General features: G+C 41.6%; 2 protein-coding genes and 2 long non-coding RNA genes across 15 annotated transcripts; 1 reads left to right on the top strand and 3 right to left on the bottom strand.

Moving 5' to 3' along the window:
- Positions 1–50,273: 50,273 nt before the first annotated feature.
- LSM8 (LSM8 homolog, U6 small nuclear RNA associated) lies at positions 50,274–53,829 on the top strand. Its single transcript, XM_026097361.2, has 4 exons — positions 50,274–50,425; positions 51,395–51,435; positions 52,011–52,138; positions 53,574–53,829. Exons 1-4 carry the CDS (start codon positions 50,395–50,397, stop codon positions 53,662–53,664), a joined length of 291 nt encoding a protein of 96 aa, XP_025953146.1. The 5' UTR covers positions 50,274–50,394; the 3' UTR covers positions 53,665–53,829.
- Positions 53,742–58,953, bottom strand: LOC135327588 (uncharacterized). Of its 2 annotated transcripts, none has more exons than XR_010387914.1 (2): positions 58,795–58,953; positions 53,742–56,417 (listed from the first exon to the last, which is right to left on the bottom strand). It is a non-coding gene; the product is annotated as an uncharacterized LOC135327588 (long non-coding RNA). The 2 variants fall into 2 exon arrangements; XR_010387916.1 differs by having other exon boundaries at positions 58,803–58,953.
- Positions 58,954–62,964: 4,011 nt separating this feature from the next.
- ANKRD26 (ankyrin repeat domain containing 26) lies at positions 62,965–128,750 on the bottom strand. Of its 11 annotated transcripts, none has more exons than XM_026097335.2 (37): positions 128,315–128,750; positions 123,351–123,465; positions 122,957–123,130; positions 122,771–122,877; positions 122,116–122,253; positions 121,425–121,573; positions 115,190–115,223; positions 115,039–115,111; positions 113,885–113,945; positions 112,518–113,524; positions 111,441–111,588; positions 110,279–110,340; positions 108,999–109,101; positions 107,278–107,306; positions 107,108–107,174; positions 101,983–102,071; positions 99,279–100,277; positions 98,163–98,398; positions 96,194–96,349; positions 94,900–94,933; positions 94,533–94,668; positions 93,692–93,905; positions 91,148–91,331; positions 88,923–89,066; positions 86,664–87,620; positions 84,481–84,633; positions 82,876–83,051; positions 82,603–82,696; positions 81,396–81,473; positions 79,865–79,999; positions 78,721–78,833; positions 78,119–78,260; positions 75,745–76,026; positions 74,671–74,906; positions 73,644–73,893; positions 65,825–65,870; positions 62,965–64,327 (listed from the first exon to the last, which is right to left on the bottom strand). In XM_026097335.2, the coding sequence occupies exons 1-37, from the start codon at positions 128,515–128,517 to the stop codon at positions 64,179–64,181; spliced, it is 7,473 nt and encodes a 2,490-aa protein (XP_025953120.2). In that variant the 5' UTR covers positions 128,518–128,750; the 3' UTR covers positions 62,965–64,178. The 11 variants fall into 11 exon arrangements, with proteins under 11 accessions (XP_025953120.2, XP_025953121.2, XP_064363331.1 ...); XM_026097336.2 differs by having other exon boundaries at positions 99,342–100,277; XM_064507261.1 differs by having other exon boundaries at positions 107,108–107,171.
- Positions 128,751–138,333: 9,583 nt separating this feature from the next.
- On the bottom strand, positions 138,334–139,611 carry LOC135327587 (uncharacterized). The gene is made up of 2 exons (XR_010387913.1): positions 139,344–139,611; positions 138,334–138,739 (listed from the first exon to the last, which is right to left on the bottom strand). It is a non-coding gene; the product is annotated as an uncharacterized LOC135327587 (long non-coding RNA).
- Positions 139,612–144,179: the final 4,568 nt, after the last annotated feature.

Raw genomic sequence — 144,179 nt, 5'->3', positions numbered from 1 at the left:
GTGAATCAGAGGGTAACTGGGAGCTCATGGTGTGCTGCCACACCAGCAGTACTGTTGCCTGAAACACAGCTGGGGCTTTCAGCCCCTTCCTTGCAAGTCTTAATCCTGGGGCAGCCTTGAGGCCCATTCCCTCAGGATACAGATTTGTGTATTTTCTTTGGTCTATCATCTACTAATTCTTCAACTTGACATATGAGCATTGCTGCAATATATGGACATAGTGACACCATTAGAAATAAACCATGCCTTTAAATCTTATTCTTTCAGGAATTATAATAACTCATTGTCAACTTGCGTGAGGGTACAACTCAAGGTCACAGTTCTCAATTTATTTGTGATGTGAAATTCAGAGTGATTCTGTTGTTAAAAATGAACAAAAATATTTAGTGATTTTTAAAGAGAAAAACACAAGCCTGCCCGTAATTTTGAATTTCTGTCTCAAACTTCGACTAGGAACAAGATTAAGTGTAAGTCTATCTACCATTTCTTGTGGACATTCCTTTCAGAAGACAGGTAGCAGATTAAAAAAAAGGCTGGTTTGTGAGCTGTCTACATTTTGTTTGCATAGGCTCTTGCAGTTCTGCTGGCTGGCTAGAAAATAGCTAGCCATGAAGATCGATAATTCTGACACAGCAACATTTTTATCTGCCATAACACTGTGTGACATGATTTAAACCTTAATTTTTGGCTAGACAGAAACTATCCTTATTTTTTTCCATAGCATGATGTTTTCTACACTTAAGAAGCAATGCATTACGCAGCTGATTTTTCACAAAATAATGTGATTTGCAAGCAATGTTAGCAAGAGCAAACAATGTTATCTAATGCCTTGGCTGTAATATGTATGCAGATAGACTGAGTTTTAAGTAGCCTAAATCCATGAGTACTGAGAGGATGTTGGTTTAGCACATGCCCACTCTCGGGAAGGGCTGTCACATCACGCAGCAGCCCTTCCATTTAGTGAAGAGCGGATGCCATAATTGAAAAGTCTTCCATTTTGTATTCAGTTTTCTACAAAGTAGGCAAAAGGCTACGCCATCTTCCCTATTTATATCCAAACCGTCTAGGAAACAGCAAGAGACCTATGGGCACAATACACACCGCACTATGGAGGTCTTTGGCAAACATCACGCTTCCTACTTGCACTGCATTTATTCAGTCCAGAAAGCCTAAAAAACAAGATGCACCCCTCCTTGGGTTAGTCTGGCTTTCCACAACAGCCAGGTTCCCTCAGAAGATAAAACTCCCATTACAGAACACATGCCAACATGATTTCTGCAGCAACTGTGAGGCACTAGCTGAGATTCAATTAATTCAGTCATGTGAGCCCAAATCAACGCTGAGAATCAGCTGCCTATCCCTGTGTCTTTCTCCAGTCGGAAGTGTCCACCCCACCTCTTACAGTCCTGAGTTTTTTGGTACCCATTCCCTGAATGCCCAAGAGGCTATTCTTATTAATAATCTTTATTTGTCCAATTATTTCTCATCAGGAAAGTGCCTTGGGGATCTGGCAGCCCCAGCTTTGCCCACTGCCACCGCATCTCCTGGGGCTTGAGGCCTGTGCTGGCCCCTCAGCTACCAGCTACTGCAAGCAGAGCAGGAGGTGCAGGTGCTGGCAGCTTGCTTTTGGCCACTCTTTTAGCAGTGGGGCAGCTGCCCCTGAACCCTTGATAGTCCTTGTCCTGAGTAGCATCTAACTGCATTTGAATCAGCAGGAGTTCAGCAAAGAGGAATCCATGAAAATTCGTGACAGCATGCTATTAGAAATACTCCCATATGCTGAAGAGAAGCCTTAAGCAACTTGTCCTCTGGATACTGCTGAAAGCCCCTGCAGAGGGTGAGTGACCCTGAAATAAAAAAGAATAGTAATATGAGGAACAGAAGTCTTTTAATGCTCCAGCTTGCATGAAATGGAAGCTATTAAAAATCATAAGAAACGAAATGCCTAAGCCCTGCACAAGGTCTACACAGAGTGCAGGGTATACAAGCTAGACATTGAGCAACATCAACAGTATGTCCAGTGTATCTTATTTGAATGCAGTGTAAATAGTGTTAGATCATTTATTAAGTGGTGCCTTCCTTGTCAGTTATGTTTATGTGGAAATGTCTTGTTTTCTTCTTAAATGAAAAATAAATTATAGAACCTCCCATCCGCTGCTTGTAACCATTCTTCCCTCTTCCAAGAAGCAGCCCCTGAATAAGGACACATTGCATACAGCACATCTGTAAAAGGAATTTTTATTTAATACAATAAACCCATTACATGGTGGTAGCATGGGGCAATAGTGGAAGCTCCGATAACAGTAAATAAGTTTTCCATTATCCATGAAAGAACTGAGTAAAAATCAGGGCCTCAGGCCCCATTGTTCCTGCGTATAAGGTTACAGCTCCAGAACCACTTTTTTTTAAAGCTGCTGCTAACTGAAGCGAGTGGAAAATCAAATTTGAGGGTTTCAGGTGAGCATCAGAACTGAAAAAATAAGCCAGAAGAGGATTTGACTGACTTCCTGCCATTGGCCCACAGGCCCAAAAGCAAAAAAATCAGGTAGTGCTTTATTAGTGATTTCAATAAATACTCTATCTCCTTTTTAAATACTCCTCCTAAATTACAAGTTTGACCACTATGGAAGCAATTGCAGCAGGCTGGAAAGTTGACAGGGTCCAGAACAGCAAGAGATTTTGCAGAGTCCTGCTAAACCCAGAGACAATAATGAACATGTTAATATCTGATGCCAGTGTTAAACAAGTAGCAGCCACTGTCACAAAACAACAATGAATCTCCTGAAAATGCTTTGTCCTTAGCAATCTGCTCCATGTCTTTAGTGTGGACATACCCACAGATATCCATGTGGTGAATGTCATGTGTAACAGCTGCCATAAAAAAGAGTTCCTGTGAACATATACGTAGTTTGGGGGCAAGTCTGGCATGTGTGCCACACTGGCAGAGAGTACCTTCCTCTTCCAGAATACGTTCTTGCAACTAATGCTCAGCTAGGTCATTGAACTCTTAATTCTGGTCAATGGTGATGCAGGGTTGATGTCATTCATACTTTAAAAATTCATAGAAGCCTGTTCTGGCTCATCTCAAGCTTTGCCAACTGACTGAGAAGGGGTGCCTGAAGCCCCCAGGAGTTGTGAGTGAGCAGCTGCAGTACAAAATGGGACCTTATCTGTAAAGGTGACAGACCTTGAGTGACAGTTGCTGAACTATTGTGTAAATGAAAAATTCATCCTTGTTCAGAAGCTGAACAAGGTCAAATCTCAAGCTACACAGTTCAAATGAGTCCAAGAATTACCAAGATGTTTACTGGGCTGGGAAAACTGAGCCTACACAGTGGAGGGTCAATGGGTTCCTTGTGCTCACAGCTCACACTGAGTTCTGCTTCCTTTCAGGAACATCATCAAGAATGACTTGGTACAGAAGTGAGTTATAACCTGCCAAGTGGTACTAATCCATGGTCACTTTGGCAAAGCCTTCCTGCGCAGATATACATCTAACTGCCTGACCTTTCAGGACTCAGGAACGCTGAATTTGTGTATATACCTCATTCATGATTCCTGAAAGGATTTGTCAAAACACTGAGCCATACCTGGCAAAGACACTGAAATCTTGAAAAAAATATCACTGCCAGCTCAGGGTTTGGGCAAATACCTTTTATTCAGAAACCATCTGGTCTTATCACATTCATTATACAATTTGAGAGGCTACCTTGAGAACTATAATTCACCATTGTAAAATTTTCAGAGGCTGCCATCAGGTATAAGCCTTATGGCTGGCAAGTAATCAGATCTTTTGATCTAGAAAATCCTGCTCAGCATTACATACAGTATCTGTTGCTTCATTCTTGCACACATTAACTGCTCATTGTGAAGACCTTCCCTGAAAGCCTTTGTCAGGAAATGACTTAATTTAGATGAATAGTCAATCTACCACTAGCATCTGGCCACTTTTCAAGTGTGGATAGCTCAGAAGACCACAAGAGATCTTTTGTGAACATTTATCAATCACATGGAATCTTTTCAAGATATGATCTCCATGAATCCAGGAGAAATCCACACTGATAACAGGCTACAACTTAACCTTTCAGAGGTTATTCTGATTATTTGGTTTGTTTTAAGTATGTCTTGTGGAGCTCCTGCTACCCAGAGATCAATGAGTTCCCTGAAAATGCAGTGAAAGATAAAGAAGACAAGGACTAATGACCTGGCATTGTTGGCAAACTGTGCTACATTGCTTGCAATGGTTTCAGCCTACCTGAAATACTGTTGTTTGTGAGCAGCTCTAATAAGTCCATTAGAGATTACACTTTTTGATAGCCATGCATTCTAAGAAGGGGAAGGAAAACACAGAGCAAAAAAACCCCAAAAAACAAAAAACAAGAACTTCCTGAACTCTGAGCCAGTCAGTCTGCATTGCTGACATGTACTTGTGGACTTTTCAGAGGTCAGATGATGCTCTTACTTCTGAGATGATTGCCTTCTGCTGACTTACCATCTTCTCCATAGAAACTGTATGTTACCATGCTTTTCATCAAACAGCTGAGGGAATAATCCAAAAAGCTGAGCACAGATCCAGTGATATATTGACACCAGCTTCTTTTTTGAGCTCTGAAGCCTGCTTTTCCTGCAGCACTTCAGTGAAAAATGCTTGTTTATGCTTCTCCTCTTCTAAGCTGAACTAAGAGTAATCACTTCGTAAGACCTCTGCAGAGAATGAATCTCAAAGATTATATTTAATTGCCTTTAAGCTGTAACTTAGGTTTTGGATAAGCTAAAGAGGAAATATGTTGCAAGGCAGTTTATGCACATGGCACCAAAATAGTGTAAACTGCTAGTCTGGTGGAAGAAAGAAGAATACCATGAGACCTATGTAGGTAGCTTTTACTTAAAGTATAATAACTTTCCCCACCTTTCCTGTTTAGATTGTCTGAACAAAATATAGAGAAAATACTGTGGGAACCCTTTGTTAGAAAATAAGGAGCTGAAAATGCAAGACTAGGATGAACACTGTATCAAGGAAGCATTTTTGTTGACGGTTATATTGGACAGCCCTGGAAAGATCATGTTGGGCTGAGGTCTTGTGGAGCATGATGTGCTCCAGATCTTGTGAGTTTATCACAGAAAAGAGAAAGGGTTTCTTTCTTCTTGAGGAATGGTCTTAAACCACCAACCATCTGTATTCTATCTTTGGTGCCTTTATTAAGTGGTGGAATTTTCAATTAGTAAAACTAAAACTGAAAACCTTGTCTATGTTTGTCTCACCTTATTGAAGAAGTTACACAAAGATTTTAATAATGTACAAAGAGATAGCCACTGTATGTCTGGCAAAACTGAGATGACAGTCTGTCTCACAATTCCTTAAAAGCAAGTTCCAAAAAAAACATTTAGAAATCTAAAGTACTGTTCAGGCAGAAAGTGTGAAGGTCCAAGACTGTGATTTAAAAACAGAAAATCTTGACTCTCTCTCTCTTATGCCAGAGAGACTGTCTGTACACCTAAGCCTTATCCAGAAAACTTGTCTGGGTGCCAAATGGTGTGCTGTCGCAAATGGCCAGAGATGCTACTTTCTTGCTTGAACTGAACGTCTGATCTGATCCCATCTCCCACCTAAGATTCCTTGGGAGTCACAAGGGAGGCATCCCTCTTAGGAGGGCTGTCTGTAGGTCTGATATTGCACACACGCTGAATTCAGTGAAAAGCACAGTGGCAGCAGTGTGGTGACAGGGATCACTGTTTATACAATAGCTTAATGGTTAGGGTAATTGCCAAGTAAGGAGGAGGCTAAAGACACAATTGCACATTTTGCACCTCCCAGCACACTTTTAACCACTCAGCTATTACATAAGAGAGGGAAGCCAACCTAGTGTGTCTTTTCAAAGGATTGAGCCAGTCCCTATATCTAAAAGGGTCAAACAAGCTCTTTGTCTTCTCGTCCTGGTGATGCCTATTTCTGGCTAAGGCATGTGTGGTTCAGTGTGTGGCTGCTGTGCTTCTCACTTGGAGGTGTCTTGTGGTGCCAGGCCACCCTGGGGCATCTGGGCTTGGGACTCATTGGCACAACCTCTCCTGGGAGCCTGCACTGTGGGTGCTGCAGCAACAGATGATGTGGCCTCAGTGCCAGCCTGGTGGCTGCCTCCAGGAACTCCTCAGCCAGGAACCTCTCCATTGCATTCCACCAGGCAGCAACTGCAGGATGGCAGCTGGGCAGAGGTGGCTCCAGGGAGAACATACCTGGTTCAAGACATCAAGTCACAGCAGGCTTCTGCCCATAATCCCTTTTTTTTTCCTTTTAACAGTACAAAGACTTCTGGTTTCACATCCGCTCAGATAAAGTATGCTGAGAAAACTGTTAAATGACCATGTCCAATTGCTGTGGTACCACAAAAGTCAACTCCACAGCAGTGGGAGATATGAAATGAGTGTTAGCATTTCTTGCGTTAGTTAAACTCTGCTGCCAGAAACAATAGGCCTGTGAAAGCCCTGGTGGAATTAATGTGTCAGAAGCCATGGCATTTTCAATACTTTGTGATTAAAAAAAATATACTTGGAGGAAATAATGCAGAAACTGCCAAATATTTAAGACCGAGTCATGTTTCCATAAAATTCAGTGGGAGATTTGCCACAGACTTTTAAAAGACAAGGATTAGACTCTAAATAGCTCATTTATGAGGAACAAGTGATATTTTAATGTACCAGTATTTTTCCAAACTGTTTTAGGAAAATTATTAATAACTAAAGAAATCTGAAAAAAAAGAAACCTTGAAAAATGCTTAATTACCATAGCAACGCCTGTCTTACACACTGTCAAATATCATAACTCCAGAGAGACACAGAACTGCCATGACCAGACAGCTTCTTTTAAAATTTCCTGTTTACTAAAAATCAAAGACTTGTACTGTATAATCCTCCTCAGACATAATAACAAAACCAGCTTCTTTTAACATTAGTCACAGTTTGTCAAGCAGTTTTCTCCACCTTTCCATGAACAAATGGAGATCACCTTTACTTAATGCTTTTAAAGGTCTTTGTTACAACATTAAATATGGAATTGAGTTAAATAATGAATGATACTGCAGTGCCTGTAGGGAACCTTTCCTTCCATGAATCAATGTCATTCAGGGAGGTGAACAGTCTGACTCGTCTCAGTATTAAAATTCTATACACGTGTTGATTGACACTTGCCTTGCTGCATAATATATAAATATTAGGAACTCCCCAAAAGTACAGGAAGAATTAAATTTATCATAGCATTATTAAAAATGAATTAGCCCTGGTTTTAGATTCAAAAGTTGATAACCTGCCTCTTAAACCTCCATGTGTCCTTGATTTAGCAAAATACATGGCAATTTTAAGTGCACAAAAATATTACTGGCATGCTAAAAGATTTTATTCAGCTTTTTGAAGTGAATGGACTACCTCTGACCTCAGTAGGCTGTGGATCCAGTTCTAAAAATGCAGTGCTGGAGGACTGTGCAGAGGCCAGGCAGCCAGAAGTACTTAGATTCTTCTGCAAAGGTGTCCTGTTCCCCATGCCCCCACTCCAGCCAGTAGCCCCATGGAAAATAGATACGGTAGCAGGTATCTTCATGTTATCGTCTATCATGAATATTCATCCTAACAAATTAAAAAGCCAATATTAAATTCTCAGATATATTACAGAGGCCAAGATTCACACATTCGCAGTCTTAACACTGTTCTCTTACAATGACTTATCATATTTTTAAGTCACCAAGGCCTGAAATTTTGTGTACTTAAAGCAATTTTTACAAGTATGAATGAAATCATTCTTTAAGAATTAGGACAGTGAAAAAAACCTGACATATCTGTATCTGTTTGCCAAAGGTTCTTTGCCAAGGTGGAATTTTGTTCCACTGAAGTTGAGCACATGTACGCTGCAGGTGACAGCAGAGGATAGAGGCACAGGCTGGCTCAGGGGAAGCAGTTTAGCCACGACATGACAGGGGCCCATTTGCACAGCATAGTCTTCCAACTCAATTCTTTCTAGTTATTTTTGACTGCTACAGAGGAGAGACCCTATTATAACAAAGGAATCTCCTGGTAAGCATGAAGTACCAGAGGGAACAAGAATACTGCTTACTGGAGAAAGCAAACTGCACACTTGGTTTACTTTATTTCTGGCTATTTATAGATTACTTGAACATTTTGACAATTGCACACAATGCTATAAACTAGCTATTTAAACCCCCTGCTGAATGTATCCTGACAAGACCTAGAGGGGCTTATTAATTTTCTAGCCTGAGAGAATTAAGCTTGTGATTCACTGCAGAATGTGCCAAAACAAGTCAGACACTGAATGCTTGAACTTTCACTTTTTATGTCTGATTTTTATGTCTGACCTTTTAATTAGTGTTACCCCAATTACCCCTATCCTCTTCACATGCAATTCAGTCATTTTACGGGAAAAATAACTTCACTCAATGTTTCAAAGTAAGGAAGAAATTTATGACTGAAGAGGGGAAAAAGAAAAAATTACAATGCCTCATAATGCAGCTTTGCCACATTTTAAATCTAAAGGCTCTTGAGTAGTAGGTTAAAAGGAATAAATTTTTGAAGGGATGACTCCATAGCACCAACTTCACTATATTAAAGGAAAACTTTCATTTTGCCATTATTGTCACTAAGGAAATTCAAGTTAATTCTAGCTACCACCTTCTCAGATAGAGACTTCTGGTTAAAAATTTATAGTCTATTTTTGAAACCTCTGTAAATAGCTCTAATGACTTCTGCTGCTGCCTAGATCAATTTCCTGACTAGCACACTCCAGATAGCCTAAATTAAAATATGTTTGATATTATGTGTCATTAGTAAGTGAGCACTCTTACCTTTTTAGATACAAGACATCTTTACATCATTTGCATTTGAAAGGGATGAGTAATTTTCAGCTTTGAGAGAATTTAACCCACATGATTTCTGCATAATTTTGCATTCTGCTTAAAAAAAACCCCTCTCTCTCCTGCCATACCTGTCATATTCGTTTTATAATTAGGTTTCTCAGTATCTCTCACCCTGCCAGTTTGTCCATATCTCATGAGTACTGCTTGGGAACTCCCACAAAGCAAGATGAAAGCTCAGTCCTGCTCTATTTTTCTTCAAACAACTTCAGTAGTGTCTGCTGGGGATTATCCATGGAAAATAATTTAATAAAAGAATATATTTACTACATAAGAGGCAAAACAAAAATACGACTTATCTTCTACCCAATTAATATTTGTGCTAGCTTAACATTAAATATTTTTGTTTTAATCAAACACTACTCCCCAATCTTCTGTGGAGCTCCATGCAAGTCTAAGTTTCCACATGGAGCAAACAGACGAAAAAAAATTGGGCCCTGGACCTTCCCTTGCTCATTTTAGCTTTTGTAGCAGATTCATTCTTTTCTTCTTCAGCAATAAAAGTCAGCACTGAAAAAAACAGAAGGAAGACATCATTCCGTGTGGGTAAATAAAAGTTATCCTTGAAGAAGGATCATAAGTCATCTTATGTACCTTTTACTAGTGTTGTCAGTGCTGGATTGTTCTCCGTGCTATGTACAGGATCTAAAGGATATACTTTGCTACTGAAACTGATGCCCATACTTTTTAGTCTGTATGTAATGTCCTATGGCAAAAGCATCAATGATCTGATGATGCATGCCACATCAATTTTTTTCATTTTTTACGCTCTCCTATTTCTAAAAATATTTGCACTACTAACTTTTGCATTGAGCGTTTGCATAAAATATTTGCTTTTTTTTCAGATTTCTCAACTGTAATTTCTACTTCCTGATTTCTCGGGCCTTCATGATAATAGCATTAAAGATCAAGCTTTAAGTTGGAAATCTCAGGAAATTTATTGGCTGTAGTATACTGGCTGTGTCTATAATAACATCAAGTATTGCATATCTGATTTGTTCTTGTTGTTTTATTATTTCAGAATCAACTACATTTCTTGTTTTATTTGGCTGGTTTGAGTTGAATCAGGTATGAACAACAAACTGTCTCTTCTAGAGACATCTGACCTCAGTCCCTTGTTGGGTCCCTTTGGTAGCTGATCTTCCTGCAGCCAAAACTTAGCCTCCCTTCTTTAAAGTCATGAAAGGTGCCAACTAGATTGTCCTCAAGTATGAGGTGTCTTAGTCATCTATACGCCAAGAGAAGCAGTACAAAATTAGCCATGAATGCTATACAAACATCCACAAAAAATTCCTATAGCATTTTTGCAGTCCATTAATTACAAAAAGAAACGCTATTCCTAATCATGTCTGCTATGCACTTCTTTTCTATAAAAAGACATGGAAGTGGTAAATGAATTACTGTAGCATTGTATCAATCAGGACTGCGAATGAGATGATGATTTCTCTCTGCATAATCTATCATAGTCATCAGAAACACCTTTGGAGAAATATCTGTGCATTTTCGTTCAGCTGCTGTACCTGTATCAGTAGCATGTTCTTACCTTGTGTTTGCTGAGTTATCTGCATTAGAAATGGAGACATGAAGCTTTTCTGGACTTCAGTTTGTGTTGTAGAGATCACTGGTTTCAAGGTATGCCACTCATGGAGAACAACCAGCAGAAATTGGTCTCAAAAGCTGTTTTCAGTGTCTTCACTGAAACATATTTTCTATCACTCTGTCCTGGTAGACCGAGGATGATCCTGTGATACATAAAATCATCATGGGATTCCACCGCTTATTGAATAGTATTGCTAAAGTTTTTTTCTTCCACATGAATTTTCCTTGGTCAAGGTTTGACTTAGTCAAGTTGCCATTTAAGCCATTTTATTTCTCAAAAACAAAGACCTAGATCAGGTTTTATTAAGTCTAGGCACATGTAATATATTTTCCTTTTTTAAGGATCCTCTTTTAAACCTTTTACACTATCTCTTAAAAGTCATGAAGGTGAAGAAGAATGTAAAATGGAATCATGTTTGTATATTTTAAAATCTATTTTACATGAACATTGATATATTGATGTGTTTCTCCCCTCCTAGAAGAGGGGAGAAAAAGGAGCATAAATAGACACAAAAGTGAACAGAAACAAACAAAATCATAGAAATAACCATATGACCTTAATCCATTCTTAATCTGATGTGATCTGTGCTTCCTCTACCACTTCAACGTGATGTCTTTCCAAGGAGCTATTCTTCACAGTAGTAACCCAGGCCTGAAATATGCTTTAGCATAGCTGCTTCTTTGGTCAGAGTAACTAGACAGCAGTCAAGACCTCATAAACTTGCTTTCATTACCTTGAGGAGTTAAAGGTACAAGTCAATCTTGTCTAACAAAAAAAAAAAAAAAAAAAAAAAAAAAAAAAAAAAGGTATTTTGCTTTGCTAGACAGAACAAATGAGGGAGTTTTCCTCTTCTGAGAGCTCTGTGCCCCAAAATCTCTCATTCTTTGTTTCCTTTAAATCACATTTATGGTTACTTTTCAGACTCTGCCTTCAACTCACGTGCACACATATGCACACACAGAGCCGGCAAATCCATGTTCTAGCTCCTGGATAAGACACCCTGGTTACCACAAAACCATTACTGCAGGTTGTAACAATCAGTTTTTGCCTAAACTTAGTGTCTAAAAGTATTTATTTGCTCTTTTTCTTGAGCCTGAAGTAAGCTTTAAAATGAGGCTTATTGTTGTATTTGTATTAAAATCTGCTCCAAGTTAACACCTCCCAGTAACACCTCCCAGTAAAGAAAAGAAAGTTCAAACTCATTCATTATATAAAATTCTTCAGTTTCTAAGGTACATGATCTAGTCTCAGGCCAAGCTCATCTCTCAGATCCCCTTAACTCCTATTAGCTAACCTAGATTACAAGTTCAGCTGATAAACCGACATTTGGTTGCATGACCACAAACTCCTTTACTCACCTTGACTAGAAGTTCCCAGCATTCAGAAGGAACAGCATGGGCTAATCCCGGACTACTACTACCTTTAAAGAGTACTTTGATTTTATAAGTAGGTGTTACAAGAGAGTCTTTATTTCCATAATCAAATACTCTTTGTTCCACGGGAATTCTGTCATGTTCAGCACGCAAGGTCAGTGTTGTTGTGTGTCAAATGAAGTTTGTGCACTGGAGGAAAATGTTGCCTCCCAGACCACTGCCTCTTTTATTCCAAATCTGACTGCTGCCCTGGCTAGCTGGGATTTTATCCCTGCCTCTCTCCTAGAGTCCTACATGATGCCGAGAAAGTCACCCAAACCACAGTTTTCGAAAAAGTGGCCATGAGCTATGCATTCCTCATTTTTGGGGTATCTAATATGAAACAGCTGGGGAAAGATTTGCAGGCAGAGCGAGCACTCAGATCTCCAGCTGGAGCTGCTTTCGATTGCATAAAATATTATAAAAAGGTTATGTGTTCTGAAATATGAATGCCAAGCTGGGTATCTGAAAGCAGTGGACATTTCTGACAATGAGATAGTAATAGAAAGCATTTCTACAGTAAATGCAGCAAAAAGAAGTTTACTAACATTTGCGAATGCTTCAGAGCAGATCTGCTGAGATTTTGTTAGTGTTAACAGATAGCTCTCAGGTGCCTTATCATGGTAGAGGATCCACAACTCTGAACTAGCTGCTGGCCTCATTTACAAAGATTTCTTATCCTCTCAGCAGGGACTTAGTAGTCTGCAAGACATCAAAAGGTTTTGCATGGAACCGATGCAAAAACGGAGCCCCTTCCCCCACCGCATACACACAGTGCTATACACACAAGCAAACAGGCAAGCAGGACTGAGCAAAGTAAGAGGAATAAACAAATGTTCCAGGCTAAACTATATGTAAGTATTTGTAAATGAAAACAATCATGGCAACACTGCAAGACAGACTTTTCTCAACGAAGTTGGGTGTTTCTGCGGCTAAAAAAGCTTGTGAAGCTTTGCCTTCCCCAGAACATGAGGAAAGGGAGGCATCTCACGGCAGTATCCAGTGTGCCGTGTTACCTATCACCAGGATCTAGGCCATGGAAGCAGGGAACATGTTTGAGTTTCTGGGTCTGGGTACATACTCTGGGCATACCCAAATCCTCCCAGGAGAAGATCTGAGTCCCAGCTCAGTGCACACTGGTTTCTGTTGAAACCCAGCTGAGCATCATAGAGGCTGAGCATCCTAAATAATATGTTGTGATAAATAACCATATGCAGACACAAGCTAAGTTAACCCAGAAGATATGGCAAGGAACAAGCTCTTGTCGTAAGACCTGCCTATTTCAGCAAGAGTGTGGGAGGCTTGGGTTAAAATTCCTGTTGCTGCCCGAGGGAGTCTGGCCTGACATTTCCCACCTCCAGATGAATATGCCCATCACTAATGGTCAGCTATTTTGAGGCACAAAGGTGTGAGGTTTCCCATTATTTCTGTTCAAACTTTTCCACTTTGCATGGAATGAATATTCATGGGGCTCATGAGAGAATGAAAGTGTAAAAATATGCCTATAAGTGGGTTGTGAGGATGCTCAGCAGGGAAACTGGGTGCAAGGAAAGAAGGGATAGGTAGGGTTAGTCTAATCCTTGCTTCAATGAATTCTTACAACCAAAGCAAGAAAACATTCCTTAGAGCAGGAACACTTCCCCAGGTGAGTGCAGAAACCACTTGTTTACACCTGCTTTTTGACATGATCACTTCTTGTGTCACCAGAAGAACAGCTTCAGCAGGAGAGCTTGAGCAGTGGATGGCTTCACACCTCTGCAGACAAAGGGAGGGAGGACTGGAGGCCTCCGCTTCTTAAATCGGTGCTTTCCCCACTGGACTATCAGGCAGCGAATGTGTGCAGGAAGAAAGTCTCTTTTCCTCCCACCGTGCAGGTTAAGGAAGTGATAAGGTTTAGGTGTGTCCAGAATTTCCCAGCTAAGCCGTAGCAGAGGAGAGGTTTTGCTGATCTGTGTTCTGGACTGTTTTGCATGCTGGCACTGGCAATGAGACAGAAGTTAAATGCTTGAGTCTGCTTGCGGCAGTAGCCCTCACATGCAGTACTGAAAATGCTACATGGAAATTAGTAGCTGTGCATTTGATGCTGGATAATGTGAGGTAAATGTGGTCTGAAGCCACTTACAGAATGATAAGAACAACTCTCCTACAGCTGTGACAATCAAATTTCTCCTTCTGAACTACCCTTGTATATAGGTCTAGGAGTAAAACCAATCTTGGAAGAAAAGTAATTAAATAGAATGACTGCAAGGTTCTGGTAATAGTTTATCCTAAATTCAGGAAAAAGCTCTTCATCTAGATGCACTAAAAATTAGATTAAATAACTGTTCACAGGAACTCTTCCATGAAAGTGTTTTTCCCTTTAGACTGTTGCTTTAATGACTGTGTAATTATTGGAATGAATGGAGCTTGATGGAATACTAGCATTTTTAACATAGATTTTATCAGGAAGTGACAGTGTCTTTTGTCTTATCACAACTTTTTATTTTGACCCTCTGAAGCCTGACTATTGGATTAAATTTTCCATTTGTGCAGCCAGTGATAAATTCATTGCTGGTGAAAATGTATTGATTTAAGTCTGTTTATATTGACTTCCGCTGGCTTTCCTCAGAAATGCATTTGTTCCACAAAGCCTATTGCAAAATTATTTAGAGAGAGGTTGACAGAGTTAGACTGTACACGTAAAGAAATAAATTTCTATACATTGCCCTGAAATGACCTTGCTATGAGGAAGGGTATTTGGACATGGCCTCTTTTATGGAAAAAATCTATAGAATTTAACAAGAGGGAACAACATTGTTTTAAGACTTAACAACAAAAATATTTTACAGCATCTGTATGCATTATTTATTACATCATCTGAAATGATTTAAAAATAATAAAGAAAACATTATATTCCTAGATGATTTTAGTTCTACTTGGGAACCACATGGTATCCACAAAAATGACTGGTCAGTTCATACCCACTGAAAGCAGTGACAGCCCCACTAAAGAGGAGGATCTGCTTCCTCTGAATGTGGCCCATTAGATTTGAAAATAGAGCGAGGTTTCAACTAAGGAACATCATGGGTGTATGTGCCATTGAGTTCAGCAACAGTTCATTTCAGTCAGAGCTTCTGGCTCCACAAAACAGCAGGTTTGTTTATGTTTGTAGCTGGTTGTATTATATGTAGCTGGTTTTGGACTGCAGCTTCATTTACAAGCATTCTATATGTATTTTTTAAAGAATGCCCAGATTTCCAAGGAAGAGAACGCAACCAGCAAGCAGAAGAAGAGCAGCAGCAGCCACTGACTTCATCATAATGAGTTTTGCTGTCTGATTAAGCTTTATTAATACGGATTGGATGTGCCAGCTTAATAACCTCTTCTTTACATAGCAGCCTGATAAATTAGAGGCAGCCTGACTCTTTAAGAAGTGTTGCTAGATTCAGACCATTGTTTTGATACCTTTAATTTATCTACAGAACTTTTATGCCTTTCATCTTCCATGAAATGCACCTTGTAGCCAACAGTGACATGCTGATTTACCCTAGCTGTGGATCTGGAGCTGTGTAGGAAGAATTTAAGGTTATATTTTTCCAGGGCACTTAAGAAAAATATATGGTGCTTGATATGCTCTCATATTCCGAAAGAAATATTTTTTGAGTGCCCAGGGAGAAAACATCTCTATCAAGAATTATTTAAGAACAGCCAGGGAGAGGGGTTTCCATCAGGGGAGGGAGAGCACCCCAGCCTTCCAGTTTGCTGGCAAAACCTCAGGAGCCCTCTCGGATAGCCTCCAGCACAGCATTAGTAGATTCTGTAAACTGCAACTGCAATAATAAGAAATATTTCTTCTGTTCCTGCTTACAGATCCTGATCCTCTCTAGTGACTGGTAAACATGAACTTTCTCTCTTCATGGATGGCCATGTGTTCCAGATAGGAACCAGAATTCACATTTGTCTACACTGTAAAAAGGATGTACTTAATTCACAGTGGAAAATTATTGTCCTAAAAACACAAAATCGCATATCTGGAAAGGCCTACAAGAGGCTGCCCTGTCTAGCCCCTGCACAGGGCCAGATTCACATATACCTAGACCTAACAGGTGTTAACACCTGTTAACACCAGGTCCTTCAACATATTAATAAAGCAGATTCAACGGTACTCTTGAGAACTTAATCCAGTACTCCAGCACCCAAAATATTCCATCTTAAAAAGTTTGTACTAATATTGCAACTAGTCTTTGCTGTAAATTGCACTAATTTCTTCTTGTCCTTCCTCACTGATCTCAGAGAACAACTGATTCTTTTTAGAATGATCTTTTTTGCACATTAGAAGGCTTATCCTGTGTTCTTTTAATTTTCTCTTCTCTAGCCTAAAGGAACCTAGTTATTTTAATCTTTTTCTATGGATCGTGTTTTCTAAACCCTTCAGCATTCTTTTCACTCTCCTCTGGATTTTCTCCAACTCATCTTTTTTAAAGTGTGGTGTCTAAAAGTGGACACAGGAGTTGGAGATCCAGTTGGCACCCAAGCAGAGCAGAATAACTGCCTCCCAGGGCTCACATACCATATTCCTGTGAATGTATCTTTGACTAAGACATCCTTTTCTGTAACAATATCATGTTGTTGACTCATAGTTAGTTGTGATTCACTACAACCCCCAGATCCTTTTCTATGTAGTCGCGCATATTATATTTGTCTGTTTGCACTTCTCTTTGTTGAATTTCATCTGCTCTTAATTTCAGATGATGTCTGACTTTTCAAACTCATTTTGATTTCCAATACCTGATCCAGTGACCAAAGTAAGTGCCACTTCTCCCTTCATATTATCTGCAGATTTTCTAGGTGTAGTAATTGAATTTCATCCTTCAAATCATTAATAGAAATACTGAGTAGAAATGAGACTCCCTTTGAGCTGCCCCTCTGGTTTAACAGTGAATCACTGATAATTCTTCTTGGCACTCACTCAATAATAACTACATGCAGAGCAGGGGCTTCAGCATTTACACTTTACCCAGGTATCATCAATGGATGTGGTAGCTCCTAGCTCTTATCCTGAGCAATGAGATTTATCTAAACATTGAAATCTACCATCCATTTTCCCAACATCCACCTTTCCAGAAAAGTTATACAATGGGATGGAGTACAGAAGAGGGAGCCAGACTATTCTGTGTGGTGCCCAGTGGCAGGATGAAAGGCAACAGGCACAAATTGAAATACAGTACATTTCACTTAAACATAAGAAAACCTTTTTTACTGTCAGGGCGGTCAAACATTGGAACATTTTGCCCAGAGAGGTTTTTGTTATACACAAAAGCTAACAAGACACAATTCTGAGCAACCTGCTCTAGCTGACCCTGCTCTGAGCAGGGTGGTTGGACTAGAGACCTCCTGAGGTCTCTTCCAACCTTGAATCTGTGATTCTGTGATTCTATGAATTTATGAGACAATTTTATCTCAAACCTTTTTGGGTTTTGAGTTCTTTGAATTCAGAGAGTGTGTTCTGCAAGCATTTTGGACTTTTTAGAATACTAATTTTAAACAGCCTGGAGTCATGGTCTGATCCACAGTCACTCTATTGAAAAAATCTGAAGGTCAGTCTGGGGGTTAGATAATACATTTTGCCAGTCTCTGCAATACTATGAATGACATATAATATTTCAGATAGCATTTGAAACTCTGTAATTGGCTTCTCTAGAGACTGAGTACAGTCTCTAGACTGTACTCTTTTAACCCCAGCAGAAAATGTCCTTCTCCCAAAGTCTGAGCACGGGTATCAGACAGTTTCCCTGTTCAAGCCTCCCTCTTCCGACCATTCCACCTTTATAAAGCAGCATGTTATTTCTAAGGAAGCTGGAGCCCAGTGCCAACAATATTAATGAAGATCTACATTCATCCTCATGACTCATATGACCCAGAGTAGGCCTTTACAGTCAAATGGGAGTATTGGCAAGTACTACTTGTGACCTGGACTCCATTCCCTGTGTTCCCAGAACCTCATAGTCACTTTATTAGTGCCCACATGGATGAGTAACATGAATAGCACGAGTCATAGTCAGGGACTGGATATGCCCCAACAGTCTTTCCACTGTGCCTGAAGTTTTGGATTAGTCAAGACGCCCATGTCCTGGAAGAAAGGGTCAGACCAGCAGACGGGTGTCTCTGGCCTGATTAGAAGAGATTTCTCCAATCATGATCATCCACTGATAAGTTCCTCATTGGTGGAGCACAACAAATTACAGGATTGTACCTTACTGAAGAACTGGGCGAAAATGTATTTGTCTTGAAACAGAGATGTTTCAACATTTATCCCTCCTCAAAGATGTTTACTTTACTTCCCTACTGAAGTCAATGGGGAACTTCCAGCTTCTGACTTCAATAAGCGCAGCACCTGACTTTTAAATGAACCCAAAGCATTTAGAGGCTATTGACTGGGAAACTGATGGACTAGACAAAATATTTTCAACTAGTTTTGTAAATTGATTTTGATACTTGGCAGAAATTTTAAAAGAATTTTCATTGTTTTTAGTCTCCCACTTATCAGATTGTTTTGCAGCATTCTTCGACTTTTAGATCAGAGTTTCTTGTTGCACAGTCTGTAAAACCTATCTAATTATAATGGAGATTTTTAAATTACCTGTTCAGACAGGTAACTAAAATAGAATATAAGTGCATGTTCCTGAACATCAGTGCAATACCAGGGTAGGAAAAAAGCAGCATGTAATACAACTCCCTAAGTACATTTCTCTTACTTTTATAGCTGAAATCCACATGATGTCCCCGATGATGTAACTCTGTAATAGTGCCTCTTCTTTTTATCATACACACATCTTATGATTGTTTTCTCACTTATTGGTAAATGTGCCTAACCGTTTCCTTAACTAGTTTAATGGGGCTTCTCTGTTAAATCTTCCCTTGGGATTTAGATATTCTTGGGTGCATTTTTTCTACTGACAGAACTTCACATTTCTTTGTCCCAAATGAATGCTCTTCCTCAGAAGGTGATTTTATATAAAGACATGAGCACTTCTGTTCTACAGGTCCTATAGACAGGAAGGCTTCATTTTCAAGTCTTGCCAAAGCATAGGTATGAGACAGAAACTAAACAGTTGAATATGAATTGCTTCTGCAGAAAAGTAAGAAGTCAGAGCTGACATTAGATCAGCTCTAACTGACCCTGCCTGAGCAGGGGGTTGCACTAGACAATCTCCAGAGGCACCTTCCAACCCCAGCTACTCTGTGATTACCACTGAGGTGCCAAGGGACTGTACACACCTAAAGCAATTCAGAAGGGTTTTGGGAAACACCAGTGATACCTTAGGCACCTTGCAGGGTAGTTGGGTAACTAAGTCCTCCTGTGGATCTGGCCTTTTGTTTGTGGAATTTTATCATACTAGCCAACACTAAGCTAAATGGGGAAATGGTGAGGTAGTAACCATACAGTATTTCAACCTACTGCTGTTTGTTTCTTCTAAGAATTCATACTGATTTTATGATCTAATCCCTCTAAAACCTCTATGTCTCCTTATCAACGGTTATTGAAATGTTGGTTTTAGCAAACATTGGCTGCCTAGAGCTTTTTAAACTAGCAGCATGACCCTCTAGTGAGGCTAATTCACATGATTTCTCTCTGACTTGAGGGCATATATATACACATTTCTAATTAGTATCATCCACATGGCTAGTTTACTAGAAGCTAGAAAATCCAAACCTGCAAGGCAAACACAAAAGCATATACACTTTTTCCTCCTTCCTCTGACAAAGCTCCCTGTGAACTGTGGAGATAGATGAGTACAATCCACAGCTGTGTGCAGACCAGTAAGAGGAAAATGGAATAAAACTGTAAACAGTAATTCCTGGAAATATTTTTCTGCTATGATGCTTCTATCTTATTGCAATAAGCTCTATGGATAGCTCCCTACCACTTCCAAAAAGAGCAAACAATATTGTACATTTATAACAGCAAGTCATGATTTCCATTAGCCATGTCAGTCTGAATGCTCATACACTAACGGTTTCTTAGTTGGAAGTTATATTGGGCCAAAGTGTTTGCACATTTCAAAGACAAATCTACTGTTACAGAATTGAAGACGCATCCCCATTACAACATAGTGCTTAGCTATTTCAGGAATGACGAGTTTTAAAAGCTCCCCAAGGTTAAATACAGCATCCTGTGTGCAAGCCGAGTTGCTATGGTGACATCGCTTCATACTTGCATCACTCACTTGTTTAATATAGGCCTATGGCCTTCTATTTTCTAACTGCTGATGAATGATCAAACTGTCTTAGATTAGCTGTACAAAGGTGATGCGAATCATATTTCAAAACACAAAACCAAATGTAATACAATTAAACCTGAGGAAAACACATCACCATAAACGAAAATCCAAAAATGGGACTTTCAGGTTAAAGCAGCATCTTCTAATTTGAAGCAACATTGCTGTAACCTTCTAGATACAAAATATATTTTAGAAGGCAAAGCTGGAATGAGGAGTTACAATTACAAAAGCAAGCCATTAAATGCCAGGAAATTATACTGTTGTCATTAAAATATCTTGTCATTAAAGATCTCTACCATCAGAAACTCTGGACATATCCAAGGTTGTGATCTCAGTCCTTTGTACCGTCTTAGCCTCCACTCATAAGGAGATTAGCCTCACTACCTTCTGCTTAGAAACTAATAAAATCTGTCCCACCTGATACGTAAATATCAGATTAAATTACTAAAAAGTTACTAATATTTTCATAATCTTATTTACTTGCACATTATTTGTTTATATCTTTATTTACAATTCAAAAAGTATGATGCTGTTTCAGAAAACTTTCCAAGAAAGTGACATATAATACCTAGTCTCCAGCTCTGATCAGGATCTTGCCAGGCGACAATTGATTTCAGGCACTAAATAAGTACACAGCTTCTCGATAGGGATCTTGGCAGGGATCACAGCTCTTTTCACAGATGTGGTTTTGGTTTTGCTTCACTTCTGGCTAGAAATAATCAAAAGATATGTGAAAAGTTAAAATTTTGTAAAACTGTCAGGCCTTCCGTTTTAGGGAAACCACTGTGATATTTCTGTGGTGCTGAGGAGACAGAAAGCTTTCAGGCAGCTAGTGCAATTAAATAGTCCTGGTGCATCATAAGAGACAAAATATAGCTAGAGCAGGCACTTCTCAAAGGTCTTTTATCCCTAGGAAAAAAAGGCTCTGATTATACTTTTTTCTACAAGCTCCAAAACATGTTGGAAGTGAAAGCTGCTCTGCTTCCTCTCCTCAGTATTTGGGCTTTTCCCTTAAGACTCTGTGTTGCTCAGCATCTTCTGCTACCCAGTGATTTCTGGTTGGACGCAGGCTGAAAGGGAACCTTTGAGTCACATATTTATCCTTCTGTCATTTGATGGAAATTCCTTCTGGGGCAACTCTTTTTTTTTGTCTTTCGGCTGCTATTTAACCTATGCTACGGCTCCCTCACTGTAAGCATGTAGAGCCATTTTGTGTACGACTGCAGATTTCACCTGCTCAGGTGCATCTAGGTGTATGTATACTGTTTATTTGTAGCAACAAGCTTAATATGTTAAATACTTTTCAAACACTTAATAATTGCCTTTCTTCTGAGGAACTCAGAATTTAAGCCCAAACAGTAAATGCAGGTCCTCGGAAGAAGAATAAAGATAGATAATTTATACAGATATCATGACTGCTCTACTAAGCTGTCCGTAGTGAAAAAGGGCCTTAAATGTGGCTGGGGTCAACATATTATTGTCCCAAACATCCTGTTCATTATCTTTGCTGGGATTAGTAAACTGAGGATCACTTTTTTCTTTATTTTAAAGTTTCCGTAGCTAATGCCTATGAAAGAATATCTCAGCACTACCTACTCTGTTGTGCTATTGAAAGAAAGTCTCTAACACATTTGAAATGTGACATTCCTATGCAGTAAGTGGGGAATAGATAGACTGAGATATCTGATTCACAATAGATTGAGAGAGAGACAGACGTATTTTTGGGAAAGGAAATCTTTAAAATATTGCAGATCTCAGCTTTCACAAGGGCATCTAGTTTCATCCTTTAATGCATGTCCCTCTGCAGACCTGAGGATTTTGCAGTTTAGAGACTAACATGAAATATTCTCTTTGAAATACATGAGTATTTCGCTCCTAAACAAAAATTGAATGGGGAATTATGATTTGAGATAGGAGCAAACTATGACTGTTAAATTTTTAAGCTGTTGTCTTCAGTGTCTGATGCTTATATGTCATATGCTGCAACCTAATTGCCAGACTTTCAAAAGCTTGATTTGTAACCTTGGTTGCATGTATCCTGTAGCAGTAAATTGCAAGGGGGTCATAAGCCAGGTGAGGCCAAATATAAAAGAACTGTGGCAGGCAGCGAATGGGCTATTTGCTGGGTAGGGTAACGAGCATGTGTATGTAAAGACAGTAGTATCACTGTGCCCTTTAAAGACAAAATTTGGGGATTAGCCATCCCAAACCAACTGATTATCAACTCTTCTAGTCCCAAGAAAGAGCGAGTAATGAGATGCAGCACCAATACTGTGTCTGTATACATGTTTACAGTAACTATAAGGTGCCCCCCCCCCCCCATACAGAAAGGCTTCACACTGAATTCTACAAATTGCCAGGGGGGAAAAGAGCATTTTACTTCTCACTACAGTAATGATTTGCTAATACTTTAGTCAAGCCATGGTAAACGAGCCAGGTTTACTGCTGAGAAAGGAGATGACTGTAGAGGGATATTAACATTTCCATACAAGGGAAGGCAGTCAGGGAGGATCAACCTTTGCCTTGAATACATTTAGGATCAATAGTCAGGAAGGAGGTAGAAATCTCCACCAGAAATCCTGTTCCCTCTCCATACACACACCCCAGGTGACCTCAAGGAAGGGATTAAATAGAAATGCATTCCTGCTTCCCCAATTGATCAGTCCTCTCCCATCTCCCATGAATACAACCTGCCTGCAGACAGACCATGTATGCGCAGGCTGAGCCCCCGACCTTCTGGAGCAGGTTAGTGCCTCCGGCTTGCTAGCTGGATAACTTCCAGATTTGAGCCTGGGATCAGTTGATAGTTTTCTTTAATTTTTGTCAGCATGTTCTTATTAAACCTTTATTATTGTGTCATTGGGGGATTTACAAATGAGTACTTTTGTCTGCTTTAAAATTAACCAGCTTGTATTATGGATTCAGGATAGCTAGGTAAGATTAAAATATACCAACTGTGTAAGGATGTGGTGCTAATTAACATTAGTGTCCTGGACAATACTCAGAGAAATCCAAATATTTTGCTCCAAAATATTCAAAAAGTACCAAGGGTTCCTCTGCCAACGTTTTGGAAGTTGGAAATTGAAAAGTGTATTCCCATGACCAGCCTTACCCATATCCATTTCCTGTTGTACAGCAGCTTCCTGGGGAGAGAACTGGAGCCCTGAGGACTCAGGAGCTTGCCAGAAAGTAACACACTTACAGGGTGTGTAGGAAGACTGCTGGGATGCGCTAAAGGTCTGTTGTAGGAATACTCAACCTCTGGCACTTTCATGGAGAGTGAAGTTAAAGACTGGAAGCACCTGAATTCAGTTAATGTTAGGCTCCTGCTCTGAATTTTCACCTGATGGAACTGACCTCTATCTACTGACTATATAAAGAGTATCAAGAAAATATCCTATTTTAGTAGAATTAGTTACCAGCTCAACTCCAGTACAAGTCAAGACTGAGACTAAAATGAATATGGCGATTTCAGTGCCATTCCAACAGAGGGTTTTTGCATTAAGAAGCACTGCAGAATTGTTATTGCTTTCGAGAATAAAGTCATGATGGCTGGCTCTGTCCTTTTTAAGGGTGGTCCTCCTACACCTGCCTGGAGTAGATGACAGAGGAACAATACCGGGCAGCTTGAGTAGTTGCTGCCAGTGCTTTGCCTGTCTGATAGAAAATATAGGATGACAGTCGCCAGGGTTGTCAGCTGGTAACTTTCAAAAGCACTTCAGTCACTGACAAAAATTCTAATAAAATATAATTCTTAAGGTTAATATCAAAAATTCTGTGTGATGGTGAACAGAGCCAGTGCTAAAATCAGACTCTACTGCCTTCCAATGTAAAAATAATTTAGGCTGAATATACTACAGAAGACAAAACACCTAACAGATTTTTAGAGTTAATGAGGCAATTACTGGATGCTAAAGACAGATTTCCAAAACTGTATTTAAAGGATAAGTTATGGGATGGATGTGTACCTGTTCTGTACTTTCTGTATCACAGCAACTATTTTTAAAAATCTGTGGCACTTTGCTGATGTTCCTTCTCACTCTAATGAATTAGACAGATAGAACTTAAAATGAAAAATTAGCACGCCATTTGATGAAACTTAAAAGTTTAGAAATTAAATGATCACAAATATATTGCATTATTATTTTATAGTGGGCATTGTATTATCAAGGACTCTCAAGGACCAAGAATTTCCCATGCTTTATAACTTCTTACTAGCAAAAGCTTAAAAAAACATGGATCCTTCCACCCTAGTTACATTGGGGAAACCCTGAGACCCTTCACTGACTCAAGTGCAACAAGAAGTATATTTGAAGAATGCAATTAGGACAGCAGCATTTTGAAGACATCCTCCTCTACTGGGAGATAGTCCTTGCTCCAAATACTTTCTCTTCAGATAAACCAGGCACTGGGAAAGAGAATAACTGTTTACACAGAGATTTGCTAAGGTCACTGAGAAATGCTGGTGAAGACCTGGGGACAAGAATTCATTGGTTGTTGCACTGTCCCTCCTCTTTGATTATAAGTTTTTGCTGAGAAATACCTGGTCTAAATTGAGTTATGAGTTAATTAGCTTTCAGAAGGCTGACTCAGAAGGTTCAGAAGGTGTAGCCCACCAATTTGAAACAGAGCTCTTAGACTTGATATTAATTATAATACAAAGAGGAAAAACAGACTCTTTTAACTCTCTTTTTTGAAAGAACAGTCAGTTACAAATCAAGACGTGTGCAAATATCAAGGAACTAGTTTCCAAAGCAACAGTAACTAAGAGAAACCAGTCGTGATTTTGTTAGCTGTTTGACAACAGGGGTAACAAATGAAGGCATAAAATACCCTATCCAAATGCATAGGAGGATCGCCATAATTGATAATTAACTATTTTGTATTATGGAGGGAAATGCAGGAATATCATTAGCGTAAGAAAATGTAGAGAACATCATGCAAAATACTTGTCAGTTGAAGCAAGTGTTACAAAAAGATAATGTACGCTTTACCATGTAGCAGATGTAAATGATTAATGTGGGAATCAATTATATTTTAGTATTGACAGTACTATCTTAGTAATGAATGTAAATAGTTTATTACCTGACTGAGACAAGATTAGCCAAAAAGAGAATTAAGAGCTGGAAGCAGATGTCCCAAGCATTACTTGTGTAGAAGAGCTTTCACTGGAACTCAGAGGACTGACACCTTGGGTAAAGACAAACTTCTTCTGGAACCTGAACTTCTATCTTTAGCATATAGGCAAATGTTTAAGAATCCATGGACCTTTTTTAGAATTCAGAACAGAGCAATATATCCAGTCAGCAAGGGCTTTTTATGCTTTTAACAGTTTGATAAAAATAATCCTATTAAAATAGCCTTTTTGCAGAAAATTTGAGCTTAATTCCTTAAGGTCTGCTTTGCGTGGTCATCTTGATTTTCTTATGAAATATACAAATTTGAAAGATAAAACATTTTCTCTGAAACTCCAAACTTCTCTGTCTGGAAATGCCAGCAGGTGTCCTGCAAGGGTCGTGGTTGCATTATATCCATGTCTCCAGCATCTTCTTGGGTTGTCCGTTGGTGCATATCCCTTGGTGCACTACAGTCAGGGACTCTGGTGACACACCTAGGAATTTGGCAAGAGGTGGATCATCAGATACGGGATAAATGGGCAAATCGAACCAAAAAGAGAATGAACTATGACTTCTAAAATATAAGCTATGGTAATAATTCCAGATTTTTTTTTGCCATATAATTTTTTACAGAAATTTTCAATAAAAGCTTTTACAGAATGTGTGTGTGTGTGTGTGTGTGTGTGTGTGTGTATGCACAGGTACTGATTCTCAACTTTTCTTGAAAGGTACGTGTTTTTACTGAATCAGCTATAATGATCATCATTAGTTACTACTGTCCTATAAAGGCCACCTAATCTACCGGGCACACATCTATTTAAGTATGTATGCCTAACAGTGGTTGTGGAAATGCTGTACAGAATACTTCAAAATCACAGAAACTAAAAAAACACCATCTCAAAATCACTTTGGAAATTCCAGCAGCTACAGAGCCTAGCCTTATAACTGTGGTTGTACCCTGCCTACCACAGATCTAGCTCCTTCTTAGAAAAATATTAGCTGTGCCATTATCCACCAAATAAATGATTGTGGCCTGCAGAAGGTTACCCCAAAAATGGGCTTATCTGTGTTTTTTGTTAGCTTATAAAAGCTGTCTAGTCTCAAAAATCACTACAATCCGACTGGGCACCTCAATTACCACCTGCAAGATTTCATGACTAGGTAACTAAGAGTCTCACAGAGTTTCACGAACAGGTACAGGAGTCTCTCGTTTGGGATCCCTCTTCCCCCATTACGGAAGATAAAGATGCTGTTCCTCTCTGCAGCCCTGATGCCTCTGCTAGCTCCTTGCTGGAGCAAGAGAAGAGCCAACTGGGACAAACGACGTCTCCATGGCCTGCTTGTTAGTAAAGAAAGTGTTTGACTTTTCTCCTCAACCTAAACAGCCCATCAGCATGGTTTCCCAAATGCCAGGGATATCACTTAGACAGGAATAGGAGCTCATGCAACCTCCCTGTGAGCCACTGTAGCTATTTCTGTGCTGTGCCAGAGCCAGCTGGCCCTCAAAGGCTCAGTCCCAGTGCTCTTCTGAGAACTGGGCCATGCAGAGGAGGGACAGCCCTCACGGGCAGATTTATGGCCAACAACATGTGGCCTCTTGTAGGAAGGATGTCATCCTGGTGTCAGTCACCCGATTGCACCTTGGAGCAAAGAGCGTGCACGAGGCCACCAAGCCTAGCTCAGTTTACAGGGCAGGCAGGACCTGAGCCCAGAGACCTGTCATGCACCGGAAGACTGAGAGCTTCTGGGCCTCACACCACAGGCAGGAGATTTAAAGGGTGTTGGTGCACATGATGGGCATGACTTGCAGGCCTGCCCTGCCATGCAAGAAGAGCCCAAAGCTTTAGGACATTTCATCAGGGTGAAGCCTCCAAAACTTGCATTGAAACTCAAATGTTCCTCTCCATGGAAAGTGAAATGCGTAAGAGCCATCTGCTCTGCAACCAGTGTACCAGGACCTGACCACCCCCAGGAAGTGTACGCTTGAATGTGCTGGGAAGTGCCAGGGGAACGGATGTTTTTCTCCAAGCATAAGAGTTGGCTCCCCTAATACTGGTTCTTAGAGCAATCCTGAGGCCCAACCATATGGAAACATGGCAAATTTTGACCCCTGACAGGCTGGATAAGCTTAGATTCAACAGCCAATATACTGGGGCCTTTACCTTTCATTCAACAGGATGAATAGACTTTTATTTTTCCAAGGCTTAATGCCCACTTCTTGCAGCAGGAAATCTCTTTAATATATCACCATGCTATATGTCTAATGAAATGTGTTTAGGAATCTGTAAAGCAAAGAATAAACTACTGTATTGTATGTAACAAAAAGTGCTATCACAGCTATGTGCACTTGTGGGACAGAATTAAAGGCAAGCGACTCAGAGTTGAGGCCGCAGTGACTTTGTAACTGAAATTTTATCTGCAGCATTCTGTAAACAATAAGCCAGAAACGAAAGACCTTATTTCAAACACTGCTTATTATTTCCTTTGAAGTTTTGTGTGAGTAATGTTTAGAATAAAAAATGAGCTGGTAATTTAGGATTTTTCCCACTGTCTGTATACAATTTTCTTTTCAAAATAAACACAGAAAAGGAAACAAAGGTTTCATGATGAGAACAAACTGAAATACAAGAACTTCTGTGGGAGACCGAAATAGCAGCAGGATTCAGATCACAAAACACATGCGTCCCAAGACTCCCTTTTCCTGTGGAGTCCTCGCATCCAAGGCCTGACCAGGACCAACCTATCTTCGGTTATAGTATCTGACAAGCTCAAAGCCTCTGGCTATAGAGCAGCATTAGGCCTTTTATAAAGCATTCTTTGAAGCTCTAGGGACCAATAAAGCAGTATCAGGAAGCAAATTCAACTCTTCTACATTTGTTCAGTACTCCATATACACTATTGATGTGGAGCTAAAATTTATGTGTGTGTATGTGTAGGCAGGGACATGTATATATATATACAGAAAGAGAGAGAAATGGTAAGACCAGCTGTGTACACTGGGGAAGCTCAGACAATTTTGGAAGGCCATGTGATGTAATACTTGTCTCTTCTTGCTTTATAAAATTGATTGACAATATATATCATTTTTATTAATTATACTCACATTTAGGACTTACTCATAGCATGTTTGCTTAAATTAAATAGCTTTTTTTTCTTTTTTAAAGATTTTTTTTTTTTGCATTTGTGGAAGAGAATGGATTTTTTAGGCTTGTTTCAGCACCACTAGAGTCAATAAATTCTCATCAACGTCTCCAGGATTGAAGCCCTAAAATTCAAATAGCTCACAGCTGTCATGTTGCCCTCTAGTGGTATTCTTTAGAGCCACCGTTGAATAAAAACCACATGGACTGGAATATTTTAAATTCAAGAAAAAACATAAATTGCCTTATCTTACACCTGGTGAAGGAAACATATACAAAATGCCCAACTATTCTAACATCTTCCCCTAGCAGAATACGCAAGATGCAGCTATCATGAAAGCTCTGAAAATTTCACAGGAAGGTTTTCAACTGAAGCTCAAGGAATTCATTTTTTTCAGTAATCAATACCCTGATTTTTTTTTTCTGCTCCTTCTCCAGCATTTCAATGTCCCTCATCACTGGTAAGAATATGGTAGTAACATGTTGGTATTTTATTTCCCTTATAGGAGCTATGATGTCAGACTTGTCAATCAGTTTTCCTCATACAGGGGCTATGATGGCAGACTTGTTTGCTCATGGAGTATCACTCAGTTTTGCAGAGACTGGGTGCAAAGGTTAAAGAAACATCATGACTGCGGGAATTTATGCCTGTGATTTTCTGCAGATGTCTCTTTGGCTTGTTCACAGGATGCAGAGAAAGGATGTGGAGTTTCAAAAATTCTAGTGGAGCCAAGATGACACAAGTCAGTCTCATACTCCTATGGGGAAGAAGGCCAGATATCTGCCAAAGCACTGCCAGGCAGGTCGTGCTGGAACTGCCTGCAGCATAAAGGGGCACTGCATTGATCTCATCTGTTTTGTATAAAGTTTCCATAGTACACCAAGTGCTTCTTATCTTGCAAAATATTTTGGTATCTACTTGCACTGTGCTGTGGGTCAAAACAAAAGGGTGAGGTTGGGGAGCAAGTCAAGAGAAAGACAAATTGTTTTTCATAGGTACTGGCAGAAAAGCCACTGAAAACTAAAGGTACAATCCCATAGCAATTTAAGGCTTAAATCTCTTTCCCTAGCCTTACCCATGTTTCTGCCTGATTTCACACTGGACTAGCACCATCACAGGAGGTTCGGAGAGCTTAACTAGCTGAAAAGCAACCCAGCACAAGAGAAAGTGATTTGTTTCCAGCCCCAGCAACTCCCATATGCAGTTCACGAGGATGTACTGCAAGTCATACCTGGATCACGAGGGAGGAGAGCTTCCCAGCAAGCTGGGACTTCAGTCAGCTTCCTCTGCAAAGGAGCCAGCTGAGAAATCTGCCTGAGATTTGGGACAGAAAGAAGAAGAGAGCACTATAGCATTGTTGTACAGGACCTCTGGGTGGGTCATCCAAGCCTTTTATGTATCCTAGAGATTCCTGGAGAATTGCCTAATCTCTCAAGGTCAAACCCAGTTTTCCTTGTGGAATAGTTTATGGACAATTCTGTTCAGGAGGCAGTTTGGGATGTAAACGCCCCTGCTTTTCCACATTGACATTGACTCTCATCTTAGTGATTTTTCAAGAAGGCTTTCCTTTGTAATGTTGCAAAAGAGGTTCTACTTCACTCTGGAGAAGTTACCAAATAATGATAAAGACTGCTTTCTAAATTTTCCACTGGGCCTAAGCCTAAAAAGTCCTTAGCTGGTGTTTAATCATTCTTGACTCTGGCAAGCATCCTTTTGCTTTGAGGGAAGAAGTGTTAAGTTTTGTACCAGTAAGGACATTTATCATTTCACTGGGAATTTTGCTGAGCTATGCCTTCTTTGATCATGCAAAACAAAGCAAAAAGCATTACTAGAGATGATCCTAAGCCACAAAATCTTGATCTAGAAGTAAGATGAATTTTAAATACATATTTTGGCTCATTCTGCTGTGGAGATGGTCTGGCTAAGAAATCATAACCTGCAAAATGCATAAATGCAAAGCAGCTTTGAAATATACTGATGTCTACATCAAGGTTTGGATTCAGGCTCACCTCCAGCTCTCACTGTGTGACTGTAATTTACCTGAGTTGAGCTGACTGTTCCCCTCCTTCTTAGTGACCCCCACACTGATGTCAGCGTTGACTTGCATACTAAAATTCATGTTCTCTTTCTCTGAATGCAGAATGGTATTTTCTTTTTATATAAAACAATTCTAAATGCAGGCTTTTAGAGAAATGTTCAAACTGTTCAAACTTTAGATTAAGCAGCTAGTCTTCCTTATTTCCCTTTATAGGCTGTTGACACAGGTTATTCTACTCAGTCAGGTTGACTCCTGCACTCAGCCTTTGGAAGAGGCTATGGTTCTGTTGACTGTATGTGGATTTAATCAAAGCATCAGCCAAGCTACTAAATTGATAGATGATTTATTGAATGGGAAACTCAACCACTGTACTTCTGTCCTTGACTAAGGAAATAAAAGCTTTGATATAATATTTGATCAAAGAGAAAATATTCTAATAAATTCCAATGAACTTTCTATTTTCTGTCTAACTCAATGGGTGTTCACCTTGGAATACAAGATTAAAGTCTATGCTTTCAGAATTACAGTCTATAAGACTACACTTTTCAAAACAGTCCAGTGATCTAGGATATTTCCATTTTTACACTGAACTCAAGATAGTTAAATGATTTTTAGAGTATACTAAGGATGCAGGCATAACGTTTCAAGGCTGCATCTTAAATCAAGAGTCACTTCTTAAAATCTTCTTAAAATTTTGCCTGTACTGCATTTGAAGTACATTTTTGCTAGAGGCAATGCCAGTTTATGCAGTTTTTACATGTGTCCGTGTGTGTGTGTGTGTGTGTGTGTGTGTGTACGCATGTGTGTATGTTTGCACATGTATATACATATATATATAAACAATTCTTTTGGGTGCAAGACAGATGAATTGTGAATGGGCTCAGGTTCACCTTTAGTTTCTAAGTAGTGGAAAGATAGTCAGAACATTTCCAAAGCCCTGTCCAAATATCACTCCGGCAGTCCAGGAGGAACTAGTTAGATAAATGGAGAAAACCAGCCCCCACCATAAGCATTTTACTCCTAGCACTATGGCCACTGGCTTGATCACAGGTCAAGAGTCCCTTGCTCATAGTTTGATATAACCTATGAGGCACTAGCACAAATTATGCTAAGAGATAGGAAGCTCTCCTGCAGTTTATGGGATAAGAAATGTTCTTGGAGAAACAAATGTGGGCATAATTTTATAATTGCAAAGACAGAGAAGGGAAAAATGGTATAGGAGTACTGGGCTTAACATGGGAGATGCAAAAAGGAGATGTACAAAAGGCTATGGTTATGCAGAATTGACTTCAGGAGGAACCTTAGTGATGGATATGTCTTGTGAAAGCTCTACAATGAGCTGAATTTCACTGAAAGTGGTTAACTCATTTGCTTTTACCTGTACTGATTCTGTATTTCCAGTACGACCCTGGTGAAGTCAGTGGGTCACATGGGACTCAAAGCACAATCTAATGGACAAAATTTAGGAGCTATCCCCGATTAGAAGAGAAGCAGCTAGTTTTTCAGTTTATGGGAGACCAGACTTCTCACTGGACTTCAGATTAAAGGCAAAAGCCTACACAAAAAGGAAATAATTGACATGCTTGATTTGAGCTGTAGGACAGAAAGGGCAGCAGACTATTTTATTTATCATCTACCCTTTGGCTTTATTTAAAGCTGAGAAGACACCACTAGTCAGGCTCTTAAGTCCCAGCCTGGGAGGAGGAGAGATATTTAGCCTTTGGCAAATTAAAGTCTTTCGGAACCTCTGTTTCAATTTTGTGGACTGTATTTCTGTAAGCAGAGCAAGCTACTATATGGCACAGAAATATAGGAGAAGTGATTTCAATGTGCCAGATATGTGGCGAGGGGGTGGGAGGTGTTCATCTGCCTATGTTGTAACAGTTCATTAAATGCAGTAAACTGCCTGCTAAATTTGCATAGTGGAAAGAGTGAAAAAATTTCATTTTTTCCTCTCTGTTTGAGAGAGACAAAGGATGCTGAATATACCTCAGCAGTCAGCATCTTAAAAAGTTTCTGTTCACTAAGGGGGAAATACCTGGTAACACTCCAGTGGGGCCAGGCTCTCACCCTGTCCTCATCAGCTGCCTTAGGGCTCCTAATAGCTGAGATCGAAACATAGATTCCTAGACTAGAAGAAAATTTCCTCCAAGATTTTATGCAGTAAATCTTCACTGCTACATTGATGCTACATATGCTAAACATTTGTAGAGTCACATAAGTGTAAAAGAAAGTATCAGAACAGACACCTTTGTTGTGGCTATGAAAGGAATGTTTTAATTCAATTGTCAAGTGGCAGGATTTCATTGTCAGGCAGCATCATTCAAGAAAGCTTTGCCATTTAGCTTGGGTGATCCTCGGGGTGTCTGTCATTTAATATTTAAACTATGTTATGCAACTGACAAACATTTATACTTCCACTAAAAGTTACTTGTTCCACGAGAGCTCTTAAGAGATGTGTTTTCTCTTGCACCTATTTACAGTATATAATTATTTTAAAGCAAAAAGAATGTTAGTGCCTTTGCACATCCCCTTTTGACAGTAGTCACCTTGGATTATAGTGGAAATTACTCAGTTTGAAAGGGATGTGTTATTTTTATTGACTCATATTTATATGCCCCAAAATACCATTTGGTGTGGGTGGCGGGGGAACCTCCACCAACAGGCTGATTTGTTCTGTTACTACATGTTCTTTGAGATTATCAACAGACTGAAAAAACTGAATCTGCCATATGTCTATACTCCGCCATCCTCCATTTGGTTGAATGTTTAATTCCTATTTTGCAGAGCTCTGCATTTTACCCTCCTGAATCATGCTGAATAGAGACTTAGTACTCAGGTAAATTCAGTGATCTAAAGCCAAGCGAGACCATTCTGATCATTCATCTGAACTTCTGCACTTCATGTAATTCTTCCTAGTCAAACCCCATTAATTTGTGGTAGGAGCAGACTAAATATTTTAGGATAATATCCACCTTTTCAGTCAGCTGCAGAGAGCCTGAGAGTGTGGGGCAGAGTATCAAGCATTTTTCTAAAGAAAATGGAAATCGGTAGCAGATGTAGCTATGCAATCTTACCAATTGAAAATGGCATTTTTTGAATGATGAGATAAATTAGAGCTTTTGCAGCAGTGTATAGGGTTTGGAATATATCCTTAGACACTGGATAATTTCATGTCCTCTATGTCTCTTCTTTCCTCTCTCTTGCAGTCTCATGAAGACATAACTATTTCTTAAGAGTAAAGGAGATAATGAGTCCAAGGATAGTGTTGCACACAGCTGAGGGCAACTGACACCCAACAGCCAGGTCAGCAGCTACTTGCAGGAATATTTTAGTCCCTACAGTAAGGGCAAATAGCTTTTCTGGCTTACCATATTACCTCAAAGTACAAATACAGGTGTGACTTTATTATCAAAAAGTACAGAATATATCATATTAATGCTGCTGACTACCAAATAAGCAAAGCTATAGCCAAGTAAGATTTGACCAGCTCTTAAACATAGCCATGGTGGGAAGTCTGATATCTGGCATTATTTCTCAGGCTCTGGTGCTGCTCTTTGTTGAAGTTAGGTCAAGACCGTTTTCTCCATTGTTTTTTTTTTTCTCTCCTTCCTTGTAACCCATCAGTGACTACATGCTATGCAGGGCTATTTCTTCTAGCAAAACAGGGACTTTATCATAGTCTGCCACAGACAACTGATGTCCTTTGCATTCCCTGCTACTTGCTGTGGTCTTCAGAACAGCCTCAATCTAGTTTATGTGATCACTAGACTATTTTCAAGGCAAGTAATATACTCTTTGTTACAAGAGCAGCTCTTCTCTGTTCCTTGGCCATCAGAACCCCCCGGGTAGCAATGCCTGGGCCTGAGCCTATAAAGTGCTGGTGTAACTCCCAATGTACTGCAAAGGCTTTTACAAATCTCTACCTGCAATAACAGACACGTGGATTGCATCTTGGTTTAGGGCACGGTTTATGTGTGCAGTGGCTACTATTTAACTGTAGGAGGCTTACCTTTAATTTTCTCCTTGCTCACTGTACAAAAGCGAGCCATCTGGAAGATAAAAAGTGGCTTTATACCACCCCCCTGGACATTGCTTCCTCCCTGCTGTATCTGGCAAAGCAGCTGCCCAGCAAGGAGCTGGGAGAATCGGGGAGCAGGGGAAGAGAGAAGGAGGCATGTCAGTGCACACATAAAGCACAGGAACTAGGGGTCAGGAGGAAGGCCCAACGACATCTAAAGTACAGGGAACTTGTGCAAGGAGGGCTACAGCTGTAAAGAGCTGGTCAGGCAATGATAGGTATAAGGATAGGAGGTGAAAGTTGAATACAGGATTTTGGTGTGAAAAAGATCTTCCACATTCCTAGAGTGACTGGAATAAAGGAAAGGGGGGATAGGAATCATTTTGGCAGAGAGATGGAAGATACAGAATGAAGTTTTGGTGCAGGCCAAGGCATATGTCAGTCCAAACTACTACAGCAAAGAAGTATGGGTGAGCACAATCCAAGGAAATCTGGGAACTGCTAGTTTAGTGAACTGACTGCAGAATACGACTGGAAAATATCTGAGTTCTAATCCTGTCTTAAATACTGATTCAATGTATTGCCTTTGGCAAGAAATTGGTTAGACTGGATTAATTATGTCTGTGTACCTATTTCAAAGAGCTGCTGTGAGGATTAATTAGTTATTGTTTGTAGATGACTTTGAAGATGCAAATGTAGAACTGTATAATTAAGTGAAATTATTAGACATAAGATTACGTGACTTTGATGTTTTCCCATAAAGCATAGATTAATATCATGCCATCTACTTCCCTTTTATTCTCAGGCATATACGTAATGCTGGATAAGGAATTAAGGTGCCTGTAAAACGTTCCTGTACAGTGACTGCATGAATGAAATCAATCTTATAAATAAGGCAATACTGAAACTATAAAGATTAAAACCATAAAAATTAGGCTTACATATCAAGCTTCTTATTGATATTCAAAGATTTAGGGAATCTGAGATAGGCCATTGTTGTTTTAAAGGACTGTCTTATCTACAGAAATTGAATCTTAGGTTGCCTTTCAACCCTTAGGAATTGTGGCTATATCCTGCAGTGTAACTCCACTGCACAGAATGGATTTACTAATTTACCCATTAAAAAGATTAGAATCTAATACTTGAGCTGTGTCTGCTAGGGTGACACACTAGCCAACATAAACACATGTCATTGACTTCTCTGGGATAAGCTCAGGAGAAAGTATATGTGAAGGTTTGGTAAGATGGATTTTATCCAGCTCCTACTTAAAGAAAGGGGGTGATATTCTTGCTGGCTCACAACTTCAGAATGCTTAAACTGCCAAAGACCCATTAAATCGAGTGGCACTACACGAATTTATGTCATCATCTCAGGCCAAGCTGGTTAATGTCAATGATAGAGTCATATATTTGAAGATAAGTTTTTTTTGGTTCCACGCACTTACCCCCATGAGTGGAACTGAGATGCTCATGTTCTGCTATGGATTTTCACCATGGTACAGTACAAAGTAACTTTGTACCTGTGGTAGCAACAGTTTTTGGTGATAATAAAGAAAGCAGTATTTGTCATCATAAATGCCCCTGAAAAGCCTGATGGAAATCAGGCTGTGGAAAGTTGCTGTGTACTACCCTTGTTATCCAAGATTTGCATACTCATTTTTAATGGAATCCTATTGAAAGTGTCTGAAAGGACACAACAGCCCCACCAGCACACATTTTGCTTCTTGGTAGGTGTTGCTTAGCATCCAAACAATTACAACAGCATAAATGAAATTCTAGTTTCAATCAGTTGTTTTCCAAACAGCTTCTGTGCACTGAATTATTGCACAGGATGTCTGTGTATGTTGCGGGAGAGATCTTAGATTCCTTCAGGGTCCAATCATCTCACTACTTTCTCATAACTCCTAAGATCTGTACCACCCTCCGCTAGGACCCATCTGCTTGCAAGAAATGGCACCTAGGGCACTATATTTCTCACTTAAAGTTTCTGAACAGAAACAAAGGCTAGCAAAATGACTGAACAGAAAAAAAGACAACTATGCTTGTATTAACCTATCTTCAGATCACATTCAGAAAGCTTCCTATATTCTATTAAGCTGTCAAATGAGCTGCTAAACCACAGAGCTCCAGTCCTCACGCAAGTCCGTCACCTCCTGTGGAAGGAAACCTGCAGCTGACCTCAGCCGGTGAAGGCAGGCAGCCTTTATCACTCTGGCCTCTTTCACCTCGTCTTCCTCCTGCCCCCTTGCCCCCAGAAGAATTATTGCTTCTTAATTTATTCAGGAGGCAACATCAATATTCACTCCCCAAAACTCTTCCCTGCTTTTGCCACCTGAGGACAGCCTGTGCCCGGGTCCAGGGCAGCTCCAGGCATCCCTCTCTTGCCTGGAAGCAGCACCTGGCAATGAGGGCTCCAGGCTCAACTGCATGCTCAGAAATCATTAGTCCACTGTGAGGCAAAATGTTCTCTCACTTAGCAAGGGGCTGTTCAAACCTCATCCTGAAGCCTTCCCATATATGGAAACTTGTATTATATATAAGCATATACATATGTCTATACACTTTGCCATGCCTTACGCAAATATATCCATGCGTTAGTGGCTCTTGTTTGAGATTGGACGTGCCAGTAATTAATCATGTGGAAGTGATGAGGTGTGACGGATCCCTAAAGCAATCTTTGAGGGATACTCTGACAGGCTGCTATTATTTGCTAGATATGTCAACAGTTAGTGCAGATTTCATACAATTCTTTATGCAGGGGATTTTCTTCAGGAGCATGGTGAAGAAATCAGCCAGCATTTCCTCTTCTCAGCCAGACTGCTTAGTCGCAGTTCATATGCCTATTTTCCAAACCCCATGGATGACAGACATTCTCAGTCCGGAGGTTTACTGGATAAAAAACTACAGCAAGTGAACTAGATACAGGAAGGAGGTCTGTTTTATAGAAAAGATACGGTTCGCAAATACCTGCTTAACAAAATGCAATGCTCAGGGGTTAAAATACTGTGCAGTGATGGATGAGAGCATGATTACACGTACAACAACATAGCAACTCAGAAAAACTTTGAACTGTCAGAGCCTGTTTGGGTGAGATGGGAAATGTTTGCCAGCAGGTTTTTCTAACTACCTGTTCTTTCTTGAAATACCGTGGTATCTTTAATTTCTATCTGAATTACACAGATAGAAAGAAGAAAGCTTCCAGTTTAATCACATACAAAGGACTGTAGTTCTCATAGTTCAGCATAGGCACATTATTACACTGCTCTAAATTATCTTTGCACGAAAACTTGACCAACTGAAACATATTTGAATAGTCTGAAAAATCTTAGAAAAGTAACAGAACTATTTTTCTTCTCTCTGGAAACTTTCCTGCAGCTATGAAGAAATGTTGATGGGGTGCTGAGTATTCCAGACACAAGGGATCTGGTTTTCCACTACCTTGCGTTTGCTTAAAGTGAGTACAAATGGCTGTAAAAAGCGGGCAAATTGAAATTCTGTATTTACTTGCACACCATGTGCAATCTCTGCATCACACCCTCTACACCTTCATTATAAATATATATATATATATATATATTTATATAAAAATATAGAGTGCAAAAAGCTGGCTCTGTGGAGGCTGAGAAAAGAGGAGAGCTAAACTGAAGCACTCTGATTTTGCAGAATCAGCATCAGGCCTACCCATAGAGGTAAATTGCCAAGAAAAATGCAAAGAATCAGCTGGTCTGGACCCTCATCCCTCTGCTAGCCAACTCCTCCAGTTGCTTCACTCCCAGACACACAAACCCCTGGCTCCTCAGCCACTTCACCTCCTTGCTGGCTGGGCCAGCCTGATGGTTGCTAGCAATCACACGCTCACTCGCACCCCTCTGCTCACCCCTGTTGCTGCCAACACAGACACACAGACCTGCTCACCCAAGGGCTGTCTCCAGCTGCTGGCACTCAGCCCTCCAGCCACAGCCCTGCACACACAGGGGACAGCCCCACACCTAGGGAAAGAGGTAGAAACCAAGTTGAATGAGAAAACGGGACAGATGGCACCAATCAGGTGCAGGGCTCAGCCAGGCAAGCATCCTGACCAGCAGCCTGTTTATATGCAAGCAGCCCCTTTTATCCCCTTATCCCTCTATTTTCCCATGCTTGTTCCTCCCCAAACCACCCTGATCCCCTCCCTGTCCCTGCCTTTGGTTCCTCCCTTCAACTCCCCATAATGAGCTTTGTGCAATCCCCAAATGCTCTTCCCCAGCACTGAGTCATGTGTCCCAACCCCCAGGCAGTAACCCCTATCTCTGTGAGGGGGCCTGGAGAGCCTCTCCTGCTGGCTCCTGGCCATCGGTGTCCCCTGGCCCATGGGGTTGGGGGATCTCCTGGGATGGCTTGGGGAGGCGCCAGGTGGGGGTCTGGGTCTCTGACTGGGTTATTGGGGTTCCCCCACCTGCCCTCATTGTGCCTCTGGGCTCCTGCGTGCGTGTGGAGATGAGCCTTTTACAGGCTGATCACGGTGGGCCAGGGTATTATTCGGGTTCCCCCACCGGCCATTGTTTCTCTGCGCTCCTTCGTGTGTAAGGGGGAGCTTTTTTTCACATAATCTAAAAAAAATGTAGCCACTTCTCTCCTCCCGCTGCCCTTGCAGCCTGCTCATGCTTTGCTGGCTGGAGCTGCAAAGGTGAAATTCAGACAGCTGTGTCTTCACAGGGTGCTTCCACCTGCCTTGGTGATGGTGCTGGGTTGAAAGGATCTCCCTGGAGTCCTCTTCTGCTTTCTGACATGTCAGTTCTGGTCACAACACCCCTATCCAGCTGCCTCCACCCATCTCCCAGTGCTGCCCATCACCTTTATACTAGAGCAATCTACACAGTATAAGCTTAGGAGAGTTTTTACCACCAGCTTGCGGTTTTCACCACTGCTTGCAGGTACCTCTTTCTTCCATCTCTCTCTCTCTCTTAGCTTTGTCCAGGTTCTTTCTTATTTTTTCAGTCCAGTCTTGAATTCTGGGAAAACAATTCAGGGGTGGTACCACTTTTTTACCCCCAGCATTCAAGACCCCAAGCTACCCCAAAATCAAGGTGCAAATGATGCCCACTGAAATCCAGTCAATTGCTATTTATTTGACAACCTATGCTGACAGAGCAAACCCTCCTCTACAGCGAGGGACTGTCTACCTGGAAGTCACAGGGAGCGCTGCGTTGCTCTGGTTCACTAATGGTGCCAGAAGATGGGTCTCTATTCTGGAAGGCAAGGGCCTGCAGACTTTTAGGGCTGAGGACCCAAACTGTTTCCGGTATCAGAGGTTAATACATGAGTCAGCAAGAAAAGAGAGATTTTACTTCTCAAACAGGCAAGCCGCTGCTCATCCCTGATATGCAGTATTCTGTATCTGTGTAAGGCAGCAGCTCTTATTCCTCTCGAGTTCTGAATTCAGGGGACATTGCGACTGCAAGAAGAGAAATGCAAGTGATCACCTAGTGGAAAACATCTTGTCTTTGTATAGCATAGAAGTCCCTAGATTCTGACAAACTTCAGTGGGAAACGGAAGCCCCTGCCTCTTACAGATCCCTTCTTCAGTATAGCATCATTTCTGCTATCCAAATGCTGCAACCATGCTCTCAGCTGCTGATGCCCTACTCCAGGGCCCTTAGATCACAGGGCTCGCGTCTGACATGTTGTGATAGATTGCTTTACATTCCTCAGTAACAACGGGTGAAAAAAAAGGTAAAGATCTGTATAAGGAAAAAAACACAAAACATGAAACAATACAGCTGGGTTGCTACCCACCCACTCCCTAAATCTAATGCACTAGCATTGTTCAAAATCTGTTTATAAGACTATTAGCATAACCTTGTTGCCAGCTTCCTTCATGCTCTTTTTCTTTCTGTGTTCAAACATTTGCCTTTGGAATTGCTGCACTGTACAGAGGCCCCTTGCTGGACGTCTAAACCCGGAGCAGCAATTGTACCCTTCGAAATGGAGGCTTTGTTCAGCTGGAACATTACTGATTAATCAGCAATTCAGCACAACAATGCTTTAAAGTAAAAAATGGACCTGCTCCAGAAAACCTGGGATTATACTTGGCATCGTGTGTTTCAATATATACACACATGGTGCCATGACGAACAATTCTAAAGCTGAGCATTTTTTTGGAAAGATTTTAGCCTTGGGGCTGATGCATGTTGCAGGAGTTCTTCCTACCTTGAAACATCTTTCAGCTAGATATATACATCCTTGTCACAACGTCTCCTGTAAAAATAATTTCTCTCTGTATAAGAGTGGTCCAGCAAAAAAAAAAAAAAAAAAAAAAAAAGCCTACATTCAAGTGAGTGTCTAAATAAGTTTGCCAGCCGAGACTAGATATAAGTTACCATCTCTGCTTCATCCAGTAACTGGAGATAATTATGTGGTCCTCACCAAACACGTTTTCATAATACAATCATGTCACGGCTTAGCTTGTATTTCAAGATTTGCAGAGAGCCTTGAAATGCATTTCAGAAATCACTACAAGGCAAACTCTTTGAAAGGAATTTTCTTAATCAACAGCAATGTGCTGCTTTATCATACCAAATACATTTAGATATTAACAATATGATGGAGTTTTATAAAGAGGTCACAGTAGCTGCTATTCAAGTCATATTTCTCATTTTGTCTAAATAATCACAGCTTTTAGACTCAAATTGGGGAGCAATATTATACTGCAGCTACAAATAATGAGAAGAGACTATATATATATATGAGCCTCCCAAATTAATGTTAATGTCATACTTGCATTTCTAACACAACGGTAATGTTCGCTAGGCACAGATTAGAAATCAGCTTCAAATCAACCTGGGTTTGTACACAGATATAATGAACATGGGGTATATTCTTTGCAAAATAATCATAACACCCTCTTGCCAAAAAATAGCAACACTTTTTTCTGCTACTTCCTCTATTCCACAGCCCCTTTTCCATGTGCAGAACAGATCACCGCCTGTTTAAATACCACAATCGTGACTACAAAATACCAGAGTCAGCCAACACTAAAAACACTTATGTGCTGTATATGTTGACAATAAAGAAAAAAATACGAAGGCATTTGCAAAAACAGATTGTGCGTATTAGCTTCAGGGCAACAGAGACTTGCACAATGACACTCTTATCTTGATATTGTGCTTCAGATTGTAGTGGCCAGTTTTGCCTAGGAGACAGGTAACTTCGGCACCTGCCTCATCACTTATCTGCCAAAACAGAAGACAGACCCCTTTTTGAAAGCTATATAAACACCCTAACATGTCATGCCAGTGCTGTCAGGAATGGCAATAAATATTATTTCCATTCTAATGATCTTCTTTCAGATGCATTTAACTCTCTATTTTTTTTCTTTTTTTTGTTTTGTTTTTAATTAAAAGACACGTGAGCAGGTCAGGTAGATGACAATAGTGCTTTACCTCATGTCTGGTGCACTGAGGTCTGTACCCCTCTCTGGAACGTCTCCTGCCAAGGCTGAAGAGAATGAATGTGACTGGCAAAGTACTTGATGTCTCTGGAAAGGGGAAGGGAAGGGGCAACACAGGAAATGCCCATGCATTCCCTATATCAAATTACATGTCAAGAGGGAACCAAGGGAACTTTCCCCAAAGACCAAAAGTACACTGTAAAATGAACTTAGGAATTGCCTAAAATATAGTTCAGAAATCTGAATTCAGTTTCTACTGGTGGTGCACAGCAGCCTTAGGCAAATCACTTTTCCTTGCTTCCTGTCTGTAAAATGGAGACATTAATACCTCCTTCCTTCTGCAGTTTGTCTTGTCTATTTGCTATGTAAATTCTTTGCAGCCAAGACTTTTTGTCTTTCTTACTATGTGTAGGTACAAAGTTCAGCATAATGAAGTGCTAATCTTGACTGATGCCTTTTGCTGTCATTGTTATACTAATATTTAAAAATTAGTTAACTTATATTTATAGTTCCACCATTGACTTCAAAAGGAATTCTGCTATTCCAGTGAATGCCTATGTGATTCAACTTACAGATTTAGTAAATAATTAGAATAATATTTACTAATCATTCTGCATATTGTAATGCTTAATTAAGATGTACAGAACACTTCCCTACAATGAAGGAAGCATGAGAGTCCAGAACAACATTAATAGTAGTAGCAGCATTACATTTGGAAATTTCATGCCTTCAGGACAATTTCAATATTCAATAACACACATACTTTTGCCAATGACTATAAAAAGAGGGAGTACTTACGAATGACATTTCACTCACTCCTCTCGCTATTCAGTTAGATGTGGCTGATATGCTAAGTGGTTTTCGGTAAGAATATAAAGGACCAGCAGGAATAGCTTTCAACAGCATTAATCAATAATGCAATAGCGCAGTGGTTGATAATGAAAAGGCAGCAGTTACTAACAGTTAGCACTGTGCTCTATGAAACACTGCTTTTCTCTCATGTGAGATACTGTGGAGTGATGGCAACCCTTCTATGCCATAGCTAGCTAAGCGTGCAGTCCAATATAAGGACATTTTTCAAGACCTTTCGCAATTTTCCTCACAACGAGTAGAGCACTACAGAACCACCAAATTGACTCATTGTTTCAGACACTAGATGTACCCACCCAAATACCCTTGAAATTTCAGGGCACGGGTTTATCTGCACCATTCATCACTCTGAAGTGACAATTACGCCTTGGACATACAATCATGTTAATCCAAGAAGGGCAGTTCTGGCTCAGTTTAAAAGGAAAAAAAAATGTGAACATGGTGACTCTTGCTGTGAGGTAGATCTGCCTCAAACAAAAGCTTTTCCACTGGGCACACCACTTAGGACAAGGAATGTATTTTGTCATGTCTCAAAGCCCAGCTTTTCTGGTTTACAGAGGTGTTCCCCAATTTAGGCAATCAGTGCAAACAGGTCAACTGAAAGGCTTTCTTCCTCTGCCAGTCATATTTACCCTACTTTTCCCTGTCGCCATGACCCGTCCTTCTCCAGACACCCTTGTGCCGGCCACAGCCCAGAATCCAGGGTGCAGGGTATACTGTTGTCTTGTTCACACCTAAGGCCTCCCTATCCCCCTTCCTTGAGTGACAGCAAAGTTGCCAGCTCAGAAGCACTGAGCCCGAGACTGATGCCACATGTCTGCCTCGTTGAATCACAGGCTACTGCAGCTGGGACCTGCAAGCTCACTGAAGTCATTTCTTCTCCCATTAAGCTGACTGACCAAAACTAACAGCTAAAAAGACTCATAACTATAAGGAATCTCAAGTGCCAGCAGAACACTAACCAGAGGATGTGAAGATGGTACCTAAAAGGACCAAGGGAAAGAGCTGGCACATACCCTGGTGGTAAATGAAGAAGTCAGTCGCAATTACCAAGGGGATTCTGGGGTTCATAAGGGAAAATATTCAGCTGGAGCAGTAGCTTGCAAAAGCCTAGGCTAGACATGACAAAACAGACAGCACTCCTCAAGGCTGCGAAGAAAGCAGAGCACCTGCCTTCCTTGAGTGCCACCTCTCTCCACTGCTGTTGGTGCAGCTCACAGGAAGCTTTATCCTGAATGCCAGTGGGCACTCCTTTGTGGAGCTTGACACTTTCTTTGCTTGGGCTTCAAGGTTTGCCTTTCACAGCATAGCCCACTGACAAACTAATGGCCACCTCCCCCCCACACACACCTTTCGGTTTTATGCCTATGATAAAACATAGTTCACTGCCTGTTAATAGAAAGGCAGGTTCTCCTTTTCTTCCTCTTCTGTTGATCATTTTTCATTTACATGTAGGATTTCAAGGAACAGAAACAAGAAGGATTTCGGCACCTATTCTGTGCAGGATTAAAGCCGCAGTATATTCTTTCTCCACTTCTACAATTATTTTCATGCTCCTGGTGCCAAAAGGCTGCCCTGTGGTACAATGAATAACCTAGTTCACGAAATAATGGTGCCATGTGAATTACAAAGCAGATTCACACTGATTTTTTAGTGCAATCTACATTAAATCTGGCAGTAGGCAGTATGTAAATCACCTCCGAACAGAGCCCTTTAACCATGTACTATTCCTTTTACATAGTGATCGTGTGGCACAGAGCGAATGAGACAAGAAATGGAAAGGGGTCAAATGGGCATCACTACAGAGAGTATTAAGATAAAGAACTTTAAATTGAAAACTGAAAGATCTAGTCATCTTAACAGAGGCTAAAGATTAGGATCAGTGCTTTTACAAGAAGATGAATTATACTTTGAAAAGTAGGGAATCTACCAGAACAAAAAGCCTGTTTCATGTGAGCAATTTAGCAAATGCAATTTCAACTATGACTGCAAAAAATGACGAACTTGACAAGCTAGTAAATGTCAGTTACTTGAAGGTTATTATTCATTTTGTGCAAAATACTGTTGTCTTACTACTCTGCTTACAGCAGATGAAAACAAAAATCTATTTGGTCTGTAATTCTGTATTTATAGGTACATGACCATTAGAAATGGCACTTTTCCCTCAAATATTTCATAACATCCCCCAGCACTGTTATCTAAAACAATAATGGTACTGAACTTCTGCAGCTGTTTCCAGCTTCTTCCATTAAAAAAAAGGAATTCTGTTTTCCTGAAAACAGAAACATGCAATATTATTTTTTATGCTAACAGATTAGGTAGGCATGCCAAGTCATTAAGACTGCTACTGTATTGTGCATATGTTTGCAAAAATTGTTGGGAAAAATGTACACTTGCTCATATAAGGGAGATCTTTGAGCAAAATTGTTTGTTGCAATGTTTCCCATGAAAGCACTGTTTGTTATCTTAACAAAATCTAGATCAGGTGTTTGTTAACTGAGTTTCTAAAGATAAAAAGCACTTTGGGACTACTCATGAGATAGGTTTGCTCCCAATGTATTGTAACTTTTATTCAGTGTCTGCTTGGAATTTTCAGCTTGTTAACCTTTTATAACATTTTCCAGTTGTTTCATTGCAACAACCTGTCATTTGGTATAATAATGTATTACCTGAAATACATCTCAGGCTAAATTGTGGCTAGTCATGCGTCAGATAAGCAAGGTCTTTCTACTTTCCTCCAGTTCTCAGACAAAATCTATGTCTTTGCACTGCGCATATTGTATGCCTACAAGTTTCTACAGACACAGACGAAAAAGTAGAGCTGAACTGATATCTCTGTTTTTCCTGAAGATATAAGCAGGAATCAATTACATTTAGCCAGCCTGGGTATGTATAAACTAAAGAAGAGCTAAAGGGCTAGGCTGTTTTTATGGAGTGACAATCTGGAAATGTACATAAAAAATCAGAGAGATTTAAAACTTTGAGTCCTAGAAAGTATAAGAAATGCTGTCAGAAGGATCAAGGAAATGAGATTTAAGGGATCTGGGGATGTTTAGTTCTTTTCTGGAGTATTTGTTGTCTGATTTCTCTTCTTCAGGATCTATCACTTCATTATTCCTGAGCTTAGGTGCTATTCTTTCTTGAGCAGCAACTGGGCAATCCAATTCTTCTTGAACAGATTGAAACAGATGCCCAGTTCTGTGGATTTTGTTAAAAGAAATTTCTTAAAGCTCCTGTTCCCGCAGTCAGATGATTATACTAGAGCTTCAGCTTTCAAGGAAGCCCGAAGAGTAGTAGGTCTTGAACCTCTCTCCATCAGATCTGACAGGGAAACTATTAAAGCTTGACATAGCATGGTTCTGGGCAGTGGACAGCCCTTTTCTCTTGCAAGAACTCTACAAAGCTGTTTCACCCTTTAGCATGGCTGGTTCTATAAACCCTGTCTACTTCTTAATGGCTAAGAAAAGCAAAGCCACCAGAGGCCAGCAGGTTTTGGGATAAACAATACACTGTGACAGCAGCAACGGATCACTCACTCGTCCATCCCAGCAGCTTTAGGCCAGATAACAAGTTTACACACAGGAACTGCTTACGAATACACTCTATGGCTACCATCGCAGGGTTTCCTTCCCGCCCTGGCAGACCATAAAGAAGCAGGAAAGTGTGCAGAGACACTCAAGGGCATGATTAGATGGCTATATAGTCTGTGGAAAGCATAACATACAGCAACCACGCACAATTTTAACATACGGAGAATCAGTCACAGAAATAAAAAAACTGATTTTAATTATGGGAGTAAGTATAATTATCAAATAGGCTGTATGCTAGAAAATGTAAGAGAAAAGGAAAGTCTCTTTACAAAGGTGCTTTGTTTCTTCAACTATTTGAGAGCTCTATGGCCATTATACTCATATTCAGTTACTTGGTGTGTCCTGACGGGCAGCGCTGCAGCAACTGAAGGGCAGAATGAGCAAAAAGGTACCTAGTTGCAGGTTTCTGATCCTAAACCTAATGTTACATTGGCAGTTATGGTCACCAGGAATATAATTTATCTGGCCTAAGATAAGTGTTAAATAGTGAAATGTCTGTGTCTGAGCTAGTCATCCTAGGCTCACTTCATAGTCAATGGAGAGACACAGACATCTTCAGTGGAAAATCCATCTCATCCTATGGTAGAAAACTATTTTTCTCTGTAAAGAAGACTACAGCAACATGCTCAGACTTAGATACTTAATTTCTAAAGTTAGACTCGAGGGATCTGGACCAGCTAGACAGAAATGATGCTCAAGCCTGCTTACTCACTTCACCTTAAATGTCACTGGATTGCTCTGCTGAAAGAAACCTTGTAATAGCAACAAGAAGCTAAGATTTCCCTCTGCTGGACAAGTAGTTTAACCACAGTTTCACTTTCTTGGTGGTCTAATAAATAGCCTAATAGATGGTTGATGTTTTCTCCGCATGTGGCTTAGATTTTGGTTCCTGAAATTAGGTACCCAGCCGTGGCCACTTTAGGTGAGGTGCTAACAGTTAGCCTGCGCAACATAAAGGAACTGCTGAGAGCATAATTCCCACTTCTGCTCAGGCTCTCTCCACCCTGTCCTGAAGGCAGGCAGCTATGCCCTTCTTTTCTAAGTCTTATTTTTCAAGTCTTAGTCCTTCTTTTATAAAATAAGAAAAACAGGCCTTCTTTGTTTCTCAGGGACACTGCTAAAATAAAAAGATAAATTAGATTCTTAGGGGATCAAATATTCAGGTAATGTGGCTGTGAAAGTATTTAAGATTTTATCCTACATCCTTGTATCCTAATGATCTCATATTTTTTGGTCTTTGAAAGTTTTCATAGGGAAGAAAGACAAGTATGAAAAGGAGAAAGAAAATGTAACACCACAAAAATTATCTTCAGCCTCTTAAATGTAATACATAATAATTACTTCCAATCCTGGTACAAGGTTCAGTGGCAGTTAAGCTTCTTATAATAAGAGCTTAAAAGGATGGCATTAAGTAATGCTCAGTTGCAAAAGTATTCCATGTTCTCTGATATCTCGTCATGTTTTTGATAAGGCCTGAGACACTAGACAAATTCCTGAGTAACTGGCTTGGTACAGTCAACTTCAGAGGTTCCAGAAGGTGTCCATCATTTTTTTCTGGCTAATTTGCCTTGAAAACCTTCATTTTGCTTCCTTTGAAGTATCTGTGAAGGCTAATAAATGAAACAATCGGCATTCTAAAATATTGTCTGAAAATGGTATATCCTAGGCTAATTTAAACAGGAGTTAGACACAGAGTTAAAATCTGCATCTCTTGCTAATCTGTCACTATAGTCATCATTGAAACAAAAGGGAGTAGTACCAGTACTGGCTGGGAAGATCTGAACTCTAGGTAGCTTTTGTGTAGTAAGTTGAAAAAAAGAATCATTACAGTTGAAAGGCAAATACACAGAAGACATGGAATGCAGAACTGAGGTGCTTTAGGCAGCCTTAATTTGGCCTAGTTTGTATCTGCATCTTTTTGCTACGTTATCTGAGACTCTTTCTTTAGAGGACTCAATCAGTCAATGAGAACAAAGGATGAAACGTGACCTGTGTCTAGTTACTCCGTGTTTCTTTTCCACAATTGGGAATGAAATGGGTAATTCTGAGTTTCAATTTGTGTTTTAAACACCCAATCATTTTTTCTAGGTATCAAAAGATACAGTCTTTCGATATACGAAGATTTATGAAATTTACATGCAAAACCCCTGAACATCAAGATAACCACTTTCTGCAGAAAGTTAATTTCCTCACATTTCTTCTAAATACTATTTGGGAGAGTTTTCTCCTACCAATGTCTATGCAGTGCTTCTGTGGAGTCTTTTCTCCTGATGATATGCAGCTCTAATGTTATTTTAAATAACTTTATGAAGGCCATCACAATCACTATTCTCACTGACAGACTGGAAAATAGCAAGAGGGATGAAATTACTATCTCAGTGTCATCCAGAAACTCTTTGACAGAACAGGGAAGGGAATTCCATATTCTGAGTCCCAAGCTGGTATTCTGTCTACTGAAAGTCATGAATTTACAACTAATATTTTTCTAGTCCAGAATTTATGCAACTCCATTTCACAATATGCTAGACTGAAAATGGCGCACTGTTGTTTTTCTGCTTTGAAATAACTTTTCTCATACAGCATTACATCTGAAAAGCTAGGCAGTCAGTGCAAGAAATAGCCAGTGAATACTGTCTACAATCGAAAGCAGGCAGAAGAAAATACATTTTAAAGTGATATAATGAAGACTACTTGGGCAGTGGTGCTGAAACAGGGGCATTTACCTCATATTTCAAAAAGTTTGCTAAGTATACTATTTATACTCTGGGAACTGTAAAAGGTTATACCTGTGTAATATTTTGGATACCAAAACCCATCAACAGACTGCTGTATTATTAAATAGCATTAGAAGGATTCATTCATGACTTTAATACATGAAAATGAAGAGTATGCCTGTATGTACAACACACTGCAAAAAAATTTTTAAAGTCTGTTACATGCTAACAATGATTGTATTAGCTACTATAGAGAAGAGTGGCTAAAGCAAATGACAGGGAATCAGTTTTACAGCTTAAATTAGTTCTGTTACTGAGTGTCTTAACTTAGTTTTGCTGAGATGTTTCCTCTCCTCTTCCTAGGCAGGCTCCTAACATTCTTGCAAATTTTCTTCCAGCATCATCAAGTCCAGCAGATTTTGTATACTGCTCTATTTCACAGGACTTTTGAACAGGCTGAGGAAACAGTGTACAATTACTACGACTGACGAGGAAGCAGGGAAGGCAGTTATAATCAGGGTGAAATCAGAAGAAATAATGTGCCAGCAGAAGAGAAAGGGAGGAACACTAGCAAAAGGTAAAGCGACACAAGAGCCAAATGGTATGAGTCCTTCAAGATACTCATACCTGCCATTCGCAGGTTTACAGATTAAGGTGGAAAGAGATTACTGAAATTATAAAATCCAAACTCCTGCATAAAAATCACAATTTACTTGATCTTCGCACGCCTTTTTAAAACATGCAAAATTTTGCCAGGATGGAGAAATGTGAACCGCTGTCTCTCTTCAAAGCAGCAGCACAGTCTCCACTTAAAAGAGAGGCGGCCGGACGGCTCCACGCTCGCACAGGTTGATGCCATATCCCTGCCGCCACGGGATCGCGGCCACTGCGCCTGCGCCTCCTACTCCCCTCCGCCCGCAGGCGCCCCTACGGAGGGTGCCATGTGCCGTGAAGGGGGCGACACGGCCCTCCGTCGCTGTTACTTGGTACGCCCCACCAGGACCTCCCTGCCCCCCGCCTCTCTGCACATGCGCAGCTACGGGTGCTCCGCGCGCTGAAGCGGCGTGAGCGCGGGAACCAGTTGCGCCGTTTGAAATGCGGCCAGCCGTCGCGCCGCGCATGCGCAGCGGCTCTGGCGGCCTCCCGGCACCTCCTCCTGTTCCTCCGCGGGCGTTGCGCGCCTGCGCGCGGAGTCGCGCGTCAGCGGCGCGCGCCGGAAGTGGGCGCCGCCAGTCTCGGGGGAGGTGGCTGCGGGGGCCGGTGCGAGACAAAGCGCGGGAGCCGCCGCCATGACCTCGGCGTTGGAGAACTACATCAACCGTATCCTTGGGGCGGCCGGGCGGGGCGACGGGCCTTCCCGCCGCGCGCGGGGCTGGGGGCGCTGCGGGCGGCGGGTGCGGCCTGCGAGGCGTTGCCCAGCCCGGGGCAGGCAGCTGAGAGAAGGTCGCGGCCTCTGGCCTCCAGGGGGCCGCTCCCCCGGGCGGCCGCGTTGCGTCGGGCCTTCCCCGCCGGCTCGGTTTCTCTTTCCGTGGGGTTGGCTCGGAGGCTGGCCGGGACCGAGAGAACAGCGCTGCCTCTTGGTGCTGCGGGCAGGGTTTCCGCAGCGCTGCGCGCTCGGGCCTCGTCGATGCTGCCGCGATGAGGCAGGCAGACAACGGACCTGGGCTCTTAACATCTACTTAGCCATCAGCTTTACGCCGTTCACTCAGAAGCTGTGGGCTGGCGGTCTTGGAAGCATTTTCTTGCTAGGTTTCGGTACTCTTAGTAACTTACTGCTATTTTCAAGTAATTTGCAAATACAAGAGTACTAACCCATAATCACTCAGATCGATGAGGATGTAATCATTAAATTGGGTAGTTGGAGCTTCAGAGTGAGGAGAGGTAGAACCGGACCGGAGGTCCCCACTGCTAAGCTGTTTTTAAGGACGTGGCTTGAAGTGGCAGTCCATCTTGTTTAAAAAACAGTTTGTTATACACTTAACATTTGATAGTTTGTTGCTCTGCTTTGGGGCAGTACGCTGAGTAACAGGAGAGATGTAGTAGTGTAGAGGCTTTTAATGATGATCATGTTTACTTAAGACTCCATGTTCAGGCTAAAGTGAAACTTTGATGCTAATTGGTGTAATAAAGAGAGCTTGTCTGTTGTCAAATGTTGCTATCAACAGTGCTGCTTGTCTTTTGTTCTTATAAGCTCTTCTAGTTCCTAGTAAAGCTTGCACTATGGCTGTTTCAGAAAGTTGTAGTGGTTCTGTTTCAGATGTCTCAAAACATTTCCTTAATGAATACCAGGTACTGTTGCAGTAATTACTTCTGATGGAAGAATGATTGTGGTGAGACTTGTACTTTTTTGCATCTTGTTGTTCCCCCATAAAGATTCTTTCTTGGGAATAAATACATTGAAGTGGCACAGAAATTCTTCCTTTTGAACTTTTCTGTCAAAAAAAGCCAATCTTCTTTACAGAATCACCAATGAAAATTGCTCCTTAAAAATGATTTCAGTACTGTTGAGTACAAAAATCTAATTTTTCTGTTCTTTGTTTTTTTCATTTGTTTTCCTGAAATTTCCATACAAGACAGACTAAAATACTGTGGAAATAGTACAATTAACTGTCTAGAGAGCCATCATGGGCACAGAGGAAACTGTTTTTCTCCTAATACTAAAGATTACAGTAGCTGTTAGTATGAACACTCAGTAGTAAATATTAGATAGTCTTCCTAAATTGATTACTACTTTTAAAGTTTTGTTCTCCAGCTGTATATATTTAAGCCTGAAAATAAACCTGAAACAAAGCACCTGTTCCGTAGTACCTTAGTAGTGCCACCTTACTTTTTGAGATACCCTTGAGAGCAAAGAGGATAAATTTGAAAGGTAATTGAAGCGCTTAATTTTTATGTGCCTTTTCAGGGAACTCTCAAAGGTTTTGATCAGACCATTAATTTGATTTTGGATGAAAGCCATGAACGAGTGTTCAGTTCTTCACAAGGAGTGGAACAGGTTGTACTGGGATTGTACATTGTAAGAGGTGATAACGTGTAAGTATAGCATATTCATATTTAAAGCAATTTAATTAGGAGTACAGTTTATAGATACAATTGTGTATCTGTATGCATCTTGATAACCCAAGACATCTTACATCTTTGTGTCTGCAGATAGCACAGATAAAGCTATCAAAGCTGAGGCAAATGAAGTAATATCTGTGTTGCTGTTACAAAAATGATAGCATTGTAACGTTAAGATATTGCTGACCTGGATTAACTGAGCTGTAAATTAACAAGCTCATGTACTGATAGCAATCCAGGAAGGGTCAGTATAAAGCTCAGAGCATTTTCCTTGCTTCAGTCATTCTACAGATGTTATTTATCCCAATCTGTGAATAGGGGAATGTACAGATGGAGTAGAAGATGGAAGAATGAAGAAACGATGAGATAGTATTTACATGCAACCAGTCAGCAATCTGGGTATACCAGGTTAACTTTTAATGGGTTTTTTTTAGGCATAATGAGGGAGAGTTAAGATAAGATGTTCGTAGAGATTACTTTGTAATCTGGAAAATGCTTGAAGGTGCTGGCTTGACAGTGTAGCAACAGGACAGTGGAAGCTGATGTAGTTGCTGATCGAGGGTGGGAGTTGATACGTGATATCAAATGCCATTACAGAATGAGGCTAAAAGTTCATTGAAAGCAGAGAAAAAGAGAGAAGAACAGCTGATGTGTCAAACAGAGATGGGAGGATTACAAAAGAAGTGGAAAGAAGGCCTGGTAAAATGGCCTGCTAGGAAGATGATTTTTGCAGCAGCATTCTGAAACGGATGGTAATGAAGTGAGATTATTTTTTATCAAAACCAAGAAAAAAAGGATGTTGGAGCAATCAACATTAGAGCCTGGATAAGCATTTTGGTCTTCTAATTCTGATGGATATTTCTCAATAAAGAAATGACAAGACTTACATTTTTATCAAGATACGTTTATCTAATGTGACTGAGAAAAGGGGTAGATTGGAGTGCTTTTCTGGAGGAAACTAACTTCAAAAAAGGGGACTCTGAGAAATAAAGAAAAATAAATAAAAAAGGGGTTTAAGGGGTAGAATGTTTTCCAGAATTCCATTGTGTGTCAAAGGCATGTACAAAAAGCTTGTAGTAAAATATGTACCATCAATCAAAAAATTCAAATGTGGCAAGTGAAAAGACTATTAGCAGAACTATGCTCTTGCTAAAAGATTTCCAGCTTTTGTTTCAAAGACTAGCCTAAAACAGTTTAGTAGTATTTGGTTCTTATAACCTATATCAAATAAAACACTATTACAACCATTAGACTGTACTTATAACCATCAGCATCTGAAGTTCAAATAATAGAGGTTTAAAATAAAATTTTGTTTTTTAAAAAAAGTCTCAACTAGCAAGTTCATTTTGGCTTCCCAGATTTGCACCAGGGGATTTCAACAATTGGTAATCTGTTTTTTTTATTACAGTGCTGTCATTGGTGAAATTGATGAAGAGACAGATTCAGCTCTTGACTTGGGGAATATTCGTGCAGAACCTTTGAACTCGGTTGTGCATTAAAGGAAAAAATGCACAAGGACTCTGTAAATCTTTGGTTGTACAGACCTATTTAAACAGCATGGACAGTTTTTTACAAATTGTGTGTAATTTGTTTAATCACCAGTTTTTTATTATGAATATGTTATAGTTTGACATGTAAATTAAAATTTCTATGTTTTACTAAGACTTTTTTTCATTGGATTTACTTTGGGGTTTCATGCTACATAACTTCACTGTAAAGTATGTACTGAGAAATGCAGGCAATTTCACTGATAGTCCTGATATTGTTTATATATATTTCATTCTTAAAGTAGAAATCTCATTCCTAAAGGTAAACCAATGTTTTGTTTTAACACCAGTTATTTTGGGGCAGATTGTATAACAGTCAATTTAACAATCACTAATGCTTTTTTTTTTTAATGTAGGGTATTACTAGTAGTAGAGCTATTGAACAAATGTAGTTCTGACTGTAAGTTAAAATGATCTTTGTGATTTCTGTGTAGTGCAGAAAGAATGTTGCAAGTTTTCACAGTCAAATTAACGACACTTATGTAATTGGTTGTTTTTGTTGTTTATGAAACACTTCTCTAATCTCACAAACTGTATCAGAGTTGCAGGAATTCTTAGTTTCTTGATGTCTGCAGGAAAAAAAAGTTTTGAACAGGAAATGGATCATTAACCAAACGTGTTAAATCAAAGCCCATTAAAGTCTAGAGTAACTCATTCTGTATCTTCTCCCCTCAGCAGCTGTGGTATTGCTCAAAATTTGGGTAAGATATGTAGAAAGTGAACAAATTGTGTTTCTGCTAATGTGTAACCCTTTTTTGCTAAAGTGTAGTTTAGAAGACACAGGAGTATTTTGAATAGATAAAATATTTCTTTTGAATGAAATTTGCCTTAATATTGAAAATAAGGAATACACATACTAGAACAGATCTTCTCTATATATAGGCAACAACTGAGTTAAGTGGGACCAACTCTGCACAGTATATTACATTTTTGACTACATCATATTCACTGTCCACCAGAAATACTGATTTGGCAGTGAGAGGAAGTTGATACTATTGCACAAAGTTGTTTTTCATGCCCTTTCATATGGCAGCAGGTTTTTATCTTTTCTCTCCGTATACAAATACGCTCTTCAAAACATAAAATAGTTTAAAATGCATGTTTATGGGTTTTTAAATTGATTTTAATGTTAAATAGGTTTTGGAGCTTTTCCTTGCAAATTCACTGGCTGGAATCCAAATACATTGAGCTGAAGATGTTTGTTCTCCAGAAATTTGGTGCTCTCACGTTCTTGTAACTTCCAGCTTGTTCTTAGAGATTGTTGGTGTGTATGTGAGGCCAAGCAAAACCTTTTTCTTCTTTATTGGTCTTGTGACCTAGTAAAGGAATGTCTGGTAGCTATCTCTCCCCATTTTTCCAGGGAATGGCTGAACAGACATTGGATAAGACAAATCAGGGTTCGTCTGTAATTACTGAAAGTCATTAAAGTCTAATGATTGTGTAATTCCTTATATCAAAAGAATTGATCGGTTTGATGAAACTGACAGTCAACAAACTACTGTGTAACAAAAAATTTTTTTGCTACTGAAACAATATCAGCACAAGAGAAAAGAAGATACAGAAATTGAATTGTATTAATAAAGGGAAAATAAAGCAAAATGCTACCCCTCACACCTCTACCCTCTTCCAGCATGCTATGTTCCTTTTCAGAGGACTTTTTACAGTAAATATAGAAATGTGGATATGTCTTCTAGTAGCTGCATCTTCCCTGAAGAAAATAAAAGCTCCAATGATGAAAGTAGAAATCAAAGCTGAAAACAAAATAGTATACAGATTTTGCCAAGAAAATTTCAGGCCTGACCTTATCTAAGCGGTAATGTCTTCCTTCCTCAAGCCTTACAGCATGTTCCAGGAACTCGCATTAAGTAAATGTGCTGAGGCCACGCAGCCTTACATGAGTAACTGCCACCTAATGACAGGATGTTTCACTCCACTCTGATCTTCCCTGTGGGTAGTAGTCTTCGATGGGAAAAGCAATAGACCAGATGTTTTTCATTACTTGAGGGAACATAAGTGCACGTAGAGGCCCAGGGCATGCACCAGTGGTTTTGTCCATCAAAATGCCATTCATGATAGTGGGTTTGGTTTGTCTTTTTCCCCTCTGGTTATCCTTTGTTTTATACCTCTGATTTTTCTTATTTTGAATTCAGTGAATATTTTTCCACATCAACAGCAGTGATGATGCTGGTGCACTGCATGGAAACCAGTGTGAAAATTATACAGGTGGAGAAATTAAAGAACCAGGATTTAAAGTGGTGAAATCTATCATAAAATAGAAGGAATCAGGATAGAAACCTGTTAAATACTAGCAAAGTTGGGTTTTACAGGAGCACTGATCATAGGTTAAGTGCTGTTTAACATAGATGCAGTTATTGTGCATGTCTTATCAGGTAAACTGAGAAATTATGAAAAAGCATTCTCTACTCAAAACGTTTTAAGGCACTGGAATGTCACACAGAAGGTTCCTATCCCCCAAATACTTACTCATTACAGTTCTTATTTTGGATTTTTGTGCTCAGATGGTTAGGAATTCTCACTTGTATGATTTCCAGCTTCAGCTCTGCTTGTGATGCAGGTGGCAAGCTGTATGCAGATGAATGCTGTGATGCTCCTGCAAGCTGTCTGACCAGAGCAGCTGTTGTTGCCTGGTAAGCACCAGCAGGGTATTGCACTGATGGAACGTGCAGATGAGCTAGTGTCTTCAGCTACAGAAGAGAGATCCTCAAGTCATTTGCCTTGCTCATTTGTTCAAAATTGTATTCATAACAACAAGGATCAACAAAAATCATGCAACTATATATACAGTAACAGCTAGGTAGCATTTCATCTACGGGAGTTCAGTTCTTAGTGAGTTGCAGTGCTGAGCAGAAGCCAAGGCAGGAAGCGATTATGGTTAAGGAGCTGATGTCGATTGAAAACATGGTGCTGCAGAGGAAACACTGCACACTAGGACTTCAGCTAGTTTGGAACTGGATTTCAAAAGCAGAGGACATTAAGATGTCAACAGTCAATAGGACTGGGACCCACCTTTCTCCTAACAATCAGATCATTAGCAGTGAAAGCACACAATGATTTCAATGATTAAACTACAAGTGCAAAATATGAGAAAGTGTTCACTTCATTAACTGAACGGAAGCAGCCTTCTCACTTTCTGCCATGTTTCTTATACCGCTTGTCTTAAACTCATCCGGGATACAAGCGTCAGGCATAATTGCAGCTGGAACTGAGGAAGTGCAAATGATCAAGGCCTCTGAACAGGCAGGCTTAAGATTCTTTTGTGTAATTATAATGGGATAAGATTGTGCTCTGAAATTGCACTCTTGATTTGCAAGACTGTTTCACAGTACAGTTCACAGCTCACATTCAATTAACATTTTCAGGCTCAGAGTGGAAACAGTCTCTGAGGAGAACAGAACAATTAAAATATTTCATATAGTTAGCTATTATTATAATTTAAGTCATTGTTATTTGGGCAAAGGGATAGGTTCCAGGTTAGCATCTTGCATAGTTTATAACATTGGTCCAGTGCTTATGATTTTTATGCTCTAACTTCTGATTCCACCATTTTTCAGCAATCCAGCCAGTGCAGAAAGCAGCAGGAAAGATGGGCATCAATTTGGGAGTGGCACCATTTTAAGAGTGGGTAAGACATGTATGATGCTATATAACCACATCACGTATGTCAGTAGTTTGGAGTTTATTTCTGTTCGTCTTTTTCCGAGTGTCAACAGCAAAGAGCAGCCAGAATGTGACTTCCTAGCAGATGCTTGCAGAATGGCCCTTGGGTGAAAGGGAATTGCCAGACTATCCTGCTGTTAATACTCCTTTCTCATCACACAGAGGTGTCCAGAGCAATGCTGCGTCCCAATCTTCACCTCCTGTTGAGCCTGGCTAGTTGAGTCTTACTAGTTTGCAGGATTGTGAGCCCAGCTAGTTGAATTTTACTAGTTTCCAGGACTGTCAATCCCTTCTCCTAGGAGTCTTTTCTAAATTAAAGATTAAGGGGTACAGAATCCATATCTTACAAATTCTACAGCCATTAGAAGAGATGCAAATGGGAAGAATAAGAAAATTTAGATTTTTGTGTTTACAATATGAGGGATTGTGACATTGAAATACGTGCACAGTTGTACAGTAGTATGACCAGCAGATTAAAAGTGGCTGCAGGGACCAGTGGTTTGTCCCTTCATAATGATACCTCCCAGCACCTGTATGGTCTGCTGGCCTGCTTCTGACTGCCCTTTAAAAGAGATCTATCGTAATGATGGTTTTCATGGTCTTCTCTAACTTGCTGTACTAAGAAAAGGGACATATTTGAAAGGCTCTGAAGAAATTGGGACTAGAGGATAAAGTAGGGCTAGAGCTTCAAAGCAAGAGGAAGCTGACAAAAAGCCTAGCCTGTCAGCCTCTGTTCAAGGCAGATGGTTCCTTCCAGGTTGAAAAAGATGTCAAAATAAATCATAGGCAAGGGTGACTGTTTGGAGTACAAGTGTGCTAGAAAGCCAGTTCATAAGCTCTGGAAGGATTCCATAGTAATCACTCTTGCTGCTGAGGAAGGTACTTTTTTCATATAAATGCATAATCTAAAATCATCAACCTCATTGTAATAGTAAGAGGGAAGTACATTTCATCATGGCATATTTGGAGGAGTAACATTCGACCAGCTGCTGCCTTAAATCCCAGCATGGAGGAAGCTGAAGAGTTTCAGAAGACACCATAATTTTAAACAGATTAAGAGTCCTTCATACAGCTGTTTCTTTAAGCAGTCTGCTTTGCTTAATCTGTTTCAGAAGTTAAAAGATGTTAGTAAGCAAATGGCAACATTAAGTTCACAGACGCTAGACAGCCACAAGGCATATGAAATTGCATCAGCCAAAGGTCATCGTGTCAGCTCTATGGGGTTTTACAGGTGAAAGGTTTTACAGTGTTTTCCAGTTGTTTCACTCCCAGACACACAAACCCCTGGCTCCTCAGCCACTTCACCTCCTTGCTGGCTGGGCCAGCCTGATGGTTGCTAGCAATCAACACGCTCACTCGCACCCCTCTGCTCACCCCTGTTGCTGCCAACACAGACACACAGACCTGCTCACCCAAGGGCTGTCTCCAGCTGCTGGCACTCAGCCCTCCAGCCACAGCCCTGCACACACAGGGGACAGCCCCACACCTAGGGAAAGAGGTAGAAACCAAGTTGAATGAGAAAACGGGACAGATGGCACCAATCAGGTGCAGGGCTCAGCCAGGCAAGCATCCTGACCAGCAGCCTGTTTATATGCAAGCAGCCCCTTTTATCCCCTTATCCCTCTATTTTCCCATGCTTGTTCCTCCCCAAACCACCCTGATCCCCTCCCTGTCCCTGCCTTTGGTTCCTCCCTTCAACTCCCCATAATGAGCTTTGTGCAATCCCCAAATGCTCTTCCCCAGCACTGAGTCATGTGTCCCAACCCCCAGGCAGTAACCCCCATCTGTAAGGGGACCTGAAGAACATCTTCTGTTGGCTCCTGGCCTCCTCCAAATAAAAGGAAGAACAAGGGCTGAAGAGGTGCTCTTTCCTCTTACAGAAGAGACTGCACCTAAACAGAAGACTTCCTGGCAATAAGAAATTAGGATTATGACAGGAATGCTTGGCTACTTGATGAGTTGGTGAAGTTGAGAACTGAAAGCCAATTCACTGTTGGTCCAGCTTTATAATAAAACTATGCCTCACATCACCAGTGAGAAGAAAAGGGCCTTTTTTTTCCCCCTCCTCCTCAATATATCACTTGGCTTCAGCAGTTTGTTTTTTCAGCTTCGTCGGAAGAGTGAGAGATTGGCCATAGCTAGGGACAGCACACACGTGCTGCTGTGCCTGCCGGCAGTGCAGGCACTGAAGTGCCTGACCCACGTCCCTGCTCTCACACCAAGTTAAGCCAATTGCTGGCTTTGAGCACTGAGGACATTTCTCACCTCAAATCAGAGGGCAGGGATCATCTAAGAAGCTTCTTACCCTTCTCTGTAGTGCCAGATAAGCTCTGTTTTCCAGGACCTGTATTTCATAAACCCCTGCTACCTCTGTAACCTGCGCCACTGATGATGTCCCCACTCTCTCCTGCTTGCTGTTGCAACACGTGATAGTAGTGACTCTCCCTTTCAGTCACAGTTCTGTGCTTGGTTATTTGCTGGGGAGGAGCCTTTTGTGACTGTGTTTGCAGGCAGGGCAGCTATTCTGCTGTGAGCATTTATGAACCAGACCTCTCATATATGAACACCTCCACCTGTGAGTGGCTGGACTCTTGACAAAGTGGTCCTTTCCTATTCAGCATGGTAAAGCAAATGCTTTAAACAAAACCACTGATATAGGGAATATTTAACCAACACAAGCCAATCATGTAGCTCACCTGCCCTACTTTGGAGGGGGGGGGGGGAAATAGGACTGGACAAGGCATGCCAAAGCATTTCCAAGGACAAAAATGACAAATGACAATGAGAAATACAGTAGCTTTAAAAAGCTCCTTAAACACCTATTAGCAAGTTATCTGTCTCATTTGTCAAAGCAATTGAGAGCCAAATGACCCAGGGCACAGAGCAGAGAGAGGCTGTAAAGAAGAAACCAACTCCTGTCTCAGGGAAGCCAGTGCTTCAGCAGGAAATCAGACTGCGTGGTGACAATAGTCTTTCTAGTAACACATGCCGGGCAGAAGGGAAAGACTAATTTTATCACCTTTGTTGCCTTTTCACTGTTTCTCTGCTTATGAAAAATATTTTTTTATAAAAACAATTTCCCAGTAAGAGACTGTCTGCTGGGTGCCAGCAGCATTTCACTACCAACAGCACAACTCAAGTAACAGCCTTCAGCCCCTGCCTGAGCTCTGGTATGGTGTATGCACCTGCAGCACTGTCTCAGCCATACCCGTACCTGGCCATGCACTGCCTTGATCCAGACCCTCCAATCTGTGAAGATCAGGGCTCTGGAACCTGGCTTGACCTCAGCCCTGCCCCATCACCACAGACCTGCCTGGTGATCACTGGTCCTGATCCTGACCTGGATCTGTGGATCTGCCTTATCACCGCGAACTTGTCTGGTGATCTTGACTCTTCATTAGATCTGGCCATGACAGCTGGAAAAGAAGTGACTAGTGGAATACCTTTCTTTGTTTCATTACAAAGGAGAATGCTGACAGTAAAAGATACTGCCAGGGCATAGGTAGACTGGCATACCGTAAACAAGTAGATGTATGGTCTTAAGGACAAGAATATTTCCCAAAGTATGGAAAATGAAGTAGCTCCTTTTGTGGAAGAGAACTGTATGACCCAGTGAAAGCAGTGTTCTTCCACCCTGGTTTAACCTCTCAGGTCTGTGCTAAGCTACCTTGAAACTTGAAAAACATTTGAAAAATTTACCAAGTTCTTGGTTCCCTGCTCTGGAGGTGAAGTTGTGATGGATATGGAAGCAACTAAAACATAGATTAGAGAAAGATGTCCCTGAACAAGCAGAGTTGAAGAGATTTGGTTCTGTGGTGGGACACATCTTCACTTGTGTTTCTTTCACATGCTGCATTTGCTTGTGCTAAGTCTCATGTCTTTCAGCATTGCACATGAAAGGCATTCTTCATCTGACAGAGCCAAACTCCATGTTCTGGAGTGCAAAGAACAAAGGCATTGGTGTGCAGTAACAAGCCAAAATTCCCTTCTTCGTATGCAATTTGTCCGCATTGCTTGCACTGCGTGAACAGAATGAACAAAAATCTCAACACATACCTACTACATCCCAATAAAATACAATCAAGCACTGACATACCAGGTAACTGGTCCAGAGGCTTAGACAGAAATTATGAGAGACATACCCACATAGAGGATGGATTCCTGCTCTGTAAAACAGGATACAGCTCTTCAGGAGGAAAGAGTGACCCCTTGCTGTTGTGTTGCTGTATAACATGTTAAAGGACAAACTTTCAGGGTAGCTGGGGCTGTATCCAAAAGCTGCACAAACCAGCCACACATTTTGACAGTGTACAAGGAACTCCTCCTTACCCCCCCCCCCCAATCAACTTTGAAGTTAGTGAACTGACTAGATAGTCTTTTACCTGTTACCCTCATGGTAACAGTAACGAACTCCTGTTATGTCAGTTGCTAACACAGATTATCAGTTCTTCTCTAGCAGGCAATAACCTTCACCTGTTACTGACAACCAGCAGTAAAGAAGCATTTACCATTGGCTTTTTAAGCTAATTGAATTTGTTGTTTGTTTGATTTTAGTAAAAGGTAGTTTGTCTCCAAGTTCAGAGCAAGTGTGGCAATAGGTGCCACAGGTAGAGAGCAAAGGTGAAAACAGGACAAAGATGGTCAGTAGACATATATGTAAGACCAAATTTACATTCTCTCTGCATAGCAACAGCAAAGCAGTTAGAGCTGCGGAGGTCTGCAGTGAATTAGAAGAGGCTGCCTGGACATCTCAAAAGTCAAGACTGACTTGGTGTACACACTAGTGCTATGGCAGCCCTGCTCAAATGCTCTTAATTTTTCATGTAACTACTCTGCCAATGAATAACAGTAAGAACAACTAGTCTTTTTTTGTGCCTAAAATACAATGCAACATTCTGAAGAGAGCAAACCCTGGACAACTTTTATACCATTTGCTCAAGGGAAAAGGGACTGGCATAAGGACATTCTTTTTATGAAACAGAATTCTATGTTCTCTACAACTGAATTTAAAAATCTAGTAATCATCTTAAGGCTGCTAACCCAAAAGTCTTTCTAGCATACCTTAGCAAAGAGATTAAGAAATGCATTGCTTTCTCTTTGGAGATGAGAAAGTGCCAAAAGCTGAATTTGTCTTTGCCATTTACGGTGCCAGGCAGACAAATGTCTTCCCCCCTCCCTTTCCCCGTTGCTGACTCCACATGGACCAAATACGCTTCCAGACTGGTGGGCTTTGCAATCTTTCACGGCTACCAGGAGCCCTCTCCCTCCCTTCTGCCTAGACCACAGGAAGCCTTGTTCTGAAAGGCAGCCGGAGTCAAGTGCCCCAGTATTAGCAAGACCTGAAGTCGAGGCCCCCGTCTTAACACACTCCTGCTTGCGGCCTCCACTGCGGAAGAGGACCCCCACCTTGCACCCACAGGCAGCAACAGGCCAGACTCCTGCCAGCGTTCCCCCTTTGGCAGCAGTCCGACAGCTACTATTCTGTAAGAGACACAAGCAGAGGGAGTAAGAAGGTACAGTCATAAGTAGGGGAGGGGAGAAAGCAAAGACAGGAACAGGCTAAAACAAAACAAGTACTAGAATACAAAATTTATTAATTACAAATTTGGAACAATATTTTGAATTAAATACAACGGTTTTGTGTTGATAATACTCTGCACTACTATAAAAAAAAGCCGCAAAGAGTGATGGCAGCGTTTGTTGCTTTTCCTCACTGCCTAGTAACCTTAAGTCCTTGAATTGGTAGGTAAAACCAAATATTTTCAGTCTGCATTCAATTCGGTATAACTATTCTTTAACTTTCTGGAATTAGTTCTTCCTCCGTTTTAGGATCTTCTTATCACTAAGAACTTCTAGAGACATGAAACGGCAAATACTGATCTTCAGTGCATAACTCCCTGAGGTAAGTCAAACTGCCTACTTGTTCTTGATGCAAATGCCCCACAGGACTGCCCTTCACCAGGGTTACAGCCACCACATCATCAGCCACTACAGCAGCAACAAAAAGTTTAGCCATCCTGTCACATAAATTTTGGAAAATATTGAGAAAACTGAAGGTTGATATATCAACATTCCTTTTTCCTTTACAAAGTGTTTCAGGTGCAGCATAGATGTTCATCTAGTGACTGCAAGTGTCTAAAGCTGCAGCACTATACAATACAAAAATCAACATGAGATACTGAAACAAACATACCAAAAAGACTACACATCAGTTTTCTTGGCACTGCTACAAGCTAACTTTTTAACTTGAAGCACATAAAGGTGACAGCAATGTAAAATGCCCTATTTTCCAGCTTGAACACTGGTGAAACATTCAGTTAATCAACATAAATATTCACTGCATCAGGACAGAAGTAGTGGGCATAAAACTGATTAAGGTTTCTAGTGTTATTTTGATACTTAGCACATTACTTAAATTCACATAAAATGAAAAGGATGAAAAAGAACAAAGGGAATGCTTTGGTTAAAACACAGAACATGAATGGGGCAAGACAATGCATCTGCTCTAGTAAGAGACATTTCAGCAGTTCTGTCAAGCTCAGGAATTAAGACTAGTCAATCTGCTAGTCACAAAAATTAGATATGGTTCTTATTGTGAGTACAAAATAAACGATACATCCCTGCAATATTCTTTACAGACAAGTGCAATGTGCTTGACATCCATTTAATACAGTTAGAGTTTATATTCAAACTGCAATAAAGATTTTTCACATCTAAACCATCTAATGGAAAACCATTAACATGTTAAATAAACCATATAATTTACACAGCCTTTCCCTAGTATTTGTTCAAATCAAATAATTTTTGGTTAAAACATCACGGTACTCCTGTATTGCCCTGGAAAGCGGATCCTGGTCTGCATTTACATTTTTTGAAGATCCATCAGTAGATACCATTGGGGAAGCTCCAGCAGATCCAGTTTCAAGTTCAGCAGTGGCTGGGGTAGGGGAGGGGAAGAAGATAGGATTCCATGCATTAGTTTCACAGTAGACTGGGCCAAATAAGTCACTAGAAAAAGGTGGGTAACTGGAGAGGGTAAAGATCTGGAGAGTTATTTAAAAACATCCAAGGGAAACAAACAGGCAACAGGACAGGCACAAAGAAACAAATAAGATTTTTCATGTTTGATTCTTAGTCAACAACATTGCTAAAGCTAGTGAAGGAAATTCCAGAGGCTACACACAAAGAGTCTTCAGGAAACTCAAAAATGACTTCTGCTTACACCAGTGGTAAATTTAGCACCCTGCAGACCTCTTTACACTCAATTTTCCATTCTCCTTAAAAGTTCACAGCAGCTCTTTTTTGGAATACTACACTTTAAAACAGCTTCTGCATTCTCTGTGATAAAATCCAAAATAATCGGCCTTTGAAGAGGCAAATACCATATTGCAGTCAGGCCAAGACAAGTCTCCCAGCATATTAACATATCTTTCTCTGATGGGCGTCTATATAGCTTGCCCTGTCAAAACACTTCCTTCCATGAAAGCACATACTGAATGAAAGCAAAAAAAATAAAACATTTGCTGTCTTTCTCCAGCCACCATATTCACATAAAGTCTCAAAACCAAACAAGTAACACTATTCCTACTAGGCATATAATTACATTCAAAATGCAAACAGATTCAATGCAACAGATTTGTGTCCGTCCAAGCAAATGGAAAGAGCTATAAAGAAACAGCTGGCCACTTGCTGGGGGATTGACGACTACTGGAATAGAAGTAAATGCTCTCCGGGGCTACCTGCTTTGAAACAGACCCAGTCACTGCAAAGCTGTGACTCTGGAGGAACAATTATCGTGAAAAGGTGAGATTACGCTATGGAAGCCTGGCTTCATATTATAGGACCCATATGTTACGCTTATGCTGTATATTATAAGCAATCAAATCATTCTACGTTTTCTTAAAAACTGCTAAGTGATCTTTTTCTACAAAAAGATATCTTTTGTTACTGATTTGTATTTTTCTGGCTTACCCCCAAAAGACTGCAATGTATAAACAACAAATACAAGCAATAAATGAGACAGCATACATCAAGAACTATAACACTAGAGGATGTGTATGGCATGCTTTAGCACTGAATGCGATCAGTGTATATAGGAGGAGAAGTGATTGCTGAAGTATATAAAAATCTTAATGCAGGGCTTCTTTTGTGTTCAACATTTGTGCTTGATGATTAACTGTAGGGAAAAGTGACTTCAGCGTAAAGCAAGTTTCTCTCTGTGGGGAGGGGGAGTTGGTTTTCTTCCTGTTTGTTTGTTTTGGGAGATTTTTTATTTTTGTTTTGTTTTTAGGCAACTGCAAAATATTCTGTACAAATATTTTGGTAACCAGGAAGTTTCCATACAAAACTCTAAATTGAAAAACCTTCAAAATAAAACTGGAACTAAAACTAAACTGGAACTAAAATTAAATTGGAACATCCTCTAACAAATTACCTTGTTCAAGTTCTTTAGTGATTTTTTCATCCAGTTCCCGCCGTACCTAGAATTATATATAAAATATAGTTAATATTTCAATAGCTACATTTTTCTAATATTAGTTTCTAAAGCATTTTAAAACCCAGCCATAATATGCAATACAGATGGAAAACATCTAGGTTTGAGGTTTGAATTTTTTGATGAGAAACTCTTGGTCAGCTGGGGTGTAGCATTTTCACTGCTGAGCAACAACCACCATATCACAAAATGATCTGTAACTCACTAGCTGGTTCGTAACTGGACTTCTGAAAAAATAGAGGGGAAAAAAAAGCACAAGGAATTTATAACAATGTATGGTTACGCTCTAGCCTCAAATACACGAATAGAATGTCTGTTTAGCTGAAACATGCATAAGTGTCATACACTGGGCCAACCTCAGTTGAGGCTACTTCTGCAGATTTGTAAGAGAACAGTTGCAACAGCAGCTGCTGCAAGATCGACATATTCCACAGCACAGGAAAAAAAAAACAGAAACAAAAAACTGTGACACATAGAAGTGAGTGTCAAAACAGACAGTATGCAACTTCCAGGCTTATGTAATTAGCAAACATTAGGGCCATGAAGATGATTAGGGGCTTGGAGCACCTGACCTGGGTGAGCTGTGATTGTTTAGCATGGAGAAGAGAAGGCTCTAGGGGCATCTTACAGTGTGCAAAGATACCTGAGGGGGCAGGGGGTAAAGACAACAGAGCCAGACCCTTCTCAGTGGTAACCTGTGAAAGAACAAGAGGAATGGGCGCAAACTGAAACAGAAGAAATTCCATTTCAATGTAACGGGGGCCCCAGGTGAGGCTGCTCAGGGCCTGTTAGTGCCCAGAGAGGGGCTGGAGCCTCCATCCTCGGAGACACTCAAACCCCGGCTGCACACAGCCCTGAGCAACCTGCTCTGCATGAGCCTGCTTGCAGCAGGGGCCTGGCCCAGAGCACCTCCCGCAGCCCCTCCCGACCTCAGCCCTCCCGTGACTCTGCAATTGCAGCGCTGAAGCCCGGCGGGAAGCCTCATCCATCTCAGCAACAGCTCAGCAGGCTCCTCTGCCAACGCACCGGCAACAAGGAGAACCTAAACACCGTTTTCTGTACTCAGCAGCAAAGGAGCCAGGACAAAGGGCGCCAGGGCCTCAGGAAGGGCAGCGCTCTGCAAACCCTCGCAGGAGCAGCAGTCACAGGCCGCTCCAGGCCCAAACAAGCGCGGCCTCAAGGCAGGAGAGCGGAGGCAAGGGCCCTCTCGCCAGGCATCGCTGCACCCAAATTCTCCCGCTCCTCAAGGCGAAGAACTGCTCAGGGAGGCTCTGTCGCAATCGTCTCTGCCTTCACGGCTACGAGAGGGGAGCCGGGAGCTGCAGGAACCAAGAAAACACCAGGAGCCCCAAATCCCCAAGCCTTCATTTACAAACAGGAGGAGCAGCAGCGAAAGCCTGGCAAGAAGGGAGTCTAACAGATAAAGGGAGAAATTGGTGACAGAAAGAAGCAGGAAAACATAATGCCCAGCCCAAAAGATGACTCAAAAACAAGACCAGTCCTAAGAAGCAGTAGTAGTTGGTGTTGGAAGAAATCACTTTCCCTGCTTTCTGGAACCTTCATAATGACCAGATGGTCCACAGGGACCTCCCCAACCCATGCAAATCAATCAACAGAAGAAAAAGACTGTGTTTTCTTCTCATTCATGGTATTAACACCTTTGTGCTTTTCATCCAGGTCTGAGGAAAGAGGAGTAAGTGGGGGGGGGGGGGGGGGGGGAGGTGAGTCACTAGTTTCTGGAAGGCGAATCAAGAGTCAGGCAAGATATGTGCTCTTGAGTATTATACCTTGCCTCCATTGTTCCCGTTCCCCCTCACCCCTCTGCAAAGGCATCACACTGCTGACTATCCCAAACCTCTTGGTTGGTAAGGATGAGAACTGCAGATTCCAGAAATGCTTCTGCCAGATTAGTCACAGAGCTGGAAAACAGAACAGTGACCTCTGATATTTTCTGTACAGAGTTCTGCACTGCCATACTGCTCATCTCACTGCTCCTCTCTGCACGCAGCAACACACTGGCTTTCACCCTTGAAAGCAGTCACCTTTTAGCTAGTTCTTGTCCAGACAGCTGTGCTGACTTACTATTTATCATGGGGGCTGCCCGAGGACAGAATCTGGATCATCCTGTAAGAGCCCATGAGATGATGCTCAGAGTCCAGAAACTCAATTCAGAACATTACTGGCATGTCAGGTATAACTGTTGTTACTGTCAGGAACTTTCTGAATGTCAGAACTGGTCAAGAGGGTAAAACAACCCATTTCTGTAGTTTAAGGAAGTTCTGTTATAACAGGTGTGATCCATTTTTCAGGTGGATTAACTACTACAGAAGCCATAACATTGTGAACACATAATGTGAGATGACAAAAGGCATGTTACAATTTCAACTTCCCATGAAAGAAATACACATTTAGATGCACGTCCTCTAGCACCTCCCGCACCTGTGAGAACCACATTTCTCTTTCTCAAGAACTCTGAAAGAAGAGATTAAGTATTATGAATCTCCTGAACACCTTCAACAGTTCAGTGACCTGAGGGTACCAACAATGCCACTACAATTAGGCAAAATTGTTCCCTACCTGGTGATTACACAAATAGAAAGACATACCACACTAAAGGACATGCAGCTGGAACTGCCAAGAGGGAGGATAAACTCACATTGATAATCCAAAGCCCCAGTGACTAGCCTTCTGCTCTGACTGGAGCAAAACAGTTATGCTAAGATCTCTGGCTTTTTCTCAAGAGGATCTGGCAGGAGTGGGAAGAAATGGGTAAGCTGTCCAAGGATTTAGCTGTAGTTCTACCTGCCTTCATCCCGGGAAGAAAATAATCTATTCCAGAACTAAACAGTAATCATCCCCTGAAAGGTAAATTCTGAATCTGATTAAGTACATAGAGAAAATAAAATGTGTACAGTAAGAGACAATAATCCCCAGCTCCTCTGGTGACACCAAGGCAAAAGTTTCTGTATGTTATAAACAAGCCCAGAGAGAACTTCAAGGTAGTAAGTCCCACAAACTAACGAAATTATATTAGTGAGGAACAATTTAGGTAAAAGCATAACAAAACAAAAAAACTCTGATATCAGTAATTGGGGACGGGGAAAATATCAGCTGTAACTCAATTGTTCTTGCACTCCCTTGAGAGTCAGCTCCTGGCTGATGGGGGCTTTGGGTTCTGGTTTTCAAGCCTTCAAAGTGAAGCCTCAAAAAATAGCACTGAAACCTAAAAACATTCCCCACCATAGCAACCCTTCAGCAAAAGCAAAAGACATACGATCTGAAAAGAAACTTCACGGCTACCACTAAAGTCAGGATACTGAACGAGGGCAGTATCACCATTCTCAGATGCATGCTTTTTGTGGTATCAGCTCAGATTAATGTTTCTTGCAGGCGGATTTTAGAACCATTTTTCACGACATTTTTAAGTAGCCCATCTGAAATTATTAAACCAGCAAAATTAGCTACCTTGATAGAAGTCTGAGATGCCCGAAAATTCCAACTTCTGGAAAATTAAAATGGGAATGAGTACCTGAAGAGTTTTGCTCTTTGGTTACGATACCTCTCACAACGATACCTACATAGATTAGGACAGTTAGGCAGTCCTGAGAATGCACATGAAAGACTATTACCTTACCTTCTAGGAAAATCTGACACTTGCTAAGCTACACTGCATCGAATTCTTCTAAAGAGGAACGTGCTGGGACCAAGCCAGCTACTGTGTTTCACATGAATAATTAACATAGAAAACTCAAACACATTTATCATATTATATAGAACCCAGGACTGAGACTAACCACCAAAAAGGTTTGCATAGGGGTCTTCTGAACACTTGACTACCTGTTGAGGCATTTCAGCTGAAACCAGAAGATAACACAAGAGCTAGTGCTATAGTATCCATTAATAAAAGCACCAGGAACCTTTAAAAGAACCATTATTATAAGAACCGTTGCTAAAGGCGGGCATTATCAACTGAGAAAAGAAAACCAAGGTTGAAAATCTCAGGAATCACTTCTCCATTACTTCAAATCTGCAAAACTAAGAAACATTCCATGAACAGAGTGTCAGGTTGTCTTGATGAAGCATATTTGAAACTTGATGAAAGGACTGAATTAAAACCCAGTCACAGGGTTTTCACAACACTGATATTTGAGTAATGAAGTGCTGCAGGTTAGCTATAAACCTCTCTTACATAGATTACTGACAGCGTTGACTACAAGATGGAGTTGGTCCATCTCACTCTAAAAGCAAGTTAATTTAAACTGTGTAGAGCCAGCCAGTGTCCACAAATAAGCCTGATAAACCCCTTGCATCCTCATGCTGTCATCTGAGAGAACAAAGGGTAAAGCAGCCTCCACATGCCCATAGTTATTTAATAGTTGAAAGCCTGTGAAAGCTAAGGACAACACAAGTGACTTAGAACTGCAGATTAAAGCATAATACTCGGGGCAGATGCGCATGGTGGAAACAGCAATCACTGTCCATCTCATTCTCTCTTAGTTCAGCTGCTATAATGTGCTGGCAATCAGGCAGTGCAATCAAGTCCAGATGAATCCAAGACCTGGACTTGCAGGTTGAACAATAGTCTATCAGTAAAACTGCTTCAGCCAGTGCTGTATTGAAGGATTCTTTTGGGCAATGGCAGAAAGCTCGCTACCACACAACATACACGGCTGATGATGTTTTACTTTGATCTGTTTTCTGCCCAGTCAACTTGGGAAGCAAAAGTCAGACTACAGCAGTTTATTTCCCTGGAATACTGCAAGCCAATGACATTTAACTAGGCCATACTGAAGAACCAATGAGGTATGTGATGATTTGGAAGCCTCCTGCACATGACCTCCTCCTTGTAACAGCAACTCACCTGTGAGAGAGCGAGCAAACACTGCCCCAGCTCAGAGAGCACTGGCATTCATCATGATGTAAAGTGCAGAAACTCACACCGAAGAAAGGGAACCCTTGGAAACTGTTTCTGATATAAAAGTGATGCCTGCTGATGCTAGCAGCACATTCTCACATACCTTGGTACTGACAGTTGCTCAAACACAGGGCTGGACTTTAATCCCTGAAGCGCAACTGCCATGGGATTGAGGTGACTAAGTCTGCAAAAATAACGTCAAGCTCCATAGAACCGATCATGTACTTGCAAGTCCAGGGATGCCAATGGTTTCACAAAGAAGCAGAGGCATCTCAGATTCTACTACAATATGCGCTCAGGCTCTTGCCATCAGTCTCTTTAGCCAGCTGGAAGGCTGTGCAGCCCCAGACTATGTGAAAGGATTCACAAATGCCACCCTGGGGCCCAGTCTGGTCAGCATGCTCAACATATACATTGGCGTTACTGAGCTCAGCACAAACAACTGCAGTTGCAGACACTTTCACTTGAGGCCACTGCAAAGAGCTGGTGCTGCCCAGAGTCTAGGGAAAGCACCCTGATCAGAACAATTGCCCAGAAGCCAAAGAAAAGGTGTACAGAGGCCCCTCCTTCAGCAGCCTTTGAGAGGTCTCAAAGCCATTCAGACTTCTTCAGAAAAGTACCCTATACCCAAGAAGAACAGCAGCCACCTTCTGAAAGAAAGCAAGCAGCAGGACAGGTGCCAATACATAGTGCCTGAATCACAGATGCTCTGGTACATACTGCACAACAATCTCACCTGCACACCTGAGGGCTGAAATGATGTACTCCAGTCCAGCAAATTTCACAACAGCTCTCTGGTCCTTTCACTGGCTGACAGGCACAGAGCCTCCCTTAGGATGCTGGCTGTTGTGAATCCCAAACCAAGGTGCCATGCTACCTCCTTGTCCTTTGCGTATGTGTATTAGACACCTAACTATAGTTTCTGCATTCAGCTCCTGCAGAGCGAGTGACAACACTTAGCACCATCAAGTGGGATTCCCTAGTTGGAGCTGGACCCCAAATGCATCAGCATGGCTTCTTTTCGGTGAGCTATCAGTCGAGACATTGTTACAATGAGAACAAATGAGAACTTTCCAAAAGGAAGTTCTGAATCAATCAAGTTCATAAATGCTGTCACGATGTTAACAGCAGCTTTTGCAGCAAGAAGTAAAATATTGCTGATCCTAAAAACATGGAGCTTCCACTATTGAAGAGCTCAGTCTCACACAGTGCTCTCACAATGCATTGTCTTGAGACTATTCTCCAAATGGGAGGAAAAGAGGCCGTTAAGAAGCCACACATAATAAAAAAAGAACACGGACTTATCAAAAAAAGGCCCAACTCTCAGCTCTTTTCTCTTAAACTAGGACATCCTCCTAGAGGGAGGATGGTTTTCCTCCTTTAAAATCCTGCTCCATTTTCTGTGTCCTTTGCTTTCCCCTCCCTTGTCCTACTGCTCCTGTTCCCGTTCCCTTGTCCTGGCCTTCACCTTACTTCACTCTTGCAAAAGGTCCTTGCATTTTGCCTGCTTTCCACTGCTTGCACACAGAACAGCCTCTGCTGATGGGACAGCACTGGCTGCCTCCCAGGTTCTTTCTGTAACGTGTATCCTCCCCTCTCATCTGAAACAAACATTCACAGGGATCCAAAAATATTCCTCTCTGCAACTGCCATTGCTGCTCATTACTTGCACTGCTTTGTCTGTTACCTATTAGTTTGTTTGCTTGAAATCAAGCACAGTACACAGACACCTTGTTTAAACAGAATCCTCAGTATGTGAGCAGCACCACAGCACTGAGTCAGAATTAGAGGTACCTGAGTATTTCTCATGTTCTGTCTACAGCAGAATAAAGGGGGCGATAAAACAGACTGAAGAGGAGAGCTTGTCCATGCCTCCATTCTATGCAAAATAGGGAAGAGATCACAGCATTTTGTGAAGAATTATGTACATTCTTGTCCAACTATGGACACGTAGCTCCCAAATCTTACAATATGATGTTACCGTTCTGTGAGGAACATACTGTCACAGACTGCTAGTTATGGAGCACACTTTGGCCAGAGGTATTGCCGAGGTTGCAGCATTGCTGCAAAATTAGAGCTAAAAGGAGTTTCTGAGAAGTAATCAATTTTGCCTGTGCAACTACACAGTATTCATCTGTGAAAAGGAGGACCAAATGAATTAATAATATATAGCAGGAACTCCTAAAAAGAAATGTGTCCTAGGCATAGCCTAAATCCTTCACGATAGTATAGACTGAGAAGTTAAGCAATTGCACTTATATCATTCATTCTTTTTGAAGCATCCATTTGTTGATATTAATGTACTAGAACACCTTCCAGTGAAGGAGGCACTAGAATGAGGATCAGCGAGGAAGGAAAATGTGCCTTGAATAAAGATGTCTGTTGGGCTTTTACATTCATCATAAAGTTACCAATTTAAAATAGGTTACATACTTTTAATCTAGAGAATTTCTAGTGACCAAATACTGTAAGTTAAAATGTAATAAATATGTCGACTGGGAGTTTGTCATGCAACAGCATTCTTCATCACATTTTCTCTTTTAAAAAAATTTAGTTATAAAAATCACTACATAGATGCAAATAATTTTTGGTCTGTGAGCACTTTTGAATTTTGTACAACCCAGGTGACTAAAATGCTTTGCCCCTACCCCACATACTTGTGTATTATTTGGATGACGAGCAGCCATTTTAGCAGATTAGACTGCATGTTTTGGAACTAGAAATGGATGCTGATCTTCAGTCAAGAAGCTTAACCTTGCTTACTGATATTCTTTAGCAGTAGTTGAGAATCACATTAAAAAACAAACAAAAACAAACAAAAAAACAAACCAAAACAAAACTTACCTTAGCCATATAGGCTTCAACTCTATTTCTTGATGATAAAGCATTCCCACTTGGGCTCATGAAGCTTCCTCCGAGACTAAGACTTCTATTCAGTGCCAAATTGTTGCCGAGATGTCCCAGCTGAGTTGAATACAGAACTGGGCTTGCAGTCAGACCTCCTCCACTGACAACGCTGCTTGCAATTAAAGATCTGCTTCTATGACGCTCGTTAAGGAGTTTAGCATTGGCTTCTGCTAGTCTCTCATTAGCTCTGTGAAAAATTCAGAAGCATGCATGAAATATTTTTGGTAATGCTTTCAGAAAGTTATTCTCCAGGTCTTAGACTATTATTAGATGTCTGAAAATGGAAGGGCCTATGAGTGTCCAAAAAGACAACACAATTTGATCTGGAGTTTTTGAAGAGCCTACTTCCAAGAAGTCAGACTACCTGTAGGGAGCAGCGAGAGTCACCAATACTTAGGGCTTTTCAGGGTGAGAGCTTCAAAACAATCAATGCCATCTATTTACATGACTTTTTCCTGAACAGTAGTCACTCTGGGCTATCCTCCACTTGCCAATGTCAACTCAAACCAAAGATGTCCTGCTAAAATGGAAGAGAAAAAGATTCTTTTTGCCCCACAGAATCAACTTCTGTTCTCCAAAGGGCCTCTCCTTATTCAAGCCTTTATAGTTGGAGGAAAACAGGATAGAACATGAATTTTCTCTTTTTCAATGTATATAGAAGAAGAGTAGGCTATTACAGACTGGCCAGAAAGCTGACTAGTAAAATACAGATTAACTTCAGAAATCCTCTACAAAGGCATGATCAGTTGTGTTACTGCTGGAACAGTAAAGAGAAAGAAAGACAGTCCTAAATACAGGGAAGGGTCTTAGCTTTCTTTCTTCATAAATATACCGTTCTAGACTTACAACCGGCATACTGACCAGATGTAGAAGAGGGATTTTGGAAGGAAAATTCATGACAAAAAAGTAGTATCCTATTACTTGTTCAAAAAAAAAAAAGGAAAAAAAGTGTAGACTTACTTACCTTTCCAGTTTATTTGCTAGGCACCTTCTAATTTTCACTTCTTCCAAATAGAGTTCTTTGTACTTTCCCACTTCTGCCTGTGTGGATTCTTTTTGAAAAATATTGTCTTGTTGTGTACTTTTTATTCTATCCAATTCTGATTCCAGATCTCTAATTCTGTGTTTTAGCTGGTTTCTCAACGAAGCATGATGACTGGCTCTTATTTGTTCTAATCTGTCCTGGGAGGCTGCCTGTGTCTGAGGCGGATAATACAATTTCAACAAACAGAAAGAAAAAGGGATCAATTTCACACACCCTGTTTAAAGAGCACAACCTTACTCAGGAAGGCAACTGTGCCTCCTCACTACCATCAACAATCAAGGAAGAAAGCAAACTACCACATTATTTCATTTTCATGGTCTGAAAGAAACCTGCTCTTACCACTGTTATTAATCAAATCTATTATTGAAAGAACACTATCCCTGTAAGACAGGGCATAGACAAAATAATTCCTCACTGAAACCACAAGAACCTCCCCAAAAAGGAAAGCCACTTCAGTGACTTCTTCTCTGAGCACTTCCCCCTGCAGAATGACAAAGCTGCACCAGTATGCCTGGCCACACAAATTCTGATTTGCAACGGCCGTTCAACTGAAGATAAAAAGAGCCTATGTCCCCATGCTCTCCTGCACTACCTATGCTCTCCCCGAACTCCATTCTGCAGCCACGGGGATGACACAGAATAATGCCAATTCCTCACAGTAAACAGCCAGAACAAAAAGACAAGATAGTGATTCCCCCAGAGAACTGCAAAAACAGAAATATGCCTTTGGCAGGCCTTTGACTCAAGGACTTGCAGACACCGTTAGAAGGCGATCAAAGAGCATGCCCAATCTTTCATACACACGTATTGCACATGCACGTGCATGGAAGTACTTTTGTGCGACTGTTTTCCCTTCTCCTATTTTTCTTCAGGAAAGACAAAAATATGGCACTAACAGAGAGAACCAGATACCGAAGATAAAATACTAAAAGGTGACAACAAGGACGAAGTCACGTAACGTGCACTACAGACCTGAGTGATAAATACATTTACCTGCAGAAACAGGTTAACTTCTTGTAGTTTTTGTCTCAACTCTTGTCCAGCTCTTTCTTCAATCTCTTTTTTATATTGTTCTATTTGGTTGTGATCCACTATATTAGCCTCTAAACGACGTTTGAGGTTAGACACCTCTTCTTTCAGCTGGCATTTGCTCTTCTCCAGTTTTTCCTGATTCCCACGCATAGAAGACAACTCTTCTCCTAGATCCTGATTTCTTTCTTCTAGCTGCATGGATTTTTTAGACTCTGTCTCCAGCTGTTGGGAAAGTTCACCAACCTGTAGCCAGAAAAAAACAAAACAAAAAACCACAGAGACCTGAAGTTAGTCAGTTCTGTGAAAATCCATGAAATGTCTCCATCGAGACTGTAGTTGTCATCTGCTGACTTGGTATTTAAACCAAAGGGAAAGCATATCTTTTAAATGATTTCTGATAGCACTGCTCAGGTTTCCATTCTTTCTCTGTTGGTTTGTGAACTGTTGCAGAAGAACTAATACTTCACCTAGACATCATGAACTAGCAGCATTTCACCCACGTGGACAGAGTGAAAAGTACCAGGGCTTTTCTTTAATGAGTTCCTCGTATGCTCACAGTAAATCAAATACACATATACTTCATCAGAAACAACACATCATGTTTCAGGGGCTTCTTCACATGCTTGTCAGAATTAAAGCTTGATACAGAACTTGAAACAAATAGATACTCTTCTTTCCATCAGGCTGAAAGCTTCATAAATAGTGCTTCGGCAAGTACCTTTTCAAGTGGAAGAAGAAGGCGTATTCCCTCTAGATCAATATGGTAGTTCATTTTCAAGAATTTTTAGGAAATACCAGATTTTCAATAGGCCCCAAAGATCAACTAAAACTCTGTCTTGCTCTGCGCAGAAATGTACCTTTTCTAAATGTCTTGAACCTATACCCGTCATGTCCTTGCCTTTTGTAAATAAATAAATAAATGAGGAAATACAGCATACCAAACACTTCAAAGAGCCACGAACAGCAGAAATTTTAGATTCATTCCTGAATTGCCTAAACATAATCCCCACCATTCAGAAGCAACTGTTCTAACAGCAAAGAAGCCACATAAATACTACCAGCTTTATTACTAAAAATGCACCACCACAAAGGCACTTGACTCATTCTGCAACAGTATCTTATAAAAACTAACATATCTCTGAAACACAGTGCTTTAACTACAAATTTGAACTTAAAACAATTAGGGGGAATGGAGATAAAGGTTACATGCAACTGAGGAAAAATGCATATATTTATGAGAACAAGATAGCCAAAGCAACTTCAAAAGCACTTCTTCGGAATTCCTCTTACAGGTGCCTAAGACTCAGAAATATGTGCTGAAACAGGTACTAGCGAACAATAAGGTATGAAACTTCTGCGTGACATCAGTACCTCCTACCTTCAAAAGCAATGACACAATTTAGAAGAGCAAAACGTGAACTGTCTCCTATTCAACTGATACATAAGACAGGACACAAGAAATGATCTAGAACAAAGCCAACTTCACACAGTTGTTAGATTTATCATGGTTTTATTTACCTTTCTTCCAGAGAAAGAATTCATCCATCAGACCTAGAAGGTGCTGCCAGGGCCCCAAACACAGGAGTTTGGCTGACTCTGTACTGGGCTGACTTACATAGTGCAGCTGTACTGGAAGAGCTGTGAGAGACCACAGCAGGGGCTCAGCTTCTTTTGTTCAGAAGCTGCTTTGGTCTCTGCCTGAGCTATCCTGGGGCCAGGCCGGTGCCTGGCCATGTCGCTCTTGACCCTGATCCTGACACGGGGACTTGACTTCCTGGCCTGACTGCGGACCTGCACATCCCTACGCACGACCTTGGGACTCTTGGCTAACCCTGTTTACCATCACCAGATCTGCTCTACTCTTCTTGCTCAGGTTCACAATGTTGCCCAAAGAGGTGGTGTAGTCTCCATCCTTGGAGATATTCAAAAGCTGTCTGGATAGGGTTGTGGGCAAAGGTGACCCTGCCTGAGCAGGGTAGTTGAACTAGATGATCTCCAGAGGTCCCTTCCAATCTCTACCGTTTTGTGATTCTGTCCTCTGGGACTGTGCCCCAGGCAAGGAGGCTGTGGCCCCCACCTGCCTTGCTGCAGCCCTTGGCTCCTGGTTCACCCTTCCTTTATGCGCCAGCCTGCCCTTTATCTGCCTTCACAGAGACTGCCCCGCACATAAAGGTGTCATTTTTACCCACAGTGATAACTACACAGGCATTCATCATTTTCTACCACTGAAGATGAAATGTGACAAAGTCCACTTTGAAATATAGCCAACAGATAATTAACAACACAGAAAGAAGTAAGGAAAAGAATAAAAACAGTATAAGAAATAAAAGCTTACCTTTGTTCTTAATCTACTGACTTCATTGACCATTTCAGAATATCTGTTCTTCATTTCTCCCTGGGAACTAAATTGGGACTCGCTGTCTCGCATCTCATACACCTTCACTTTCTTCATAGCTGTTTTCAGAAGCTTCTTGGACCTGCACAGTAAATTAGTAAGGAAAATAAGAAGCAAAAAGACAATCGGCCTCTTTCACATATGTTTATGTAAATAGCATGGACAGGGCTTACTTCATCTTTAATGTGCTTTATAGATCAGGAATTGCTAACAAAGGAAAAGAAAAAAATAGCGCAGAAAACAGCGCAGAAAACAGCAAAAATCTGGTCCCACAAGTGTCTGGGAGGGTTAAAATTTTACCTCAAAACAGAAATAACGGACTTCTTCCTTCTCTCCTTCCCAAGATAGCTGCAGGCAGCCTGCATTTGCAATGACTTTTACATCTATTTAAAACCATATGCTCATATACAGAAGCCACTTGCAAAATCTAACGCAAAGCTTGAATTTGTGAACAGTTACGTACTCATAGTCTTAGGGTCAAGTTAAATAAAGCTCAACTCCCAGCTTATCTGATATTTCTTGCAAGTACTAAAGAGCTGTACCTGATGCATTCTTTCTGCAGTTCAATGTTTCGTTTCATTTCTTGGTCCAGACGGACTTCTACTGGTCGTTTCAATTCTATCAGTTTTTTCACTTTCTTTCTTTCAGTCTCACACTTCCAAAAATAGAAAAAAAAATTTGACACACACACCTCAGTAACACTATCTATACGCAGTATATGCAGATAGCATCCTTCACAAAGAAGTTGTAGGATATCTCTATCCGCTAGCCAAGGTCTGCAGAACTCTCCTACATGAAATTCAGCACTTCAGTCTTCACATCAGACAGACCAGGGACAGAAACAGATGTCCTCCTCCCAAAATGGAGACCACCCTCTACTAGGGGCTCATGGGGGAAAGGTGGAAAAGACAGTGGAGAACAACTTCCTCAGTCCCTCTGCCAATAGCAGGGAGTGCTTATGTATCCACATCAGTGAAGAGCAGAGCTTAATTTAAAGTTTCAATGGGATCTTCAGTGATCTGTGGCCCTTGGAGGAGTTCACTGTTAGGGAATTACTGGACGTTTTGTTTGCCTGTACCCTTAGCTCCATCTCATCTTTGTGGATGTTTACTAATCCAGCTGTTGTTCTTCCTCCTGGCATTTTCTAGGGCAAACCAGAGGACAGCTAGCAGCTGTTCTGACTTTGTACTTGCACCTTTCCTCTACAGAAAAGGAGAAAAAAGAAAGACTACCTGTTGGAAACTGGCAGACACTTCTTTCCCAAGAACTTGTGAATTTGGCCCAAATTCCTTCAGTTTGTTCTCCTATAAGGCTTTTAAACTCCTGCTATCCTAAAAAAAAGCAGCAGCTCCTCCATATACTTCATCAAAGCATGAAGCATTTCTAACTCTACCCTGAGGGGCAGAAGAGGACAAGAGGAAATCCAAGGAAAGAACTGGGGGACTTCGGCCTTGCTCCATATGCTAAACTGACAGCTGACAACACTGGGAGCTCTCCCCATGACAGAACCACCCCAGAGCTTTCACAAAAGTGCTTTTATTACTTTCCAATATGACCTCCCAAATCACAAGTCAAGCCTGAATTGTGGGGGTTAAAATGAAAACCTGAAACTGTAAGAACTCGACAAAAAGCTAACACTGTTCCCCTGGGTATTTGTTAGGTGCCTGGAGAATTTTCTAGGCTCACCTGTTCCAAGAGCTCAGCCTTTTCCCTGTCAACCTGAGCAAGGCGATCTTCCAGTTGGGATCTTGATTTCAGCACCTCCTCCCACGTAGCACGTGGATCTTTTGCTGTCACAGACAGCACATTCTGCTGTTGCATCTGTGAAAGCAACAGCATCAAAAGAAAAACCAAACTAGCTGGAAACACAAGTTACTTCCTTTTCAGCCACATATGACAATTCAAAGCATCAGTACTGATCTGCTGTCAGACAAACCTCACTTAAGAAAAGAGAAATGCAGTATTTGAGCCTGAGAGACCTACCTTATTTGTCACTCCCAAATGCAACATAAAGCAGTAATTTAAACGGAGACATGGCTAACGCTCTCCTCTACCACTTAATGGTTAAGGTTAATGCAGAGTGCAAGAACACAACCCAGGAAACATAACCAAGAACAACATTGGCAGCTGGTGGAAAGAATGAATGCTCTGCATGTGACAGGGTGAGTTTACAAATCAGGGGGATAAGACAACACACAGAAAATCTCCCTGTGACATCTGACAGCCTGAAGAAGTTGGTCTAGACCTTCTAAGTTTCTGCTAACACTTGCATTCAAAGCTCAATCTTGCAAAGCCACAGGTCGGGCAGAACTGAGTATCTTATCCATCTGAACATATCTAACGATATTCAGAAGGCTGTGAAAGCCTTAACACAGACGCTTAGATTACAAGTCCTTGGGGCGACCATTTTTCTCAATCGTCCTTACAGAGTAGGTAAAATGCTTAGTCCACGTTCATGAGAACAACTATCGTAAGGTTAGTAAATTAAAAAAAGAAACAAACAAACAAAAGAAAAAAAAATACTGTATGATGGAAATCTCCTGGTGGTATCTTCCCCTTGATGGAAAGGGGAAGAAAGAGGAACTTGGAAAAAAGCTCAGACTTCTCTTGGGCAGCAGCAGTTTCTCCTCTCAAGCAGATCCTTCTTCCTACTATCCACAAAACACTTTCATTTTCCAACCACCAATTCTTGTGATGATACTTCAGGGTTCCAAAAACAATGCTAGGTCATATACCTACATGAAATGAGCTGTTTCCCAGCTGCCTGTCACCACACAGCATCACATCAAATGATTATTCTTTACCTCAACACCCTGTGTGGCAGGACAGCACCATCACCTATTTATAGACGGAGAAAATAAGGTAATGTGGTCACACTGGCAAACTGCGGCAAATCTGTGAAAACATGGAACTCCCAAGGCCATTCTCTCTCAGCTTTAAACAACAAATCTGTCCTGTGCAAAACATGAATCATATACATGAAAGTAACTGTGCTGATGAATGGAAGTATCTTCATATCACCAAACAGATGCAAAACTCAGTAGCAGGGGAATTAGGAAGTTTGCAGCCCTTTCTCTAAAACCAGGTTGCCTTGCCCTAAAACCAAGAGGCCATTCTTCAGTCTGTGTCCCACAGCCCACCTGAACTTTTCAAAAGTTATCTGCACGTAGAAACTTCAAAGACTAAAAGCAGCAATTCACAGAAACTACTGATGTACCTGCTGATTTTGGTCTTCCTCCGAAGGCACAGGTGCTGTTCGCAAGCCAGTGATCAAGTCCTCCAGACAATTATGAACCTACAGAAGCATTAGAAAAAGCAAAAAAGCCACACTGACACTTTCCAGACTGAAGTTCACACCTCATTTAAGATGTATTACCAAAAAGAAATGTCACAAACATTTCTCCTTCTCCCTACTCCTATACTATCTACCTCTCCCTGTTCTAGTGAACAGAAAGGCCGTAGCTTGAGGCTACCCTAAAATTGTCAGCAATCACCACCTTGGCCACGCGTTTCAGGGAGAGAGAGAGAACCACGACGAATGCAGAGTTGTCGATAAACACAGACAGGATTAGCTTCCTCATCCATGGGACATCCGAAAACCATGCCATTTTAACTAAAGGGGAAAGATGAGCACTGTGACTGCCTGCCTTCTTCTTTAGCCAGTTGCGGTACAGCTCACAGTTACACTTTCACATTTTGTTGTTATTTTCAACACCTCTTCAGCCCTAATTAACAACTCTGGGGGGCTGTAGGACCAAGGACCCTTGCTCACTAGATGAAGCACAAAAATCACTTGCTTTATACAGGCTACAGGCAAAGTACCTCATTTAAGCAAACTGTAACCACTGAATTAGAGATACGTGGAAATTCCAAGTATTGCATAGAGTTCTGCAAAAGATACCACGGGGATTCCTCTTCATTATTTCATGAAAAACACCACCAAGATGCTAAGGTAAAAATAATTTTGCATAGCAAAAGCTCTGGGAAATTCTTGTCACAGTTTGATGATGCCAGCTAGGACTTGGGTAGGAAGCACCTGGTACCAACATACTCCCAGAATATTCCACAAGGTAGCTTGAAAAAGGCCTTTAATGATACATGTTGCAACATGTGTCTGAAGCACTGCCTGATGTCTAAATCATGATGACTGGTATACAATAGCAAATATTCAAACCAGTACAGGAGTGTCAAACCCTTACCTCAAACAGTGTTAAGTAAGACTCAGCATAGTACCATGTAAAGACTGTCAGAACCAGAAAGCCTGGGAATGGACCAGCAGAATTTCAACAGCAGCCTATCTTCTGCAGACTGCAGGAAATGACTTCCCCTAGGCTCCCCAGGAAAATCTCTTCTGAAAATTTCCCCACATACATACACAACTAGGCTCAATAGCTCATGAAAAAGGAAGGTTATGACTAGCTTACAGAAGCAGAGGCTTGCAGGTCTTTCTGAAGAACTTCAATTCTGTTGGTCTGTTGTTTGGCTGTGGCTTCCAGTCTGGCATTTTCAATTTCAAGTCTTGAAAAGAAATACAGGTCTTGTTATGGAAATCCACAAGAGCGCAAATACTGACACAACAGTACACTTCAAAATCTAAAACAAAAACACATTTTAACTTGCTGTGATGCAACAAGGTAATCCTGTTGTTCTTGCATAATTCTAGAAAGTGAAACCTTGCCTCACTGTTATTTTCTTACCGTTGCACATGTTCTTCCAGTTGTTTTATAGTAGTATTAGTTCCCAAAGAGGCTTCCAGGAGGTCTTGCAGTTTCTGTGAAGAAGCTATTACTTCCCTTTCCTTATTTTCTAACGCAGTCTCCAAATCATGAACGCAACGCTCAGACTGAATATGCTGTTCTTCCAATTCCTGCAACTGTAAAACCACACTAAAAATTCAGGGTAGTCATCTTAGTTTTTCTATAGACAGGTGAAATGCTGCTGAAAAAAAAAAAAAAATCAAATACTGCACCTACCTGCACACACTCTCTAGCCAGAGAATTGTAATGATTTCACACACATTCAAATCTATGCCTCTACTAGCAACTGAGCAAAATCTGTGTTACTGCATCATCTTTTATCCTGGTTTCTGCCATCCCTATTCTGCTTTCCTAAAACTTGTCTTAAGCACTGACAATGCCAATCCTACTCTTTCAATGAGTCATGACAATTAGTATCCAATTGTTCCCGACTCCAAGGAAAGTACTAGTTAAAAAGTTCATCCTTCTAAAGTGACTTCACTACTCAGTAGCAACAATAAAATCATGATGATTTATATTTCAGAACTCCTAGACCTTCATACAAACACTTATACAAACACTGCAAAAGCTGGTCCCTACTTCAGAAAGCTGCTTACAATTGACTGGCAACATGGCAACTAAAGGAAGACAAATTTCAGCAGGATCAATGAAGGAGAAAAGAGGGATATGCAGATTAAGTTACAAAAGAATTCAGAACTGACAGCAAATTACCTGGCTGCAGAAAAAAGGTACAGAGAACAGAGAAACCCACAAATGCAGCAGTCCAGTATTTCTATTGTTTTTCAGAAATCAGATATCCTACTTCACCAAACCAAGTAGAATAAAATAAACTGGTGTGTCTATATGTTAAAAAGCTGCTTTGCAAATACAGACCTCTGGGAAGGTCTTTGACATGAGATCACAGTGACTTTGCTTAGACAACCACGGACACTAGTTTATAAAACAATGCAAGTCATTTACATGTCATTACATTGATCCTGTCAAAATTATTTCTAGGGCACTGGGACAACATTAGCTCGTCCTTTGAAATTTCCTATCTAGTTCTTTATACAAACACCTGTGCTTATGCAAGAGAAGGGACAGTGTGAGAGGACAGAGGAGAGAAGGACACTCTAAGAAACAGAAACCAAAGGAGAAAAGAAAAAAGGTTACTTCAGTTTCTCAGAAGAAACTAGCAGGGAAATATATAATTGCCTACTGATAGGGCATACATATAACTGGTACAAAGAAAAAAGAATTAATCTGTAAATAAAGCAACCAAGTCCAGAGAAACGTAAGAGCACAGTGTTTCTGGTATTTCATAGCAGAAGCTTCCTCAAAAAAGAAAAAATTCCTAATTTCATTTACGTATTACAATTAGCCATTAGTAGTTACCTTGCCTGTATCCTTCGTTTTGACGACAGTGACGTGTGTAAACAAGAAGGGGGGGGGGGGGAGGAGGATCATTTTCAAAAACAACTTTAAAGCGAATAAGGGTTTTGGTAGCTAAGAATAAAATTCCTATGTACTGAGTACTTAGCAATTACAGTTACAGGCTTTGCTTACCTTGCCTCTAACCCTGTCCAACTCCTTTTGCAACCGCAGTTTGTCTTCCTCCAGGTCACTGCGATAACGCGTGGCAACTTCCAGTGAAGCTTCTGACATTGACTGCTTTTTAAGAGCATCAGCAACCTCCTGCTGCAGCTGTCTGACCATACCCTAATGAAATAGTTACATGTGTATGGACAAAAGGTTAGGAATATGGACTATGCTTTTACTTTCTCCTGCTAGCTTATATAATTACATCAGTCTTCAGCGTGAACTCAAAGACAAGCAATTTTGCCCACCACCAGCGTGCATCTGCACAGCTGATGACTGCTATCCATCTTTACCCGCTGAGGACTTCTAAACTACTGCCATCTCTTCACAAGGGTTGTGGTTTCCTAATACTTAAAAACCGCTACGGACTAGTCTTCTTGGAACAGCGCATAAACATATACCGCAAGCATATACCTATATCTCTATCTATCTATCTATCAGGAAAATGCCAGAAGTCTGCTCAGATGACAGCGCTGTCATTTGACTGCAGACATTACTCTGATCATCAAAGCCAGGGCTTCATATTGGATCATTCTCTATGCTATTCTTCCACTACACAAAGACAAACAAATTAATACGCACATCTGAAAGCTCTTCCAAAACACACTATGTATATCTTGAGTCAGATCCTCTTACAGTCTTCTTAACTGAGCTCGTTCCAAAGCCAAGTCACCTTTACGCTGACAATTAGGTTTACTAAAATCTGGGTAGCTCATCTATTCCTACCATCTACAAAAGGAACCTATCATTTTAGTAGTAAGACTATAAAGCAATTCACAGGTTAAAAGGACCAACAGCACTGCTAGAGTTCCCCCCCCCCGCCATTTAAAAGTAACTGACAAGTGAGAAATAAGGTGGTTCAAGTGCTTGTCTTGCTCAGAGACATGGATTTGTTTTTGAGAGGCCAGTGTAATTCCAGATCACTACTGAAATATCACCAAGGGACACAAGCTTACACCAGAGCGTCCAAACACTGAACGTGACTACTTCCTGTTTCCCAGCAAGGAAAGGAAGATTAAACAAAGGTAACCCTTTGATTCCAGGGAGAGTAATGATTTAAGAGGATTATGTGTGTCCCTAGAAGTAGCCTCCAAATAACTAATAGTTTTCTTCCCCTTCTCCCATCACCCATAGCTTTTTCAGTTACATACCTCCTCCTCACTGCTACCCCCACCTTTATTCTCTTCCACCCATTTTCAAACTCCGGACAAAAATCTGTCTACCCGAGTGCAACACTTGAGTCACGCCTGTTTCAGGCTAGCACTCTGCAGAGGAGCACACTGCATCCTTGTGCACTGTGTCATTTTGTAGAAAGATACTGCTACTGATTTCCCAAGTAGTCATTCTCGCTGGCTGTGTAGTCTTTCGGAGACCCTCAGAGAAAGAAACACGACTGCATCGTAAGAGGTAAAAGAAAAAGCTTAGGACAGTGTCCAAAACCAATGTCCTGAGGAACTGTCAGCCCCCTTAGAGTCCTCAACACACATATGTAGATGCACACTCAGACAACACTAATGCTCTTCAATTTCAATACCAACTTATGGAGAAGTCATCCTTTCTCATTAGGAGACAAAATAACCCCCCTTTTTTCTTTGCTTGGGACCCTGTCATCAGTCTCTTGGCAGCTCTTCTTCCCTTCCTTCGCTGGTCTCCACTCATCTACAGGCAACTTGCTCCATCTCCTCCTCTCAATCTCACTTCGCAACGTTTTTCCACAGCATTCTCTCCCCTCCTTCCCCCATCACTTCACTTGTCTGCATCTCCATTTCTCAACTCTTGCATATTGGATGGTTCTCATTTTTATACCACTCATTTGTGTCACCAGCGCAACAGATGTATGGAAAACAAAACAATGCCCTACAGCACCAAAAGGATTAAGTAGAAGAGATGGAAAAAATTCTAAAGAAGGATCACTGTTTCTTGATCAAAGTTTACACTTGGAAACCTTCTCCTGTTCTCTGCTCAGATCTGAGCATTGACACCCTGTTGGCCAAAACCTCCCACAATTCCAAGAGAAACACAACAAACCAGAACAAGCCCGCATGGTGTATTTCCACGCATGTAAACTTATACCTGGTCAACTTTAGAAATGTAAAAGAAATTCAAGCACTGACAAATATGAAAGCGTTCTTTGTAAGTGTATGCTTTACCTCTCTTTCTGCTTTGTCGGTCTCATATTTAAAGATTTGTTCTCTTAAATCAATACATTTGGCATTTAATTCCTTGTTTCTCTCCTCCATCAGGTAAGCTTGCTTTTCGGTGTCAGCTCTGAGTTTATTGAAAATATCATTAAATCTGTCCTGGACATCGCTCACTACTTTTTCCTTGATGATCCCCTTGTTCTGCATATCTTCAAGTTGCTGACGGAGTAAAAGGTTTTCACTTTGGAGCTGAGCCAATCGCTCCTGCATAGATTCTTGCCTTATTATATATTTGCTTACTTGGTCTTTCTCAAGCTGTCGAGCACGATCACATTCCTTTGCCTGACATTGGGCTTGACTTAATTCTTTTTGTGTCATTTCTAAAAGCAATGTTTTTTCTCTAAGTGTTTGTTTTGATTGGTGAAGTTCATTTTCTAGACCAGTAGCTTTGCTCTCAGCTTTGCTCAGCTGCTGAGACAAGCTCTTGCCGGTTTCTCGTGCATCAGAGAGGTCACGATGGAGCTTGTCCTGCAAACGAAGCCACTCGTCACGTTCTCTCTGAAATGTTCGCTCAATGTCGCTTTTCGATGCCTGATGACGTTCAAGGTCTTGAACAGCAGAGCTCAGGCGGGAGCGGAATGATTCAATCTCTGTCTCTAGTCTATCTTTGCTTTCTTTTGTCTGCTCCAGTTTGGAAGTCAGTACGGCCGATTCCGTCTTTAATAAGTTCAGCTGTCCACTGTACTGAAGAACGGTTTGTGTTAAAGCTTCCTCATTTAGTTTAAGTTCCTTTTTAAGATCTTCATTTTTTTCTTTCAAAGTCTCATTTTCCTCTAAATATTTGGCTTCTTCCTCCTGGCTCCTAAGTCTTACTTGATCAACCTCTAGTCTTAGTACAGACATTTCATCTTGTAGTAACTGATTTTTGTACAACAGATCCTTTTCTCTCTCATTGCTGTCAGATACCTAAGTAATAAAGAATAAGAATAAATAGCCAGTTGGGAAATGAATCTACAAAAACACTTGAGCAAACTGCTTTTTAACATTTGTAATACTGAAGCATGACTTCATATAGTAACTTCAGTATTACCACAAATATCACTCTCATCTCTGAGCCCATGCACATGCACAGTGAATGCACACACTAGGAGTATAATATACTCTTAAAACCCAAATGAAGGTCCCAAGTCTAAAATGTCTTTTTTCCCCCCCTAAATCCAGCAAATAAATGATAAAAGTTATTTAAAATATCTTAACTATAAATTTTTTTTAAACGACAGTGCTAAGCTGTATATGCATGGTATATTGTCTATTACAGGCCTTTAAAATATTCCCTTAAAGGTAAATTTAGTTGTGCTATGAAATCTGGTAAAACAGGGCTAGAAAAGGTATTTTTCTTCTGTGACATTTAGCTGAATTGCACTAAATATTAATGCTGCTTCTCCTCAAATACCTCCTCAACGCTTTAGCCTTCTGTATTACTAAAGGTTAGCTCAATCAATCATCCCTGGAATGTAGTATTCTTATAAGTTTCCTGTTTGTTTATTATATATGCAGCTTTTTTTCTGCATTAGCATAGTCATCCTCTGTTTCTTGGTTAGTGTAGCATAGAACAAATAATTCTTTGAAGCACTGGATCTTCACAATAAACTCAGTTAACTTTTTTCATGTTTAAGGAGCGTTTACGATCAATTTTTCTCTTCCATTTATTTTAATTCCTAGAGAGAATTTCATTCATTGGTGATACTCCTTCACAAAATTTTAATCTGTGGAGGTGGAAGAGACACCCCTCCGCCTCTTTTTTTTTTTTTTTTTAAAGTAATTTTGATGAGGATATAACTAATTCAAAAAGCAGGCAACAGGATCAGATGCTGCACTGTAACTAAAACTTTAAGAGATACTGCCCAGCAACTTCTTTCCTGGTCAATCTCAGGGTACTTAGGTACCTGAGTGCTGCTAGAAACCTTAAAATTGATCATAACATGTCTATAAAATGAAAAAATAGCAGATAGCTTAATAAATTGGGTAAACTGTGTCTTCTTTTGTGTTGGTTTCCTACTTACACATGCACTTCAGGTATATACAAGACTGATGCTGCGCTCCAGAATTTTTAAAGACAAACAAACAAAATGGTATTTACACAGCTTAATTACTTTAATAAACCATAAATGATCTGGCAAAAAGGACAAAAACTATTACCAGAAAGATTTATCAAGTTTTTAGAATGAATATGGTGAAATTAATTTAATTAGAAATAAAATTGCCTACCTCTGAACCTTTTACTATAGTTCTTGTTTCTTCTTCTATTTCCTTCTGTCTCCAAAGATGGCTGTTCAAAATTCCTTCTTGTAGGGCTCTGGCACTCTTTTCTTGAGAGAGCTGTCTCTGTGTTTCATCACGTTCTTCTTCAACCTACCAAAACATATTTGAACTACTTAAATCTTGAAAAATAAGAGCTAGCAACATTTTCCCATTTTATTCCTCTTTGTCCATGAAAGAACTCTTTCACATCTTTTCAATTCTCCAAAGTTATGATAATCCATCTTGTAAATCTAGATTTAATATCCTTTTGAAAATAAATACTTTGAATGGCAATTTGAAAGAATTTTTTTCGTTTAAACTGGTGTCAATTTCTGTGGCGGGGGCCAAGCCTCAGTTCTGAGATACTCACTGGGGGTTGTGTAGATCCAGCTGTTTGCCTGTTTAATTTCCTGGCTATTTATCCATACAAGACAAAGTAGGTTGCATATCTTACGCTCATGTGAACCCAAAAGCAGCATCTAGGTGTTAGGCAGCTGAATACATATGTTAAGGAAGGCACGTTTGCCTTCCAGGGTATTGTATGGAAATTCAGTAAGAGCTTTTTTGTATCTTCTAGGCAAACACCAGAGGCTGAAAGCAAACATCTCAGGGGCTACCCCTACCGAATCATCCGATTTAGATTGCTCTGAATTTAAATGTATTCTTGTTACTAAAGTTACTTGGAATGAGAAGACTAAGAAAATTTCAAGTAAATATAAATCTGTGCTTCCCGAATCATCTTTGCATACCAAGCATAGAGTTGCGAAGAGTTCATGTTTGAAAACAAGCACATTTAGACTCCTGACTGAAGCACATGACTAGCAGATATCTGATTTTAGCTTGGACAAACCAGTATTATAACAGCTTGATGCTTAATGAATCACTGTTCTACAACAAAAACAAATTCAATGAAACTACTCTTCTTGGAAACACACACCATACAGATCTTAAGCAGAAACCCAACTCACATTACCACAGCAGTATATATACTAATTCAAGCCAGGAATGGACACTTGCATGTTTAAAGTCAAAGATCTGAGAACATTCATTCACCACCCTTAGCACTAACATTAACAGCAGCATAAAACTAATAGATGACATTTCCAAAAGCATCTCAATTCCATTGACTTTACCCTACTCCAAGGTCCTAGGAAAGTCCAAATTTGTCACTAACAGCCTATGTTCTGAAGCATTTCAGATTGTTAACACATTTTTCCTCATCAAGACAGCTTCACAGTTGACCAAAACCTAGCAAAATTTCTGTATGAACTGGGTTGCAAGAGATTTCCAAAGACTGGGGCACAGAAGAGGACTGACCAGCCGAACAAACAGATTGGAAGCTAAATCAGTGAAATTCATGCTTCCATTAAATGCAGGCAGACCAAAAATTGGTGATGCAAACTACTGTTCCTACAAGAGCACAGTGACCATTTAAGATCACTTATGATCACTTTGATGTGTTCTTAGTATTTTAACTTACATAAGTTCTGCAACTTAAAGACTTACTATGTATGAGGAATAAAGACAAGTGAGCAGCTGAATTTAATAAGGTCTTTTTGACACTTCATAGAACCATGACACAAGTATTGAAATCTAGGTCAAAGCTTGTGAAAAGATCCACAAAATCACATGTAAGAGCTGAAGAATTTAACCTGGTTATATGTGATGATAATGTCATCCTCTCAATCACATTAGAAAAGTCACTGAACTTGCATTAAAATTGAGGGCAAGAGGCTTTCCTGGATTCAGTCCCCTAACCGTAAGCAACTGAGGCAATGTATAGAATCTCAGGTAAATGTTAACATTTGGGCCTGAACCTTGGAACTGAATTTCAATCCACCTAAGTCTAACTACAGGAAACCTATAAATAATAAATTTTAATGTCCATCTGCAAATTAAGAAGAAACGTAGAATTAAAAAAAATAAGCAAGGTAAGACTTGGCCTGAAATACAAATGAAACCTGGATCCTGAAAAAGGAGAAAAAGAATCATGGAGCGGCAAATGTAAAACAAAAAAACAGAATGGACCACTTGTGAACCAACAGCTCTCAACCATCCTCAAAATGCAGCAACATAGTTATCTAATGCCTCTTCCACAAACAAGGTATCTCTTTAAGCATATTGGAATACAATGTCAACTAAAAAAAAGCAGAAGAACAGGAGACAAGTGTCTAACTCAATATTTAATATACCTGTTTCAAGAGCGTTCTCAGTGTTATTAATTCCATTTCTAAATTCCTTGAGTGTAACTCAAGCTGTTGTTTCTCCTCCATCTCTTTACAATAGTGATCTTCTTTCTTTCTTAGCTGTTCTCTGGTTTTCTCATATAGCATTTCTACTCTGAGCCTCTTCTCCTCTTCTTGTTTCAAAGTAAACCTGGGATTTAACAAAGATTGAGGAACAAATTCAGACATAGAAACCTCAATCCTATTTGAGCATCCAAGTAAAGCACTGATCCAAAAAAAGTGAATATTCCACACTGAACTTGCAGAGACAACTTAAACAATAAAAACATTACATCCTTTCAGTTTACTTTTACTGTAATTTTTTAAAAAGAATTTTAACTTCATTCAATTAGTGGTATCAGTTACACAAAATACAGATATAATCCATTAAGTTATGTACAAAATAAATCATGTACTCATACATTTACATAGATAAATGCATAGAAGTACACATTTCTATAAATGCACACTTTATTCAAAAGGAGATCATCTGTAGTTTGAATACATGCACTACAGTACAGACCAAATCCCGTATTTGGGTTCAAACCAAGAGACCACAGCTTGACATGGTGGAACATAAGGGGCAAAAGAAAGAATACTGCCTTCTTCTCCCACCCCCCACTAGAACTTCCCTGCAGGTATAAATACATAGAGACGTGGCAATTTACTATAATTAAATGTATGCATTACTAGGTTAAAACATTATAAACTTTTACTATGAAAAAATCTACATTTTCTTAATATGTTGAGCATCTCCTGCATATTATGAACTCACAGTGACTGCAAGTAATACTAATAAATCAGCATACCACTTATCTAAGAATTTTTAAGAGAACCTTCTGTAAGACTGAAATAGACTGCTACCATAGAAAAAGGAAGCAGTCTGTATTTACTCAAGAATGAGGTCAGTGATCAAAAACAGGCTTAGAAATGCATGGTGTTTAAGCTTAATAACATCAAAAACTGCAATTTTTTAAAACTCAATGGATCTACACCTGGAAGAAGCAATACTAATTTAATATTGAAGCAAACTGATAATGAAAACCTTAGGAAGACAGCTTTTTACTAACTGAAATAATCAGCAAAAAGCAGTTATAATTTTCATAAGTGTAGAGCTAATTCTGTTTTGACAATTTATTTAGAAAAAAATATATTACATTTTTTATTATTGATAGTTAGTTGGGAACTTTGAAATAATGGGGGGAGTCAAATCCAGGCCAAGTTAGGACCAAATCTAATTATTCCCTTAAACGCAAACTGGGATCACAGGATAATTCAGGTTGGAAGGGACCGCAGGAGGTGTCTAGATCCACCTCTTCCCCAAAGCAGGCTCAGCTCTGAGGTCAGACAAGGTTGCTCAGGGCTTTATCCTGTACAGTCTGGAAAGTCTCCAAGGACAGAGACTACACAGTCTCCCTGGGCCACTGCTTGCTGTCCTCCTCATGAAAAAGTTTTTCCCCTCATATTCAATTGGAATCCCTGCTTCTCAAGAAAGGACCTGGCTTAGTCTTCCTCATAACCTCCCCGTACTTACTGGCAGGCTGCTGTTAGGTCCCATCAAAGCTGCCTCTTCTCCAGGCTGACCAAGCCCAGCTCCCTAGCCCCTCCTCACAGGACAAGTGCTCCTGCCCACAGCTAGCTTCCGGGCTCTCTGTTGAGCTTGCTTGCTGTTGAAAGATAAATCTCTCTCTAGCACTGGGGGCCTGAAATTGGACTGTGTCTAGAGGACAGAGTGCCGAGTAGGAGGAAGATAATCACTTCTCTCAGGCTACTGCCTGTGCTCTTCTTCACAGAGCCCAGGGTGCTGTTCTTCACAGAGCCCCAACGGCACCTTATGCTGCTCAGTTCGCTCTCTGCCCAGACCCCCAGGAACCCAAGACTCCCAGCAGAGCTGCTCCCCAGCCAGGCAGTCCCCAGCATGCATCATTGCAATGGTCTTCTCCTTCCCAGGAATGGGACTTGGCATTTGCCCTTGCTGCATTTCATAAGGTGCCTGTTGGCCATTTTAGTCTAAAATGATGTAAACAGAGTTTAAAAACCTCATGCCATCTATAATGAGTTCAGGAGTATGGGGAAATAGGCAATCCCAAATTTGAATTTCCTTCACAAACATTTCCAATAAAAACAGAAAAGAAAAAAGAGCACTAAGCTCTATTTTGAGTTTCATTCTGCAGAGAAGCCAAAATTCCTAGTATTATACACTAACAAAAGCTGCAAAGACAAGGAGACATTAAACATAATTCTAATACATGCCTATAAACCTCATTTTCCCATACTCTATTCTCTTCTCTTGCTTTAAAAGAGCAAAAAAAAAAATGTAGATGATTTTACACAGTGCTAATGTCCAGGCAATTTGTTTTTCTGACATTATGTCATTTAAAGTATGACCGATTGAAAAGGAACAAACCTACAAGACTAGAAAGTTTTCAACCTCTCAACTACACCATCAGCATCTTCTGGAAATGAATAGTGAAAGGATAACATATGTTATGAGAATGTAAGACTACACACTTAAGGCTTTGGATATCATTTTTCCATTCCACTTCTTGATGAGCCAATATGGATTTCAAATCTTGAGTCTCTTTCGCTATTAACTGTGACTCCTCCTTCTCACTTTCCAATTTTCTTACTTCTCTCCAGAGCTCTCTGTATCGATTTTTTTCACATTCTATTATCTGCTCATATTCAAGAAGTATGTTCTGAATTTTCAACAAACTAGCAGAACCTATTTGGAGATTAAAACAAAATATACAGAAAACTGCATATATGCACAAATACTTTCCAACATGCAAGTTATTAATTTCATAATTTGCCAAACAAAGTTTTAACATAGTTTATTAGAAGTAATAAATGATGTTTATGCGTATATAATGCTACATGTATGCAGGCAAGTATATTATGATAGTAGATTTTATATATATATATTTTTAGTGAAGCCAATACTTTGCTAGCTGTGAATACCTACTGAGGGACATAAAGGGAAAATGGAAGATCTATCTTGCTAACTTTTGATGACTACATTAAAATGAGTTCAACTTGAGTTGAATGAGTTGACCTGCACGTTAAAAGCACCTACTACTCCAATTCTGACTAGAGAGAACCAATGGTAAATAATTAAGGTATGTCTGCTAATAATACAGACAAACACCTAAAGTTAAGTGAGATGAATTCCACATCAAGTGCAGGAGTCTGCACTTTCTGGGCACTTCTGATCATGAAAAAACATTAGATCAAGATAGAAAACTAAAATGCCTGAGATTGTATACAAAGAAATCATATATTTAGAAAACAAACAAACAAAAAACAAAACAAAACTTGTAACCGGTGAAGACAAGGTGATTTGAAAACTTACCTGTATGATCTACACTCAGCTGTTCTATCAGTAACATAGCCTCTTTGTAGGCTGAAGTTGGCAATTCAACATCCTCTGTAGTTGTGTCAGATGACTGAGTTAAATCAAGGTCAGTGACATCCATCTGTATGTTGACCTACAAACAACACAGTATTTTCTGTATACAACAGTATATAATTATAGATTATTACAAGTGCAAGAATGATCTGTTCTCTCATCCACTGCCCACAGATTTGGCTCAAATATGATTAAGTTGCACACAAGCAGCAATTTGTGCATCTGGTAAACTGCTATACAAGTGTTATTCCGATTTAAGTGGCTAAAAGCTGATATAAAATATTTAATCGAGAAAGTTATTTTACAGTACCTTGTTCTTTTCACTCCCCCTTTTTGCTGCAGGTCTAGAAAACAGAAATAGATTTTGGTATTAGAATGCTTATATTGCATTATGAATAATATCTAAAATTGTTGTGAAAATTTAATTTCACAACTCAATTAAACTAAAACTTAATAGAAGAATTTTATTAGATACAGCTAAAGACTGAAAAAACCTTATCTGTACTATGCCTAGTGGAAGGGATACCTTAACCACAAAATATTAAGCAAAAAGTTGAAATAAACATCACACTCCTTGGAAACGGCACTTTGCTCAAAATGGTAGGAATTAGGCAGCCACATAAACACCTACACCAATGAATTATCCATAACACTTGCTTAATACTAGAGCTTTAGCTTTGTTTTCAGCATTGAGAATCCTTCTCTTACAAGTCAAAGCATCATAATTTTGGGTTCTTAAGTCATGACAGTGTCACTGTCAGCTTGATGACTGACCAATGAAGCTCGTTTATACAACCATTCCAATTATCTTCCTATGGAAGACCTACTGTGTTCACTGCTCCATTTGAAGTAGTTTCGGGCAAGCAGAACAGAGTGAGTTTAAAAAAAAAAAAAGACTCTTCAGGGAAACCTGCTCTTCAGCAACAAGTAACTGCCTTCAGTCTGTGTTCATAAGCTCTAGCCTGTTTTTCCTTCTTGCCCACTTCACGCATCTTACATGCGACATACAACACAATGCTAAGTCAGAGATCCCTGAGCTAGTTCAAAGAAAACTGTTTTTTATTGTACACACAGCGGATTATAGAGATACAAATGCTGCTAGTTCCAAAGAGTATACAGCTATCTTAGAGCTGCATTATGAAGGGGCTAGTTAACCTTCTCTCTGTCTTAGCACAGGCATATGAGATGTAAAGAAAAGGAGAAAAAAATTGAGAAGCCTGCAATGAAAAACATTTGCAATTTCATGCACCTCGTGCATCCCCCCCCTTTTTAAATAGGGAATATATATATTTACACATGCACAAATGTATATAAATGTATGTGCACATATATACACATTCAGGTAATTTAGCAGTTGTGCACATCCAACCTTATTAATTTGACTAGCATGGCTGAAGCATCCTAAGCAAAAAGGAAGCGGTTTGAAACACAAAGGGCATCGGATAATATCGCCACTTGAAAGAACAAGTACGCATTAGGTTTACAAAACTTTTACCTTTAGTTTTCAGGTCAATTTTTATTATTGATTTTTATTAATTATTATTATTTTATTGTATTATTTTGTATTGTTAAGTTTTATTTCTAATATTCCTTATATTCAGTACCTCCCTTCATCTTGGGATGTTTCGCTGAAAGTGCTATCATCCAGTACTTGAAAATGAATCCCACTGGAAGAACTCATCTGCTGATTAGCCTTTTGCTTTGAAGTCTGTTTTTTACTCCCATTTCTCTTTGCACCTTTTGCATTCAGGGCAGATTTACTACATTAAACAAGAAGAAAAAAATATCACCAGTTGAGTACCTTTAAATAACACATTTCTATGAAACAGACATACTTCAGATGACGCTCAGAAACTACTTAGAAAAATGTCTGTGATAAAACACAGGCTTGACTCCAAAGATGCTGAAAAGATATCCAGGTATTTAAACTCCTTTTTCTAGAAATAGAGGGGAAAGGCGGAATCTGTTGTTGACTCAAGTAAGCTGGAACACATATCCACCCTCCTTCGGAGAAGTGTATGGAGCAGAGATTCAACCTGAAGGAAAGACAGGAAAATACCACTGTTTGGGGTTGTGTGAAAGTATCTTCAAATATCTCTCATGGAGATTGACTGAATTAGATCTCCCTTGCGATTTGCAGTCCACCTTCTGCCTGACAGACATCCATTCTGCAAGTGGCCTGGAGTCATCCAGAACAATCAACAGAAGAGACAGAAAGTGGGCTTGCATCAATGAGACTTTGCTCAGCTGGTGGCCTTCGTGCACATCATGATTATCATTCCATGTTTCAGAACTGAGTAAAACTAGTCCTTTCTAGTCAGCGTGCCAGAGAACCAGGGAGCATTTGGAAGTATCGTATAAACACCGTCTGACCAAAAAGAGTAAACCAACACTTCCCTCCTCTTCTATATAGACAATTATGTTCGTAGAGGTTGTGGAGGTACTTCTCTACTTCAAGGTTTCATGGTTTCTTCAGAGAGACTTGTCTGTCTCCCTCAGGAACACACTTCACTTGAACGACTAGGGCTTATTGTCAGGGCCGAAGCCATGAAAAAGAAGCAGCCCCAATGAATATTCTCACTTAACTCCCATACACTGTGCCTCAAATACAGGCCTAAATGTTTGGCTGAATTAGAGCCAGCATGCTCAGGGTGATGGACTTGAGTTCCACAAAAGTTCAATTTATTGCTGAGGCAATTCTAAACACCATTAATATATTATTTCAGGACCTTGCTAATGAGTTTTCTTGAGAAGAATTTTGATATTGGCAGTGAAAACAGAAATGTCATAGGTACAGGAAGTGAATTAGCATGAATGACTATCCCTGCTTTCTTGAACCACCTATCTGCTTATGAGGGCTGAAAACATAGCTGCACTAAAGCTGATCTTTCAAATTTCTATGCGAAGTGAATGAAAGAGCAAAGACTACTCTAATACATCACTTAGAAGTGTTACACTAACAGTTTAGACAAAATACTCTTCTTTGAGGACACAACCGGCAAAGCAAAAGGAAGATCCTATACATAAAAACAAAAAACACCATCAAGCCTTGTGGTATGTTCTGCTCACACATGAAATGAAACTATCTGGTCATGTACATGAAATCAGGCAGGCACTGTCCATCCGTGCCTTCTTCAAACCTTTGGGATCAATCTGATAATACTATTTTTCCCTTTTTCCTGACACAGAGGATCTGGACTTAATGAGAAAGAAAACATCAATTGCATGGAGATCACTAAAGTCACCTAGAAAAGGGAGAAAGCAAAGTAAACTGCAAGTCCCTACTTTTTCTTCAGGGCAGCCATTTGTCACAAAAACAGCTGTTTTTTCTTGTCTCCAGCTTTAAAGACATGTTTAGCCTCAGTATTGACAATGAAGACAATAAGTTTGAGTGTCTATTATGAACTCAGTTCTTCCTAAAAACAATATTTTTCTTAAACGTTCGAGAAGCAGTGGACTACTCAATAGGGCCTTCTGTATTTATGAAACTACTTTGGAGGACAAAGTTTAAAAAACAAAACTAAAGACAATTAGTTTTACAAATTAGAATTAGAGATTATTTTATTAGTGTACCTTTTCAGTGGCATTTCAATTAATTTTGATCTCTTCTTGGACAAAAAGACCTTTTTGTGTTTTTCTTCTTCCATTTCTTCATTTTCTGTTCTAAGACAGTCGCTCTTCTTTAGAGGAAGCTTTTGTTTCATTTGCTGATTAGTAGCATTGCCTGGCAGTATGTTTAATTGCCCGAGATCTTGTTTCGCCACTGTCTGCTTTTTGAAACATCTTTGCTTTCTTTTTTCCTCTTCAACCTACAGAAAGAAAAGTTAAGCTTTATATATTTCTCCTTGCTTCTTACTATCATTAAGAGAGAAATATCATACCCAAAATTGAATAATACAGTCTTTACTTCTAAAGCCATGTAATGTGAATTGAAACATTTCCATTTTACAGAGGTATTTTCATAAAATTATACTACAAAATATATCAAGGCAATGAAAGTACTTGGAATTTACTCGTGATTAAAAATACATGAAGAAAAATATAGCCCTTAGAAAGGAAATAATAGTATATCTTGAACATGAACAACTGAAAAGTAAAGGCATGACTGATGGACAGAAAGTTAGAAGGAATGCACAGTGTTAGTTGTAAAAATACAGGAGGTAAGAGTGAAGGAGTGCTGGACTATTACTTCCTTAACGGAGAACAAAACAAAACAATAAAAGCAATAAAACACCAAAAAAATCCACAAGCAGAAGTGGTTTCACAGCAAATAGGAATTTCAGTGAAAGGCAACGAAGGCACGCCATGCACAAATCATAGCAAATGCAGAGATTAGTCAAGACCCTGTTCAGAAGCTATTTTCATTCTTTGATTCAGAATTAGAACTAGTGTTATTGGGTGCATTTCTTTTTGTGGCAATGAACTGATAACTACTGACACTGGAACTGAGTGCTATCTGTTGTTAAACTAGAACAATAATACATTCTAGATTTTCTCAGAACCTTCTAATTACATAATGGGAAAGAGGACAACTCTCCACAGGTTTCTCTATTCATACATACTGTACTTCAATTGAACCAAAAACCAATTTGCACAAAGCACCTTTCCTTAATGACGAATAGCTAAAGTGAACAGGACCATTGGTACAGAGAAAGACTAAAGAATGAGGAGTAGCAGGTGAACTTCTACCTCTTTTTGCAGCTGTACCTTCTCTTTCTCCAAAGCCAGGAATACTATTTGCAGCATTCCTACCTTACTCTTAAATCTTTCCATATCTTGTTCTAGTTCTTCATCCAGATTCCTTTTCAGTACGCCACAAGATTGCTGAGCATTTTCAAAAACCCATTCAATTTCTGTTTCTGCTATTTTATGATTGTTGGTAAGGTAGTCTCTGGAAACATCGTCATTAAAACGGGAGTCTTTTCCAAATTCCCTTTCTGTTACAAAACAAAGTGCCTTTTTATCATTTGTAGAAACAGGTCTCATCTTCGGAAAAATATTAGAAACGTCATCCAAAATGCTTGTTTTTAAGTAATGTCTCAGAGAGTGTTCAGGACTTCCTTCTACATTTCTACTATTTCCATTCTCATTCTTTTCCATCTCCACAGCAGGTATTTGCTTTCCCTCTCCTTTCTCTATAGGTACTTCCATATTATCTGTATCATTACTGCAGTCTTCTTCATCTCTACTGCAGGTATCTTCCATGTTTGTATTTAAGTTATTTTGACCAGAAAGGACACCAGGACTTGGAATTATGATTTCCATTTTGGGTTGTTTCAGGCCTAGCACAAGTTTCATATCTCCAAATTCATGTTTACTTTCTATCTTATTACTTGATTCTGTCGCATGAGGTGAAACTACATGTAAACTCTTCAATTCTTCACTGAAGTCCTCTTCTGACATTTCTCCCATAAGGCAAGCAGTTTTATCAGTTTCATTAACTTCACCAAATATCTGCTTCAGCTCTGCCGTAATGTTTTTAAAATTTGTTTTCAATTCCCTTTTCTCATTTTCAACCCATATTCTTTCATATCTTTCTTCCCAAGGTTTTAGACTTAACTGCTTGTCAGTACCGTGCAATTCATCAGTTTGTGCTAGGGCTTCCTGATGTGAAACCTCTGCTTTGTCAGTCTGATTTTCATGTGTTGTTTTCTCTATCAAGTTGGTAGTTTCTAAAACATATTTATCCTTAAGTAAGCAGGTACAGACAAAAAGATTACCAAGAGAAAGGAAGTTACAATTAATCTAAGTAATTCATGTTGCAAACATCATATTCAACTGTATAAAAGAAATTTTGAAAGCAATTGTTTACAATCAAAACACAGGAAAGTAAGTTAAAGCTTCACTGAACCACTGTTTTCTTAAAAATGAAAAAAAACTTTGAGACAACAGTCTTCCTTGAATTAGATTTGTCTGTACATTAGGGTTACTTTTACCTTTTAGCCTGCCTTCTCTCTGTAACTCATGGCATTTGTCACTGTGAGGACTTGCTTTATTCCTGTTTCACTGCTGTAATACAAGTATTCTTTACAACTGCCTAAGTGTTCCCACCCTCCTCTCTCCATTGCTCTCTACCATCTGGCATTATACCAATCTCGGACAGTTGAGCTAATATAGCATGAATAACCTTAACAAGCTTTTTACAGTCCACCAAAAGGAGAACTGACTGTTAGGATTAGTTTTTCACCTGATGCTCAAAAAACAAACTTCATTCCACGCTCCAAAGAAAAGCATTTATTCAGCAAACCTGTCCCTTCCTTCCTCCATCACAAAATCAGAAGCCCAAGCTTCTCGAAACCATATCAGGCTTCACCCCCACCCACAAGCTCTTCTCCCCAGCCTCTTCCCTAACACGATGCTCTGTTGCTCAATGGTTCTGACTGCTCACGTTCTCTGCCACTATGCCCCCAAAGTGCTCCTCCCCATGTGCCTCCCCAGCTCAAACTCCCTTTCGAAACAGAGCCTGCAGTCCTGGTGTCCCAAAGGAGCAAGATCTCTTAACTCCTTGCTCATCTTTCTGGTTAGCCAGGCCCTTTTTCTCCCTCCACATTTTAGATTCACAACAATTCCTCCTTTTGCAATGGGGAAGCAGCATCTCAGCCAGTCACAGTCTCTCTCAGCCTCTGCTTCCCCAATCTCTTTGCCCAACTGTCACCACTTTCCAGTAGGCCTAAGTGCTGTGCTGCGCCCGTTAAAATCAAACGCATCCTACCTCCATGGTGCCTGGGTATGGGGCAGAAATCGCTTGCTCCACTGCCCATTCAGGTGTTACAGAAGACTCCAAACGCTCACTGGAGACCTCCCCTCTACCCAGACCTGACCTGTATGCCTAGTACAACCAGAAAGCCTGCCTCAAACCCCAGGGGATGTAACACCTTGAAAATAATCTCTTCCTCAACATTTAATTTGGCCAAAGGAGGGTCTATTCTGGAGGCAGAGAAAGCATCCAGTTGGTCACCAAATTTCAAGTTTTTGTTTGATCTCTCCTCATACAAACAGGAAGGCCTAGAGCATTTTATCTGAAAGATCAGCAGATGATAAAAGATGGACAAATCTCACACACGAACACTGGACCGTGCATTTTGCATGGAAAATAAAATATACTCAACTGCACTGTTTCTCAGCATTGCACACTTAAAGAAAAACACTGGTCAAAATTTAGGCAAATCAGCTGGAAACAGAATACTATAATGGCATGTATCCATCATAATAGCAGGCATTTTATACAACCATAGGAAAACTGCAGCCAATTTGACTTCAGATTATAATACAACTTTCACCTATAAGACTCTTCCTTTGGCATTGTTCATTGACTGGTAAGTTTTCTTTTGCCTTAATGTTTAATAAAATTATCCAGTTCAAACTCTAATTTAAAATATTTGGTTTTACATACCTGCCTCCCACAGTTTTCAATAGGATCTTTGATGGTTTCCTTTTTCTCAGCTGAGGATGACACATGAAAGGTAGGTTCCAAGTACTCACCTATAGTGAAAACCACATTTTTTTTTAAATAACAAACATGAGTTAATACAGTTTAAAAAAAGTTTATTTATGCCTAGAGTGCATCCTGATTCATCATATTTATGAGAAAGCCTTAACAAAGACTAATATATCCCCCCCAAATTTGTGAAATCCTAAAGAGAAAACTATCTCTATTATATAGTGTTATATAAAAATATACACATATATAAAAAATATAATGTTAGCATAGCCACACTGCATGCCATACAGTAACTAGCTACATTGTTCCACCAATTTTCATTTCCCTCTCACTTGTGCACAGAAAGCCATGAACAACAAGATCACATGCTTGAAATCCTCAGGGCCCCAGACCTACTCGGTGCATAAAAACAAAGTTGTCTCTAGACAAGAATCCACACCAAGTACTTCACGAAACAGCCATCAGTAAAACTGCTGCCTCATCTGTCGCAGAAGATGGGAAATGTACATTGGATGAAAGAGGGGTTCATGAAATGTAAGAAACAGTCCAGAGTCAAGACATTTCATTTGTACCTTGGAAATACAGATATCACACTTTTCTCACAAATTCCTATATAATATTAGACAGGTCACAAACTCCTCAGAAGCAGTCATTCAGTATGGGCTCCCTATTTTGGGGAAATACTTTGAAACTCTGAAGGCCCACTTTCACACATGATAAACAGTCCCAGCTACAACTTAGACGCAGCAACTCATCATCATTCTCTATGTGGAAGATGCACTTTGAACACAGAACTATCAGCTACCCAAAAAGAAACAAAGTTCCAGTAGTTCAGGTGCAGCACCTAAAACAATCACTCTGTACCCCCCTTCCTACTCAAAAATTGTGCAGTTTCCACACAACAGCCTTTCTGTATGTACATACAGCATCAATGCTAAGCAGGGGCACAGTCCTCCATCCTTCCTACAAGGAAAGGAAGACAGGGAAAAAACAGGTATCATGATATGCACACACAAAAGGACCCAGTATTAACAAGCCCCATGGCCAACCTCACTTTCGTCATTTTCTACTTTAGGTGCTTCATTTTGCAAGCTTTCACTTCAAAGGGATTACATTAGATACATGCCTGGAGTTAGACAACTCGGGCATCTAAATCAGAAACCTAAGCTTCTCAAACAGTCATACAACATCCAGAGAGCAATTCTAACCTCAAGTTACACAGCACAAAATCACATCCCTCTCCTCCATGCCATTCCCAGTCATCGGTGCGTGCAATTTTCTAGATTTTTGTAAGTTAAGTTTTCTGGGTATTTTATCATACAGCATTTGCCAACACACTTCAGTCATTAGCAGGTTGACTGCACTTATTTCACAAGGTAGTTATGGAGATGTACTGATGATTAGGAAGCAGCTCAGATAATCTAATGATGAGCTGCTCATGCAGTTGAAAATGTATGAGGAATCTCTGTCTTCAAGCAGAATTTGAATAGCAGGCAGTAAAGCAAGTTTGGGGACATTAAGTAATGAAAAGAAAAAGACAAAAACAAAACCCCTTCCCAACAGTTGCTCAAGTACCCACTTCTTACATACATAGGGAGGATAGGGTTCTGTAAATAAAACAAGTATCTTTCCCTTTTTCTTTCCTCCCTCCCAACCCCCCTTTCAAGCCACCCATCCTTAAGAGAACACACTAACAATAGTGACAGCATCAACTATAGGATACCAATTCCTTCAAGCGGATCTGTGCTTTCTCCTGTATGACTCAGATTATGCTTCCTTCCCAAGAAGATTCTCAAGTGGGCATAGAAAGCTACTCCAGAAGCACAGCAGATGCTGCTTGGGAGTTTCAGCTGGAAGGGGTGGGCAGAAATTTGGAGTCCAAGAGAAATATCTGCACAGACATCCCACTGGCTCATAACATCCTTTCAGAAAACAAAGGAAGATAACTCGGAGAACAGAACAGGACACACACACTGTGCCGGTAATCTGTACATAAGCCTCTTATGAGCTCATAATTATTCTAAAAAACTAAGAGTTTATACATGCAGTATGCTCAGAGTTTCATATCTAGTAATCCCAGAAACCTCTCCGCTGTAAGTACAGTAGGGTAATCAATTGCTCAGACAGAAGGGACCACGCCTATACCATCTCCATGAAGGTGTGTTCCCCAGATTTCCTCCTCAATATATGTCTCCTGTTACTTCATCAGTGTTCATTCAGGTCACACGTTGCAACATGCGTGCATCATCCAATCACACAACTTGGTATGTGTGGTCACTCCCATCAGGTACATGGAGATCCCTCAATTTTGATAAAAAGATAAAGTATTTTGTGAATGCAGAAGAGCTGCAGAGCCTTTCCTGAAAAGATGGCACAACATTGATTGAATGAGCTATTCTGGTAGCCTGTATCTGCCTGAAAGCTAGATAATAGTGGTCCCACCAGCACCCAAAGTCTTGTACTGGCCCTCTAAACATGCAGGTCTCACGCTCCATTCAAAGCATATGGGTACCTAAATGTTTTGGATTCCGTTTCAGAGATCAGACACTTCAGGATTAGGTGCTACAATGTCATGATTGGAAGCAACCCAATTTCCTATTCAGTCTTGCCCTTTATGACTGATGGTAAAGTTTTCGGCAGCAGCTGTTGGAGTCTGGAATCTCAGTCTTCAGATAGATTGTATGAGCTTTGGAACATATATGTTTTTTCCTCATAGGGTTTTAGCAATTTTGAAAAGTCCGTACTATAAGCACAGAACAAGGAGAAACGCGTGGAAAGATGAAAGGCTACAATGTTCTTCTGTCTGCAAAATTCCAGTTTTTACAGTCTTGGTAACGCTAAACCTCTGGAAAAAGTAATTCATAAGCATAACCTAAAAAAAGTATCTCTTCCTTTATGTTGCAAGCAAAAATTCTCCTCTAGAAGCACCAATTCCAGAATCTGTGATTTCTGTATCATTGTCTGCTATCAACATCAGCAGAGAGGTATGACTGCCCCCTGACAAGACTTTTCCACTTCTAGTGCAGTGTAAATTTTTAACTAAAACACTGATAGAACACCAGTCTGAAGCTTCTGAAGAGACTATAATTTGAAAAAATGCACATCAAAAATTCATACAGTAAATTAAATTCCATCATTATTTCCAGCCATGTATTACTAGCACATATTTTTGTTATTGGATACTTGCAGTGGTGTTAGAAGAATCCTGCTCATGCCAAATGCAAATACCCACAGAAATCCTGGTGCATCCAGAAGCTGTAAATCCCCCACCTTTTACTCTGCCTGCTCTGTAGCAAGTACCAAAAAATGACCCTTAGTGTTTTGTCCAAATGTCCTTCACCTTCACTTCCTCTTGTAAGATTTCCCTCCTCCTAAACTGCCTTACAGAATGATTTTTTTCAGATTACAGACCAAAGCAGCTACTCTTTCTTACAGAGAACATGTGAACACAAGCACTTGAGCTTGATCCAAAAACATGTTCTGAAAAAAGTATTATTACATGTACTTCTTAACGCCTGATCTTCAAGATAACACATGAGGGAAAAACAATACAACTTATGAATAAAAACACACATGAAAATAAACAGCTGATATGAAGTGAGCTATGACAATACCATCTCTCCTTTCTGTGTCTGTAATACTGTAAAGTACTGGTCCATTACTGGAGCTCCACCTCATACTACTCTGGTAATACAGATAAAAACAACTTTTGTATTCTCATTAAGCAACTTTCACAACCCTTTACGCTTCTGACAGAAAACACCATCACTGCAAAATAAAGGGCAAGAGAAGGGTTCCTGTTGCTTACACATTGTGAACACACACACACACACACTTCCTGGAGAAGCTTAACCTCTGTTAGCATCAAGGAAAACAGTATATTTTTCCTAAATAAGAAGTATGAAGAACAACTTGAAACTATTTGTATATCATACTTGCAAGCCACAATCATTTTCTAGATTCCCTTCAATTACCTAATTTATTTACTTTCTTATATCTGAGTTCAGCTCCCTCTGTTTTTTTTATTTTCAATATCCGATTGTCACAGTGGAAACTCTAAAACCTAAGTGGGGAATTGTTTCTCATCTGATTAACAAATACACAAATATTCATTAAAACAAAGACACTACTGAGTTTTGAGAAACTGTGGAGAACCATTAAGGTCACACATCTCCCTAATGTATAGCGGGCCAGCTAACAGCTTTACTTTTAAGCCTGGCTTCCAAAGTAAAGGGAATTCCTGAAAACACATTGGCATCCTGTCATTTTCTTCCACCCTGCCGTTCTTCCCTGCTTCCTTCCCCTAACTCTGAACCTGCCAGTCAAATTCAAACTAACACAACAGTGGAAGGCTTCAGAGGAAAGTATTTGCTACTACATGTTGTAAAACAACTGGCAGATCAGCAGAGAAAAATGAGTCAAGTAAGCACTCCTGCTAACAGCAGCTACAGCATGAGTCCAACAATTTACCCCTTCTGTCTCACCAGCTGCTCCTGGACAGCTTAGCTAGTACACCCACAGCACACACTCCTTATTGCTCCTCTGGAAACTGGTAAAATCAGAAGAGAGCTAGGAATACCAGAAAGGGTGTTTTGAGAAACTGGAAGGAAAGCAAACTTGAAGACTGTCTGAAGAGGGAAGGTGACAGCAGGTGTGTCGGAAGAAGCCTACATCATGGAAGGTATCTACAAGGGTGAATGGCAGACTAGAGGACAGAGCACACAGGACAGAGGAGTATTTCAGTACTCCTTCTGCTCAGGGAACACCTTGCTAGACTCACTGATTTAATGTTAGGAAAGAATTAGCAAGTACAACGCATCTGTTCATAAAAGAACACAATACCAGAAAGTTAGGTATGTGGGTTCATATTTTTTTCAATGTATTATCCTACAAAACACAATAAAACATTTATCAAAATACAACAAAAAGAAGGCTACAAATATCTTCAATATCCTCTGCATCACCAAAAGCAAATTCCTCCAATAGATCTGTAAAACGAACAAGGCAGATGCTTAATTCACTGCTACTGTCTGGGAAAATTGTGAAGCTCATCCCGGTGACCTGAGGTGAACATTACCTGATTTTTGCCTTCCTCTTTTAGGAGAGGTTTCATTTGTTTCTAAAATTGATTCGGAGATCTTCTGCTGTGAAAAACACAATCCAATGCATACAAATAAAAGTAAATTCGAAGTAACTACATACTATTTAACGAGCAGGACAAATAGTTTGACCTGAACAAATATTTACCTGGGATTCGCTGGGTTTCTCTGAAAAGCCTGGAGATGAAAATTGTTTAAGGAAATATTATTTTATTTAATGCAATTCATCATCTACTCCATGCAACATCAGTAGTTTGTTTCTACAACCAAGTGTTAATTCAGTATCTTTCAATGAAATAATACTTAACATTCAATTACCTTATCATGCAGCATTTGTATTAGTATATAGAAAATGCACAATGCCTATTCCTATCATGCACTTTAGATTTAAAAAAACAAAACAAAACAACAAAACAGAGAACTAGAACAATTCATGTGAAGCAGTAAGGTCATGCCCATTAACAGAGCAAGAACAAAACTTTTAGTCCTTTTAGGAAGCAGGATTCTGTTCCCCAAATGAACTACTTCAAAAGCCAAAACCAGCCTGCTGTAATGAATGATCAAAAAGCAGTACAACAGTACTATGACTGTGATTATCATGCAAGTATTTGAACATTGATGAGTATTTTCCTTTCCATTGACTGGACAGCAAAAGACACAAAAGACAACTTATATGGAAGAGCAATGGTACGGATATAGGGGTCACCGACTTCATCATTCAAAGAGATAATATCAAGCTGGTTCTGAACAGGCAACTCTGGCTTAGCTTTCAAGGAAACAACATAAGCAAACACTGTTTGGCTGTAATATCCACTTATAACTTAAATCCAAATAATAGGTTTTTTTAAATTTTTGTCCAACATTAAATCATTTCCACACCCACATAACCTACTGGCCTGCCTATATTTCTTGAATCCTCCATCCAAACTGTGATCTCACAGTTTCTGGGTCCTTTTATGAAAGGGGTATGAAAAAAATGTTACTAAGAGCTCCACACTAATATTAGTATTACCAAAAAAAAAAAAACCCTCAAGAAAAAAACCCGAAATGGTATTTGATTTCAGCAACTTGGTGATCCAGTAGTATGGAAATACCTGAAGATTACCACCATCATCTTTTACTACCTTTTCACTCTGCTTTTACACTTATCAAGCATACAAAGCAACAGACTTCCACAACAACTCAACAAGCTGATTTGGACCTCCCAGGTACTTGGAAAATTTTGCTTCTAGCCTAACGGGACAAGACTGAGTAGGCTTCTTTAGCTATATAGTAGCATCCATATTCCAAGCAGAAGCGACAAATCACTCTTTAAAGAAGAAATCCCTCAGAAGAGAGTACTACCCTAACAACAAAACTCCCTTGCCTTCCTGTTAAACAGATGCTTACAAAGCAGCAGGCAGAAACCCTATCTTAGCAGCAAAACTGAAGTGTAATTTCATCACATAATTTTAGCCTCCAGGCAAAGTACAGCAGAAACCTATCCAAACTTCAGCTAGGGAGGGGGAAAACAAACAAACAAACAAACAAACCAACAAACCCAAAACCACGTGCGGCCAAACCATAGCTTTCCTCTCCTGCCACAGCAGTCTGAAGTGCCTTATCATCAATGTTCAGAACAGCTCAATTCTAAACCATGCACACTTTTACCACTCTAAGCAACATGTATAATGCATGCAGGACAACCTCCTTAGCTAATCAAACAGGGCAGCAAATGCTGTTCTAACTGAAGTTAATTAACAATTACCAAGTGCTTGTCCACCGCTATTTGGACACAGGCTAATGGCACTTTAATTAATACACTGATAAATGTTTAGTTCATTCTATAAAAGTTTACAATGGTAAACAGTTGGTCAGGCAAGAAATTACCATTATCTTGCTCCCTTGAAATACTGTGCAAGCACGTTCCACGTCTGTCTGCAGGCAGAAGCAGCACACTGGCCGACCGATTTCTCAGACTTTCAGAATCAGGCTGTTCAATTTAAAAACATGCAATATAAAGACTGATGCAAACTCATTTTCCACTCTTTTCCAAGAAAAAAAGCTCTGGCTAAGCCAACATGCATCACGTGCAAAAAAGTGTAAACCAGGCTTTTGTAGCTCAAAAAAAGCAGCTGTGGAAAGAGTACTTCAATAAATAGCACCCTGGAAAAGTCATAGCAGGCATGAATATTTTGAGGTTTTCATAAAAAAATCTTAACTCAGATGTTAATCCTCTAAACTATCTTAGCTTGTCATCTTGCTAAACCTAGACAAACCCGATATTCACAGAAAAAAAATTAAGATGGCAAATCAAGAAAAGAAAAAACTGGGTTTCAAACTAAATTGAAGCTCTTCCATGATTCAACGCTTGCACTTAAGCTGCACTTGATGTTCAAGTTTTAGCTTACGATCACTGGGCATGTATCCTGCGGGGGTGAGTGAAACCACAGTCTCACTGGAAATGCAAAGCAAGGGCAATTTTGGATGAACAGAGACTAAGTCAAAGCTTACAAGGACTAATGCTATCTTAAAAAGCTTAATCTTATATTTTTAAAGAAGAAAAAAAAAAAACAGTTCATTTTTCCCACAAGGAAAGACAGGGTTTGCTAAAGACCCTGCTCATTTTCTTCTAGCCAGCTGCAACAGAGAAAGAACTAGAAGGGCAAACACACCCAGCATATTAAGTATCTGTGTGAAACATGGCTTTCAAAAAAATGCCTAAGTACATCCACAAAATATAGAAAGTATCTATGCAGAGGAAAGTAAACATTGACATCGTAGACCCTATTTGCAATCATTTACAACTGACTAGATCAATATAATAGAGTGGTATGTGGGAAAGAGAGTAAAAATCCTCACTCAGCTAACCTTTTAAAGTTTCAGGATATTTTAACTAACTGGAAACTTGACTGTTTCAATGTTACACTAGAAATCACATTCAAAGGCCAGTTCCTATGAGACCTAGGACATCAGCAGACCCTACTTAGGCACAGTCCTGACTGAACAGCTTGCACAGAGCAGAAGCTGCTCAAGTTCACAGGAGCAAACACATGGCAGAAGCGGCCAAAGAGGGAACTGAGCCTCATCAGCGCTAGGGCCCACGTCCAAAGCAAACTCCTGAGCGGTTCCCCCCACGGGGACCCCACTGCACCCCTCACTGAAAGCACCTCAGAATCCCACGGAGAGTCGCTGTCTTCCTCCTGCTTCACTCCTGCTGCCGACGTAACACCTACAAAGGAAGGGAGAAATGACACACCATGAGTCCTTCTCTGCTGCTCTCCTCTGTCACGCAAGCCCTGCAGCCAGGAAGATGGATAACCCTTCAACTACAGAGGAAAAACAAGGCACTGTCACTAAAGGGTATCTTCATCCTCAGTCACACCATGGTGTTATCTCCACTTCTTGTTGGGCGTAAGTCTCAGTCTCACCACGCTACTTGGCTAGAGTAGGATATCTTCACTGCTCTGTTTTAAGTTATCACATTCTGTAAAACAGATTCAAGAATCACTCAGACGGAGAGAGGCACACATAAAAGCAGGAAAGAGCCCCAGGGTATGGGAGCACCCACACCGAAAGAGGGGAATCGTATATTTCCAGCCTGAGCTCTGACTGCTTACGCTTTGCCAAATGCTTTCTGAGGGTAAAACGTGTAAAGACAGAAAAGCATGTACATACACACCACCATGAATACAGCAGCTTTGGCTATACGCTGTGTGGCATTTCATCAGCTACACATGCTCTGGTAATAGACACTGGTTCAAGCTACTTTCAGGACATAGGCAATGGAAACGGTGGTTTCTGTTCCTGCTGTTGGATCTGATATGAGTACCAAACTGGTCAACTCTGGCAAGGCTCAAGCACTCATGAGCGTTACAGACATTCTTTATTTTAAACCTCAACAAGTTGGGGGACTAGACTGGGATCATTTCCTCCCAGCTTTACTCAAAAGTCTTTCCAAGCCTTCAGCCAAGAGCAATGACAGCTTTTGAATCTGACAATACAGTCAAGGAGGCAGTTACTATTATCACATCCAAGACACTACAGTCCCTCTCTCCTTCATCCACTAGTCTTGTTCAGACATCTTCCAGGAGAACGTGGCAACAAAAGCAAAAGTGGCACTTGCTTCATAAACCATAATTTGGAATCCAACATCACAGTTTCAGATCTCCAGGAATGAAAGGAAAGGAACAAAAGCTACTTTCTTTCTCCTTAGGATTTGCAGGCTAGGGGAAAATCAGGTAATATCTCAGAAGTTGATCAACATTTTAATTCATTTACTGTGTGCAAATATCACAGAAAAACGATTGGGATCAATACTAATTAACTTACTTCTCACATCAGCATGGTCTTCTGAAGCATTCCGGACTTGAAGGCTGTCATCACAAACAAAATTTTTCACACCCTCAACACCTGCACCTTGCAGGTCCTCTTCACCATTGTCCTCCTCCTCCTTTTCTTCCTCTTCAGATGATTCTTCCTAAAAGAGACCGACCAAAACAGACAGGCAATCAACACTTTGCAAAATACATTTTTTGTGTAACAACACAAGGCAGACGGGACTTTGGTGTCTGGCTCACAGGTGGCGAAGGCAGTCTCAAGGGGGGCGGTGAGGTGCCCCCGCACTCAGGGCCCAGAGCTGGACCTGGTAGTGCCTGACCAGCTCCAGCCCCCTCCAGCTCCTGGGTCGCCATCTTGTGGGGCGGCCACAGCGTCTGGGGGCAGCGGGGCAGTAGAGCGCCCAGGGAGGGTCATGGGGTGTTAGTGGGGTCCCCAGGGTGGGTATTGCAGTTCTGCCTGCAGTTCTTCCATAGGAATGTATTCGAGTAGACAGCAATACCTAACGTTGCAAATATCCTTCTCCACTTCCGAAACATCCCCCTGCCCAGAAGTGCCTCCGAGAGACAGCCTAGCTTCACCTAGATTACAATATTCAGGAGCAAACTCTCCTTGTCTCCCTACTTTGCTCCAGGGAAAACCACCAGCTCCCTCACTCTCAAACAATCTTACTCAAAACTCCTTTTGCTTCCTCACTTTCACCCTTCACATCACAGATTTGACCGGACTGCAGTAAGTCTTCAGTGATAATATTTGTACATCCTCCTGGTCTGAGAGAATTTCATTCATTCTAGAAAAAGTCTACTGTCTATTCTTTTACCCCCAACACCACTATAGCCACATATAAAAAAATATTAAAAACACTACCTGATATTATTCTTAAACTTAAGAAATTGCTTCGGCTAGGAGTATGTTTTTAGTTAGACATTTTCTAATATCAGAAAAAGATGACCCAAAGATGGATCTATGTGAAGAATAAGTATTAACAAAAGTCAAGCTTACCACCTGTTTCTTACCTATATTAGGCCTTTAGAAAATACCCTTGTGATTGAATTATCCCTGTATACTTACTTTGGTACTTGAGGGAAATGCTGATCTTAGTTTTTCTTCATAGCTCTTTAAGCAAAAGCTTTCACTTTCTTGTTCCAGTGCTTCACAGACTTTATTATCTACTTCTTCGCATTGCTCCTCTTGAGCATCTTCAGCATCCAGGCATTCAAGAACCACAGAGTTCTGCCTTTGACTTTCAAGCCTTGGGTTTTCTGCTTCTGAACAAGAATTATTACCACTTTCAAAGACATCATCAAAACTTGATTTTTTCTCTTTGAGACCACAGCTGTCTGAGAGAGGCAAAGCTGTCTCTTTTTTCCAGTCTGCCATTTCAGAGTCTGCAAAACAGGAGTCAGTATTTCTGTGAAAATCTTCCCGAGTCACACATTTCATTTTCCAGCTTTCCTCTCTATCTTGCAAATTATTTAGATATTGAAAAACAGCTTCTTTTGGTACTGACTTGTAAGATATTTCATTACTCATTATTGGAGGAGACAGAGGCATTATATTTTCTTGTGACTTTTCATAACACCCAGCTAAAAAAGACACAGGAGTGTCACATTCCTCCATTTTCTCAAGTTCTCCACATATTTTATGATGATCCTCACAGACATTTCCCATTCCACACTGAGCTTCCCCTTCATACTTGGCACTACTAAAATGCCCCAATTCCTGATTTATTTCCCCCTTCGCTTCCATTTTTTCCCCCTGCTCCTCCTCCACTATGTCATCAGATTGAGTTTCTTCTTCATCTTCCAGATCTTCCTCCGCCTTTTCATCTTGAGTAAGATCTTCCTCCTCATCCTCTTCATAGTCTTCAACATCCCCACCATCACCATTTTCATCTTCTTCCTCTTCTTCCTCCTCCTCTTCCTCCGATTCTTCTTCCTCCAGGTTGCTTGCATCTGAAACATCTTGATTCAATTCTTCACATTCTCCTTTGCTAAGGTTTGTGTCTGACGGTGTTACTTGTTTGAGGTTTTCCTTTGGTGACTTAGGACTTTCAATTCTAGAACCATCACCATCATCTTAAAGTATGAGGAAAGCAAAAATATATGTGAACAAACAAAATGAGTTACACAGGTGATAACAGGCATATTACCTGCTTAAAGCACAGGAGAGGAGTCATCTGGGAATGTCTGGAAAAGGAGCCAGGTGAGGGATGGGCAGGATGGGGGAAGGACTTGACCAGGGACAAAGGCTTAGGAGGGGATTCAGTATCTTCATCTTCACAATCTGACTTATTTTTCTCTGAAATGACTACATGCTCTTTTCTCATAATGCTACTTTTCTCATTTACTATAGCCAAAAAGAACAAAACAAAAACACAACACTTAACATGTCTACATTTGTGCAGTATTTCATATAATCTTTTCCAAATAGCTTACTGTTTTTCCTCAGCTGTTGGGAAGCATTCATTAGCAGCGTCAAGTTTGGCTTCTGTGGCTTCTGTAAATAAAAATCACTTTAAGCACAATTATCTATTTATTTTAAAAGGGAAAATAACAACATTTGTTTGCATCAAATCTTGAACTGTAAGTGAGAGAAGGCTGTCCTTTTGTTTCCAGATTGTTTCTAAAACTATGTCTACATGCATCACAATTCTATAAAACCTGTTTCTGAATTTGTATTTGAAATAGTTAATTAAAATTCAAGTGTGTTTAGGACTGCATTTGCAGGATGCTTACTTTTAAACGTGTACAAGCAATGCAAGTAACTGTTAAATTGTTAAACTATTAAATTCCCTAGACTTCCCTGGAAGTTTCAACATTATGCTAGAAAGATGGATCATTTCCATTTTAACCACTAAAAAATGAAACCATGTTAAAATTACAGCATTACAGTGTGGGTTCTGCCACCACACACAGACTCTTCATCACAGCATAATCCCAATGCAACAGACCTCCCCTATGGGAGAAGTGGATAAACCTTCAGAACATCAGTAAAAAGAGTGGGTGAGAGAGCACAGACGTGCTAAAAAGAATTCCATCACACGTGCAGCGTAAGATCACATGCAAGCACAGAATGCCAACATATAGAGAAGAGACCTGCTTGAGCAACTCCCCCCTGAGCACACTTGAGAAACCTGACAAGGAGGAAAGGAGAGCCAGGGCATGAAGCATTTCCGCAGATTTTGATCAATAAATGCCCTTTTTCCATATCAGTCAGAACTCTATCACCAGAGTTACCTGAAACAAAGAGCAAGGTTTGGAGGACAAAAGAATAGGTAATCTAGGAGTTGATCAGCTTTTATGATCTAGAAATCTGACTCAAATGAACCAGAATGAAGAAAACAATGTGGATGTTCCTTTCAGTGTCACCTACTGCTCTTTCCCCCCACAACCGCAAGACTGCTGCATGCTCTGCCACAGCTACAGGTCTTGGAGGAAACAGCTCACAGTAGCAGAAAGGGTGGCAGGCAGGACACTGCTTTGCAGGAGAAGACAACCCTGCCTGGAAATGCGGTTTCACTCAATCCCAGAGAAAACCTGCCTTCAAATCAGTCATTCTATGGAAAATTTTTCCTGTAAAGGCACAATACCTTGGGAGTAAAATCAAGTTCTTCTTCTTCAGAAGTATGCCAAGTGTCATCACTATCTTCTTTCTCAGAACTTCTTAAAAAGAAAGCAAAGTAAGTACTGTCTCTCTCAAATCCTCCTTCAGGTAAGTGTTAGGTATTGTTCCAAGCTCACCTTATTGAGTCTCCATGGGAAAAGTCATCTATCACTGTTCAAATATTAAACGACATGATTAATTTTTAGCATGCCAAACCTTCTAATTTCAACAGTACATTCAAACATTTAACATGGACAATTCTACAAGTCATACTACAGTGAAACTTGGGATAGTTAAACCAACCCAAGACATCATGGATGAAAATACTTCCCAAACAACTGATTTTTCAAATCATATTGAATTAAAAAAACAAAAAAAACCTAACAATTATATTTCCTTTGGGCTCTTATACCTACAAGTTTAAGAAACATTTCTAAAATAAAAAAATAGCACAGTATGAATATGCTATGTTAGTAGACAGTTATCAAATGGTGGTGATTTAACACTACAATAAGTAAATGAACCACTGAAGTATTCATACTACACATACCTGAGTACATATCACATGCAGAGATTTTATTATTTTAAACACTATGCACTTTAATTGCCATACACTATACTGTATTCACTTTTCTACCCAGTTATAGATTATTCTGAAAACATCAAGAAAAACTGAAAGGCATAACCAAGAACTGAAGGCCATCCTTATGTAGGGGAATCACCAGCAGTTCTCTGCACTGTACCAAAGAGGGGTACCAAGCAGACAAGAGAGACATAACCATGCCATGCTCTACTATGCTCCAAGCTTTCAGCAATGGGATGAAGGTAACTTGCACATAGGGTCACAGGATAACTCATGTCAGAAGGGACCTCACAAGGTCACCTCCTCTGCAAATCAGACTCAGCTATGAGGTCAGACAAGGTTGCTCAGGGCTTTATCCAGTATGGTCTTGAAAGCCTCCAAGGATGGAGGTTGCACAATATTTCTGCTGGACTGTGCTTATTGTGACAAAGCTGCTTCTTACATTTGTTAGACCCTCTCTTGTTTCAGTTTATGCCTGTGCCTCTCAGCCTCCTGCCATGCACCACCGGGAAGTGCCTGGCTTAGTCTTCCTCATAACCTCCCCGTACTTACTGGCAGGCTGCTGTTAGGTCCCATCAAAGCTGCCTCTTCTCCAGGCTGACCAAGCCCAGCTCCCTAGCCCCTCCTCACGGGGCAAGTGCTCCTGCCCCAGCTAGCTTCAGGGCTCTCTGTTGAGAGATCAATCTGTCTCTAGCACCAGGACCTAAAACTGGACTCTATCCTCTAGGCGCCGTCCAATGAGTGCTGAGTAGGAAGAGGATAATCACTTCTCTCAGGCTACTGCCTGTGCTCTTCTTCATAGAGCCCAGGGTGCTGTTGACCTTCTTAGCTGCCTGGACAACCTGATGCTGCATTATGCTCAGCTCGCTCTCTGCCCAGACCCTCAGAAAACCAAGACTCCCAGCAGAGCTGCTCCCCAGCCAGGCAGTCCCCAGCATGCACCACTGCAAGGGGTTCCTCCTCCCCTTTTGTCCTTGCTGCATTTCATAAGGTGCCTGTCAGCCTCCATCTTGTCGAGGTCCCTCTATAGGGCAGCACTGCCCTAATTCCCCCAATTTGGCTTCATCTGCAAACTTGATGAAAATGCACTTGATCACTTCCTCCAGGTCACAGATGTACTACTGATATCTGATACTCTAGGAATACAGTCCAAGAAGTACTAAAACCTCTCAACTATCAACAACTAAGATGAAATAAAAGGGTTCTTTGATTCCCAAGACTGAAGGATGGAAAAAAAATTAAAAACAAATATAACCTACATACAGAAACTATTTCAGTGTTGCTGAAATTCCTGATGTGTAAATGCCAACTAGTATGACAAAAGTTGCTGCAAACAGGAGACTGGAGACTTTCAAAGTCAAAATATCATCTTGGATAAAAACATTTAAGGGGAAAAAAAAAATCCAAAAACGTATCATCACCTGTAGACACACATTTCCTCTACTACCAGCAACACCTAAATGAGCGTGGAAGTTATGCCTTTCCTAAAGACAGGGCTTACGTGAGAACTTTGACGATTATGTCTCCTGACCTGAACAGTACTTTTAGACAGCAAAATAAAGCGTACATGTTCTGCAGAATCTCACACAGACAAAACTTTAAGGCTGGAACTTCCCACGGGAGGACAAGCTAAAAAATTAAAATGCAGGCAAACTCTCTTCTTTTTAATGTTTCCTAATTATAAACACACTGCATTATTCTGTTACTATACAAAAATGCTGTGTGTAAAACTAAATACTCAGTGTCAGCAGTCTAATTTACCTGCCAACCTCCCAGACAGAGTAGAAAACTGTCTCTCTGAAATGGGCAGTTAGGTTAGAGCAGCTACAAACTCTTGACAGGGGCTTCAGCTATATCTTCAACTAGTGCTCTTAGAATTAATTGAAACAGCTGAGTAAGTTATCCGAACTTTTGCTCTTAGATATATAAAATAATAGGTGATGATCAAAATCAGGTCACATTTCCATTTTAGAAGACAGGGAAAGAAGTTCGTGACATAGACCCTTGCCAGACTAAAACCACAGCCTTGATGCCCCATGATAAAAGATGAAATCTAAAAGAGTCATCGCTGCAGATGGCTTGTTTCCTCTTTAATTCAAGCCCATTTCTACTCTGGAGCAACAGCACATCAGCAGATTTTTTAAAAGGCACTTTTACTAGTGGCACAACACAAAGTAAAAACTGAATTCAGTAATACAGGACTCACGCAAAACATGCAAACAAATACCCCCCCAACCAAAACCCCTAAATATAATTTATAAACCCCAAACCATCAAAATAGGGACCTCCAAGATAATAAGCAACATAGATATATTAATAGTTGTATATTGTATTACATGTTTCATATTTGAAAGGCTATTGTACAGAATACCTTTCCCTGATTCTCTTGTTCTTGATGTCTGGTTGAGAGACTGTTGCATTCCTATATCCATTTATGAAAAGGCATGGAAAGGACAGATGAAACAATGACATCAGAATAAATTTGAATCACAGATTTGGAAAAATATAAAAACCATAGACAAAGCTATAGCAGTGGGAGAATGTTTCACGACTATTAGTCTACAGTTAGAAAGGTGCTAGGTACAAAAAGAATCATAATCTACAGAAATCTACGTGCAAGGGACAATGTCAAACAGCTTAATTTTTAATTTACTTGTTCAATCTAAATTACCTATATTCCAATATTTTGAAATACTGAAACAGATTATTAGATATTTACCACCAACTCTAATCTCTACTTCCTGCTTCTCTCAACTTGACTAGTCTTCACCCATCAAAACAGATGCAATTCCTTGATATTTAGAGTTCTTTATGGATACAGCACACTTAAAATCCCTCCCTCTAAGCGTCCCAGAAGTGCTTTAGGTGCCAAAAAGTAAACCCTTAAGATACCCTGTCCAGAAAATCTGCAGGAAACCTTGGCTCTCAGTACTCACATCACCACATAATTTCCACCTACTGTGCTATTTATATTCACTCATTTCAAGTGATAGTTTTAGTATGTTTGTCATCCTCACCAATAAAGCTGTTGCCTTAAACCAGCACATCTTAAAACATTGTCTCAATTGCTGCATGATGCAAATATAGGCCCTACCTATCTCAGTTTGCCACAGGGGAGTCCAGCTTGTATTTTATCATGTTGAACAGATCAAAGAACTATGCCGTCAGCCAGAGCTCAGACACAATGACCAGACAGAGAGAATGCTCTGTTTGCATAAGGCTATGGTGTGGGTCGCAACTGGACCAGGAAAGAAGGAGCGCACGTGCACGTGTGTTTGTCGTAGAACAGACATCTTAATAGACTAGATTAAAAATAGTCTAGAATAGAAATCACTATCCACCTGCTATATCCAACCCACTCAGTTAATAAATTTTGTATTTTATGGCATTGTGTGGTTCTGTGATTGCAGCAATGCCACACCAAATTCCTCCATGACAGGGCCTTAACTTTTGTCTCAATTAGTTAAGAAAGGATCGCAGATGTTTTCTCATCCCTTCTCCTCCATTTCTCACTTTTCTTAAAACAGAAAACAGGACACCTTTTCCTGATCCCAGGAGATGTATGTTAGATTGGAGTTCTCATCCATGTTTCAACAGCTCTGTGCTGCAAAAACAACTTCTCTAGGGACTCAGGGAAACACTGATGGAACAGTACACCTTGTATGTTCTGCAGCAGTTATGAAAGCTTCCACTTCAGACATATTAAAAATCCGGACCATTTCTTTTGGAAGCACTGCAGAGTTGTTATTTCACTAAGGGAATTCTGACTCCAAAGCCAAAAAGTCTGTTATCAGACACACAAGGGCTGGAAGCCATTCAAGTGGAGGTTTTTGCAAATCTGTCTCTGATTAATAAAAAGCTTCATGTTTTGACACAACACAAATGTTCAAATAAGGATTTAATTTCTTAAAACTCATTTGTTCAACGTTCAAAGTCTTCTTTTCTAACAAGGAAGCGCAAAAGAAGCAAAAGGAGTAAGATACTGAAAATCCCAGAAAAGTAACACTGAAGAGCAAAAGAAAAGAATTCCGAGGCTGGTATTTCTCTCAAGATCATCCCAGCTTCTACTCTAATGAAGGCTTCAAATCCTGTTACTGCGGTATATCAAAGGGAATTTCATGAGGCAGGAGCTATGCTTTGTGGGTGCAAACTAGAGACTGCAGAATTAATTCCAGTAATCTTCCCAGTAAGCCACCAATCTGCCTCTCTCTCAACATGGTAGTGCCATCTTTTAAGAGACACAGCATAAGGAGAAAAGGATTCAGACACTAGACAGAAAATAAAAACAAATCCTACTAGAAACAGACTGAGCACAGAACATACTCTTTCTCCAAGTCCTTAACCCATGTATCATTCTCTTCATATTATGCTTCTTCAAATGAACATAATAAATGAAGATTTTCCATAATATTGGCGAACCTATATTAGAGTTCTTACAGTTTCCCAGAAACGGGGAAAATGATTCAGTCCAAGACCCATATTTCTCTGAGGGTCAGTATCAGTTCTGGACTCACACAATAATACTACTCTTCAAGACAGATTTTAGGATAAGCAACGCCTGTCAAACAACACTAAAATATGATAGATACCACAGTGATTACATCAACCTGCACAGAATGCAGTAACAGAGGGTGGTTTTCAGACAGAAGCAATATTTTGCTGATTAAACTACCCATACCAAGCCCTGTACAAAATCTTCTACCAGGAAGCTACAAAAATCTGACTGGATCAAAGCTCCTGTTCCTAACTCAAAAATAAATTTCAGCTTTAAATTAAATTCTCATATCTGGGAAAAGTCAAGGGGGGAAAACATCTGGTGTTTTCTTTTGCTCATAGTTCTTGATACATTTTTAAGAAAAGAGCAATAAATTGTGTTTAAAACCTGTCTGATGTCCATATGCCACATAATGACAATAGAACATCCTTAACAATACAAACGGAATAAAACCTCCTACTGTAGGACCTGAAATGTAAAGAAAAAAACAATTTTGTGTATTCTAAAATAGTAATTTTTATTGTACTTTCAGGGCTACTGGAGCTCATAAGCACAGACTCTTTTTCTTCTTCTTACAAACTCACTGAAGGAGTTCACTCTTTAAGCACAAGGCAATTTAATTGTTCTTCCAGATCAAAAGATCATATGGATTTTTAAAGTTTTCTTCCTTTTTGATTAATTTTAAGAAGTAAAGCATTACTTTTATTGTTAAACCAACCATGTCCAAAGAGATACTGTATATACAACTGTATTGCTGTTGTTTATGAAGTTACTTTTCAAAGACAATTCTCCCAAAACATGTATCCAAAGCACCTAAATTCTCAAAAAAACGATTGTAACTGAAGATGACAAATAAGGTGACTCAATAAACTGTGCTTACTAGAGCTGACGCTATTGAAAGAAAGACAAAAAATTCACTGCAAGTCAAAAAAAAAAGAAAAAAAAAAAAAGGAGTCTCTATGCTGTAGCCTCTGGTTCCTTCTCTGTCCCGCTCCTTCCTCTCCCCCAGTGGAGAGGCGGAGAAGAAAGACCTCTAGACATGGGCAATCCAATGGGCAGAAGGCAACAACCCTCTGAACGGATGGCTAACACACTAATTAAAGTGCCCTCACAACCTCACAAGACGCGTATCCAATCAGCAACACAGAAGCGCATTTACAAAACTGTGTACTACTCCATCTGAGGCCTCCACTAAAGTCAGCAGTGAACACGATAAGCTTCAACAACACAAGCCACCAAAAGAAAAGGCTGTAGGGATTTTCCTCCTCAGCTCCTCCATATTTAAGCCTCTTACCTCCTCTGTCCAGAGCAGGGGCACCCAATGCAAAGCCAGCAGCTCCTGCCTTGCAAGAAGTGCTAAGCACTGGCATGACTTTTGTGCCACCTGCAGAAGCTTCTCCTGCATTTTTGACATCTGCGCAGTCTGCCAGGTGTTGACTAACACTATATACAGAAAGAAAGGAAATACTGTCACTGAAGACAACAACATCCTTGCATACACCACTTACTACAACAGTAACAGCCATTTATTCCCTATGCTACACCTATTCAGAGCCATTCGTACTGTGCCACAACCCTGGGGAGCAAGGAGTAAATCTCTTTTTCCCCACAGTATCCTTCAAACATGCTTTACTCCTACAGGTGCTTCTACTCCAGGATATACCCAGGCACCCTTTTTTCCTGCTTCCCCTTGACACAGCCGAAGAGAAAGAGGAAGCTGGAGAAGAAGTGAGCTCTAGATTTGGTGTCAAGTGCTGGTCTGGAGAGGGGTTTACATACATTTCACCTGTCAAAGACACACTTTTCAGACTTTGCGGTCATCAGATATGAGCATAGCAACATAAATTTGAAACGTAACAGAGGATTTGGGGTGGAAGTTTTCCTCAACTTCCAAAGTCATACTTGACACAGGAACGATATGTATCAGATGATTCCATTTAGCCCAAGACAACTTAGCAACTCTGACAATAAAGTTAAATATTTACCTAGAATATCCATGAATAACAGCATAATCCTCAGCTGTCCATCCATTAACGTCTTTATGGGAAAGATCAGCACCATATCGAAGTAGAACTTTTATTAAATTCAATTCCCCGCCAGAAGCGGCTGTCATAAGTGGGGTCCTAAAGCATCCAAAAGATGAGACGAAATGTATCAGCCAATATAGACATTTCACTGGCATTATTTTCATCCTTATTTGCTCTCAAAACAATTATTTCCCCCTTTATTTCAAAATGAAGGGAAGAAAAGTAAACTTCATCAAATATTATGAACATGAACAATAAAATGGAAGAGGGAATCAAAACAATTAAATAATCAGTTCTTAGTTGAAGTTACTTGCATCGAAACTACGCCTGGGCTGTAAAAACCCGCTCCTGCCTAACAGCAATGCTGCCGAACTAACGGCAAGTTCCCTGCCTTGTGGCGACCAGACACAATGCTTTCTGGCAGTCCTCAAGGCGGAAGGCGTCCAGTGAGGCATGACAGCAGCCAAGCGCAGAGCACTTTTCAAAAGCCACGCAGAGGGAACTGCTTCTCTGTGGCTACTTGTGCCTTTTAGAGGCTCACGCCCACGCCTCTCCTCAGTCAAACTTGAAGAATACTCAGGAGACCCACACCCTGTTGTGACGAGCCCTTCACCTTTCAGACTGATCTCGAGTGTGCACATCAGCTCCTTTTCCAAGCAAGAACTCCACCATCTCTTTGTGATGTTCAGACACAGCAAGAGAAAGGGGTGTGCATCCCTCCTGAAAGAACAGATAAATAACTGAGATTTAAAAAGGGCAATTTTTTGATAAAATAGCCTGAATAATTCTCAAAACGTACCTCGTTTCTTGCATCAATATGGGCATTGTGCTCCAGTAACTGCCCTGCTAGAGAGGCGTTAGGAGCAAGGGCAGCGAGGTGAAGGGCAGTGTTGCCGAGAGCATCTGCAAGATTAGGGTCGGCACCATGCGCTAGCAGAATGGCAACACATTGTTCTTGCTGGCACTGTACCGCCTGGAAACACCACCAGGAAAAAGAAAACATTTTTTCAACAATTAAATTTCCTCTCTATTGGAATTCCCACATCTTGCCAACACTGGAAAAATAATAATGCATTCAAAGATTAAGTATCTGGCCACAATGCATTCACTACACATATAAATAATTGTGCAAGAGGTATCACTCAGTCAGTGATTCATAAGCATTGTGTACAACGGGATAACTTATCTCGTACCTTCATCAATGGTGATCTGTCATCACTGTCACAAAGATTTAGCTTGCACTTGTTTTCTACTAAATACGAAACAACCTCCGAATGTCCATTAGCGCAAGCAAGATGCAGAGGTGTCCTAAAAAGTAAATATATTACATTAACATAGACAGACAACTGAAGAGATTGTTTCTTTCTAGATTACATGGAAGGGCCACAAGTTTTGCTTTGAAAAAAGAAACCTGAAGAAGGTTTCTTATTACATTACCAATGACAGCAGTTTCATACCTGAAGCCTGAGACTGGCTTGTGAAAAACCCTTAACAGCATACCTATGTTAAGAATACACTTTCTCAGCTGTGGAAGTCAATCTGTACATATTCTTGTGCCCAGGCAACTGGCCGCTGCCTCCAGCAGCACTACGCACACCGCCCAGCAAGGACGACCAAGGCTCGGGCGCCTTAAGCCTGCGGCAAGGGAACCTCGAGCTTCCGCCAGCATCGCTCACGTGACAACACCGTGCCAGAGGCTAAGGAGATGGGTTGCAGGACACCATCACATCAGCCCCGCGCTGTGCTTTTCGGGAATTCGTGCCTTCTCTCCTTCCCCCGAGCTTACTACTGCAGCAAACACGAGGACGCGCTCACTCCCAAGGGCCCTCGGCGACACCTGGCAAACCAGAGAGCAGAAACCTTCCCCCTCGACCCTGTCATGCCGACAGCAGCAGAGCAGCCCTCTCTCTCGCCCCCAGCTGTGACTGCCCTTCTCACACAGCGTCCACCCCGAGGGAGCACGACTGCCTTTCCACCAGCCCTCACCACCTGAAGGAAACAGCACTAAATTTTTTTCTTCAAGTCAAAGCCTTGCCTGGAAGAAAGGTGGTCCTTCAAACCACAAAATATCTTAGTTCTGGTGGCAATTATCCAGCCCACTTGCGCTGAAAGAAACAGTCACCCAGCAAGTCCTGGCACCCTGCACGTTTTACCCTCTGCCACAGACTGAAAGCAGCACAAGCTGGGCTCTGTGCGCAAGGCACAACACCCACTGCTTTGTGGCACCCCTGTCCCAGGAGGGCAGAAGATACACTAGACAACAGCCAGGATCTTCCACCCTTGAGGGTCACGCAAGAATAAGCCCGTAGTTCTGCAGGGGATGAGAGTGCCATTTGGGAACTGCATTGCTGCAGGTCAGCACCTTCTCTCAGTTTAGGAAAAATCAACTAATCTTGTGTAGCAGACAGATGAGTGAACTTTTGCCTTAAACATTTCTTGGTACATAAGGTGCAAGCAAACCATAACCCCAAACAAGCCATCTGTCCCCAGCGGAAACAGGACTAAGCTGCTGTGACCCCTGAAATGGTCTCCCTGCGACCACCCAGGACACACTAAGCCTGCCCTGAACCAGACCACAATCGGGCAGAGACTTTGGGACCTGGACTGTAAATTATTGCCACTTAGCACAACTTCTATACAACTTGCTTAGCATGAGTAGCTAAATTTGCTGAAGCCTTAGGCCGCACTCCCTAGTTCAGTGAGAAAGGGCCCCGGAGCTGGTGCAGGCTGGAAAGATAAGGGAGTTACAAGCAGTTTGCATTCCTGTGCTTCACACTCCGGGAGGGAGGATGTCAGGGCTTTGAAGTGAGGCCTGCCTGGGCGCTGGGACCCTGGGAAACAAAGCCTTCTCTCACTGCTGAAACAGTATTAATTAGGGGGGTCTGGATTATATCCTTTTCATCAGGACCTTGGAAGATAACACCTACTGTCACTGCTGGGGCAGTGCTAATTGCTGGAACACCTCTTTGTCAGGGCCTTGAGAGACAAGGGTGAGACCCGAGGAATCGAAACACATCTGTCAGCAGAAACCGCAACAGTAAAGATAAGGGAGAAAAACAGCCTGCCTAGGAACAACGATGAGACCCAATAAGGAGCAGGAGACCCCAGACCTAAAAATTACTATTGGTCTGAACTACTGTGTGAGGGGTGGAGAGCTTAGATAGAAAAAGCTGTAATTGCCCAGGGATTTCTTTGTTCGGGGTCCCTCTTTGGAGGCACCCAGCCTGAGCTGTAATTCGAACAGAGTCAGCAGAACATCATCGGCCTCGGAGTGGTGGTAGCTAGCTTCTTCTCTCCTTTTCCAACTTTCTCATATCTTTTCCCCTTACCCTTGTTCCCCTCTTCCCTTTGCCTCCTCTTCGCCTTTCCCCACCTTTTCTCCCCACTCCGTGGAAAATAAAGTTAAAAGGTTGTATGATATTTGACCGGTTTTAGCATCTTAATCTTGTCCTTGGGATCGTAACGAAACCCTCCCGATATTGGATCGGGACATCTTGCAATTGTTTCTGTGCCCTGACTAGAGGCATGGCTACAAGGGCTCACTGATTAGGTGGGAATGGAAAGGGACAGTGCACAAAAGCAGTGATATGTAATGCAAAAATTCAGACATGTGTGATGTGGATACTTTCTGTTACAGGGCAGCTGATGGGCCTCTTCCAGGAAAAGGCTCCCTGCAAGGGAACAAGGATGGGGACAAGAAAAACACACAAAACTAGAGAGGACTTGTGATATCTTGGGAGAGACAGGGAACCAACAACAGCAGCAAGGACTACAACCACTTATCTAGAAATCCCCTTGTGAATATGGAGCGTCACTCATCTCTGAGCAAGTATCTAGCTGTAATTATCTGAAAGCTAACCAGCATGGCATGCTAGCAGTTCACTGCAAACAGTTCACACAGGCAAACGACAACCGATGCAGTCAGGGAGCCAATGCAACTATGAAGGAATACATGACCGTCTAAAAACTGCTTCTGCCAAGCAGCAGGAAATGCGACACTCCTGAAGAAGCCGCTGTCAGCTTTGCAAACGGAAAACTCTCCAGAAAGCCAATCTCATTTCTGCCCTCCTCAACCAAGCCTCTCAGTCTGACAACAGGAAAACGTAGCCAGAAAGAAAGAAAAAAAAAAAGAACAAAAAAACACATTCAGCAGCTATTTTTTTATGAATGCCATTTGTCACATGACAGGATGAATGGCACAGTTGGATAAAGCAGGCAAAAGCTATACAATCAATCCACCTTACACAACATCACCCATCTCGAGCTACATAAACAAATACTGGCTGGCAACACTCAGTTACGAAAGCCACTGCAAAGACCTGTGTGTTTCAACACTCTTCCTTGCATCTGTTACACATCTAGGTGTTTCAGGGCAAGAGGTTAACTAGCTGCAAAAGTCTAGTCTTCAGGACAGACAGTCTAGGGGCCAGCCCAACTCCTGAATCAGGTACAAATCCTGGGTGCTAAAACTTCCTCTCATGTGCGCTCTCTGACCTCTTACCTTTGCTCTTCCAGGCACTCGACACAACACCAGGTTCAGTGCTAGCCTCCAGGAAGCACTTTGTCACAGAAGACCCACTGAGCTGACACAAACATCCTTATTGTCACATCACCAGCAGAAAACACTTCCATTCCCATGCCATTCTCTGCTACCACACAGCGGCACATGTGCCACATCCATTACTAGGTGCCTTTACGCGCACCCTGCCTGGAAGGGGCTTTGCTCAGCTTCCACTAGTCTAGACAGTCCCGATTTGGCACAATACCAGCTACAGAGGAGAAGGCATTTTTCAGGAAAGGGGCACCAGGCAGCTGCTGCAGTGCTGGCCCTGCAGTACTGACCACCTGAATGGATGAGAGACTCCCAGCCACACGTGGACTTTTAAACAGGGACATCACATTCGTCACGCACCTGTGATCCCAAAGAAGCCCCAGCTGCACACCTCTACACGACAGGCAGGCAGGGAGCAAGACACAAAGCAGTGGGCAGATGCTGCTGGTGCACACAAGAGCACAAAGGCAAAACCTTTTTCTCAAGCTCCTCAGCACAAAACTGATCCCACACAGTAGAAATAGCTCCTTTACTTGAAAGCGCAGGATATGTCATGTTTTTAAAATCAAGACAGACAACAGGGTTTACTTCGTGAGACTGTTTACAGACCCAAGAGTTAACCCAACAGATGAGTAACAATGGGACTGACTTATCTTCTTAGGCCAAATTACTCCAATAAGAACAACATGTTTTCAAAATGTCATGAACATTTTGACTCACTGATTCCAGAGAAAGCATTAATGGTTTGCATGAACACACAAGATTCAAAAGCATCAATGTGGGGTTGATTGCATTAGGCTTATGATGGATCAGCTGGACCTATCTCACAATGCAAGTCTTCTGTTTGAGATATAACTACCAAATATTTTCTCTGCTTGTTTCAAACACCAACATCATGGCACCTGTCAGAAACAACAGGGTCTCCTCTGAGTTACTGCCCAGATCTTCGAAGCCAAGGCACTGATCAGCTGTACCACAGCCTCAGTGCAAAAAACTGAGTAACTGCCACCCCAAACCAGGCTTTGTCATCACATCACAAAAACCATCAGACAACTTTGCATGAAGCATCAATACGCAACACATTTATTCAGTGCTATAACGCTTTCCCAACTGCACTGCTTACCTCCTCTTAAGCTATTTTCTGTTGAGGCCCTGCAGCTACCTCGGCTCAGCTACCAAACCAGCACGCTGAGCCCCCTCTGAGATGCACAGAGAGGCACATTACGGCCCTCTGACTTCACAGCGTGACTGGAGAAGATCGGCGGTGGGGCTCCATCCCCCGCCCACCTTCGTCAGGCTGCTGCTCCTGCAGGTAGCGGTGCCGCTGCAGAGGGGCCGGTCATCTCACAAGGGGCTTCTCGGTCCCTTCCCGCTCCTGAGGGGGAACAGCCCCGGGGAGGAGGAGGAGGAGGGCACTAAGAAGGGCGGGGCAAAGAACCAGGACAACGCTCACGCTCAAGGCAGACCTGGAGGGCCTCTGCTAGCAAAGTCCACCAGCTTCCAGAGGCTTCCCAGGCCCCGCCAAGCGCAGGGCTCTGGCGCGGAGCCTCCTCGCTGCGCGCTGCCACGGGCGCCCCTCGCCCGCTCGCGGCGCCGCCCCCTCACCGCTTCGCCTTGTCCCGCCCGTCGATGTTGCGTTTCCTCAGCGCCTGCCGCACTTGGGCCAGGTCGCCGCTGGCGGCTGCGCGGTGCAGTTTGCCCAGCTCCTTCTCGCGGAGCTCGTAGGCACCAGGGTTGCAGGGCGGGGAAGCGCCGCCGGACGGCGGCGGCCCCTTCCTCTTCCTCCCAAACCCGAAGAGCCTCTTCATGCTGCGGCGGGGACGCGGACGCGGACACGGCCCCGCCTCGGGCGGGGGCAGAGGAGCCGAGCCCCGGCGGGCCGCGGGGCTGGGGGCACCGGGCTCGCAGCCCCGGGGGCAGGGCGCAGCGAGGCGCCCAGCGAGGCGCTGCGGCAGCGGCGGCCACAGCGCTGAGCGGCGCCGCCTCCCGCCTGCTCCTGAGCCCCGCGCATGCGCAACCGGCCCCAGACGCGAGGCGGGGCTGTGCGAGCGCTCCGGCCGCCTCTCACCGGCCGCTGGAGAGCGCGGGCGGGGCCGGGCCGGGCCAGCCGGCCTCGGGCCAGTCTGCGCCTGCGCAGCTCCGCAGGGGCCGGTGCCGGCGCCTCGTCGTGGTGAGTCTCCAGGCGGCGCGCTGTCCCTGCCGGCGGGCCGGGGGCGGCTGGCGCGGCAGGGTGCGTTGCCCCGTGCCGTTGGGGCACCCCAAGGCGGGCGGGGGCGTCGCGAGGCCGGGCGAGCCTGGAGGCGCCTCGGTCCCGGGCGAGCCTGGAGGCGCCTCGGTCCCGGGGGCCCTTTGCCCCGGCCGGCCTGCGCGCCGCGGTGCCCCGTGTGCGAACGGGGGGGACGGGGGGGTTACAGATCCTCGTTCTCGGGTTTTTCCTTTCTTTCATCTTTAGATAGCGCCGTTAGCTCCGGGTACTCCCGCGATGCCCACCCTCTCAACGCGGCCCGAAGTCACAGCCCGGCGTTGCTTAAATATCCAGCAGCATGTCAGCATGGTGTCCTCAAGGTCAGCTCTGGGCCTGCCCCTGCGAGCGATCTAGTAGGTGTGTCAAAACACGAGGGAATTCACTTATTTCTCCTCAGAAATAAGGCTGTGAGCTTGCATCGGGCAGAGCTGACGCCTTGGTTATTTCTCTAGCCAAATGCCAAGTGCACCGCTGTGTACAGTTACAGAAAATCTTGTCTTCCAAAACAGCTTTTTAGTCTCAGTTCTGGGTTCAGTTTTGCTGAGTTCTGCTGTTGGATATACTTGTTTTCTTCCAGAGATGTTAGAAGAACAGCAAGTTTTTAATTTATGACATGGCAACACAGAGTAAACATTGTCCATCCCTGTGTGCTTTCTAGGAAGAAATAGTTCCTTTCATTTTTTTTTCCTCTTCTTAAGTGGACACCTGCTCAGCTCCCAAAGCTTCTGGTATTTGCAGGAGAGCCCCCAGCCAAGGTGGGGACAGGTACTCCCTGACAAGTGTCAAACATTTCAGAATGGGATCAATCAAAAATGGTGTGTTGATCAGAGAGCCAGCTGTATTAGTTGGTAGTGAAGTTGTCTAGATGGGCTCTGTAATAATCTGTCCTGGAGCATCTTGGAATAACGGCATAGTCAGACCCATTTTCTTACTTGCCCAGGGTATTTGCACATAGAAAATAAGTACTACATTTTACTTTTTTTTTCAGTTCTCTGTTGGAATTTGCACCAATATGTTTGGAATGATTAATATTTTCATTTAGGTTATGGAAAAAAGGAAAAGATTCATGCTTTAAAGATAAGTGGGGTGTGATGAAGTTCACGGATATAGACATACAGGCAAGACAGCAACTGGTAATTCATTATTAACCAGAAAAACCAATTATTAACAGCTGTTTTAATTTTGCCAGATTTTTTGTCTTTGTTCATGCTGTTTGTTTAATCTCTTTGTATGGGTGATGTTGCAGATTTCCAAACTTTCCCATTCCTTTTTTTTTTAATTCATTTTCAATACTTCCTTTTTTTATTTCTTTCTTTTCGATATTCTATCTTAAAAAAAAAAAGCTCTATCTCCTATAACTTTTCCATTGTGTAGCTTTGTCCTTTCGATGTGTTCTACATAGCTAATCTGTAGCTTTCTCTCAATGCTGTCTAATATCTACTGTTTTTATTCCTGTCTGCATGATCCATTCCTGTGCATCAGCACAAGTACACAGTGCAAGACGCATGTATGACAGGAAGCTCTCAAAATAGAGCTTAAGTGTGGCTTAACTGTTGCATAAGCCTGGGTATTTAGGTATTTAGCGGAGTTAGTCTGCTAAAGGTGTGCCTTTCCTTTCATACGATTTGCTGTAGCTGGATAATTCAGCCATAATCTCTGTTCTTCGCTTTGAGGTACAATACAGTGGTCTAAAATTCCCTTTTTCTAATGTGGATTTTTTCCCCCATTAAATCATCCTGTGCATTTTGTTTACCAAGAAGGCACAATTTCAGTAAAGACTTGTTGGGCTGGTAACCATGTGGTGCTAGTCACCTGGTGGTATGTTATACCTGCTTTGCAACTGCTGCTTATAGGAGGGATAGGGCAAGTGAGAAAAACTTCCTGGGTGGAGTGCAGTCCTCTTGTGTTGCTTGCTCTGGGGCTTTGAGGAAAACTGGGTGGCTACATGTATCCTGCAGGCAGTGAGTAACTATTTGTACTCTGTCTAGTTGGAGCCTTGGAGCTGTGGTGCTCCTGTTAGGCCACCTCTCGACCCCTGTGCAGTCAGTGGATGTACTGAGCGGAGGGGCTGTTTTTCTTGTTCACCGTCATCTGACGTGGTGCTGCTACTCTCACACTATGTCCATTCACATGCACAGAGCTTACTGTTAAATACTCAGTAGGATTGATGGCTAGCTATCTACTGAGAATGCTGAAAGGACTTCTTTAGAGTTCCTCTAACTGATGAAGAGTATTGATCATGGAGTATTCTTTTTAAATACAGTAAGGAGTTATTGTATAACAGATGATGCTTATTAGTGTGTTCAGAGCCACTTAGATTCACTGGATCACGCCCCAGTTTAAAAACAGTTTAGGCAAGCACAGGCCTATTGTACCTGTTTACAGTTACTATCAAACTAGACTCTAAATGACATTGGGTTACAGTGGAGGCAGGTAGATCATAATTGGTTTTATAAGGTTTAATTGCATCTTAATTGATAAGAAAACTTGTCTTCCTTCTTTTAGTTAGACTGTTTGTAAATTATAAACCATAAGAAAGAAATCTCCTAAAAGTGAGACTGTAATGCACTGATAATTGGCTTCAATTCCCAAGGAAATAGTACCATTGCTATTAATGTGGTTATTGCTCAACATTTTTTTTAAATGATGCCCTATAAGTATATACCTGCTACTTGTTTCAGATTTGCTGACATTGTTGTTTATTATCAATGATAGAAAATCATCTTTGATTTCACAGAAATCCCGATTTCGGTGATGTCAGTATCTGCTGAATAGAGTTGAAATAGGAGAGAGATCCCAAAATGAAAGCAGAACAAAACACAAAAATTCCCAGCCACACTCATTATATAGATTGCAATTAAACATTTGAAGTGCATTAGTAGGAAGTAGGTGTTAGTTTGTAAACTGATATGTGCATTTCATGAAGTTTAGATTTTGCTACTCATAGATTTGATACAGGAATAAAAGTCACCAGATGCTGCCCTGGGATGCTAGCCAAGGTGCTTTTAGGCTACTCAAAGGCAGCAGAATACTTTGATAAGATATTTGAATGAAGATATTTTTTTCCTCCTGTGTTCTGCATGTATGCTGAGTGTGTTGCAAGGGGAAAAAAATAGCAAAGCATATATTTGATAAAAGGAGACTGAAGTTGGCTGTTGATTGCACTGCTATTACTGGTCAATAAAGTACTCAAAACAAGTATTGTTACTGATGAATTTAATTCTTCCTCCTGTTAAAGTGTTATCCTCTAAACCTTGTAACTGTTATAATGCTGGTTTTGTTCAAAGTGATGTAACAAGTCTTTAAATGCAACTGTTTCTGTCCACCAGTGGCTTACAAGCCATTTATATAGCTGATCCTGTGTGGTTAGCTGTTAAGTATTACTTGCCATAGTGATACAGGTATAAACCTGGGTCTATACAATTGAACTCTAGGCCTGTACCTGAAGTTCCTAAACTAGGAGTCCAGCATCAGCAGCCTCCTTCCACCATCTCCAGGGGGTGATACAGATGTTAGGGGGGCCTAAGTTAGCCTCTAGATACCCACCTATCTTGATTGACTATAGAGAGAAAATGTGGTCCTCAAAGACATACCTTGGCAGGTGCCTAAAATTTGGTGGGATGAATCTTAACATAAAGTTCAAATAGCTCTAAGAAGCTTTAAGATATAAATATCTGAGGAAATGCAAAAATTAATTTCTCTTGGGGACATAATTAAAGTGTCTACCATATAAGCATTTACTTATCACTTATTTTGAAATCATCTACAAATTAAAATGTACATAACAGTTCCAAATTCAGAACATTAATCTGGATTTTTTTTCAACTTGTCAAACCTACCCACAGATTGCTGGGACATCCACTGCAATGCATTCTTTAACTATTAAAGTACATCTTCATTTTTAAAATCCAGCTAGCAGTGTGAGTGCATTGTTAACATCATGGAATATTCCCAGGTTTTTGAAGCCTAAGACAGATTTCAAAACATCTGTTGAATTCTTTCATTCACAATCTCCTGATTCCCCTCCCACCCCACCCCCCATCTGCCTGTGGCAAAATACCCTTAGGACATGCTTACATGAAATTTTATTCAGCATAGGAATATAGGATTATAAGACTAGTCAGGTTGGAAGGGACCGCAGGAGGTCTCTAGGCCAACCTCCTCCTCAAAACAGAGTTCAGCCATGACATCAAACCAGACTGGCCAGGGCTTTATCCAGTCTGGTTTGAAAATCTCCAAGGACAGACACTGCATAACCTCCCCAAGCAACCTGTTCTGCTGCTTGACTGTCCTCATGGTGAAAACAGTGCTACTGTGGTATGTAACAAAACTAAAAAAGGCACTTTAAAAAACAAGAAAAAGGTATAGGGATAAATAATTATTTGAGTTTATCTTCTCTGATGTAAGTGCAGACTCTAATCTTATTTAATGTTGCACATGTTCATTTTAAAAAAGCACGGCCTTGACTAAGTGTCACAGCAGGAAGCAGCCAGGAGGCTGTCATCTCCACATTACTCTTTGTGTTAGCTTAAAGCTACAGCTGCCTTGTAAATCACAGTCTTTTCCCAACAAGGTTTGGTGCTTCCTCACAGTGGATGTAACCCATCAAGTATTCTGAGTCCAGAGCGCTGATATCACAGCTCTGCCCAGACGTGCTCATGAGAATGGAGATTATGGAGAAGCGTTCTTCTGGAGAGCAATAGAGCACTATAGCAAATAACTCAGTAGGCAGAAAGTTTATTATGTGTTATACTCACTTAGGCTGCTGATACAGTTAGTGCTTGTACTTAGTGTTTGTGCCAGCTGCATTTCAAATGGAGATAAACAGGAGTTTGGAACAGGCTTAGATATTGTTTTCAGTGTCTATTATGGAGAGAGCCATGAATGTTTCCAGTAAAGTGTTCTAAAAGCTTCAGCTGATAAATGGTTCTTCCATGACCTTCATATACAGATGGCTAGCTTAATTCTTAAAGTTCAAACTAGCTCTTTTTTTTTTTTTTTAAAGACTGAAACTTTCTGAAGCTATTTGTATACACTGGGTATTTAAAATCAGAACAGCACCAGACAAAAAGAAACCAATGCCAAATTAACATATATGTGTGTACATATATATATATATATATATATATATATATATATATATATGCACACAGGTGATGTGCTCTGGTGTTACATGGTCTTTGAATGGCCTGCTAAGCAGCCAGACTTCCTTTAATTACGCATCATCACAGACTGCTGCTTGTGCAGTTGGCCTTTACTGGGAGTTTACGGTACTGTTGTTGCTTAGCAAACCTCTCATTATCAACTACGTGAAGACCAGGCACTATTAGTTCAGATAAATTAAGATTCTTCCAAAGGCCATTTTGGTCTTACAGTGCAGGCATTTGTTAACATTCACAAATGTGAAGGGTAATCACCTGGAGAAGAAGGAGGATTATTTCAGTCTTTTTTGCTACATGTGCTTTTGTGTGTGTGTCAAGAGCAGTTTATCAAAGCTGTCATGCATAACTGTCTCCTTGAACTTGAAGAGATGGGGACCAGTTAGGTTAACCTCCATAGCTGGCTGCTTCCACTGCTGTCTGGCCAGGCCTGGAGCGTGATGGTTCCTCTGTACTTCCAGGTCCTGACTGCATCACAGGAAAGAAGTCCAAAAAAGATGAAAACGCTGCAACATGTCAGATTGTGACAACCTGTGCAGATTTAGCTGAGAGCAGATAACTACAGCTGTAAGCAGAAAAAAGGGTGAGAAACTAGAACAACTGCACCTAATCAACATTCAAGTGTTATGAGATAGCTGGTGTTGCTTTGTGAGCAACTAGTATTGCAGGGGTCCCCTTGCTCTGTCTGAGGCTATAATGTGACTTTTGGCAGCAGTATAAGGAATTGGCATTCCTGGCTGTGTCAAAGTCCAGTACTCTCTGACCAGTTTCTTTTAGATATTCCACATGTGCAGGGTGTAATGTTTAAAAACAGATTTACTTTTTTAATGATATTTGACTTTACACAGGATTTTGATTTAGCAGATTGATACAGCAATATACCGAAATCACAATACAAGTGTAAACTGCAAGTAGCAGAATATAGCAATCGCAATATACAATTGAGTCAAACTACAAATGTGATTCCCGTTACTGGTCTCCACAGTACGCTCACTGTCACAACACTGGGCATCCCCCATCCCCAGTAGGATAGAATACATGGTTGAAACCAGCTCACACCCAATCCACAGAATTCTTTTGTTAGTTGTTGGTATTTTATACTCTGTGTTCCGCTGAGGCATGTACGCACACCGATGCTGGTCTGGCTAACTCGAGGAGACGTTCACACTCTTTTGAGTAACTCAAGGGAAAAAAAACGTTTCCACAATCAGCTAATTCATTTAACTGTAATAGTCAGTTGATCACTGGACTGATACAGCCCTTTGTCTAAAACAAAGACCATCCTCAGATCCCATTTGTGTTGAGATAAAATTCAACTTTCTTTGCAAGAGCTGTGCTCAGTCTCACCCTGAATTCCTTATGGAGTTTCCAGGACATGTGGCCCTTGCCTATCTCCTCTGAGCCTTCTTGCACTGTACAAATTGCTTGACCAGTAATAAGCTGCTCCCTTCTGAATACGGTGCAGCGATGCCTGGCGAGAGGGCCCTTGCCTCCGCTCTCCTGCCTTGAGGCCGCGCTTGTTTGGGCCTGGAGCGGCCTGTGACTGCTGCTCCTGCGAGGGTTTGCAGAGCGCTGCCCTTCCTGAGGCCCTGGCGCCCTTTGTCCTGGCTCCTTTGCTGCTGAGTACAGAAAACGGTGTTTAGGTTCTCCTTGTTGCCGGTGCGTTGGCAGAGGAGCCTGCTGAGCTGTTGCTGAGATGGATGAGGCTTCCCGCCGGGCTTCAGCGCTGCAATTGCAGAGTCACGGGAGGGCTGAGGTCGGGAGGGGCTGCGGGAGGTGCTCTGGGCCAGGCCCCTGCTGCAAGCAGGCTCATGCAGAGCAGGTTGCTCAGGGCTGTGTGCAGCCGGGGTTTGAGTGTCTCCGAGGATGGAGGCTCCAGCCCCTCTCTGGGCACTAACAGGCCCTGAGCAGCCTGTGCCGGGGGCTGGTTACCAGCGCTGGCCTGAACCCCAACCCAACCTGCGCTCTGACTTCCTGGCCCGACCTCGGACCTGCTGCACCAGCTCTAACTTCCCTGGCGACCGGGGCTGCCGGCTGAGCCTGGCTGCCACCGCTGAGACTGCCCTGCTCCCTCACTTGCCTACGGTGGGGCTGGGCCTTGGCTGGCGAGGCCCCTGCCCTGGTAGCCACGTCACCACCCTCAGCTCCCGGCTCCCCATCCCTGCTGGAGCAGCCGGCCCTGGCCGCTCCCGGACCACCCTCCCCGCAAAAGAAGCTTTCCTTATGTTTAAATGGAGTTTCCCCTATTTCAGTTTGTGCCCATTGCTTCCTGGCCTTTCCTGGGCACCACTGAGAAGAGCCTGGCTCTGCCTTCTTCACCACCCCCCCCACCCCAATCAGGTATTCCCACAGGGATTTATTTATACAGAGTAAGATGCCCCCGGAGCCGCCTCTTCTTCAGGCTGAGCAGGCCCAGCTCTCGCAGCCTCTCCAGGCAGGGCAGGTGCTCCAAGCCCCTGATCATCTTTGTGGCCCTTCACTGCATGTGCCACCTCATCCTCCACTTACCTTGCCTGAACTTCATCAGTTTGTCTAGGAGGATGTTAGGGGAGACAGTGCTGGCAGCCTTGCTGAAGGCAAGATAAACGCTCTCCCCTGCTCTGCCCTTGGCCAGAGAGTTTGTCGCTTTGTCGTAGAAGGCTCTCAGGTTGGTCAGGCATGGTTTCCTCCTTTGTAAAACCATGCAGGATCACCTGAAGCACGTTGCGCAGGGCCCCATCCAGATGGCTTTTGAACATCTCCAAGGATGGAGACTCCACAATCTCTCTGGGCCACCTGTTCCAGTACTCGGTCATCCTCACCGTAAAAAAGTCGTTCCTTATGTTCAGATGCAACTGTGTTTCAGTTTCTGCCCTTTGCCTCTCATCCTACCACTAGGCACCACTGAAAAAAGTCTGACCCCATCTTCCTTACACCCTCCCTTCAGATATTTATAAACATTGGTAAGATCCCGCCTCAGTCTTCTCTTCTCCAGGCAGAACAATGCCAGCTCTCGCAGCCTTTCCTCATATGAGAAAAACTCCAGGCCCATAATCATCTTAGTAGCCCTTCGCTGGACTTGCTCCAGTAGCTCCATCTCTCTCTTCTACTGCAGAGCCCAGAACGGGACACACTACGCCAGATGCAGCCTCACCCGGGATGAGGTAGAGGGGGAGAATTACCTCCCTTGACCCACTGGCAACACTCTGCCTAATGCAGCCCAGGATAACGTTGGCCTTCTTTGCGACAAGAGCACATTACCGCCTCATGGTAAATCCATGCCGACTACTCCCAGTCACCTTCTGGGCCTCCACGTCTTTGGAAAGGGCTTCCGGGAGGCTCTGCTCCATCAGCTTGCCAGGCCTCGAGGTGCCGCTGGCCCGCTTGTAGCTCCCTGGGTCCCGCTTCTTGCCCCTCTTCAAGGCAGGAGGGACAGCTGCTGTGGGCCAGGCCTCAGGAACCTCCCGCGATTGCCATGACCTCTCACACATCATCGAGAGTGGCCTCGCACTGGCAGCGCAGATGCACGCTGAAGTTGAGGAGCTGACGGGACTTTTCCCTAGCCGCACTGTAACCATCACCAGCTCCTGTTATGGCAGATGCCAGCGCTGAGGTTCAGTCCTGCTTCTGCACCTCTCGCTGACAGCCAGCGGGACAGAAGCAGGCTGGGAACCATTTGAAAACAGTTCATGTCAGAGTTTGTCAAAAGGACGACACAAAGGGAAGGCACAGACTTTCTGCACTTGCTTTTGCTTTGGAGAGAGAAAAGCAAGTGCCCAGCACTGAACAGAAGGTCAGCCTTGCCAGTCATGCTGCAGGGCAGAGAAATGTCTTCCCCCCTTTCCCCGTTGCTGACTCCACGTGGACCAGATACCCTTCCAGACTGGTGGGCTTTGCAACCTTTCACGGCTACCAGGAGCCCTCTCCCTCCCTTCTGCCTAGACCACAGGAAGCCTTGTTCTGAAAGGCAGCCGGAGTCAAGTGCCCCAGTATTAGCAAGACCTGAAGTCGAGGCCCCCGTCTTAACACACTCCTGCTTGCGGCCTCCACTGAGGAAGAGGACCCCCGCCTTGCAGCCACAGGCAGCAACAGGCCAGACTCCTGCCAGCGTTCCCCCTTTGGCAGCAGTCTGACAGCTACTATTCTGTAAGAGACACAAGCAGACGGAGCAAGAGGGTACAGCCACATGGGCAGGGCAGGCAAAGTCAGGAGGGGGAACGGAATGAAACAGAGACAGGTACTAGACTGCAAAATTTATTAAGTACCAAGTTGGAACAGAATACTTTCATTTAAATACAGCGTGTTATTATCTACACACCACTCCGTTAAGAGGCAGAAGGCACATTTCCCCAGGCTTCATTCGTCTCAGGATAACCACTCTTAGCTTTCTGGAATGGGGACTTCCTCTGCCCCAGCATCTTCTGATGGCTCACCACTTCGGCAGGCATGAAACGGCAAACGCAGCTACTTCCAGAGCGGCTGCTCCCTAGCATTTTTGTCCAAGTCAGAGCACATCGTTTTTGGCGGAAACGGCGTGATACTCTTACATTGCCCTGGAAAGTGGCTCCTGGTCTCCGTTTTCTGAGGATCCTTCAGCAGATGCCCAGGCAGAAGCTCCAGCCGATCCAATTTTCAGTTCAGCCATTGCTGAGGAAGGGGGGGCAGCAGAGGGGGGAGAAAATGCCCTATGTTAGTGTCACAGTAGGAAAAGGTAACAAGTCCCCAAACCAAACAAACCCTATTACTCCCAGGAGACAGGCAACTCCATTCACAATGCAAACGGCTTTAATGCAACGGACTTGTGTCCGTCCAGGCAAATGCAAAGAGCTAGAAAGCAACAGCCAGCCGCTCGCTCGGAGATTAAGGACCACTGGGACAGAAGGAATTGCTCTCCGGGGCTACCTGCTTTGAAACAGGCCCAGTCACTGCAAAGCCGTGGCTCTGGAGGAACAATTAACACAAAGAGGTGGGATTATTCAGGGCACTGGGGGGGGGGGGGGGGGGGGGCGCGGGGTGTGTGTGTACAAGCGTGTACACTGTTTTTTCTGTTTTTCTTAAAGGCAACTGCATAAATTCTGTGCCACTATTATTTGGATAAGCAGGAAGTTTTCACATAAAGCTCTAGCTTGGAAAGCTAGTAGAAAACAGCTGTGCTTAGCACAGGAGCTTGACAGCTTTCAAGTAGTTGTGTCCAGAAACTAGGAACGGTCATCTTCCTTCACAACACTGCTAACATATCCTGACAAATTACCTTGCTCAAGTTCTTCAGCGATATTTTTGACCATTCCCGCCGCACCTGGAAGTATATACAGGATACCCTGAAGACCTCAATAGTTACATGCTTGTAGTACTAGCTTCTACAGCCTTTGGAAACCCAGCTGTAATGCAGAATAAGAACGGGAAACATCATCCCCAATACAGTACAGAGAAATTCGTTGTCCACCAAGACGCATTGTGTGGCATTAACTGCATCACAAAGCAATCGCAACTCATCAGTTTTCTCATATTCTGCTTTTTAAAAAGTACAGCAAAAAGCACAATGACTTCACAGCAACCAGGGAAGGTCAGAGATCTATCCACAAGCGCACAAGCAGCACGTTTACACTGTTGACAGCGGGTAAGGCTCGTGATGCCTGCGGTTTTTTCCATCATGATGCACGCCGGGACATCTAGAAGTGACTGTCCAAACAGAGAGCATACAGCTTCTGGGCTTAGGTAGAGAGCAAGCAGTTCAGGCTGAATCCCCGGGGGAATCACCACTAATTCTGAGACACACACAGGCTCACCTACCAACATACCGACACAGAGAAGAGCCAAAATGCTGCTTAATTTACTCATTACCAAAGGACTCAGGCCAGAACGAGCTGGCTTTCCTTGCAGCAGTCACCTCTTGACGGTTCTTTTTCAGACAGCACTGCTGACTTACTATTTACCCGCGGGGGTTGCCCGAGGGCAGTCATCCGGATCACCCTGTGAGACTCCACGAGACAATGCTCAGAGCCTAGGAACTCCACTTCAGAACATTACCGGCACGGGTACAGGTACGGTACGCCGACACGTCCTTTAAACAGGACCCTTGGTACGCAGGGGGCACCACAGCACTGCGTTAGAATTAGAGAGGCCTGAATACTTCTCAGGGATAAAACAGACGGAAGGGGAGAGCTTGCCCCTGCCTCCACTCTGTGCAAAGGAGGGAACGGATCAGGGCATTCTGTGAAGAATTATGCGCTCCTTTGTCCAACTCTTGCCATGCGGTTCCCAAGCCTCGTGATACGCTGCTCACCATTCTGTGAGGAACGTGCTGTCTCACAGACTGCTAATTCTGGGACACACGCGGACCAGAGGTATTGCCGAGGTTGCAGCATTGTGAGGGTCAGCAGTCACGTTCAGACTACTGGATTGGGTGTCCTGGAGCTAGGATGCTCATTGATGATGCTCATTTTCAGCTTAAAAGCTGAACCTAGCTTATTCATATTCTTTAAAGGTAATTCGAGAATAACATGGGTTTACAATGCCTTACCTCAGCCATATGAGCTTCCACTCGGTCTGCCACAGAGGAAGCATTGCCCACGGGGTTCGTCGTCAAAGAGCGGCTCCTGCAGCACTCGTGACGATGTGCAGCACCAGCTTCCGCAAGCCCCACATTAGCTCTGGCTCGCTGCAGGCGTTTTGTGAGAGCCAATTCATCTTCTAAATCCCTAATTCTCTGCTGCAGTCGGCCTACCGTGGAAGCTTCAGTAGCAGCTCTTATGCGTTCCACTCGGTCCTGGGTGGCTGCCTGTGTCTGAAGCAGAGCATGCAATTTCAAGCCCCAGGAGAGAAGAAGAGAACTTTCCCCCCAGTCTGTATCACACCCCCAACCGGAAGAGCACAACCTTACTCAGGGAGGCAACGGTGCCTCCTCCCTTCCCTCAACGAGGGAGGGCGAAACCCAGAAGCACCACATTACATAATCCTTTTTGTGCGGAAAGAGACACACGCACACACACTCTTAGCGCAACTTCTTTGTTTTCGGTCAAAGCTGGGACTAAGCAACCTCTGTCTCGGCAAGACACTAGTCTCCTTGCAATTCTTCTCTTAGCGCTGTTACCCGATTCCCCAGTGACCTACGTGGATGGAGAAGATTATTCACAGGATCTCAGAGTGGTTGAGGACAACCATTCAACAAGCTCACACCCTTCAACAACCTCCTGAAGATGTGAAGAGCCCATGACCCCACAGCCCTGACGGCAGAAGCATGAAATACTGAAAAATCACAACAGGAAAGAATGAAGGAATGACAAGGCACAACTGGACCACAGATACCAGGGTGAAGTAAGTTTACCTGCAGAAAGAGATTGACTTCCTGCAGTTTTTGCCTTAGCTCTCGCCCAGCTCTTTGTTCAGCCTCCTTTTTATAGACTTCTACGTGGCTGCGATCCATCATCTTGGCCTCTAAATGATGCCTGAGGACAACCACCTCTTCTTCCAGATGCTGCTTCCTCTTGCGCAGTTTGTCACAGCTCCCATGCAGCCAAGCCAACTCTTCGCGCAAGCCTTCATTTGCTTTTTCTAGCTGCCTCGACCTTCTCCGCTCTGTCGCCAGCCAGTGGGAAAGTTCACGGACCTGTAGACAGGGAAAGGACAGACTCACTTAGCCTCAGCCTCAGACGCTCACAGGAAACCAAATATCCACAGAGCTGGACACCTTCTCCTTTCATCAGAAACAATATCTATCAGGGGGGGAGGGGGCGTTTTGGATGGACAGGGGGTGCGAGGAGTGTTACATATTTGTCACACAGTCAGGTTACTTCAGGACAGAACTCACAAGAGACACATCCTCTTCTTTCCGTGACACTGAAAGCTTCGCCAACAGTGCTCCAGAAAGGAGCTTTTCAAGCAGTGGAGGAAGAAGGCGTGTTCTTTCCAGATCAAAGCGGGAGTTTGTTTTCAAGCGCTTTCAGGAAGTACCAGGTTTCAGTAGGCCCCAAAGGTCAACTAAAACTCCGTCTTCCTCTTTGCTCCTCAGAAATTTACCTTTCCCACACCAGCACCCTGGTATTGCAACGCTTCTTCACTTACCAAAGGATTAGTTAGGCATTTTCAGGGATCACAGGGGAAATCCACTCACTTCGGAACACAGCCACCAGATCATTAACAACAGGAAACAGAATTAAATCATACAGGCTTCCAAAAACAGCAAAAAACCCGAACAAACCAAAGCTCACCTTTGTTCTTAATCTACCAACTTCGCTGCCCCTTCCAGAACGCGTGTCCTCCATTGCGCCCTGGAAATCCGACTGGGACTCACTCTCTCGCCTCTCATACGCCCTCAGTTTCTTCATAGCTCTTTCAAGAAGCCTCCTGGACCTGTGCAGCAAATTAGCGCATAAAATAGGAAGCCCAGGGACAGTCAGCCTTTGCGTATACACTTAGGTAAGCAGCATGGATGGGGCTTACCTTGTTTGTAACCTGACTGACAGGCCAGGACTTATGGACCCCCCAAAAACCCAAACCCAAACCAGGGGAAAAAAAATCATTTCCCTCCCACAGATCACTTGCAGGGTCGAAATTTCCTCTGCTCCCATGGAGGTACTCCCTTGGCCTGAAAACAGAGGTGACGGACTTCTGCCTGCCCTCCCTCTCTCCCCACAACAACTGCAGGGCAGCCTGCACTTCCACCTACCTAAAACCGTACGCTCACGTACAGAAGCCACTTGCAAGATCTAACGCAAGGCTTGAAGGTGCTCACAAACTGTTACGTCCTCATAGTCTTAGGGTCAAGTTAAATAAAGCTTGACTCCCAGCCTAGTCCATACTTCTTACAAGTACTAAAAACCCATACTTACCTGTTGCATTCTTTCTGCAGTTCCATGTTTCTTCTCATTTCCTGCTCCAGTCGGGCTTCTGCTGGTCGCTTCCACTCTACCAGCTTCTTCATTGACTTGCTTTTGCTCTCACACTTTCCAAACAGAAAGAAGAAATGGCACACATAACTCAGTAATGGCATCTATAAGCATTAGGTGCAGACAGCGTTCCTCACACAGATGTTGCAGGACGTCTCTCTCTGCTAGCCCAAGGCCGCAGAACTCCAGGGGACAGAATGCCCACGTAAAGGTCAGCACTTCAGTTTTCCCACTGAACAGGCCAATACTGAGGGACAGAAACAGTTGCCTGCCAGCCCCCCCACCTCCCTCCGTCCTGTCCCCCCCCCCCCCCCACCACAAAAGGGAAGGCCACCTGCTACTAGGGGCTCACGGGGAAAAGGTGGAAAAGACCCTGAAGAACAGCTTCCTCAGTCCCTCTGCTACTAGCAGGGGGTACTTATGTAGCCACATCAGTGGAGAGCAGGGCTTCATTTAAAGCTTCAGGAGGAGCTTCAGCCATCAGCAGGCAACGGCCCTTGGAGGAGTTCACCATTACAGAACTCTTGGACAGTTTAGCTGCCCACACACACACACACACACACACCCCCAACTCCCCCAAAAACCTGAAAGACTAGAAGAAGAAATTCACAGCAACCATTGATGTACCTGCTGACTTGGGTCTTCTTCCGAAAGCACGCGTCTTGTCCGTAAGCCAGTGATCAGGTCCTCCAGGCGATTATGAACCTACGGAAGCATTAAAAAAAGCAAAAAAGGCACACTGACACTTTCCAGACTGAAGCTCACACCTCATTTAAGGGGTATTACCAAAAAGAAGTGCCACAAACATTTCTCCATCTCCCTACTCCTTTACAATCTACCCCCAGTTCCAGTGATCCAGCAGTCTCCCTTCGTTGAGGGCTTGTCTCCACCAACTCAGACCAAGCACACCGAAAATAACACTGCCTAGCAATGTGGGATTCCTTCATTGGTTGCAGCTGCGCATCTTTGGAGTTCCTCAAGTTACTTTACAGATTTACACCTTCCAGCCAAGGAATCCATAGCCACTAAACAGGGAAGGTGCTCAGAGGCCGGGCAACGGAACTCTTGCCACAGTCCGAGGATGCCAGTTAGGGCTCGGCGACAAAGCGCTTGGCACCAAGGCAATTCCACAAGCTAACCTGCAGAATGCCTTTAAGGCAGGAAAGCCATCAGGCAGCTGCGCTTCAGGGGTAAGCACCACA

The sequence above is a fragment of the Dromaius novaehollandiae genome, chromosome 1 (genome assembly GCF_036370855.1).
Source record: "Dromaius novaehollandiae isolate bDroNov1 chromosome 1, bDroNov1.hap1, whole genome shotgun sequence".
Classification (NCBI taxonomy): domain Eukaryota; kingdom Metazoa; phylum Chordata; class Aves; order Casuariiformes; family Dromaiidae; genus Dromaius; species Dromaius novaehollandiae.
This window is presented reverse-complemented; position numbering and strand designations above follow the sequence as displayed.

Bases quoted from the DNA above. Each gene is read 5' to 3' on its own strand.
- LSM8 (XM_026097361.2), top strand. From the start codon at position 50,395: ATGACCTCGGCGTTGGAGAACTACATCAACC. The intron at 51,436-52,010 runs GTGAGACTTGTA...GTGCCTTTTCAG, and splicing joins CTGATGGAAGAATGATTGTG to GGAACTCTCAAAGGTTTTGA. The intron at 52,139-53,573 runs GTAAGTATAGCA...TTTTTATTACAG, and splicing joins ATTGTAAGAGGTGATAACGT to TGCTGTCATTGGTGAAATTG.
- ANKRD26 (XM_026097335.2), bottom strand. From the start codon at position 128,517: ATGAAGAGGCTCTTCGGGTTTGGGAGGAAGAGGAAGGGGCCGCCGCCG. The intron at 89,067-91,147 runs GTATATTAAATA...ATGTTTTGGTAG, and splicing joins TGAGAACGCTCTTGAAACAG to GTTGAAGAAGAACGTGATGA. The intron at 76,027-78,118 runs GTAAGCTTTTAT...TTCTGGCTACAG, and splicing joins TCAGTAGATTAAGAACAAAG to GTTGGTGAACTTTCCCAACA.